This window comes from Megalops cyprinoides, chromosome 14, assembly GCF_013368585.1.
Source record: "Megalops cyprinoides isolate fMegCyp1 chromosome 14, fMegCyp1.pri, whole genome shotgun sequence".
NCBI lineage: Eukaryota > Metazoa > Chordata > Actinopteri > Elopiformes > Megalopidae > Megalops > Megalops cyprinoides.
Genome location: NC_050596.1, coordinates 13,919,166 through 14,059,622, shown reverse-complemented (window position 1 = coordinate 14,059,622; position 140,457 = coordinate 13,919,166). Strand labels below are relative to the sequence as shown.

The 140,457-nt window shown below is 45.0% G+C and overlaps 8 protein-coding genes and 1 non-coding gene across 10 annotated transcripts; 3 read left to right on the top strand and 6 right to left on the bottom strand.

Moving 5' to 3' along the window:
* Positions 1-20,395: 20,395 nt before the first annotated feature.
* Positions 20,396-27,575, top strand: pou1f1 (POU class 1 homeobox 1). Of its 2 annotated transcripts, none has more exons than XM_036545963.1 (6): positions 20,396-20,534; positions 22,500-22,568; positions 26,033-26,278; positions 26,567-26,731; positions 27,186-27,246; positions 27,362-27,575. In XM_036545963.1, the coding sequence occupies exons 1-6, from the start codon at positions 20,396-20,398 to the stop codon at positions 27,573-27,575; spliced, it is 894 nt and encodes a 297-aa protein (XP_036401856.1). The 2 variants fall into 2 exon arrangements, with proteins under 2 accessions (XP_036401856.1, XP_036401855.1); XM_036545962.1 differs by having other exon boundaries at positions 22,419-22,568.
* Positions 27,576-29,259: 1,684 nt separating this feature from the next.
* LOC118789037 (charged multivesicular body protein 2b-like) lies at positions 29,260-34,615 on the bottom strand. Its single transcript, XM_036545324.1, has 6 exons — positions 34,430-34,615; positions 32,443-32,534; positions 31,833-32,027; positions 31,544-31,646; positions 30,992-31,098; positions 29,260-30,361 (listed from the first exon to the last, which is right to left on the bottom strand). Exons 1-6 carry the CDS (start codon positions 34,461-34,463, stop codon positions 30,248-30,250), a joined length of 645 nt encoding a protein of 214 aa, XP_036401217.1. The 5' UTR covers positions 34,464-34,615; the 3' UTR covers positions 29,260-30,247.
* A 9,215-nt stretch (positions 34,616-43,830) lies between these two features.
* On the bottom strand, positions 43,831-48,671 carry zgc:112416 (uncharacterized protein LOC550509 homolog). Its single transcript, XM_036545611.1, has 7 exons — positions 48,615-48,671; positions 46,727-46,784; positions 45,932-46,005; positions 45,195-45,383; positions 44,848-44,965; positions 44,217-44,346; positions 43,831-44,020 (listed from the first exon to the last, which is right to left on the bottom strand). Exons 1-7 carry the CDS (start codon positions 48,669-48,671, stop codon positions 43,831-43,833), a joined length of 816 nt encoding a protein of 271 aa, XP_036401504.1.
* Positions 48,672-50,554: 1,883 nt separating this feature from the next.
* Positions 50,555-94,253, top strand: pcnt (pericentrin). The gene is given in 52 exon segments (XM_036545609.1): positions 50,555-50,684; positions 55,503-55,682; positions 56,147-56,293; positions 57,037-57,186; positions 57,524-57,667; positions 57,881-60,193; positions 60,441-60,515; positions 60,607-60,750; positions 62,088-62,322; positions 63,011-63,090; positions 63,655-63,856; positions 64,041-64,162; positions 64,333-64,444; positions 64,694-64,940; positions 65,054-65,129; positions 65,393-65,609; positions 65,825-66,012; positions 66,183-66,547; positions 66,731-67,649; positions 69,050-69,259; positions 69,605-69,736; positions 70,113-70,235; positions 71,618-71,778; positions 72,149-72,596; positions 72,714-72,876; positions 74,265-74,456; positions 75,661-75,893; positions 76,515-76,634; positions 76,889-76,909; positions 77,788-78,024; positions 79,861-80,028; positions 80,277-80,429; positions 80,762-80,920; positions 81,065-81,865; positions 82,642-82,812; positions 83,154-83,618; positions 83,711-83,813; positions 83,992-84,164; positions 84,478-84,657; positions 86,666-86,833; positions 87,155-87,350; positions 87,845-88,067; positions 88,550-88,700; positions 89,572-90,204; positions 90,598-90,812; positions 91,063-91,162; positions 91,475-91,645; positions 91,888-92,052; positions 92,525-92,763; positions 92,940-93,028; positions 93,114-93,261; positions 93,713-94,253. Coding segments are annotated over 52 exon segments (13,176 nt in total). The 5' UTR covers positions 50,555-50,636; the 3' UTR covers positions 94,014-94,253.
* A 3,234-nt stretch (positions 94,254-97,487) lies between these two features.
* Positions 97,488-100,061, bottom strand: LOC118789265 (high choriolytic enzyme 2-like). Its single transcript, XM_036545608.1, has 8 exons — positions 99,989-100,061; positions 99,810-99,861; positions 99,650-99,718; positions 98,895-99,047; positions 98,569-98,686; positions 97,920-98,098; positions 97,743-97,824; positions 97,488-97,629 (listed from the first exon to the last, which is right to left on the bottom strand). The coding sequence occupies exons 1-8, from the start codon at positions 100,052-100,054 to the stop codon at positions 97,488-97,490; spliced, it is 861 nt and encodes a 286-aa protein (XP_036401501.1). The 5' UTR covers positions 100,055-100,061.
* Positions 100,062-100,717: 656 nt separating this feature from the next.
* On the bottom strand, positions 100,718-100,790 carry trnak-uuu. The gene has a single exon. It is a non-coding gene; the product is annotated as a tRNA-Lys (tRNA).
* Positions 100,791-103,717: 2,927 nt separating this feature from the next.
* Positions 103,718-115,862, bottom strand: atg9a (ATG9 autophagy related 9 homolog A (S. cerevisiae)). Its single transcript, XM_036545598.1, has 16 exons — positions 115,748-115,862; positions 115,299-115,362; positions 114,021-114,169; positions 112,978-113,021; positions 112,539-112,603; positions 112,180-112,329; positions 111,928-112,069; positions 110,749-111,497; positions 109,974-110,127; positions 109,304-109,483; positions 108,821-109,051; positions 108,228-108,466; positions 107,669-107,786; positions 107,343-107,547; positions 106,755-106,900; positions 103,718-106,242 (listed from the first exon to the last, which is right to left on the bottom strand). Exons 3-16 carry the CDS (start codon positions 114,121-114,123, stop codon positions 106,234-106,236), a joined length of 2,535 nt encoding a protein of 844 aa, XP_036401491.1. The 5' UTR covers positions 114,124-114,169; positions 115,299-115,362; positions 115,748-115,862; the 3' UTR covers positions 103,718-106,233.
* Positions 115,863-117,955: 2,093 nt separating this feature from the next.
* On the top strand, positions 117,956-124,941 carry ankzf1 (ankyrin repeat and zinc finger peptidyl tRNA hydrolase 1). Its single transcript, XM_036545450.1, has 14 exons — positions 117,956-118,082; positions 119,004-119,106; positions 119,248-119,453; positions 119,635-119,741; positions 119,896-120,049; positions 120,495-120,717; positions 120,961-121,062; positions 121,533-121,709; positions 122,346-122,459; positions 122,544-122,811; positions 123,126-123,237; positions 123,371-123,538; positions 123,656-123,723; positions 124,203-124,941. Exons 1-14 carry the CDS (start codon positions 118,023-118,025, stop codon positions 124,327-124,329), a joined length of 1,989 nt encoding a protein of 662 aa, XP_036401343.1. The 5' UTR covers positions 117,956-118,022; the 3' UTR covers positions 124,330-124,941.
* A 1,873-nt stretch (positions 124,942-126,814) lies between these two features.
* On the bottom strand, positions 126,815-134,405 carry glb1l (galactosidase, beta 1-like). Its single transcript, XM_036545269.1, has 16 exons — positions 134,110-134,405; positions 133,402-133,571; positions 133,074-133,224; positions 132,523-132,583; positions 132,154-132,248; positions 131,450-131,630; positions 130,953-131,011; positions 130,480-130,601; positions 130,099-130,139; positions 129,544-129,662; positions 129,302-129,376; positions 129,043-129,132; positions 128,305-128,418; positions 127,716-127,847; positions 127,188-127,406; positions 126,815-127,039 (listed from the first exon to the last, which is right to left on the bottom strand). Exons 1-16 carry the CDS (start codon positions 134,173-134,175, stop codon positions 126,836-126,838), a joined length of 1,899 nt encoding a protein of 632 aa, XP_036401162.1. The 5' UTR covers positions 134,176-134,405; the 3' UTR covers positions 126,815-126,835.
* Between the last annotated feature and the right edge of the window lie 6,052 nt (positions 134,406-140,457).

The window sequence follows — 140,457 nt, the reverse complement described above, 5'->3', positions numbered from 1 at the left end:
AAAGGCTTCCCTCTAGCTGTAAAAGCCATTCTGATCTTTATCACTGCCTCCGGAGGTGTAGATCTCTAATCTTTCAGGCAGAAAGGGCCTTTCTTGTGGTGTGGGGAGGCACAGCTGGCTGTGGGTCCAGTCATTTACACATAAATGAAAACAGACACAAAGCCCTGGGGCACGGCATTTACTGGGAGTTAAATAGATAAGTACAAGTCCACTATTATGTCCCCCTCCCTCCACTCAAATACACACATATATGAAACCTGCACAACTCAGGGTATGTATACACATATCATCAGATCACGTACAATATATGTTGTATGTCATCATACTATTTATAATACATTGCTTTGTGATGGTTAACCAATGTTTACACCTAACAAATATGTGTTAGAAATGAATTTCACCATCAAAGTGTGAATATTACATTACAAGGAAGCCACTACAAAATGGCAGAGGACTTGAGTGTCCATTACCATTCAAAATGTGTAATGCATCGATAACAGTCTGGACAGATGTTAATCGGTAGGTACTGTATGTCAATGCCAATATGAACTTGCCAGCATTTTAATCAATAGTGCTAGTCTTTTAACTAGCAAAATGTGATAGCTAAAAAGTGAGCAGTCAGTGAGCTAGCTTATGTTAGCTGTTAGCTAATCTAACATTACTGATGATATCTAGGTCATATAAAAAAAACTGGAGTAACTTTGTTTAATCAGACTTTTTTAAAACTTCTGCTACTCTCGTTATGTTGCTTGCAAGCTACTGAAAAGAAGTTGGGCAATGTAGGCACTTCAGGTGGATCACCCTGAAAAGCCTGTCTATATTGTTAATGGTCACAATGCAATCTTCTTCTCCCATGGCTTGAAAGGTAAATATAGGTAAGATGCCACCTAAAATGCATTTTGGGTATAAAGCAATTAAATTCCATCTCGAAATATGTGTGTGTGTGTGTGTATGTGTGGGGGGGTGGGGGGGGGGGGGGGGAGTACAAATTAAATCTTTCTAAAGAAGGGGAGGCATGACCCTTTCACTTTCTACACCACTGACTGTCTCCTTGGCTGAGAATAACAATACACACCCCCAAACCTCATCCCCTCACCCCCCCCCCCCCCAATACCCTGGTGATGGAGATGTTCTCCAAAGTCAGGCTTGAACCGATTCATGAAACAAGCTCAAACTGTGGCTGAGTAAGTTTCCATAGCAACATATCTGTAATGACGGATGGTGCAGAACTGAAGAGATCAAGACTGGATAACAACGGAGACTTTACAGCATGTTCCTCAGGTGGCCATCATGTTTACAAGTCAACAACACAACCACCATGCAGAGCAAATACCCAAGACAATGGTACACAGCACAATGGTGTCCCATACAGAACACTGCCATCATGTGACATGAACTGATAACGTACTGTAAGAATAATGAAGCACAACAAAATGGATAATGGAATACAATTTCTCTTTCTCATTTAAGAAAGAATTAGTACAGTCTGAAATCCAGCCCCACCTACACCCACTTATTTTCATTTGCCCTAATTAACTTGGGTAGAAGAAAGAAAAACACTCCTGATGAGTTGAGACAGTTACTTGAACAATGGATTTCCAGGGTTTGGCTCCCTGACTACCTATTCAAAACAGAGGACCTTTTAATTGTGCACAGTATACCTAAACGGAACTCTAATTTTTATTGTATATATACCTTTTGACCAACCAGGTCTGCAGCATATACTCTACATACGGTATCGTACAGAATACAACTGAATTTCCCCATTTCCACCATATTTTCTCAAGCACATGTTGTTGGTCTCTATTACTTATTTTTTCATAGTGACTACTTGAGTACATATCTAATACATGTACCTGTATATCTGTCAATCCATATATCAATCTTTTATACGTATCTCCAGCTGTAATATGCATGTACCAGTTTCACATTATACTGTAGTACTCCTTTACAGGGACATTTCTGGACTATAAATGAAAGCAAAAAATATACTTATTTAAATATTCTGTTAATTCTAAACTTGAATTGTTGTCTTAAGTTAGTTTACAGGACAACTGAACTTCATCAGTCCGATCAGTCTGATTTGTATGAAGGTACATAGGTACATAGTCTGGGATGTAGTATTGTGATGTTAAAACTGCAGTTTAGTGAAGTTTTCAAACCTATTTTGGGTATGCTGTAAAGATATGCAGGGCCTGCTTTGCTCATATACTTTCCCCTTTTGGAGAAGTGGGGTGCACACTGCACGTTTAACATTCACGTCGTGTACAACACGTTCCAATTTGTTGGTAAATGGGAGCATCACTGAATGGCACAGAATCCAACAGAGGAAGCGCATACAGCTTCGCGCACATTTTCCACGCAAATATTTCGGACTTTCGGACAAAGTTGATTACGTGTCATTTGTTTTGAAGGTACAATGAACATAAACGTGCATGAGGTGACATTTCACTATACTGTGAATGTTGCGCTAAGCCTGTAATACAGATAAATCAAACATCAGTTGTTGGGAGTAAGAGGAGCTAGCGATTCTCACTTCAGGTGTTTGTGATAACGTTGACCCCATTTCTCTGTTAAGATTTGTTTGTTATATGTGCAGGATGGGACCTAAAAAGAATTGTTGTCTGCTTGTTGAGGGGCTTAGAAAGTGTTACATAATTTATTCCACAAATATCGGAAACTAGTCCAATATACTTTAGTTTAACGTAAACTTCATAATAGAAAAAGCAAATGTAAAGTCAATATAACCTTATGTAGATGATTCCTTACTCTTTTCACCAAGAAGGCAAAACATTTTACTCCTAACTTGAATTGACATGGATGTAATATCTCCCTCTGTGAATAATATTAGAAGCAGAAGTAGCTTTATTTGTCACATGCATGTTGTACAGAGTACCTCAGCAGTGAAATGTAATTGCAACACTCCAACTGTGCAAATAAGTGACACAATTTTATGTGATACTGGTACAACTTTCAGTGTTATCCCTGCTCATTTACGAATATGGATACAGCTACAGATATTACACCCCCAAATACAGATACAGATATGAATAGTGCCTCCTCTGCAAACTCATAGTGGGTATTATCTTTCTGTATTGTTCATGATCTAAGATAGCTTATTATTTCCAAGCAGCATCTGCAGTGCTTTCTCTCTGGCACTGACTGTAGTGCTCTGTGCTTATCTCTGGCAGTGACTGCAGCGTTCTGTGCTTATCTCTGGCAGTGACTGCAGTGTTCTGTGCTTACCTCTGTCAGTCACTGAAGTGCTCTGTGCTTTATCTCTGATATAAATTGAGTTACTAGGGTTAAAAGGGCAAACAATCCCAGTCAGTGAAACCAATTTTCCAAAACCCAGTCTGAAATACAGGTCAGCCAACACGCAAAATACTGTAACTCTGACACAGTGAATGGTTGCAAAAGCTTTTCAGAGACCTTTTTGTAACATGTGTGCAGCTTGGCAGTGCTGTGCTGCAGATAGTGAATAAAAGCAGACTATTGTTTAAAATCAATCTGTATGGTTTAATTACTAGGTCTAACAGGATGAAAGCAAAAATAACCATCCCATCTGGACAAGAATAATATAAATGTGCAGTAGGTGGGTTATGCCTCCTCTTTTTTCCTTTGATTTTAAACATCAAATTAAATCTTAGCCCACTGCCTTTAAGCTTTCAGTGTTCTCAAAATCAAAGATGTGCAAGAGTTTTGTGCTGCTCGGAAACCTCGCTTCCACCTCAGGAGCTGCCGGGTCAGGCCTGTTGCATTCTCAAGTGTCGCATGACTCATGACTAGATACTCTGGACGCCTTTTTATATTGTAATATTGTGATATTTTCTTTGGCACCGAAATACAGAGCTGATAACCTTTCACCGCTGCTCGCCGAGTTACCCCGGCTAAATTAGACGGTTAATGTTTTAATGACAGCTTGCTGTGTGAGTGGTGCGTAATCAGTATGATCTGTATAATTGAGCCCCTGGAGATGGTGTGTCCTGATCGCGGTGAGTGACTGCCGGGAGGACGGGGCTGCTTGCATGATGTGAAACTGTCCTCGTCTTTGTTCTCCTCCCGCAGACACTTCAACAGATTCTTAACCCAGCGACAGCCCCCTGTCTGCTGACAGCAAACCCATAGGTCAGCGCTGCCTCTTGTCCAACTCACTTAAATTATTCAATCAATTTGCTCCCTGTGTTGACAAAGAGGAAATGAATCACTTTGAACATATTGCCAGTCCACCTGACTGATTGCATGTACCTGGGAATTCATTATATTACTTGAAAAAAGGTGTAGATGTAAGGAAATAATGACACTTTACATAAGACTAATGCATGACTTCATACCATGTGGCATTTTCCTCACGATTATAATTAAAATGTATGTTCATTATTCTCAATATTTAAATGTTAAAAGCTGTGTTGTTTGATATGATTGATGTTAATTATACTTCCATCCAAAAAGTTTATCATCCTCTCATGTCAGAATTATGGCAGAGTGGCATTTCTAACCATCTATCCAATTCAGAATAAGTATTTTGATCACATCAACATTTAATCAGTAGATTACAATGTGAAATCAAGAGCATTTCTGTTCCTTCACCCAGGCTATTTATTACATGACACCAGTGTATAATTTTTAAATTTATTTTCTTGTGAACTTCAACACTATTTAATTTCAACAGCTCAAGCAAATGTCTTACCTAAGGCGTTCCTAGATTGGCTTTCACTGACAAAAAATCTCACATGAACCTTTGCATGAAGCAGCCTCCGGAAAGAGCTGATAAAGGCAGGGCTTTCTTTGTGTGCAATGATAACCAGTCCCACACACCTATCCGCACACTCAGATCCCCAGAGGATCAAAAGGTAGATATTTTCATAGGTGGCAATGCCTAATGTTTTGAGTAATAACATATACCTATCTTTCTGCCATACGCTGGCAATATTTGATAATGTTTTAGAATATTTCAGAGTGCCTTTCTTTGGACCGGAGGTTGCAGAAGATATTCAGTGAATCCTGTTTCCTCTAGTTTTTTCGGCGAGGACGTCGACAATGGCCTGACGTTCGTCTGACACTCCTGCCCACACACTGGCGTCATCAGCATAGCGGAGGTTAATCGCTGGGGACAGAGTGGCTCTGCTTCCGGAATGCAGGGGGGATCAAGATGAAATATTTCTCTTCCAATGAGACTGAAGCCTCCATTCTGGCACAGAGTTTGCAGTGGGTTACAATGAACGATGCAGTGAGAGTCAAGCCTTGATATTGACCTTGGAAATATTTATGAGTGTCTGGACAATTTTGACAAGTCATTATTTTTTTTTCCGTAAACCTACAATGCTATGAGAGACAGAGAGTCTTGGTATGTTCTGCGTGTCGCACAGCATTGTGTCATTCCTTTAAAAATCTTGATGTAAAAAATAGTCCCAGTTGCTTTATTCATTCAGTCTTAAATGTGCTGGTATGAAATTAGATTACTTTGCTGCCTATTGCTGCTGTTCAGAGTCCTAAAGTAATACATTCCTTTGGTCAGATATTTCAATATGACATTAACAGTGTAATGTGTTACATAAAATACAAGGTGCCCTTTACGTTTTAAGTAAATGTCTTGTACTGTTCGATGGCGTACGTAACTGTGGTTCTACAAAATGTGAAATCCCATAAATTTTTGGCCAATTTACACTGGACTAAGATTCAGTCAATGGGCTGTGTAATTGCCATTTTTAGTTTTTGCTGGAAGGGCTGGTCATACAAAGATATGCAAGCTTTTCTGTAATAAAGTAGGGTAGGATTACGTAAATGTCATCTATTTAAATATGTGCTCAAACCTTGTCATATTTTTGTGAACTATGTTTACATATTTTAAGACAGAGAAAAACATCTTTCATGTACAGTAACAAACCAACCATATAATAGTTGCCTGGGGAAGACCACAGCATGATATTGAAATGAAGAATATACAATAAAGACGTTATACATAATTCTGTGGCCATTTTCTAACATTGTACACCATGAGGGAACAGTTTGAGACGTCACTCCATGCAATTTCACAGTAGTTCTTTCCAACATAATTATGGACTGCAGATGGTGTGGCCAGTTATGGATTAAAGAAAGGCTGGGAGTAAACCAAAACTGAAGAATATTTTTTCCCCATTTCTTTTTAATTTATTTATTTAATGGCAGCAGTAAGAACTGCCAATAAAAGCCCCTGGGGGGTGAAAAGTCACAAGGCAGAAGTGTGACACATGGGCATCAACAGCTCAAATGGTACTTAAGCTCTACGGCATTTCTTTGCATTGGTCTTGTGTGGTAACCATGGGAACAGTTTTAAAGCATTTAGTGATCACCCCAAGTACCCCCTGCAACAGTCCTACATACCCCCAGGAGTACATATACCCCCAGTTGAGAAACATTGCTTTAAAGTAAGAGCCAGTGGGTATCTTTACATCTTTACAAACTCAAGCCAACAAAAATGCCTCCGCTTTCTGCTTTCCTCTATTAACCTTGAGCATGTGTCACTACAGCATATGGCATCGTTTCTGTTTGTAATTGAAAACGTTTTTAAAAAATCTCTAATGAAATGATTTTTCCAACAGTCACGACCAAACTGTTTGATAATGGGCAACATAAGGGCCGGGTGTATCATTTGGTTGGACTGTTGTGAGTGGAGGTGATTTGATCCCCGCAATTAAAATGACTCATATCTCAGGTCATGAAAGGTCATTGCTCTGTGTGCACTGTCTGGCGATGTTCCATATCGCTTCCCAGCGCAGCATGTTGGTAATTTGACAGCTACTGTGCCACAAAACAACCTCGTGTCTGAAAAGGGGATTTGCCTCTTGTCTCAAAAACACAACCAATAACTCAAAATCCACTTTCAAAAAGACATCTGCGTAGGATGCATTTTCACAGAGGTTATTAAAACTTTGTGAGTGTACTATCCTATAATTGGCTAAAAAAAATTTTTTTTTTTCATTTGATTTTTTCAAGTTTGGAAAGATAATCATGGAATGATGGCAAGTCTCTGAAAGTATGAGGAAAGTGAGTCACTTCACTAATCTATACAAAAACTGGTTGCATTATATTCGCACAGCACTCTTTTATTAATAATATGGCATAATCATTGCAGCTGGACTGAGAATTCTCACACTGTTATTATCTGCTCACGGATGATTCATTGTGTACTGTATAAGCCTGGGAAATCTACCATTTTTTAGCGTTACACATTTCCTTATATGTCAGGAGGTCAATTTAAAGCTCTAAAAATATGTTGTTAAAGACAAAGGATCCATCACCTTAGCCAGTCACTGCCACACAGAGAAAATATACCAGGTTAGTGCTAAGTACCGTAGCCATGCATGGCAGTAAGGATAGCAACTGCAATTTCAGCTTAGAGCAACCATTTCATAATGGAACAGCATGGCTATGGAAGCAACAAATTGGTTTGTGGTAGGAGCAGACACCTGAGTGGGATCACTCTTAAGTATTATCTAGTGAGTGTGCATTGTCTGACAATTATTGTAATATAAGACCATCCGCATAAAAATAATGTTTTATCCTGAATTTTTCAGTTTTTTTTCAGTGCAGCCATGAGTCACATCAATATTATCAGAGAGATAGCTGGCATCAAACCAGATATGCTAAGATAAAAGATGACTGACAGCAGTAATTAATACTCATCATGCAGCACCCTAACCACAGTTCAGATCTCCCCTTACAATTTGCATAACATGCTCTTTGTAACAGCTTCATCAGAATCTGAAATGTCAGAGCATTTGACAGGGTCATTTCAATTAACCATGCACATTGCAAGTGTCAAACTAATTCACTTCACTGCAGACTGATGCTGTCAAATACATTCATCACAACTGCCCCTGATTACAATTTCTAATCACTTTTTTGTATCATACAGTAAATGTACAGACATCTGCACACACGCGCACACACACACACACACACAGTCAGCAAATCTGAAAAGCAGTATAAACAGGTTATGACTCTTCAACAATTGGAAAATACTTCTGCAAATGTGTCATCCAGCTCACCCTGGCATCAGGAGAGATGTTTTTTTCCTTTGATGATGCTTAAAAAGCAGACATTTTACATTATATTCAGACCTGTGTGTCTCAGTGTAAGCGACACAATAGTGCTATGAAATCCTGTTGCAGGTTAATTATGACAAAATGCCTTATCATGGCCTGTGATTTGTTCTGTATGAACTAGACACACATGCGCTCCATATTCTGGATAACAACCCCAGAGTGGTGAAGTCGATTTATGTCATGGAGTCGGCTCAGGGATGATTTCAATAAACTTTGCAGACATCTGCTGGAAGCTGGTGTGTGGCGCTGCTATAAATATTTGTAGCTGAATCCATGGAGGCTGATGGTCTAACACAGATGGGAGATAGCAGATGGCGAGGAAGGAGAGCATATCTGAGATGTGTCGAAGTGTTTGGTCCAATGCGTCCCTTTGCCCAGTCTAACAATGGGTCCGTGTGCCCAATAGCCCACCGGCACTGACACACTGTTTTCATTTCAGAGCTACAAAATAATCCAAGTTCCTCTTTCATCCTCATACTGTCCATCGTACTAGCTCTGAACAGTTCTGTTTCTCTTCAGAGGTAAAGATTTGCCAGCTATGTCAGAATCTTGGTGCACAACGTAAAACTCATACTCCAAAACATTTATTGTGCAAACCAGATTAAAATATATATCTACCAGGCATATACCTGTATGTGGCATTACAAATATATACCTGGTAGATATAGCGTTCGGGGAAAAAGCCATGTCTCACAATATTAACGCCTCATAATACTGAAGCTTGAAAAGCTGCCTGCAGTTCCAGCAATGTGCCCTTTAGATGGGATATCTCTCATTAAAATAGGCATATTGCACGGAAGAAATAAAAACCAGTGACACGTTGTGCCTTCCCGTGATAGGATCACCCCGCCTGACCTGCTGCTACAGGTGCTAGCATCAAATGGATGGGATGTCATTGGTCTTCCCTTTCGCAATCATCCACAGGGAGATGGTGGATCGGTCTTCAGCATTAATGCAAATGATTTTACTTGGTTTGTGGTGATACGTTGGAGCCTCTGCAGATTCATCTGGATAACCCTCTGGTCCATGGTCGCAAAATAAATGAATGATGGACCGAATATCACTCAGACAGAAAAACTTCTTTATAAACGATCCGAAGATGGAAAACGAAATACAAGCTTTGGTTTACCTGTTACCTATTTCAGCTGCTGTACTTGCTCTTGTTAATGATAATAGACACAACAATTAGAGTAATATCAATGAAAGAGTGTTTTCAATGCTTCATTTTTTGTAGTTTGTTTTGCAGGTTAACCAGTTTGTGATCCAGACACCACTCCCAGTCTCTGTAATTTCTTATCCTCATTTCAGACCTTCCCTGTCACTGAGGTGTCACCGACGTGTTTGATGAAAAAGATAAGGAGATGCTGCTCCTCCTGAATTGTGTGTAAATCTATAGCTTTCCATCATGTCATACAGGTTTTCCAAAATACTCATAAATCTTGGGTCATACAAACATGATAAATATTCAAAGGACCCTCACAGAGATTACATGAGAAGGATGGGTTCAGATGCTATCACAATACTCAGAGTCGTACGTGTCTTGAAACATGAATCTGCGTTTGTGTCCTGTGAGGTAACATATTATGAAAAAGCCTGGTAGATGAGACCCCGGCGTTATTTCTTCCCTCCTACACTACTCAAGGAAACAAGGTGTACTTCCCCCAGCTGCCATTTTGACCCTGACTGAGGTGGACATTAGTGAGGGAAGCTCTGTTTCCTGGCAGGGCAAACCAAAAAGGATAATGAAGGCAAAGATTCCCTTGCCAGTTTTCACATAGTGTGAATGCCCAGTGAATACCAACACAGACACTTGATCAATAATAACCTCTCCAATGGCATTTCTGGGCAGCTACTGTAACGATATGGTATATTATACAGCTCAGTCTAGCAGTCAAATGTATTTAGCATTTCAGTCCTCATAAGGAGATCTTCAGTTCAATTGCATTTAATCACATCTCTGTGTTCTGTTTTGCGTAGTCTTCTGTGAAGAACCAATTATGTGGACTACAATGCTAAATAAATATGAGTAACTGTTGACATTAATTACACAATGTTACAAGAGTTAAGTGGAGTGATACAATTGCCTTAATGAGATGTTCAATTAGAGAACAAAGATATTCGTGAATGTATGAAAAAGACAGAGACGGGGGAGCTGTGTGTTTATATCATGACTGTGTGTACTAGGGGGCTGTTGTGTCTCAATGAGAAGTCATGAAGTGGGAAAGCTCTGATAGCTGCAGCTTATAGCTGCAAGCATGGAGAATTTGAAATATTCAGTAAGCCTAACAGGGACACTAAAATCTGTAATGAACTCTCAGCCGATTTTGAGGGCAAGGCAGTGAGAACTCCATTTCTCTTCCCAGGCAGGATAAAAAATTATTAGGGCACCCTACAGGCATCAAGGATATAACTTTTTATCAGACAAATGTAATTTATTTGTACACTCACAATTTATACACCTTGCTGTATACATTACTTCATAATGTACTGGGTTTCACCTTATCTTGCCAATAACCTCCCCATATTTGTTCATATTTATGTACATGTATATAATATGTAAATCAAAAGACACCATGTTGACACAGATTTGTACTTTTTGTACCTTTTCTCATATTCCCTCAAGAAAAAAGAATAACTTTATATTGAAATCAATACTGCAGAAAGATGAATATCAAATAGTCAGGTGTATAATATATTTAAAGAGTGATGCATCTGGCAAAATGTGCATTATTTGAAAGCCAGTTTCCTTTATGTGGAATAAATTTTGCACACTTCTCATTTGACCATGGTGGCATCGGAAGCCTTTGTAAAAATCAATCCTTATTCACTCAATTACAATGCACCTCACATCACAGTCCCTGGTTACATACAATTGTCTCCCTCACTGTCTGGCCTTGGTGTCCTTCCAGTAGTTTCACAGCAGTATTGCTCACATGAATTCTTCATCCAGGAACCGTTTTGTATAATAGTAATGGTGCCAGTTACTCTGGGTTTAGGATCCAGAAAAAAAACTTCTGGGTCTTGCATCTCTTCACTCATGGTCATTCAAGTGATACGAGGTCCTTGAGTATAGTTTCTACATGGACATAACCATCAAAACAGGATAAACATCACTACACTGCTCGAAATGTGATTTATTACGGAATGGAGCAGTGTGTTAAATTGTGAAACCGAAAGGTGGTATTCCTTCAATAACAGTGTTAAATAAATGTAAATCCATTTTATTACTAATCAAATTTATCTTGTTTAGGTTGTTTACTCAACAGCTACAGTTTAATTGTTTGTGTTGTGTTTAGATCCAGCAGTATTTTCTTAACTGCATTTTCTATGCAGATTGTAGCATTTGTTATGTGAGAAGTGAATCTGCTTGTGAAAGTCTCGCCGCTGGAGAGGATTAAACTTTGCGAGCACATTAACATACCAGACTAAATAAGATACATTCTGGGCATCCTCATTTCCAAAATACAGTTAACAAGATACAGGGGATCTTGGCAGATGTTTTTAAAAGGACACGTGGCAGTTACTCCACTCATTGTGTGTATGACATTATCCCACATTCTCTTTCTCTGTCTCTGGCATAAATCCCAGTAAAATGAGATTTGAAGACAACAACAATTCATGTCTGTTTTTTAGAATCTCAGATTTTGGTACTTCTTATTTTTCTACAGTTTCCTTAATGTCATTTTTTTATCAGGACAATAAGGTCCATGATAATTACTTCTTTACGTAAACTTTGGCATGGCTCAAGGCAGGACATAAAGTCTGCAGGATGACCAAATGTCCAAACCCTGGGGACCCAAAGGAGCTTCACGCAAGACACACTTGCTTATAAAGGTGTAATGGCTCAGGTAAGGACTCAGTCGCAGACCAAGAGAGCTTCAGGTTCCAGGCGGGTTTATTGATAACGTCAGGCAAGATGCAAATCAAAAGCAGGCAGGGTCGAAAACCGGAAGGCAGTCCATGGACAAAAACAGGGTCGGGAACAGGAGCAGGCAGGGTCAGGAACCGGGCAGGCAGGCGATCATGCAACGGGACAAGATGGCAGACAGAAAGCGAAGATGAAGAGCAGGCGGAGTCAAACACGGTAATAATGGAATAGAGAAAAACGGCGGGGACGAAACAGGTACAGAAACGCTGAGAGGAACTGGCAAACAAGACAGGAACAAGCAGGGTAGAAATAGGGCTGGGCTGATGAGGAGATGGGATGCAGGTGGGCAGGCAGGCAGGTGACAGTGATGGGGCAATCAGGGGGGCGGAGACCAGGCGGGGAGCGGGGCGGGGCTGGAACACAGGGAAAACAAAAGGCACGTGGACAGGGAAAAACAAAACACCACAGCTAAGGGGGCGGAGCCCTGACAAACGGTCTGCCATTAAAATTATTGATATCAAAATGAGTTACACTGAAGAAGTAACAAGTTACACTAAGCAATCTGGGTGACATTACCTCATGCAATCTGGACAAGCGCTATTCCACAGAAAACCTATCCGATGTTTCCTTCACTCTCTGTTTTTATCCAGAATTATCACACCAAGTTTAGAATTTCACTGAATAATTAAAAACTGAAAAATTACTTTCATCTGATACACCATGGTAACAGGACTTTATCTGTTCCATTTTGGACTGTACAGTCAATGCAAATTATAAGCGAAGCCAACTGGGAGACAGTTCAAGAGTGAAATGGCTGGGATTCACTCGAATGTCTTAATGAATTGGTCTGCAATATCTGTCAATATTAGAAAAACAAAACAAACAAACTGTAATCTCTATTTTTGTAAAGCAAGATGGTGATCACCTCCTACCGTGCAGAAGCTAGAATTCCTTGTGTTCGTAAATTAAAACTCTCCTGAGAAATGGTTTCATCTCTCAGAATTTTAACAGGCTCTTAATTTAATTAGCATTAATTGGGGGGCAAGACAAGTAAGAAGGAGAAGATCTCAGGATCTGTAGAAAACCCCAAAACCGGCCTAACTCCTGGTATTGTATACTATAAGTATGGGGTATGCCCCCATGGATGGCATACCTGCTACCCCAATATGTTTTAGTTGCAAGAAAGCAAATATGAGTTTTATATGTTATTATTTAGAAGTAAAACTGTTTATTTTCCTGATTTTTCTTCTATTTTTTATGTGTGTGTGTGTGTGTGTGTGTGTGTGTGTGTGTGTGTGTGTGTGTGTGTGTGTGTGTGTGTTTGTGTGGATTTGGGGGATATGCACCATCAGCCAGGTTACAGGTTGGGGATAGCCCACAACTGTACTACACTGAGAGAATTTCGCATTTCAGGGTTTGCAGAAATAACCAATATTGCCTAGAGTTGTCAGTCCATTCAATTTAATATTTCAGTGCCATCTAACCTCATATTCACACAAAAATGAAATTATTCATTCATACAAGATGGATGCATGCAAGGACAACTTATAAAAAAGATTTTAGGAAACATTGAATGACCTCAGCTTGATAAATACGGCTTGTTCAGTTTGTGTGAGGTACCATGCCTCAAATTATTCAGTGCAACTTGGTTTAATTTTAATATTAATCACCTTAACCGCAAAAATGTTTTTCCTTTTTGTAGACTGATAGAGAATCATTTTTATACAAAATGAGTAACTTGATAAAGATAACACTGAAATGTCAAATTATGTTTTGAAATTGTTCTGTTAAATAAATATCTATCTATAAATGCTCATATTTGAGATAGCTATTACTAATTAAAAGGGCATGGATGTAACTGACACAATGCTGAGTATATGAGTATATTTTCAGAACAACAAAATATATATCCTGTATAATAAAAAGAGTTTAACTCATTCTGTAGCCATATTGCTGCTTCTCACTGTACAAAGTGTATTTAGTAACATAAAATCCTTTGTACATGCACATCTGAAATGGCTATCCAGCGGGGGATCTCGGCAGTAAATAAATTCCTTATGTAACCTGTTGCTTAGCTACCAAATGTACTGGAAAATTCTTTAATGGAGAGGCCTGGTGATTGACAGGGGTAGAAGCAGGAGCAGTGAAGGATGTGAGAAATATAAATCTAGAAAACTGAAGAAGGGGACTTCTGAACCCTGTTCACTCCTAATTATTTTTATATATTTTTTTATTTTCATTTATAATTGATTTTATCAATGAAAAACTGTATTTCAACTATTTAGTTACATGGTTTACATTAAGTTAACTGCAAAGATAATGAATACAAAGATTAGCAAATATGGTCAAAATACATGTTCAATAGCATATGGGTCATAGTAATAAATAATGTGTTCAAAAAACATGAAATAAAAAGGCATCAACTAGAAAGTTCCAGCCCCCGAAACACTGTTAGAGTTCTGTGACAACTTTAAAAGAGCCACCATCATTCGACTGAGTTTGATTCTTAAATCTGTTTCTGTATTTCTGTCATTTAATTTCCAATTACATTTCAACTTGCTTATTTCTAACTGCCGAAAATCTTTGAATTATGGCCGTTCACAGTAGATCTGGTTCCTCACAGACATCATTCATAAAAACTAGAATGGAGAGAGCACTTTCTGTTAACAGAATAACTAAATATTTTGAATGATCCTTGGCCCCTTGATTACTATGGAAAGAGGTGAAATTCAGACGCCTTTGCAGGTGTATATTGATAGTTATAAAAATCTCTTTAAACATTCAGCAATGAGTTCAATAAATGTATTTAGTTGGTGAAATAATGTATGTTGTCTGGGGAAATGGTCAGTCTGCTCAGTCAGTGGAATATACCAGAATGTTTGCTTTCTGATGGGGTCAGTGTGTGCTGCGGGGAACACAGAATAGGGAAGGAGAAACCAGCAAAGATATGGGAGACAATTGGTATGTGAAAAGTTTTCACATTGTTTCTTTTATATCATATATTCAATACTTTTTTCTGCATCACACTGTACAAATGTATTGCTTGAATAGGGCTATTTTTGTGTGTCCTGTCATTGAAGAAGAGATTGCTGTAAATCTGTCCTATATGATAGATAATATTTTCATTAAAGTAAATTATTGATGGTTTGAAGTGTGACTGAAATGCTACCATATATGCATTTAACAAATTTAAGATTATAATTTTTTCACTACTACAAAACAGATCTGCTTTAGCTCTGAATTAAGAGAATATAATTGTAAAAAAAACTGGAGAATTTACTAACATCTTTTCACTATCTGCCACATGTTCATAAGTGTTTTAATTTTTCCGAGAGCTGTGTGTTCGACAAATGGCAAAACAAAATTGCTTGAGGTTTTTTAGTTGTGAGTTTATGTGAGTGCTTCTTTTGTGTCTCCATTATGAGGTTTAATTTTTTTGTTTGATTTTGTTAGTCAGTATAAGTGCAGACTTGTAAATACAGTAGTTATTATTTGGAGTGATACAAAGGACTACCACAGTGCCTAAGGTTGTAAACAGCCATTTTTTAGAACAGGACGTCATATGCAACTTTAATTACCACAGAAAAACAATTCTCTTCACTATCCTGTTACCTGTTTCCTGGTGTACTCACCGTTGTTTTTCCCCTCATTCGATTGCTGTACATTTTGTTCTTGTACTTGTTCTGGGAATGTTTAGATGCAGATTCTAAAGATGATAATACCTGCAATTTTAAGAAATATCTATACAGAGTAGGGTGAAGATAATTATTTCAGAAGATAATTTTATTTATTGAGTCTAACAAAAGTTTAAAGTATGGCAAATCAGAAGAGGGATAAAACCGGAGATCCGTTTAGACCAGGGAACTGTATTTCCCTCTGGATTTTAAGGCTAACCTTTGAGACCGGTGAAGAGTTGTTGCATATGCTGATGAAATTACCTTCATAGCCACTGTTTATACAATGAAATCTGAATCGCCAGCCCTTTTCAACAGATGTTTTTGAAATAAAATATTGGGTGTTTTCAATATGCATAAATACTTCGAGCTCTGGAATAGTTCATGTTTGCATAATGGAGAAAGAAACCCGGAGCCCTATGAAAATAACTTATTTCTAGTTTCAAATGATAGACAAGCCAAACCTTCATTTCATTCTAATATACTGTATCTGCATTGCAGAGGAAAGTCTACGAATTGTGCAAATACCCTGAATTGTATTTAGTAATTACTGTTATAAGGAATTATATGATACTGTATTTCTTGTGAAGAAGGAAAAAAGAAATATTTTGTTACTTAAAAATAAGAATAACCTTTATTTGTATGGACCTTATCATAGAGATAGCAGCCCAAAGTGCTTCACAAAAAACCAACAATAAAATACAGGAAGCAAAGTAAAGGACACAGTTAAAATAAATAAATAATAACTGGGATAATGCAATAATAATAAAGTGAGCCAACCAAATAAAAGAAGTGATCATAAGAACAAGATACATTAAAACAGAAATAAAAGCAAAGCATTGTAAAATCAAGAGATCATTTAAACACATAATTAAAAAACAATGGATACAGTAAAAACTGCAGAAAAACACTAAATTCATCCAAAGGCTAACCTAAAAAGTGAGTTTTTAAAATGTCTTATTGTTGGTTCCTCCCTAATATATAATGGCAGGGTGCTCCATAATTTAGCGGCATAGAAGCTAAAAGCTACCTGCCCATTCTTCTTGTGACTGGCATGTGGAACATTAAGCAAACCGGATATGGATGACCTAAGACTGTGCTGTGGATAGTAGCTATGCAGAATATCAGTCAATAGGATATTAGAAAAGTATGTCGGTGGTGGGCCCATCTGTGCTTTAAAAAACAATAAAAGAACCTTAAAATCATTTATAAAACTCACAGGTAGCCAGTGCAGAGACAGGAGTAAAGGAGTTACATGGGCTCTCTTTCTAGTCCTTGTTAGTAATCTGGCAGCTGTGTTTTGAACCAGTAGCAGTCGTGTAATTGATTTTTTTTTTTGGGGGGGGGGGGGGGGGGAGCGAGTACATGACAGTAGGCAAGCCTACTGCCTTAAAATGGCCTCAACCTTCTACGTAAAATTTTTGAAGTGTTTCAGGCAATATCCATGAAAAAATCATAACGGAAGCATGACTCTCAGTTGTGTTGCTATTTAGTTTAGGCCCTTAATAACTGTAGTAGAATTACAGTTTATACAGTACGTGAACGTGGTTGTAGTGGAGTGGCTAAGGTGTCAGTGATTATGTTGTTGCATTACCATTATTATGAGTACTCGTTTAATCTCTTTCAGGGAAACGCCTCATAGCCAGGGCAGCTATGTTTGCGCCACCGTATCTGTGCGCTCTCCCTTATTAGGGAGCACATTAGGATGTGATACCTGTGAGAAGGTCTGGGGCCTCTCTGTTCCCACTGGCTGTGCAGATAAAGGCCTGGTGCTGAGCCTGTGTGACTGGGCTGATGTAAAGGACAGTGCCAGGGCAGGTGCTGGGAGAAGGGCCGCGGCTCAGCTCATGCACCCTTAATGGGGGGCTCTGCCGCTGGTCGTAATTAGGTTGAGGGGCTTTGTCTGACCGCGCTCGCTTAGTCTAGCGGGCTATGGAGGCTCAGTGTGGATTTGCCTTACCGACACATTAAACATCTCCTTGCTTTTCAAAAGCGGCCTGCTTTGTCCCCGCGCCCATGGGAAAGGGTCTTAACAGCAAGACTAATCCCGTGTTCGCAAGCCCCTCTTTTCTGCCCTCTTCTCAGTATACCTGTCTGAGGAACAGTTCCCAGCATGTCTAGGTGACTTCAGTTTTTAACATCTCTTTGAAATGTATGTGCATGTAACTGGGTGAATGCATGTCTATAGATAATATCATTAATTATTGCTGTTCTCATGAACCTATGCATGGAGTTGTTGAAATTTCACTCCTAACATACTCTGGAACCAGCGAGGATTGCCTACACTGAGAAAGCACTATTCTTGGCTAAGATAACAGTTTACAATGACACAAGCCACATAGAAGTGCAAAACAGTAACAATATTATCTGTGTGATATAGGTATGGGTACTGATATATAACATATAATTTAAAATTTTTAAGTGTGGTAGACTAAATTACATAGTAACAAGAAAGTCGGTAGCTCATCACATAGAGTGAATAATGCATTTTTTTGTCAAATGAGCTGGAAAGTTCATGCTATCATCAATCCAGAGAACATTCTAATTTCTATAATTTTAGTTGTTGTCATGGGAAATATATTCATGGCATTGGTTTTATTGCTGCACATAAACCAGAAGCCTATACTGATATACAACCAGCTGATTACACCTCAAACCTTTTACAGATCCTTACCTACAGAAATTCAGGATTATCCTCAAATCTTCTGTGATAGATTTTTTTCTTTTTTTGATATAATAATCATTATTTAGTATGGTTCAAAGGACTATCATAGAGCCACAGGTAGAAAACAGGTCTTCCTTAAAACAAGACATTAGATGCAGCTTAAACTACCACAGAAAAAATATCTTCACTGAACTTTTACCTGATTCATGGTATATTTGCTGGTTTTCTTTTCATCCAGATGCTGTATAACTGGAGGATTACATTGGATGACTTGGTTCTATGAAAATAAGCGACCACCGTAAAGATTAGTACTAAAAATTACCTGATTGCTAACTGTTATGAAATGTCTCATTGAAGACAGAAAAAAACATGTGTGTTAGCTGGGCATTCGCTCTGACCAACATTGCCCTGGTTGCTGAATTTGAGCAACAAACCCAAGGAATTGTTACTATTTCCAAACTTACATTAGTACAAGTTCAGCAGACTCTCAGATTAATGGAACATATTCTGTATTTATTAAACAGATATGTAATACTTGTTCAGAATTTGCTCAAATCAAGGATTTGATAATATATAAGTATTATACATAAGTATTCTATTCTGAATAAGTACAGAATTTGTCTGGTGTCAAATTGAAAGTGTCCCAGCTGAATTTGTCCCTGACCAAGCATGCCACATTAGAATGCCCACAGTTTATCTCTTAGACACACACTGCCAACTTGCCATGGTTATTCATTCTAAATAAAAGGCATTGAGCTTTTTTTTTTTTTTTTTGCTATGATGGTTTATCAGGACAGAACAATTGCAACACCATGTGAGGATCCTACATTCAGACAGACATTTTTTTAGGTTCTCACCTGCTTTGCACTACTGGAAGTTCTTTTAGATAACACTAATTATGGATGGAAACAAGAACAATTCCTGCTAGTAAGAACCTTGAAATTAGTATGAATCATAGCTGAAGGCACTTCCTTTCAACAGTGTTACAACTACACTTGCGACAATACCAGTCACATCCCCAATAATCCTCTACAGCCAGATGGTTCTGTGTGAAGACCAGTGTGGTAAAGCCTCCACACACTGCATCTGAAAAGCAACGTGTGGTCCATTATCACTAAAGACCCCAATTACATGTTAACAATGGGATGTCTTAAGGATCCTTGGATATTAGCAGGATGAACAGGTAATGCTTAAGTCGTTGTGACCCTAACATTGGGCACATAGTCTGCCTCTAACATTAGACCAGTTCACCACCAATGTTTTAAACATTGGTGCAAACCCATTCAAACAGAGAGGAAAATAAGCTATGGATGTTTGATATGTAGTGCTGGAAATCTGAATTGCAAAGGGTTTCGTTAATTGGTATATAAACATATCATCCTCCTGATCTTGATTTTATAGTTTTCTAAGAACCAGAGCAATATCTAGAAGCAGGATTAAAGTTAATCAGTGTTGTGTTAATTAGTGTGTTTCCTTGAAGGAGTAATTATTATTCATGAAAAGCTATTCAAATTATATTCACCTAGCATATCCCATGTATTAAATACCCTTTGCACAAAATTACATTAACATATGGATAACCTGAAAAATAGATGGCTATGAATGAGGAAAAATCCATAAAAAATAGCAATACAATATAATGTATTTTAAATATAGTTATTAGTTCTCATTTATTGTAAGATGTTAAGGATTATTCCATTCACTTGAAATTCAGATGGAGCACAAATAAACAGCATTCTCTCTCTCTCTCTCTCTCTCTCTCTCTGTCTCTCATACAAGCACAAACACACACACACACACACACACGCACAAACACACACATACAGGGGAATATCCTGAGAGGAGTGTCAGATTTCACCTTTTCTCCTAATTATCCAGGCTTTGTGCAGGGAAGCCTGAGGGACCTGCTCTGACATGGCAATGGGCCTGGGAAAGAGGCATTAACATGAATGAGGTGGAGAGAGGGGGTCAGTATAAATACCTGCACACGACCACATGTGTCAGACAGGCAGTCTCATGAGGCGGCGTGGCTCGCTCAGAGAGGCAGGAAGTGGAGACCGGTCCAGGTGATCATCGCCCTTTGTCGGCCATCGCGGAGGGAATGACGTGCCAGGCGTTCACCAGCGCGGACTCCTTCACGACGCTGGCGGGCGACTCCTCCGCCCTGCCCTTGCTCATGCACCACGCCGGAGCGGGCGACTGCCTGCCCGTCTCCAGCCACACAAACATGGTTTCTGCAGGTAACCCCTAATCCCTCCACACTCCTGACCCTGGTTCAGCTCTTCTCATTAGTCATGTGAGTTTGTTGCTTGTGTTTTCCTCTGTCGTGAATAGTCTGCAGAATGGGGCTCTCTATCACTAGACATTCTCTATTGGCCTATTGGTATTGATTGCATCAGATCCAAATCCTTCAGATGTTCTAATTAAATCTCCTCCTATTCCAGTTAGTTGTAGGAATCTCTTTCCTCTTGGTATTTCAAGTGACAGAGAAGGGTTAAAATTGCATGCCTAGTGCTGTGGAGTATCTATGCTTTTTGTAATTTGTGGACACCCAGTTAGTAAATGTAAGTTTTATGGATGTAGGAATGTGACTGGGCTGGGTGCTGTCTACCAGTGCTAGCCCTCTCCTAACACTGCAAAAGACTATGTTGTAATAAATAACCATTATACCTATATCGGCTGCCTTAATCTGGTTATATTAGAGAGGAATAACACATCTGAACAGAGACTGAATCAGATTTTACTTTAGTATTGTTTTTATATTTAGAAAAGTCAGATTTAGAATTATAATATGAATTGACCCAATGAGAAATGGCAGTAATGCATCTTAAAGGTGCACTGTGGTTTGAAAATGTTTTTCAGTAAAAGGACAGCATTGTTTTTGTTTTTGTTTTTTTTCACATGGCCACATTTTTGAGAGACTTTGATCAGGCCTTGTTTGCATCAGTGACCACACTTCTACAATTTATTGTCTGTTAAGTACTTCATGCAATCTGTTATTCATTTACTTAGCAGACATCTTCCTCAAAGGCAATTTTTTTATTTCACATTGTGCAATTATGGAGCAGAATATTCTCTGAATCAGTACCATTTAAGTATATACCTCAAGGGTACAACAGCAGTGTCCTACCTGGGATTCAAATATGCAACTTTGTGGTTGCTAGTCCCAAACCACAATATCTGAGGCATGCTTATGTGCTGAAGTATGCTTTCAATTTCTAAGTGGTAATTAAAGTATAAGTGATCTGAATGTGACTAATGAGGTTAGAGATCAAAATCTGTGTCCAAGTTACATAACCTGAATAATAGTAGTGGACTTGTCATTAATCTGACATTTTGATGGATTGTTTCTTGTCCTATTTCTAAAAATACTTGCTCCACGGACACACTATTCTTTTAAAGGGGGACACCCCATCTGTGTGCTTTAACAAGTGATTGCATTAAGCATGTTGATTTAAAAACATAAGTCTTGAATAACAAGTTTAACTGAAAGACTTTGAACAGAAGATTAGAACAGAAGATATCAACCTCAGAACAAGAACAAATTCGTTTAGAGCCTATCAACCCTGCAGCACAATGTGTACTGTATGAAAAAAGAACAGGTGAAGCTCAGAGAAGTACATAGGGCTTTCACAAGGGTCAAGGCAGGAGGCTTAAAACTCTCAATGAATTTTCAATACAAACACCTGCCCTTCACATCGATGTACACCAGAACAGAATAACTGATGCAAAATTGCAATCTACTTGTTTGTTGCAAATGGTATAGTATGACCAGAGAAGGAAATGTACAATATGCAATATTTTTTTCCATCCAAAACCTGAGTCATTTTTTGGTTAATAGCCAGAACTGTTTCAATTATCACTGCAGCCAGAAATGTACTCAGGTACATCCAGAACTTGTTATTCTTTCATTATCAATAGTATTCCTTTGCCTAAATAATGTCCTTATCATTGGTGACTCACATAGTTCATTTGCAGGGGTGCATAATGTTATATAATGCTGTTTTGGAAGAGTTGCATTGTGTGACAAAACCAGTAGAGAGATAGGACTATCCAGGAGATTTTGGTGTATGGTGGCATGTGTACAATACATGATGAGACTGTGTTGTCTGCTCCCAAAAAAGTGCCTTCAGGCCTGTCCCTGGTACAGTCATCCAAGCGCTCCCACATGCACTTGTCAACCTCTGCACTCAGTAATGCCTCAGCCGGCCTGCACTACCCTGTGCCACCCTGTCACTATGGCAACCAGCAGACCACCTACGGCATGATGGCTGGTGAGTTTCTTACAGTAACAGAGAGTGAACCTTGGCTTTTTTGTGCTCTATGTGTGGAACTTGTCTCTCCTTTATCCCTCTCAGAAGCGTGGGAATGCACCTCATGTAGTCTGTGATAATAATGCAGGTTTTGTCCCAAGCTCAGGAAATGCTGTCTGCAAGCATCTCCCAGACCCGTATCCTGCAGACCTGCAGTGTCCCCCACCCTAACATGGTCAACGGAGCAAACTCACTACAAGGTAGGCCCTGACACTCAGCCTCTACAAATGAGCTCTAGAGACTGGAATATACAACATTCCATTTGACATGGAATCAGATGTCTCAATTTCTTCTACAAACCAAGAGTCCAGAATGACCTTTTTTGTATGATAACCCAATATTTGCTCTTTTTCCTGAGCATAATTAATACTCAAATGCTTAATTCTCACATTTACAAACTTTTGCAAGTTAAGAGTCATGTAGAATACTACAGAATTTCCAGTAGTAAGGCTACTAACACAGACCCCCTGTTATTTTTGAGAGTACCGTCATTTCAGACTATGGTCTCTTTTCAAAACATTCATTTCCCCAACTGACAACTGACAAATCTTTTAATGGAGGTTTGCTCCATACTTCAGATATATATGTTTTTTCCATAGAAGAATTTCTAGATATGATAGTACAAAATGTTTGGCAGTGCAATTCATCCCATCAGCTGAGCAATGCGTGGTCCTTCACAGGAAATGATAGCATGTGGTAGAATGTATTGGCCAATCACTCCAACAACAAAAGTAAAATGCGTGTGACCGCGATGATGTCAGGGAATAAGAACTGACTACCTCTCTCAGACAGTCCTGTATTGAATAGCAATCTGACCCATGCACTCTGTACTTCTTAAGATGAAAGAGATCAATGAGCAGTATTACAGGATAGCACTGATGTGTCAGCACCGCCTCCAGTTGCTTTTACATTCACACTCTAAACGGAGTGCAGTTAATGTCTGAAAAATCAAAGAAATAGGAAACTGGATTTTAAAGGTTATAGTTTTTCCCATAAAAACTTAAGGTAAAGTGACAGTCTTAATGGGATTTCCATCAGTTCTTCACCAACTGAACAGGCTGCTTCCTTTAAAAACTTTTTTCCATACAAATCGGTTGTGAGGTTCAGATTTATTGAAGCATGCAATGATTGACTGAAGCATGCAATGTTGATTGTGCATGCAATGTGCAATTAATCAGGCTGTTGGTGCTCATAAACATTTGCTTTGGAATCTGCTGACTGCTCATAATTGACAAGGCTTGCAGTTAAGGACTGGTTTCAGTTTGCATCACCATGTACCTTTGCACCATACATATTAGGGTTGCGCCTGAAGCTCGTTTTGTTATTCGGACAGTCAGAGATAGTGAGTTTCAAACAGATAATGTTTCTTGCGAAGTGTGGCGTCTGGTATTGAGATACGTTTCTGCCAGTGATATCAGTGTTTTCATTTTGTCCCCGTGGCAACAGACAGAGAATTTGGAGTGTGATTCTCTGAAGGAAATGTCTGTCTATTCACAGCCAAGTGAGGGAGAAGAGGTGGGTGTTTTACAAGGAGCCTTGCTTTCTCACACACACACACACACACACAAACACACACACACACAAATGTGCACAAACACACATACACCCCCACCTCTCTGTCTCCATGCCCCATTCCATCGCTAATGTCTCTGACTAATGTTATACATATTTGTCAACTTACTAATTACTTCTGCTCTGTCAAGTAAGTCTTAACAAGCTACATTACATGAAAACTGGGAGTTCTTGGGAGCTTTTCAACATGACGACCAGTAACATTTGATTGTGGAGTGGCTAATTGGTAGAACCCAGTTGAAATATTTAATAGGCAAATATTTAGTAGGCATGCCAAAAATTATTTGTTTGGCCAACATCACTTCATCAGAAGATTAGAGTATGCAGATTGTTGTTCAATCTGCATACAACAGATCTTGTTTTGTCTGTTGATTTATATTTAGGTCTCTTTATAAATTTTTCTTCCCATTAGGGAGTTTTTTCCCTCAGTGGAATGTGGAGGATGACTTATATTTTGTCTTTTATTCCAAAACTGTTTTATTTTCAATTTATATGTGTGTCCCCTAGTTGAATGTGTGGTGGTGTGGTTCTGAATATAGACTGCATATAGCCTAGCTGTATTTATAGCCTATGATCCTCAACAGCTTAATTAAATTAATTATTTATTTTTACAGTGATCTGAATACAGATACAGATGGCTTTTTGGGTCTGACAGATACAGATAGTGACTTCACTGTACACCTCAAATACACATATAATTATTTAAATGCATTTACATAACATATCAATCATTTAAAATGAATGAGATATTTTATTCATATCTGAGGTTTCAACTTGGAGCTTCTTCATATTTACTTTAGATAATCTATTACCATATAAAGGAAAAAAAAATAATGCATGATGTACTGATGCATGATGTCAAATGTCATGTTCCCAGATAAGCAATATACCTTCCATGACACCTGCTGCACTTTCTAAACATTTCTGAAGGCACATCCCTGTCTGTATCCTTTAATTTGTTCAACAATTTAAAAAAAAAACTTTTTCCCATTATCACATTTTCTAACCCTAACCCTAACCCTACCCCTAACCCTAACATTTTATAATTTATGCATAGCTGTATTGCATATTGTAATATCGCTTTCCTACACCCTCTGGAATCTAGTGTCCATATAACAGGCAATGCACTGACCACACAAGGTGTTCCTTAAATCTAATTCATTATTACCATCTTTGCATATCTGAGGTATATCACTTCACAATGAACATTCTCGCACTGAACAAGACTTATTATTGTTGTTGCTGTTTGCATTTGAACCTCGCAATTCTAGCCCAGAGTGATTTGCCTGCCCTGTCCTTCTGTTATACATGTGATACTGCTGCTCCCTAATGTCACGTTGAGGGAACAGCACAACACTTCAAAAAGCCTGTCTCTTCATGTAATTGCAGCAGTCTCTAATGACCTTACTACAAATCAGTGAAGCAAATTTAGATATGAATAGTCATGTTTAATAGTGGCCATGTCTTATTTTTAGTAATGGGTGTGATTTGTGTTTAAACCACAAATTACATTAGGTCCTTTATGACTAGTTCTGGGTAGAAGAAAGTGTTGTGGATTTTGGATTTGTCCTAATGATTATATATCATGGGCAATCCTTATTCCATGTATGTGTCCTGTTGTTGGTATTTGTCGTTGTCAGCTTGATGTTGTACGAAAGCACTACGAGAAACACTGGGATTGGAGTCAAATTCCTTGTATGTGTAAAAGCATGCTTTGCCAATAAAGTCTGGTTCTGATTCTGTTACCTCTCACTCACTGGTGTAAAGATACCGATGTGTTCATCTATCTACGCTGAGCCTGGGGGGTGGCAAAGTTGCCGTGGTGAGCAAAGGTGCCATGTCTCTCCTTGCAGGTGGCCTAGGACCCTGCCTGTACAAATTCCCGGAGCACAGCCTGGGCGGGAGCTCCTGCGCTTTGGGGCACAGCTTCCCGCCGCTGCCCCAGGCTGTGCTGGCCGAGGAGCCCGCCCTGGGGGACTTCAAGCAGGAGCTGCGCAGGAAGAGCCGGCCCCCGGAGGACCCGCCCGACATGGACTCGCCCCAGATCCGGGAGCTGGAGAAGTTCGCTAACGACTTCAAGCTGCGCAGGATCAAATTGGGTGGGTTTCCTCTCCCTGTGTATCACGCACAATCCCTCAGTTACTCACACCTCCAGACTGTGTCTGTGAAACACACGTACACACACAGTAAGCGTACATACGCAGGTCTTGTTTCAGGTCCACTTGAAATTGAGAAAATGTTTGCCTTTAACAAGTATACGAAATACAGATAACAGATGTAGCGAGATTCCCTCTGTATTGGAAACTGAATTTTCCTAGGAATGATTATCAGTAAGTCAGGTCACCGCTGTGATTGGCAGGCAGTAAACCGAGTGCTGTGATTGACAGGGTACACGCAGACTAATGTGGGCGAGGCCCTGGCGGCTGTGCACGGCTCCGAGTTCAGTCAAACCACCATCTGCCGCTTTGAGAATCTGCAGCTCAGCTTCAAGAACGCCTGCAAGCTGAAGTCCATCCTGGCCAAGTGGCTGGAGGAGGCAGAGCAGGCAGGGGGTGAGTGCTGAGACCCAAGCTGATCCATACAAGAAGTAAAGAAGTAACATACAGACCCAATCTGATATAGATGTAGGGAAGTAACAGCACAGACTGAGTCTGATGCAGATAGAGGGAGCTGACAGTGCAGACCCCATCTGAACTAAATAGAGGGAAGAAACATGCTGATAATATCCCACAGAGATAAAGAATGCGCTTAAGCTCATAACACAGAAATGGCTTACACACTAATCATAACCCAAGAGTGAGTTTACACATTGATCATATCTCAGAGACAGAGAAAGAACGTTCACACAACAGCTGCTAAATGAAGTTTAAGAGTAAATGTGTAGTTGGCGGCTACAATTTTTCCAAGCAACAGAATGAGAGACTATGACCAGCCATCTCAAAAATGATAATTTCTTCTTTTTAAACCCTTAAGAGGAGTAAAGGTTTGTGCCTATATTCCCCACAGCTTTGTTTAATGAGAGGATAGGCATAAATGAGAGGAAGAGGAAGCGTAGAACTACTATCAGGTAAGAAACCCCTCCCCGGAATACACCACTTCAATGTTGGGATATAGGAGGAGAATGTTTACATGGTACATGGGGAGAACATTTATAGAGCGATTTCCAAATCCCCATTTCTCAGCCTGGGAGCCAAAGAGGCCCTGGAGAGGAACTTTATGGAGAAGAGCAAGCCATCATCGCAGGAGATCGTGCGCATGGCGGAGGGCCTGCACCTGGAGAAGGAGGTGGTGCGTGTGTGGTTCTGCAACCGGAGGCAGAGGGAGAAGAGGGTCAAAACCAGCCTGCACCACAGCTCCTTCCACAGCCTGGCCAAGGAGAGTCCCACCTGCAGGTAGACCACCTGGGGGAGAAACCAGCCCATTTATGCAGTACCTACCACCAGAGTGTGGACAGAGCCATTCAGTGTCCTGGATGCATCAAAACCTACAGTAATATATCTTAAGGGAAATTTTTATTAATTATATTTGAATGTAACTTGTTTTTATGTAATAATTTGAATTTAGAGTGTAACTGCCTGTTGAATGCACTGAAAAAAAATTCAACCCATGTGCACTGAAATTTGGATGTCAGTCCATCAGCCTTTGTAATCGCAAATATTTTACGTGAAGACGAAATAATTTCTCAGGGTCGATGCCAAGAAATTATGCATTAAATATAATCTTTAGTTAATGATGAGAACATAGTTTTTACCTAACTGCCCAAACTACAGACAATCAGTTGACCTGTCGTTTTGTTTTACAGAAAAATGTATTTTATTCACACTTAAGGGCATGTTGATGCATAAGTGTATAAAGCTGTATAGACAGTAGCAATGGTGGTCACATTACAGTGTGTGCTGTATGTATACACAGACCACATGCCTTCTGGAAAGAAAGAAAATGTGAGCATACAATGCCTTTAAATCCTAATAACACCCGGCAAAATGGCACCTCAATTATTCCAAATTCACAACAAACCAAGCGTATGTTCAGACAAGCATGTCTAGCCATTACTTCAAATAATTTTTGTAATTTGTCAAACTTTACACCACCCTTGGCCCATCATAGAAAATGTTTACATTACTTTTAATTTATTATAAATTCGACAGAAATGTGAAACTAAAAAAGGCAATAATAAAGAATATGGACATCCTCTCTAGAGCCAGAAAAGTACTAGAAGAATCCGACACCACTAGGGCAAAGTAGAGTAGTGGACCTCAAGCTTCAGTCCTAGCTTCACAGCACGCTGACAGTCCACCTCTGCATGATACCTACCACCAGCAAAGGTCTTCAAGATGGTAACACAGGTGGGTAGAGTGGCATTGCTACACCCTTTACATGAGTCTCACTTATGTGAATGTCAGCAAAGTATGAAAAAAAGACCACTAGATGAACTTGAGACTCTTCTCACAAATGAGAAATTGTAAATGAGAACATAATAGATTATTGGAGATATTGGAGTTGCTAATGCTACATTCTGCTGTGGCCAAAAAAGATGAAAGTTCATGAAATTACTTTCATTACATTAGGTGGAACAAATGTGGAAAAGTAATTCTAATAGGAATAAGTGAAAATCTGGAGTTATACAAATACCTTGTTGATCTACCAGTCTCTCAGTTTTCAATTAAACTTATAATTTAAAAAAGAAAGATGTGTTGTGTTGCTTAGATAGCCAACATCTACAGCCATCTGACCATTCAACCAAGCATACATATTTCAATCACCATGACTTGGCCACAATTGTAATGGAGAATATTGTCCTTTCTCTGTAAATTTTTTAAACTCATTTAAACATAATGATAATGCAGAATGAAGAAAAAGAAAACAACCTTGACCAGATTTTCAAAGTTTTGTTTGTATCCACAACGAATGCTGCTCCCTGAATTCTGTATGTGCAATTAAAGAGTTTTACATTACTGTTTTGCATTTTGCATCACACGAGCAAGTTTTATTAACATACGATCAACAGGTTTAGATGCACTTGCAATGAGCTAACCATTCCAACGCGTTTTTATGACAACAAATGTGTAGGCACTCCAGGTTTCTGGGATAACACATAAATATTTATTTGTAAAAGATCCAGATTTTTTACAAACTATATCACCTTAACTGAAAACAGAATAGTCTGTACATAATGTACTTAATCAATAATATCACTATACATGAGCATCCTATGGTTATTTTACACTAAAAATCAGTGAGGTGCACAGCTTGCTTTTGTTTTATGTCCTGAGTATGAAACAGGATGGCTTTCAGTTCAGCTCGCCTTCGGTTTCAACCGATTTTCATGCTAGGATTTTTGACATGAAAAGACAAGCTCTTTCTGTACTAAAGTGTTAGCGTAGTGTGTTTAGATGAGTATTACTGGTGTACGATCAACAGTGTCTGCAGTAACAGACACAGTGAGAAAACCAGAGCAGATAAAAAAATCATGCCATTATTGCCAACTCAGCTGAAACTGACAGCACTGTGACCCAAACCTGCCAAATCTGACCCATGCAAAAGAATAAACTTCAGAAATAACTTTCTCTAACCCATAACATACCATATACAAAAGTCATCTGCACTGCTAAAGTTTATGCACAAGAATGTCCTTGCTTTGGTGCCCTTTTTTCAATAACTGCAAAGGTTATTTAGCATGCACAGCAGGACATCACTTTTTTCGAGACCCCGTGGGATGTGTGTGCATTCAGAAAAAAAAAAGACTAGAAAAAAAACCCTTCTCCAGTTACCCTTACACTGATCACTGAGTGCCACCCACCCTCTTCTATTGTTTCTGAGTAATAATAGCAATAATAATCACTTAACCCAACACCAGTGTCCCTGGCACAGAGGTGAAAGGGAGCTGGCTGTTAATCGGGTGAGGGTGAAATATATTTCTTTCGCTCTGTACAATAAACTTTCATAAGTTTCCCAAGCCCACTGCTGCCCAGAAAATTATAGCCAGTGAAGGAAAAAAAAGGTTGCATCTGCTTGTTGAAGGAGCACTTGATTCCAAAGTTGGCGCGCGTGTGTGTGTGCGCAGAGGGTCAGTCTACTCCCAGAGCCCTCAGCTGTCTTTCGATCTCCTCATCTGAAATGCCGGCTGCTTTGGAGGTGGAGGCACTGGGAAGGCTTCTGTCAGCTGAGGGGGCATTCACCATCTGCGGAACATCATTTGCTTGGTTTATCAGAGGCGTGCACACTTATCACAACATTCTGTCTTCTTGTTTTCATAGATTTTATATGTATATAAAAATTTGGAACCCATGCAAACAGTTGGTGTTTTTAACTAGAGACAATGAGGTTAAATGCCTTGCTAATGGAAAACAACATCCTATTGAAATTCATGGTATTCTTGTCCAGGATTACTCCTCCGTCAAGAAAACTTTACTCCAAGCTGTGATCATAGATAAGCCCTTTGCTAGGTTGCAAGTTGCAGGTTGGCTGGAAATACCCCATACTTATAAAGTACTGGCTATGGTACTGTCAAGTTTGAAGGTTTCTCACAAAGAGAACCACAAAAACCCTGGAGTCTCAATCATTACAAACATTTACTTCTGTAAAATTTTGCCACATCTGAACACCGGACTTAGACACGACTACCACCGCCCATACAGCCAATCAAAATAAATCCTCAGAATGCTAATGAAGTGCTCAGACTTGATACCAGATAAGCAGCATTGCTTGTATGAAGGTGAAGGTCTGAATACAATTAAAAGACAATCAGGTGAAGTGGTAACATGTCTCCAGTGATACGTCTGGCACAGGAACAGGGGCATGCTATATCTTACCTTTCCCGAGATCTCGATGCCAATCTCATCCAGCACCTGGTTCACAATGTCCTGAGATTCATCCTCATCGCCAGACTCCTCAAACATCTCATCCAGGGTATCATTGACTGAGGGAGGAAGGAGAAATTTGTATAAGACCATAAACCTTCAAATGGCTGGAGTCAAGTCAAGTTCCCAGTCCTAAATTCAGACACAAGCCTGTAGCTCAGAGAAAACTATGAAGTGCACTGTACAGTGAATGATCAAATTTTACCAAAGGAAAGCGTGCAAACAGTCTCATTTTACTGTAAATCACTTCACAACACCAGACACCTATAAGCCAAGGAGGAAACCTGTGGCACTTCATGAGTTACTTAAAATGAAAACAATTTAAACAATACAGCTGTGTTTTACTGAAATACATTATTTCACAGGAAATAACTACTAAAGTGTGGGAATGAGTAGCCCCAAATGGGGGTGGAGGCAGGGCGGGTGAATTACTGCTGCAATTATCCAACACTGTTGTCATTTCAAGTGGAGTACCAAGCTTTCTTTTTTTTTAATTGATCTTACTCATTTCTTCTGTCATCCCCATCTTCATGTTTTCCTTCTGGAAATTCTGCATAGTTTGCAGGGTCTTCTGTGGATCCATCTTCTTATTGACCGCCTGCATCGTCTAAAATAATGTTTAAACTTAGTTTCCTTCCACAGATCAGACAGATCAATCCATCAGGCTTCAGAAAATCAGAGGAAAGAAACACACCTTGTGTAGGTGTGTGAATAACAAAACCTCTCTACAAACACCGCTTAACAAAGAGAGAAAGAGGGAAGAGAGGAATGACAAAGCAATGAGATATCTTACTTTGGTGGTAGTGGCCATGGCCCCTGCCATCTTCATCTGGGAGCTCATGACCTTGGTCTGCGTAGACATGGAGGTGACCTTTGAACTAACAGCATAGGTGCGGTTCTTCTGTTTCCTCAGCTGGACCAGCTGCTTGGCCAGGATCTTGCAGGCCTCCTTGTTCCCAGTTTTGGCCATTTTCTTGATTTCCAGCTCCTATTTAGACAGGGTGTGATAGTTGGGAGAAGAAAGAGCACAAATGAGTAATCTTCACTTAATCTTCATTTAAACTGTTTACCAATTTACATCAGTAACAATGGCCAACTTTTGGCCAAGCCATAACTAAGAGAGACAACTGAGTCAATCTGCTTATGTGCTTACCTTTGATACAACTGGATATGTTTTTACATTAATTTACCACCTTATTTAATGGAGGAAGAGGATGGTTTTAACGGCTCAGACTTTGAGGGCAGACTCAGGAAGAAGGATATACAGCTTTATTAGGCAGGGTTGTTATTAGAGAGAAGACACATACACTCCCAGTCACCGATGGGTACTAACTGCAGCAGGCTGGTACAACGGATTAGACTGGGCATGAAAGTCCCACACCTGCATACTGTTTTCCACTTACAATCTGTTTCTCCTGTTTCTCCAGCGCTGCTCGATCTCTGGCGATCTGTCTCTGTGTCCCTCTCAGCTCCCTGTTCTGCTCCTTTATGACATCTGCAACAGAGGGAGGGATTGAATTACAGTATATGCTGATGAAACCCACTGCTGGGAAAAAAAAGTGTTGTCCAATTTCAGTCCAAAACATGAGCTCTTTTTTGTTATGTTGAGAATGTACAGGCTACTGTCCAAACTCTCCACAGCAAAAACGGCTAGCTCTATTTCTCACCCCAGTGGTTCAACTGTGAACAGCAACAACAAAGAAAAAAACTTTAAAGGAATCATCACCTGAACTTGCATTTTGTTATATTAACAGAAGATGGTTGCTACTCATCTAAAACTGTCCAGCTAAAGGTACAATACACAATGCACCAGTAGTAAACTTGTCATAAATGACCAATAAGTCATAGAAAAAATACAATCAACTATCTACCTAGCAAGTGAGCTACACAGGTTTGATAGAAAATTACAATTAATTATGTTACTGAGCTAACTTAGCTAGCTAGTTATTTCAGCAGAAGCATTTTTCAATCCTTTCTGCACTACAAGGGATGCCAAAGAAAAGATCAACTGATGGGATTTTTTATGAACTGACAGCCCTGAGGGATAAGAGGCCATGTACACGTTTATCAGCCTGAGTAAGCTTCCCTTTGTCCATATGTTATCTCCTGTAGCATTGACAGTTAGCTTGCCACTGCACAGACTGCCTTTGTCTCATAATCTGTGCAAAATCTCTGTGCGCTGGTTCGACTGTCATACCACGCAAAATTCAAACAAGACAACTTTATTGCTTAACACAAAAATGGCGGTAGTAACAACAATAACCAAGCGTTACTGGGGTTTACCCCAGTTAGCCTGCTGATGAAGCAGGACAGTAAGCAAGGTGTGGGGAAGAGTTGGAAGCACTGAGTTACCTGCTCGTAGCCCACTTCAGGCCCCAAAAGACAATGGAAAAACACTGAAAGAAACTGGTTACTCTGCTACACTACTCTACCATACCTACTCGCACTGAAAGACATAAGGAAGTGGAATCTTAGATTGATTTGCTTATTACTACAGTGTTCACTTAGCTTGTGATGTGCTCACAAATATTTTTCTTGTTAATGTAAATGTCCGTATTTTATAAAATACTACAGATCACTACTCACAATAGTAATTCGACTAAATTAAAAAGTAATAAACCCAACATTAAGTGAGCACAGCTCACAGTATAGCTAACTAGCCAACTGCGGTGTTGCGGAGATGTACACTATTCAGCAAGCTAGCTCGCTAGCTACATACCTGACACGCTGCACCAACATTCTGAAACAATCTTTTGTTCGGTTAGCAAACTTAGCAATAGTAGCTGACATTAGGTAGCTTCATTTCGTAAACAACATAAAAAAAATACCTTGGTAGTTAGCGGCAGACTCGCTAAAATGTTGTAAATGCTGTTCGTATGGTATGTGACTAAGGTTAGCTAGTTAGCCACAACTTCTGACTTCAGCAAAGTTTTAAAGATGGTCAGTCTGATAGCCTGAGGTAATCTGCTCTTGGCGTTAGAGTCCAGAAAGCACGTTTGTGATATGATTTGTACCTACAGATTAACGTTACGTGGCTATCTTCCAAGATGGCCCTGAAGTCATCATCAACTATTATTGTCACACGTTATGATTACAACATCATCTGTCTAACGACAACACGCTATAAATTACTGTCGGCCTCAACTGCATCTCACCTGTGGGCGGTTAGCTGACCTTCTTGTTAGTTTTAACTACGTTTGTCATGATGAACGACAAACTTAATCACGTATTTGGCTACCAAGCAATCACCTACATGATTTTAATGTCGACGATAGCTCCATAAACAAGTAAAACTAGTCTTCGAAGCGGAGCTGTCGAACGGTAACGTTAGCTAACCAGGTCCGTACAACCCAGCCAGCTACCTAGTAAGCAAATTGCTAATGAACTCACCATCAACCGTTTTCTTCTTGAATAAGGAGGCCATGTCTAACAAATATACCTACGTAGTTAGCTAGCTTTATATATAAAATTTGAAACGTCTACGTATCCATACAAATGTACACAACGACGAAGCCACTTAGCCAGGTACTTCAGTCAACAGCTCCACTGCTAAAGTACTGGCTTAATTTGACTTCCTGGTTTGTTACCAAGCAGAAACTGCTTTCACATGACGGCCACTTTCCATTTGACGTCATGGCTGCTAGTTACGCCATTCTCAAGACTCAAGATTGGTTGCTCTGCTTGAGGGCGGGGGTGGATTCGGTCATCGTGAGGTTGCGAATTTCATTTAAAGTTACCGGCGGGACTCGCAGGTGATCACCACACCTCCTATTGACAATAGTGGAAGCCAATAAAAGTCACGGTCAGTATCTTACCAAAATTATCTTAACAAAACACCTCCTTTAACGCTGTGAAAGTGATAATATGCACTCAGTGAAAAAAGGTCCGTGCAAAAGAATAAATAAACCCCATCGCACATATAACGCCCTGCAATGTCACAAATGCACAGTGTGTCCATCCTTGATGTAAAAACAACGCCCTATACAATGTCTATAATTTAGAAGTAAACAAATAAAAATAGGTGAAATAAAAATTTCATGTATGTAAAATGTCATATATGTTCAAATATGTTAAGTAAATAAATAAATCATTCCTACATTCAAAATATATGTTTGGTGGCCTTGAAAATATTAATTCCGAAAATTTTGAGTCATTCACTGTCAGCTAACACAGAAGAATGGGGCCAGATTTCCAGGTGCAAGGTACTGGAATGTTTCTAGTTTCTTGTTAGTATGTTTTCATTAATAAATATTAATGAAACGGCACAGAATATTTCTCGACATTGCTGTGAAAGCAATAGAAAACAGAACTGCATTGGAAGTATAATTTCATTCATTTAAAGGAGAAAATACAATGAGAAGGCCAGAAGCTGCCATTGGCACAAACAGAATTCCTCAGCAATATTCCTGTTTTTATTTATTGAAAATATCTCCACCTAGTCTGTCATGGCAGAATTAGTCCCAGCAAGCATGTGAATCCTTTGCTGTGGATGTGTTTTAAACAGAGATTCATGGTAAATGGCAACAATTAAATAGCATAATACATTTCCTTCATTAAAACACAATGAAAGTCAACCAAAACTTGTTCATTACTAACCTTGACACACCCAGGCAGTGAAAATATTAATGACTTATTCCTTCACTTTGCTACATTTACATCTTTTTCTTGGTTATAAACTTCATTTTCAATGTATGTGTGTTATAGGGGGTTTTGAAAAGTCTTTGATGATTTAACACAATTAAAGACAGAAACAATCTCCTTGTTTGCAGTGTGTTTAATAAGATATGATTTAGTCTCTTCTTAGGCAACAGGGTAAGAGAACTTCACAATCCATCCACAGAATTCCACTTAGTGCCAGTATCTGAGTAGTTCCATTAACAGTGTATAGCCTTGTGAATGCCCTGCTTTGACCACGCATTTGCACTGACAGCCTGTGCAGAGTCCTGCACTGTGTGCCCTATCATAGCTGAATTATTTACAGCCCTCTGCAGTACATTAACAAAGTGAGTGAAATGCATAAGCAAGAACACAGCTTTGACTGATATTTACCTAAGCGCTATATGAAAGACAGAAAAGGGCAGCTTTTGGGAAAATAACTGTAATGGGAAGGACAGGGGTTACCGCCAAAAAATATACAACAGAAATAAAATTAATGTGATATTTAAAGTGGCCATCAATGTCAACACTCAGCCTGTTCACAAGATTAAAAACATAAGAGTTTAGTTGTAGTTTGAGTTGGACTTTGTTTCCTATTCTCTGTCTTCTGTTCGGGAATAATTGAAAGAGGGTTTGTCTCATCTGTGTTACCGGCTTTGTTACCAGTTTGAAAGGAGCTAATGTACCATTGCAGAGTTTCTCTCACATTTGGCATTTTGTCTGTTTGACTGAGGCCTATCCCCTTCTTCTGTTTCTGTAACTTCCTCTCGGTGATCTAGAAATACAAAATCAAAAGATAATGAGAGATATAATTTAAAAACTACAACCCACACATTTTCACTAAGGTTTTTAAAAATGGGATATCTTATGGATGAACCACTAGTGATATATTTATTGCTGATCAGATTTAAACTCCTAGATTTATGTGAACCCCTCAGACCTGAAAGTGATCAGTTTTTTATAAATAACTGAGCAATTATTTAAAGTCAGTCACTGTTGGTGATGAAGTTGTTAAATGCACAAATACAGAAAGACCCACTGGTCTTAGGTTATTAAAATTGTTTCTGATTTCTTTTTAAAATATTATTATTATTATTATTATTATTAATATTGTTGTTGTTGTTGTTATCTCACAGGAGACTAAAGCTGCATTTGAGGGTTTTTAACTGCATGTGTCGTAGGTCTACCATATCATATTCACCACCAATCTTGCATTATCCACCTTACCTGCACAGTAACGAAAAGTTAAAGGCAATGGGGCGTTTACAGGCAGCGTACGAGACCTTGTAATACTTACTGCGTCCTTAATGTCAAAGGACATGGGCGTGCAACTATTGGATTCAAGCGCTACAAACGACATTAGCTGATGTGGACAAATTACCTTCCAAATCAGATCTGGTTTGGTGTGCCCCGAAACTTAAGGTTTTCGAGGACCCATAGGCACTCATTCAGTAAGGTAAGTCTGTTTCGGTTGGGAGCAGTCTATTTTTATGCTAATAACTCTTTTTAATGCGGCAGTGCCAAGGTACATGTTCATGGCTTATATATCGAAGTCATCCAGGTCGATCCCAGATTGGGATGCGGACCACTGTCTTTTCTTAGACGCGAGATTTTGGTGACTTGACATGAAGTCTTTGGATGTTATGAATCATCAGAATTATGAAGCCCATCGTTATTTTCCGGCGACATCAGTGGCGTCGGAAGCATATTGCCACCAGCAGCAACAAGAGCAAGTGGGTTCTTCTACCTTAATCTACTGTAAATTTGTATTATATCTTAATAGTTGTGTTGCACCAGTTTTAAAGGAGTCTTTGCATTTCACGCGGTCTCTGTGAAAAGTACAGGTAATTCCTTTTGCAAAATAGGTTAAGACTTTCAGCAACTGGCTGCATATTTTGTTCAGTACTTCAACTTGTCTATTAAGTTTAGAAGCTTCGCCGTTACGGTTTTACCGTTTCCCACCTACATGTTTCATGATAAACGCATGAATTTGTTGCCACCCACTCACATTTGAATACATTTATTATTACATAATTTATTAGTCTGGTAGTAAATTATATATTTTTAATAAGAAGCTGTTTTTTCAGGCATCTGTTATTAGGCAGTGAGGTATACGCTGAATAATCATTGTCTCAGGCAATAGTGCATATTGCATATTAAAATGTTTCTACCGTGTAGATTTTTTTTAAAGCCACATTCAGTATAGTAACCGTCTCACTCTACGCAATTACAGTCGTTATTGTTGAGTCTCAGACATGACACTCACTTCTCATTCTCACACCAACAGTCAGGTTTGTTGGGATGGCTTTTAAACATTAACATTTTTAATGCTTAATAGAGAATTGAACTAAATTCTGATACAGATAGGTAGTTATATTAATGAGAGGAGTGGCAGAAACTCTTTATGAAACCTACAAATAATTGTGTTATAAATGAAAGGACTTTTGAACGTTCTGTCCTATGTACTTTAAATGAAAGTACTCATTCTTGTGTTGTTTGCATTACTGTACTTGTAAGATTTGTGGGTGATGTCAGGTCAATTGGGAGGGTATTCAGGAGTAACACAAATGTAGGGAAATTCCCACCACTTCAGATGATCTGAATGATGACCATAACTCCATTCAGCTGTAATGGTGGCCAGGAATAAAAAAGGTCTGACATCTCTCACAGCTGAGTCTGCCATGTGAGACTAATGACATATTCCCTACCCGATACTACTCTGGCCCAATCCTCTCTCTGCAGAAGAGGTTGTGCTCCTACAGCAATATGGAGGACTCAGTGGGCCTGTCTGTGCAGGGGAAGCAACTGACATCACAGAGAGCACAGCAGCAGGAGCACCTAGAGGAGAAGAGAGAAGCTGGAGAAAGAGCCCCAATGAAGGAGGCGCAGCCCACTGTGGCTCAGCACCTGAGCTCCAGGTGTGTCCTCTTCTCCTATTTCCAGGGGGACATTGGAGATGTTGTGGATGAGCACTTCTCCCGTGCGCTTGGTCAGCTCAGTGCATTCACTGCTGACTCCAACAGCGGCAAGACACCTTCAGGAGGCCTATGGAGAGGTGAGAAATGACTTAACTCAAGGTTTTTAATAGGTACTTTCTGCCTGCCGAGAATGTATGGTGTTGGACTAAGGTTGCCTGAACAACATGAACACCAGTACTACTGCGATGGCTCTCAGTTTTCTGCTTGCAATGTTCTTCAACTCAACGTGTATTCAGACTGATTTAGTATACAAGTTGTGAAATTATGTAGGAACAGTCACTACAGTTTTCTGTATTTAAAGTAGTTATTTTTCCATCTCTAAAGCATGGTGTTTTAGTCTGCTTTTCAGAGGTTGATGCAGTAGTTTCTAGTTCAGTTATTATGGTGTTGTGCACTTTTGAATTGCTCTGCTCCTTCTGCTGCAGTGACTAGAAGCTGTGTTGGGGTCCTGTGAGGATTTGTTAGACAGTGACTGACCCTCTGTTTCTGTGTTTCAGCAGGAGGCATTCCATCAGCAGAACAGTGTGGCAGTTTCCCATCATACCTTTGGAGTAGCAGCTACCCCTCCCAGAGCAGCCCCTGCCTCTCCCCCATCCATCTAGACTTCTCTACCAGGACTGTCTTTCATCCTACAGAGAGTGGCACTTCGGTGGGAAATGGGCTTCACCAACCAGGCCAGCCCCTTCCTCCCACTCCTTCGGACTCTCGGCCTTACTCTCTGGGGGATCACGCCTGGGCCAGTGACGCCCATGTCCATGGGGTTTACTCCCACATCCACCCCCGTCATGCACATCATCACCACATGCACGGTCCTGCCCTGGACCCCATATCTGAGCTCTCTGCTGCCTACTGTGCACCCACCCTGTAGCCCCATCCCCCAATGCAAGGGCACTAAACCAGAGCCTGAGACCAGCAGTACCTTCATACACAGCTGAGCCACGTTGTTCGATAGGTCAGTTGACACTTTTGACTTGAGTGCGTGTGGGGTCAGAACTGACATCTCACCTCTCCTCCCTCCCCCATATACAAACTGCAGAAGAAAAAGGCATTCAAGCTCTCCATTTTATGCCCCAGGCATTGTATGGATACACAGCGAAAACCCGTGGTATTTCTTTTATTTCATATGTTTGAGAAACAGACAAAGAGGGTGAAATTGAAGCACAGTTCCGTGATAAAGTTATTTTTTTGTGCCCCTGTTTGAAACCCAACCAGTTTTGTTCACATTTCACCCTTTCTTTCTTTTGTCCTTTCCCTCTCTGTTTGAACACCTTTGCCTTATCTGTAAATGAGGTACATTTTTACAATTGGGTACAATTTCTTATGGAAGCTTCTTTCTGGAAACCTTATTACATAATTATCTGTTGAAGAGCCAAAAAGGGCACCTTTTGTCTTGCTAACCAAGGCCCTAAAGCTGGTGAATTACAAACCATATATAAACAATAAACACCATACAAAAAAAATGGGATTACGATTGCCTACATATTGAGCTGTAAATAAATTAACTTCCGTCACTGCACAAAAGCAGTCTATTTGAAGACATCACAATAAAACATACTATTGCTTAGCTGAGAACCTCCTCAGTCCTTGTTTGCTCTCTTCCCCTGTCCCCTGTTCCCTGCTTCCTTAAGCTGAGTGATGCGGCTCAGTGTAAAAACAGACTGATCTTGATTTCAATCAGCATGAATATTTATGTGATCCAGAGTGATGCAGTTCAAGTAATGTTCAGTGTAATGATATCAAATGTAGAAATATGTGATTACAGAAAGTGGAAGTCTTATGAAATTGTATGAATCTGTGTCTATAACACATTTCAAGGGTTTCTTTTTTCCATTCAGACCAAAAAAGGCTTTGAAAAGGTACTCAATGAGTAATAGATATACAGGGATTTTTAAAACATCCTCCAAAGTACTACTCACTTGCATCTAATTGCTATTTTATACATATGTAAGGTCCCCTCTGTTGTAAATCTGCAATTTTAGACTATTTCTATATGTATGTGTATCTATATCTATATCTATGTTGATATCTACATCAAAATCTATATATACTAACACACAGGGAATATGTTGACATCATGGAAAAGTATCAATTTACAGGAAGAGGTTTGGCTAGAGCAAAGTTTACATTTACATTTACATTTATTTATTTAGCAGACGCTTTTATCCAAAGCGACTTACAAAAGTGCATACAGTAAGTACAGCGACAGTACGGGGACAGGATGTGTATAGTTCCACAATGAGACAGTTCTCAGCTGAGAGCAAGGTCTGTTTGAGGACGCAGTACTATCAGATTTGTACAATTACAGCCTATAGGGCAACTTATGCTTTTAATAATGTGATGAATGCTTGTCTCTATCGTCTTTGTTTGGAAGCATTTACTGTGTTAAATGCCTTGAAATAGTAGCTTTTATGGTGTGGTGTGACAGCGTCTTACAGCCTGACATCCATCCCTGCTCACTCATTCTTGCAACATCATTCAGAAAAGTATATCCCTCTGTTTGAATGCATCTCCTGAAAAGACACTCTAAATTTTGAACCGTTTAAGATTTGGTCTTCTTGGAAACAGGTGCATCAATATGCATCAGAGAGCTCCTCTTGACATTTCCATCTGCTGCCTTCTCCTCACTTGGCTTGCTCTCCAGAGGCCCAAATTCTCACTTTCTCACAAAGGCAGCACAACACATTCTGAAACCTGTGCCTCTCAACACGCTTGACAGGTATTAAGGAGTGCTCATTACCTGTCCTAACCCAATAGGAGTTATTGATAGATATCTGCATTGAGGCAGCATGCACATGTTTTTTGGGAGAGGAGGAAAGCCATTTCATGTATATTTTACAACAGTGGTTAATATGATATAAATTAGATGAGGACGGTGTTTAATTTGTCACTGACCTTATCAGAGTTGTTGTTGCTCAGTCTTTGGGAAGAATGTCAGCATGTAGGTCTACTGCCAAAATACAAATTACTTTGTTGTTGCATTTTTTGGTGAAGGGACAAAACCTTTTATTTGAACACAATTTGTAATCAAACAGTGATGGTGCTATGGCAATATAGTGTGCATGCCTAAAAATCACACCCCGTATGGATGTGAGGCTATGGCTAGGTTCTTGTGAAATTATTCAGCTAGGCTTGCTGCAGTTTCTAACATTCCTGTATTGATGAGAGTATCAGATTGTTGGTTAATGATTTTTTTAAAAATGAAATGAGTCGTTGTCTGGGTTTGCCGTCTTTTGTAAAACTCCTGGTTTGGACGATCACAGGCATTTCAGGGTTTTTCAAAGGGATACATGCAGTGTAATCTCTCCACCAGTAGATGGCCTCATAACTTTACCTTTAAATATTTTCATACTGTTTTTTAAGGCGAGTAATTTATATTCAAATGAAGTGACCACTCTGTAGTTATAGAACAATCAACACAAAAGAGAAGATTTAATATCAAACATTTTTAATATAATTACAAAACACTGATGTGAGACACAGGTGAACATAGTTATTACAAGCAAAAAGGTTAATAGAGTATAGAATATCACACTTCCTCTCAGCAGTAAGTTCCTATGCATGTGTTTGTAGCTTCAAGATTCAAGAAGTGACACCCTGTTTATTCTTGTCTCTCTCCTCCTCCACACCTTTTCCTTTTTTTCTCTATCTCTTTCTGGCCAGTATTACAGAAAAACAAATGTGAACATACTTGCTTATGATATTCTTAACATGCGTTAACGTGCCTAAACTTTTGAAGCATTTATCTAAATACAAACATATAATACTGCCACCCTTAGGCAGACAGAGTAGCTAGCTAGTTCCCTACAAGGGAAGCCATGCTAGACATGCATTGGTTTTTATAACCAAAAAGAAGAATCGTGGTCAACTATGACTGATTTTTAGAAAGCAATTCAAATGGATATATCATCATCTAATACATGTTAATAACACGCAGCAAATGTTCACAAGCTTTATTATTCCATAACAAAACTGTTCAAGATTTTAAAAATTAAATATGTAATTATTATACCCTAATTACAATTACAATATGCAGGAATACAATGGTAGACCCAAATGCCATGTCAATTTCACATATCTGATCAGAAACTGGCTGCTACCAGGGGCTATCCTTGAATTGAATTTAAATTTCTGATCATCACTCTTATTTTTATGGCAAAAAAAAAACATTCTCAGCAGATGCAGCTAATTGTAATAACATAGCTGTCAAAGCTTAATATAAAGTGTTACCAATGATTCTTTAAATGCTTTTTTCCATTTACACAAGCGCTTTTTGTAAAAAGCAATTGCATGTTAGGCTTGTCTCACCGGGCCAGCCTCTGCAATGGTTATTTTTCACAATATAAGTCCTCGGCCGAATGAAGCCAGTTTGTCCCACCATTGTGAGATACCGGTAATTGTCAGCAAATGACACCTCTGGTTTCAAAGCCCTAGTCGTAGTACTCAACCTAACACTCAAGATGAGTACCTCACAGAATGAGCCTCTTGGGAGCCCTTTTCTGTCAAACATTTTACAGTTAAATATCCTCTTTGAAAATATTTTCATCCAAGTGAATTTAAAATACTTAACACAATTTGATAAGATTTTTACAAACATTAAAAATAACCTGCATACCAAATATGGCCAGCATAAATAATGATTAAGTGGTGTGTTATGTGATTATGACAGCAAACATGTTTCCCAATGTCATTTTGAAACAGTGATTTGGCATGGCTGTCTCAATTCCTGACAGAAGAATGCCCACTGTGTCTATATGGTCTGTTCATGCTCATCCTAAGATTAATATTGACTGTACCTTTTGACAGAGGCTAAAGCAGATTATAAACTAATAGAAGTGTCAAGAAAGAAAATCATACTCTGCACAGATTGACCATACATGTCAACATCTCATACACAGTAAACAGTCATATTGGCATACAGAAATGTGTAAAAGGTTGAGTAGCTTCAGTGGCTTATGTGTCTTCTCATATCTTCATGACATTTTTGCTTCAAAGACCCAGTGGGACTCTGGAGTTAAACCTGTCCATAGCTACCCTTAAAAAGAGAGCACAGGGAGAAGAGACAAGGTGAAACATTACCATGCAGTGTTTGGGTTCTAGGTTCTAGATCTTGCAAATGAGTTTCCAAAACCTTTATCACGTATCTTAAATACTAGTTTCTTACACATTAAGTGGCGGCAGTGACATGGGGCCTGTCACATGCTGCACGATGGGCTGGAAGGCTCCTCCCTGCCCAGGAGAGCTCGATGACATCACAGGGGGCCACATTGGATAACCAATGGGAGGGAGGTTTGCAGCAGGAGGACTGTAGTGGTGGTGGTGATGGATGGCGCTCCCCCTAGGTTTGTCACTACGCAGAGCGATGGGCACACCCAGGTAACTGTCCTGAATGTTGATGATAAGAATAATTCAAAGCATTATTGCTAACTGTGATATCAATATTTAAATCTATGACATAAATGAGGATTAAAAAGCTGGTTCTAGTAGCTGGTTCTACACTGGAGTTGTCTGCACTGACCCGGCCATGATGAGGAGTGCCAGGTTGCAGTGCAGAGGCGGGGTGATTGCTGCCCCCTAGTGGGGACAAGGCCGTGGGAGGGAGGGCCTTCAGCATCATGTTGTGCATGATGATCTGGTGCATCTGGGCATTCTGCATGAGCATCAGCTCCACCATGTCTGAGTGAGGAACACAACACACCCAGTCACTCAGAATCAGCTCCACAGAACACACAGGAAGCATTCACAAACTCCATGCACAGCCTTTTATCCCCCCCCAAAAGGAGACCATGTGCAGAATTTCAGATACAGTCCTCATTTCCCACTCTAACTCTCATAGCCAACCCTGTGCTGGATATAACTAAATGGAGATTTAATGTTCATGTTATGAAGAAAAAGTAAAAAAGAATAAACAATAAAAATACTTAGAACATAAATAAATAAAAGGAATTACAACAATTTAATTGCCATAATTGCCATTGGTATTGGAACTAAGAGGTAAAACATATCTGAATTAATACAGGTTTTTCATGGGATTTCACATGACCAGAATAAGTTAAATGTTGGCTGAAATTGGGATTGGTCTCTAAATTGTGCAGAGACAAAGCTATCAACCCCACAGAAAAATCACCAGCAAAAGGCCTGCTGCAACTGCCTGTTGATGTGAGAGCTTGAGTTTACCTTCTTTGATGCTCCCTGACCTGACAGGCTGCAAAGGCTGTGGAGGTGGGATCTGAGCTATGAGCGGCTGTTGTTGTGGCAGCTGCTGTATTATTGTTGTTGGCTGCTGCTGCGGCATCTACAACGAAGGGGACAGAGTGCTGCTAAGACTTACAGTATAGGCACAGTGCTAATATTCCTTTGTTGAGCTTTCTGAATGCACAGTTAACATGCAGACTCCTCTGACAAGAATCGCACTCCACACTCCATTCACATGCAGATGCACTGACAGCAGTCCATTCCCTGGACCGTGGTTTTTGGGGGATGAAAGTGACTGGAGCCATTGCAGGATGGGGGGTCAGTCTCACCGTTTGCTGAATGATGCGAGGTGGTGGAGGAGGTGGAGGCGGAGGCGGAGGCGGAGGGAGTGCGGGGAGCACCGGTGGGGGCTGGTAGGTTTGGATGGGAGGTGGAGCGGGGCGGGTATCCTGTCGATATTGTCTGCGTGTCCCACCCCAGGTGTGGGGCCGTCTGTAATCCTCCAATAACTGCTGTTCCTGTTGATCACACCCGCACGCACACATGTGAACGCACACACACACACACACACATACACACACAAACACACATACATGTTCCTCGGTCTCAACCCAATCATGTTTCAGCTGCTTATTTTTCCAGGCCACTGAAGCAGAATCAGTTGGACATGCCCGGTGGCACTAAAATCCCAATGTGCAAGCGATGGCTGGAGTCAGCTGACCAGCTGTAGTCAGTCAGATATTCCTGTATTGTTTACCAGCTTGCAAATCATGACCTGGTATATGAGTATATGACTAGCTATCAACATGACAAGCAGGCAACATGGAAAAAACTGATAATCATTTGAAATTTGCCGGTGATAAGTGGTTGAATTACAAGTAAAATTCCAATTATTGCCTTATAATCTAGAAACTAGCACCAGTTTAGTCACCCTGGCCATGAAAATCTCTTCTACTACTAGCTTATTGGTCTCGAAAGTAATGCATGTAAGATACAGTAAATGCTGATTTATCAGTGACATACAAACCATAGCAGATGATTGTGATAATGATAATTACGATAATACCCTTAATCTGTGAAGCAGATCCCTTTTTCTCCGTAGTGCACTGTGTAATGCATCTTCTACACCATCAGCACTCCCTGTGTAGAATCATTGAGGAGAGATATAACAAATCAGCCACTCTATGCATTTTACAACTTTTTAATAAAAGCTTTGTGTCTGTGTCTATGGACGATGAGAATATTTTCATGATTAATCTATAGAGTTTTATCACCGTTTATAATTAATAATCTCACATTGTTGTGCTTCTTCAGCTTTTTCTCCTTTATGTATCCCTGTTTTGGAATTGCCAACTGTACATTAGTCTTGTCTCACTGTGACAACCTCTGTAATCGCACAGGACCCCTTAAGATAGATGACAAGTGTGTCCAAACTTCCATACATTTGCAGGCAGCCAACAGCTATTTTTCTCATTGCTAGTCCCACAGTGCACCACAGTAAGGTTCGTGGCCTTTGGAAGACAGGAGCTATTTCATTGATGTCATCCAAAAAACTCACGGGCGTGTGATGAATTGCAGGGTGCCTGAGGGTGGTGAGATGAGGGATGAGGGTCCTAGCAGACCTATCCACCCCTATTCCTGGTGGAACAAAGCCAATTTGTTCCCTGACTTTGGGCATATTAATTAAACTTCTAAGGCCACTATAAGAATTAGATATATAAGCCTCTATGTATATCTTTTTTTTAATGACTGAGGAAGACTTACCTTTCAAAAGTCAAACTTCATCATGTAAAAGAATGTAAAGGAAAATTTCTTTTTGAAAGTGTGTTTCTGATTAGACCCTAAAATATAAGATCCTTACTTGTGGAGAGCGCTGTTTCTGCTCTGTCATCAAGATGGTCCCTTTCATTCTCCAGTCTCTGCGGAGAAGGACAAGAATCCACAGTTGAATATGTCAAAGCAGTCTTGGCCCTTGCAGTACAACTGGGAAATTTCACCATCCCCTTTACAGACTGCCAGCAACCTGGAATACTACATTAACAGCAATTACCCACACTATTTGCAGGGATATACAATACCAGTCAAAGGTTTAGACACACCTACTCATAGAAGGGTTTTTCTTTATTTTTTTTACTATTTTCCACATTTTAGAATAATAATAAAGACATTAAAGCCATCAAATAACACAAATGGAATTATGCAGTGACCAAGAGTGTTAAACAAATCAAAACTATCTTATATTTTGGATTGTTTAAAGTAGCCAAAAAATATTTTCCAACATTTCTAGAAAGAAATTCACATCAACGTCACTAATTATATTTGTCAAAAATCAAATTTCAAGCTTTTACACATAGGTCTTAAAATCTGGTCTTGAGATCATGTCTTTGAAAACATGTTTCTCATTATCTTAATCAAGTGTGTCCAAACTTTTGAATGGTTCTGTATTCTTTAGATAATTGTAAACACTGTACTGAACCGGTAGGAGACTTATTCCCAAATGGGGATCTGTTCCTGCCACAACAGCACATGTAAAGTAGCGTAATAATGTAATCAATCAGTAATTAATGTGTGTATTTGTCTCATAACATCATTGGATAAAGACCATTTTTATAGCCAAGATGTTTTTTACAGCATACAATTAAATAAACTAAATACAAAACTGGAAAACCAGACAGCAGGAGCAAATCTGACAGAGGAGAACTGTGATGCAGGAGTTGAGTCTATACCAGTCTCACCTAGGTTAAAAGGTTCTTTCATTTTTGCAGATTCTCAGGAACTGCAAAAAGGAATGGAGCAGATGACACCAAGGTTACACTGAGGTGGCAGTGTAACTTGGTGGTAAAGAGCAGAGCTTATGACCTAAAGGTTGCCAGTTTGATTTCCACATTCGGTTGTACCTTTGGGAAAGGTACTTATAATTGCCCCCGTAAATATCCAGGTATAGAAATTGCTCTTGATAAGTTGCTCTCGATAAGAATGTCTCCTAAGCAAATGTTATATAAACAAAGCAAGAAATTGCAGCTAGCCAATACAATTACAACAACAATTACAACACTGATGCATCCAGATCCATGCATGCTGCCTCTGTATTAGCTGTATTGAAAAAAGCAATAGAAGTTTTTGGAACATGGCAACTAGTTTGTCTGTAATAAAAATAGTCGTCCTTGGTGTCCTTGCTACTGATTGTCTTCCCACATGCAGTAAACAATTGTAATATGTAAAATACAAGCAAGAGTGTAGGTGTTGGCGTAACTCCCTGTCACCCAAGAATAGAGTGTGAAAAGCATACAGAGGGAGTGCTGACTGGTGCAAAAACCACAAATGGTGCACCTGTAAAGGCAGTGGGATACCTGCATGTTGAAGGTTTGAATTTTAGGAAAAAAAGCAGGGAGGATTGAGACATAGCTTCACAGAAGTTTAAAATACAGTGCTTCAGGCACTATCATTCTTGGGTGATATTTCTCACATATAAGACAATGTCTTTGACACATCACTGACCAATCCACCCATTCACTGCAAAACATCAAAACAACACAGATAAAGAAAAGAAATAAATGTCTGTAGGAGCTCTGGTAAGTCAACGATCTCTGTTCTGTGTGAAGATAATCACTGTGTCCACCCTGAACCAAGATGTCAGAACTACAAATTTACACAATGTCTTACAGAAATGCGACAACATGTGGTTCGGTACACACCGTTGCGATGCACCTATATGATGCTGTAGATCAAAGACAGAAAAGGATACTAACCTTCTCCAGCAGCTTTAGTTTCAGCCTGGTCATCTGATCCACCATAGGGTCCGCCATGGCGGTGGAAGAGAACACTGCTGCCCAACAGAAGCGACTTTTTCACTATGCACTGGAAAGCCAAGTGGCTGCGTAGACTAGGTGAGTTAAAATGACAATGTTCAACCACACAGTTATCCCACAATTATGAAAACTGCAAGCAAGAGTGTAGCATGTAGTCATTGCCTCAACAACCGAGATCCCACATTGCCTGCTTGTGTTAGTCTCCCTTGTGTTTCCCTTTTGGTCTCCATGCCAAACCCAGGTCATCTGTCTGGTTGCTACTCTAATCTGTTTCATTCAGTCCAGCCCCACCCTACCTGCTGGTTGCTACACCTGTTCAACTATCCAAACAGCCCATCTCCAGGTGGGCAGAACCTACAGTAAAAAGCCAGGCAACACAGAGACCAAACTGAGAGAAGCAGATCACATACGTTTAAATAAATCCTACATTTTCGTCGCTTTAATTGGAATCACCACATATACACTTTCATCCAAATTAAACATGTTCAGGGAAGACTAACCGCAGTAATAATTCCTCCAGGCTAACATATTTCCTCTTGTATATTTTATTTAAGTGATAGCTGTCATCTATAATCAATGACTTACAATGCATAGGAAAATTAATTACGGAACAAAAAAAAAATCAAACCTCAAGACGAAAAAAAAAAACACATGACTACATTTAAAACATTTCCAAACAAACAAAAAACAAAATAACATATTGAAAAAGAATATTAATGTAATAGTCTAAAGAATTTGGAATGGCCAAATATAAAATGGGTGTGCATGTAAAACTTGCTCTTGCCCAGAATGTTGAACAAGGGTGTGCCTATATCCAAGAACAGAAACGCAGAAATTACCTTGGTGACGTCTCAGTGATTTCTGATGACGTTTCTCTGCTGAGCTTCACCGTTCTGTTCACGTGCTAAGGGCTCTATTTTTCATTTATCTATTTTTATTACGTATTTTTGGAGGGTTAACACAGCTTTTTTTGTCAGGAACACTTGCGCCAATAATCTTGACATTAGCCAATATCGATCGAAAATATGTGCACATGTATGTTACGCAGTAAGTTAGGTTGTACCATAGTTGATAATAGGCAAGATATTAGGAGAGGTACTGTATTTCATACCAATTAAAAGGAAGGTATTTTCCAGTACAAGAGGTTAAAGGTTTAATGACTTGCGTGAGAAAAATTATCCATTACCCTACATATAAAATCATAATATTCCGTTGTCATGAGCATAAATTAAGCCATTTTAGAGGGATTCAGATTGCAATTGAAATTAATTAGATTGAAACATTATTTACTATATGTTGTACAGTTGTATTTCAACAATATTGATTTATTCATGAGCGGTATAAATTGGCTCAGTTTTACGGTTTATTAGCTTGCTACTATAGCCATACTCTTTAAGTTACTGTGAGATTTTACACACAGTTGATTGCAGAATGCCTTGAGGATATGCTTTTCGACTAGTTCGCTTAATTTACCCGGGCTACAGGTCTACCAAGACGATTGGCTGATACGTGAAGGTAAAGGCCTCAACTGACGGGAAACCAATCAGTTACAGAAACGCATTTTGAAAACAGGGAAAGGAGGTAAATGCTGGTTTTTCCTGTGTCATACCGATAGGTGTAAAGGCGTGTCAATTAAGAGGTCATCCATCACTATTGGTTATGGATGGTATTATACATGCCCATCACACAACTATTGGTAAAGAGAAAACAGAGTCTGGAGGCACTAAGAAAACGTTTTTGGTACATTAATTTCATTGGCCAGGAAATTTCCTCTGAGCGCTTTGATTGGCGTTGTTAAGGAGGGTATTCGATAAGGGCGGAGCTGTAAGTGCTTGGCGGCCATGTTGAAATTGCTACTGACAGTTACTTCGAAGACTTTGTTGTGAAAGTGAAGAAGCGTTCACAGAGAAGAGCATTCACGACAGCGTTTTCAGATATTTATGGTTTTATTTTAGTTAGCAAATGGACCAAGATGAGAGACAGAGGAAACTCGAGGCCGGGAGAGCCAAGGTCTGTATGCATGAATTAAGCAGCAAGCTAGATAACTTGGCTAACATTAAGGCTAGCTACCTAGCACAGTAACTTGCTAAATTGGTTTGCTAGCGAATGTTAGCTTAATCCTTTTTGTGTTAGCAAATTCTCTAGCTAGCTAGCTGAAACAAACTGTATTTTGAAAATGAATACCGCTGTTCAATTTCTAGGTGCTGACTTGCTACATTTCCGCACAGGAATGTTAGAAATAAGATATAGGGAAACTGATATTATCGGTTCACTAGGTAGCTAACATAGCTGTTTAAACTCCAGCAATTTCAGAATTTCTAGCTGGCTAATAGATTTCGAAGTGTTAAGTTAGTTACCTGGTAGTTATTTAGGTACCTGATTAATGTTACTGCGGTTCTAAACTCTAGTGATACTTAGGTAAATGAGCTATGAACGACCGTTGTTCATTAGCGGTTAATATTTAGCTAGCTTGCAAACTAGTTAGCTTGTTAGCTGACAAAAAACTGGAAACCCATGGAGCAAATTCTGCAGATAGTCATCACTCATTGTTTGCCAAGTTAGCTCACTTGCAAGGTGGTTTAAATAAATGGCATAATTGTTAGCGGCTAACAAGCACGCTGACATAACCGTGGTCGATGCACGGTACAGCCGGCTAATTGTTCAAGGTTGTTTGACTTAATTAACGCTGTTAACATTAGGCAGCTAACTATTCGCTTGATGTAACCGCCACAGCGTACCCAACCTGAGCGTTATCGGTGCAAACGTTAAGTAGTTATTTAGCTAACGTTGTGATAACCTACTGACCCAACAAGACCGGAACACTGGAAATAGCGATAGCGATTGTTACTGTTGGCTATGATAACTAGCTACCCACATAATTGATATAATAGTGTGAAGAAGCCCCGTTATGTAGCTACCTTATCATAGTGCCTGGAGTTTCTCATTTAAGAATATTGTTTAGTTAGCTGGCTAGTTAAACTATGCTGTGTATGTATATTAGGTAGCAAGTTAAAGATGTTTAACGTTCGTAAATACCAGCGTCTTTTGGTAAAAACGTTGCGTAAATTCAAATATTTCTATACTAGGTAATATTTAGCAAATGTTTTCAGAATTTTGCTTTAGCCAGGTTACTGTTCCAGCCATTTATGTTTTGTTAGCGATAATTTGCTAGCCAACAGGCTACTTCCACAAATGCGCCTGCTGCGGGCCACCTGTCGACGGGATGTATCTCCAGTTACCGTTAGCAAGCTAACGTTTGCGAAATTAGCGTGAATAAATGAGAATTAAAAATAACTCCGACAGACGATCTGCAACAAAGGTGACAGATTCCCCACCGCGTTTCTTAATTGTCTTATGCTAAACGTGAGCCATTTGCGAGCGTGTGAAGAGTGCAAGCAGCTTGGCAGTAAAAGGAAAGTCGCCCGGAGATGGCCATGCGAAGTTGTGATTAGGACTGGCATGAACACCTAACAGGTGTTGCGGTTTACATCGCGCCCTTCCAACACCGCAGATATGCGCAACCTAAAGTTACATCTTCTACGTGCGCTTATAGCGGGCGAAAGGTGGCTTGATTGTCAACCATGGGTTCAACAACCAACTGCATTTGCGATAATGGTAGTCTGCTGTGTGCAAAGACGAGTGTTCACGGAAAGCATTGGCGAGGTACCCTAGTCTTGCACTGGAATTTGACACACTGCCCTCTCGGGAGGGACTGATGCCTAGAGCTGGTGGGTTTAAATATAGACTTCTAGAAGAGCTGACGATGTTAGTTACGTCTCAGCTGCTGGGGAAATACCACTGATAGGCCACCATGTGTTTTGAGCTGGGCTCATTGTATGATTTTGCTCAAAGCACTGCCGCAGTAACATACCAGCAAAACGAAACCGTAAGGCTGACAGCTTTTGCATAGGTAACGTTAGCTCTTGCGGTAGGTTGACGGCACGTCTGAACAGGGTTAGCTATTTCTGCGGAAGCTTATGAAGAAACTTTTTGTCCGTTTTCTGTTTAATGTAAGGTACATCTAAGCAGTGCAGTAAACTATTAGTATATACATCATCCAAACAAGTTTAATGAATAGTGAGTTAGCTAAAAGATGGGCTGACATTTTGGTTGAGCACCATTCAGTAGTTAAACGTAAAACTATTTGATTGCACTTTTGCTGAAATTGGTGCCATAAACTCTGCAACAATTATTTTGATTGTATCAAACACAGCTTCCAAGGTAGGCAGAGTAGTAGCAAGGCTTGGATGGAGTGTATTTGTAATCGTGGCCTATAGATGGCGTCTGAGCTCTCTTGTTATAACTCCCCATCGAGATGAAACGGGTGTCAGACCTGTATTCGTTAGACGTATTATACAGTATATTCAGTTATGACCTGTTCAGCCCCTGCGTTCGTGCATTGTTTTCATCCTTGGTCTAGCAAGTTCTAGTTTGTCACAGGAGTTTCTTCTGCTGTATTTTAGACCACACCCCTTCATGATGGTCATAAAAGCCAGCAAATCAGAACACAGCTTCAACAATGACAGAAATGGAACCTTCATTATGAAGGTTCTACGCTGCAGTGAAACTAAAATGGATCTCAGGCTTCATAAATGATGAAATTAACATTATGGTGAAAGCATCATACAAGTATTCTATCAATCAGCTGAATGAAATGGGTGGGAATAAAAGTAACCATGTTTTACCTTGTTGGTCAGTCTCACATAAAATCTGCACAGGAACATTTTCCCTGTGTATTGCTTTGTAAATACTCCCTGGGGAATGTATATTTGGCATGCTCATGATTAATATTAATCTATACAATTTTTCTTGAACAGTGGCCTGTTCTCTTAGTGTAGAGGAAATGCTAGTCCATCTGTATGAAACAAAATACAGCTGTCCCATTGTGGCCTTTGGACTGCAAGGTTAAAAATCCATCTTTAGTTATGTTTTTGCAAAGAAATGTCCAAAGAAGACTTATCCTGTGTGTTTTTGGAATTTCTTTTGCAGTCCTGCTCCAAAGGAAATGTGTTGCAGAGTTATTTGCTGGCCTGCATGATCATGTTACCATTTTGGATAATAAATAAAATATTTTTCAGCATTACTATTGGAAACTTGCTAGTAGATTGTTAGGGTTTTTAAAGGCCTGTTTTATGCAGAAAGCATGTGAGATCAAAACACATTTTAATAAATACTACAAGGCTATGTTCTGCAGGTGTTCATGCTGTTATAACTGAGGATATCAGTTCACATCTTGAATCTTAATTTTTCAAAGATGTTTTGTTTAAATCCCTTTTTAAAACTTAAGCACTGTTACAATTTAGGGTGAAATAAGTCAGTGCAGTGCACAGACCTTATTTTCTGGATCAGAGTGAAGAACAGCTGGTTCTCCCTACAGTCACTAAGATAAGAATATTTTTGGTTGACACTGAGGCTTTCAGAGCACTACATTTCAGATATTCACCCTTGTCAGGTAGTCCAAATGGAGCTGTTAAAGGGGTTTTAGTAGATGGTGAAAGGATTTTAATGAGGTTTCTCAATATTTGATCTTTAAAATAAAATCACTCCCTTTTGATTTTTCTCTCCTTTTTGCCTGGTTTTGTATAGCGTTTCCTAAGACTTGCATTAAAACGCCCACAATTAAAGTCCTACATTATTTACTATCCAGTTCATTAATAAAAGGCCTGCTTTTATTTAGCTCCAGTGCTTCTGAGAGCCCACAGAGTGCACAAAATTGTTCCGTTTCGTACTGCGGGATTACATGTGCCTGTTTTAGCCATACTGAATGCACTTCAGTTAATGCTGCTCTGTTGCTTGCCAGAGGCTTCCTTTATTTTTTTTCCTCTTCATCTGATGTGACAGAGGAAAAAATAACTGGCTTGATGAATATTGCTTAAAACAAGAGTCTCCAACGAACGTCGTGGAACCACCTACGCGTTTAATTCCTGCAGTTCACACGTGGATGCAGAATTGGGTCACTATTGCGTCCCCTCAGTAGTCAGAGGGTTCTGGTCGTGATGAGGGGGGGAGTGATAATTCAGGCTTTGTGGTGGTTCTGGTCGTTCGGCTGTTTTGAGATGCATTTTCCTGTCCTCGCAACAGGAGATATCCATTGCAAATGGCTTTTTGAGTGATGCTTGTTGTGTTGCACTTTTCTGTGTACTTTGCGTGTTTCTCCTCTGGATCTTGAGTGGCTAATTGCCATCTTTGGTGCAGAGGTTTGGTGCTGGAGGTGTGTTGGTCTCTGTGTGTGAGAGGCGGGCAGGAGAGATGTGTGCTGTGTGTGAGGGCCTCCTGCACTCTAATCCAGCGTAAGCTGCTTAGGAGTGTGGGGTTAGAGATGGGCTGTGGAATTAAATGAATATCCAGGGTTGCAGCGTCTGGACCTCTCCGCCATACATGGAACCGTGCCCCACTGTTGGGCACTCTGATGCGGCTCGCAATGGGAGGAATTCTGGGAGAAAACTACCTGAGTGACTGAGGATGTGGATACAAACCTGATGGAAGATGTTCAGGAAACTAAATCTGAATTTCTCTCTTACCGAAGGGACGGCATGTCAGAGACTTGTAATTCAACGCTTCATATCAGACTGTGGGCTGTAGTGGACTTCCTGATAGTACATGTATAACTCTGCCTGCGCTAGTTATACCTGTCGATTAACACTTTGTTTTTCCTCTTCTTCTGTGGTGTCCTGTTAGCTTAACCTCAGTGTGATAATGAGTGTGAGAGAGAGTCGTCGTTTTTTCTCCCGAGTCCTCCCTCATATGTAACGGCATGCTGCTGCTTTGGTCCTGTTACCTGTTCCTTACCTACCTCTCCCTTTACCTGTCCTTCAACTTCCTCCGCAGTTTGCTCACTTTAGACAGCGAAAAGCAAAAGGTGACGGCGCGAATTCGCAGAAAAAGACGCCGAAGAGGAAGAGCACGGCTGTCCACTCGAATGACCTTCCACCGCAAGAGCGCCCACTAGTGGCTGAGGCTTGCCCAGCTGACAATGTGCCAAAACAGGACACTGGCTCAAACACAAAGGTCAGTGCCATTTCCTGCATTTTTTTTGTTCTATGGAAAGACTCTCCAAGATGTTGTGTAGTATGGAAAGCAGATGGGAGATGCACAGTGGCATAGACACATTCAGGGGAAAAATATATGTAATTTTTAATAAATTGACCTTAAAAAATGCATGTTTTTGTTCTCATATAACCAGGTGAAACTGGTCTCCTCTCTGTGTGCATTATTTAATATTTCATTTTCTGGTGTAGTGGTTCTGAAATAAATCCATAGTATGTTAACTTTAGTTAACCATGTTAATTAAAACAAATGCAGATTGCTTCTCACCAAAATAAACATTGCATGCTGATATTTTTAGCTACAACATTGCATTTACTGTTTCATCAGTAACACAAATTCTGGTTTGTTGCACAACACCAATGGATTAATTTTGAAGATCTGATCAAAATCATGCAAGTGTTTTTTCCCCCGTCTGACACCCTCAGGAGACGCTAAGCCCTGGTACAGACCACGCGCAGATGGAGAACCAGCAGGAGAGCATTCTTGGAGATCGCACATTTTCAGATCATCGTGAAGAAGAGGAACACCTGAGAGAGACGCTTGTCGCATTCACTGGAAAAGAGCAGCTACAGGTAGCGTGTGATATCACTGTCTGCTCTGTTAGATAAAGATCAGTCACACCACCTGGTCTCGGCAGTGGCTCTGGAGTGCTGCGTATCTGTGCCATTATCTCCATTCTCTCTCAGGATCACAGACTATGAAACCAGTCTGTAATGCCACTCACTACTCTGCATCTATGGATTGTGTCATTGCAGGGAGTAAAAATGGATATTTTTCTTAAAAAAAAAAAAAAAAAAAAGGATACAGCATTGTGATTGTTAGAAGGCTTTCAAAAATGAATCCTGATACAGAAAATATCCTCTTTAACTGACTGACACAGTTTGAAGGAGTTTTATGCATGGTGTGTTGTCAAGCCTAAAGCTTAAAGATTGAGTCCCAGGGGAAATTGTTAATTTGTGCTTCATTGGTCTGGCCTTTTTCCTTTTTGAAATGATCACCAGAAGATGTTTGTTTTTTAATTAACTGAATACTTCTGATGGAAAAATGTCAAGTTGCTGCTGTTGAGTTGCAGATTCTTTTGCACAAATTGTTTTGAAAACTGTTATGGAATGAGCCTAAGCTTTGTAGTGTTTCAGGATTGTAATCATTTTGGTCGGGGGGGGATTAATATTTTTGCCTCAGATCAGGCTTTGTCCAGCTCTGCGGAGATTAGAGAAAGGTTTGTGAGCTTGGAAAAGCCTACCAATATGCAGGAGAGAATTGTAGATGAATTTTCCAGAACACTCCTCTAAACAATGCCCCCCCCTTTTCCCAGGAGCTGCAGACGGCAGTGCAGAAGCGCAACGATATCATCTCCCAACTCAGCCTGAACCTGCAGGTGGCGCTAGAGAGCCGGGACCAGGTGCAGCTGGAGGCGTTGCAGCTCACCAGCCAGATTCAGGCTCTGCAGCAGCAGCTCCAGCAGGTGTGTGGCTTCAGTACCGCTGAGGGTGCTAATTCAGCCTACCTCTGCAGGTGCTAATTAGCCGGATCGCGTTTGGGTGGTAGCATTGCTTTGAATTCTGGATGGTGTTTTACATTTTTCCCTCTAAACACATTTCCTCTGACCCTTTTTGGGTGAGGGTCAGTGGAAGGCACACCTGTATATTTCCTGAAAGATGGGTAACATAATGGGGTACATGAGAATTCGTCAAATAGAGCTAAGAGGAATTAGTGGAAATTCAGCTATAGGACTGGTGATTTGCTGAAATAAGTGTCCAAAATGCAGCAAACATTATGTCACGGTAATGTGGGCGTTTCAGGCAAGCGAGTTCCTGCGGTCGAGGAGCCAAAGCTGCGTAGAGCTCACCCAGGCCCAGCAGCAGATCAAGCTGTTCCAGCACAGCCTCCAGGGCCAGAGCTCCCAGCTGGAGGGCCTGCACCAGCAGCTGGAGGAGAGCAAGCAGGTAGGGGATACTGCAACCGAAGGCGGTCTTCTGCTAAAGAAGCTTTGGAACACCACACACGCTTTCTCCCACTGCAGTACATTTTTTAATTAAGAATTTTTTGAAGTACTAAACTTCTGAAAGAAAGTAAACTTGATGTTTAGCTAAAAGAGCGACCACGCTGAAGGGAAATCATTCGCTTACTCACGAGGCTTGATGTTTGATATGTTACAGCACACCAGAGAGCAGCAGTGCCTTCTCACGGAGAGAGAGACGGAGATTACCAACCTGCAGCAGAGGCTGGGCATCACAGAGACGGCCCTGTCTCAGCTGCGGGACGCACTTTCCCTTAAGGAGCGGGAGCTGTCCACGCTTCGAAACCACCAGCACCGCCGCGCAGACACGCACACTCCGAGCAAAGACGGCAGCGCTGACGGTCTGCAAGCACTGACCCCAGAAAGCAGCACTGACACGGCGCAGGCACTAAGCCAGCAGGGCAGCACTGATGCACTAGAAGCACTGAGCCATGAGGGCAGCGCTGACGGTTCGCTGGAGAAGCTGAGGGCGGAGCTTCTGCAGGAGCGGGAGCGCGCCTCAAATTTGGAACGGCTGGTCCAGGACGCCGAGGAGGACCGGAGAGCGATGAGGGAGCAGCTGAGCAGGGTGGAAGAGGATCTGCGCCGAGCCGAATCGCAGGCCCGGGAAGCCCAGCGCTGTAAGGCGGAGAAGGAGGAGCTGAACAAGGAGGCGCTGCGGCTGGACGGCCTGGTCCAGGAGCTCCAGAAGCGGCTGCGGGAGGAGGCGGAGGCGGGCGTGCAGCTGAGGGCCAAGCACGAGGCGGACATATCCAACTACGAGCTGCGGCTGCAGTCCCTGGAGGAGGAGAAGGAGATGGACCTGGCGCAGGTGGCCGAGGCGCACGTGACCGCGCTGCAGCGTCTGCGCGAGCAGCATGCCGACGAGGTGCGGCTGCTCCGGCAGAGGCTGCAGGCCCAGCCGGAGCCCAGAGCCCACGCCCACCAGAGCAGCCTGGAGGACCAGGACCTCCACAGCACCAAAGCCCAGAAAGATCACGTCAACCAGGAGGCGGCCAGCGAAAGCAGAGACCACAGCGGCCTCGACCTGTCCTTGCCCAGCGATCAGGACCACCTGATGGAGAAATACCTGGCCACCGTCGCCCCAAGAGACAGCACGTGGGAGGAGGGAAGCCTTGAACACAGCCTGCTGGAAAACTCCGGTAATTACCGCTTTGAGCGGGACAGCGAGGTTGAACTAGACATATCAAAGTCCGCAAGCGTTGTCAGAGACCTCACCGAGCCCCTCGGTCATGTGATGGACATCTCGCCGACCCCCGACCTTAGAGACAGCCAGGTGGAGGAGTCTGCCGAGGCGTCTGTGAGCTCATTTCAGTGGCAGACCCACACATCTCCCTCGCAGGGTCTGGATGGCAGCTCAGAGTCTGTCGACTTAGGAAAGGCGTTGCTCATACAGCACTGCAAGGATCTGACTGAGCAGCTGGAGGGCAAAGACAAGCAGCTGCAGGAACTCCAGTGTGAGCTCCAGAGGTCGGCAGTGGAGGTGCAGGAAGTTTCGGAGAAGTGGAGCCAAGCCGCCAAAGCGCTGGAGTCGGTGCGGTGGGAGCTGGAGGTGGAGAGAGAGCACCGACTGCGCTGTGAGGAGATCATCAGCTGCAAAACCCACGAAGGGGACAACCTGAAGAACAAACTCTGCTCTCTGCAGGGCCAGCAGGAGGACGAGGAGACGCCCGGCCAGGCTGACAGCAGGCAGAAAGAGACTGTTTTCATAGCAACAGGCGACTTGATCAAACAGCTGAGAGAAGAGAAGGAGCTGCTCTTGGTGCAGCTGAGGGAGCAGGAGCAGCTGGTCAGAGACGTCCAGCAGCAGAAGCTGGCTGGGGACTCTGTGACCAGCGAGGTCCAGGCCCTCTTTGGGCGGCAGCTTTCTGTCCTGCAGGCCCAGAGGGACGGGGTGCAGGTCCAGCTGGACTCCCTGAAGGCCAAGCACCAGACGGCATCAGAGACCCTGATGCAGAAGACCGAGCAGCTGGAGTCTGCTCACAAGGACCTGCAGCTCCTCCAGACACAGCTGGAGGAGAAACAGGAGAGTGTGCAGAAGGTTAGCAAAGAGAAAACGGACCTGGAGTCACAGCTATTGTGCCTCAAGCAGAACCTGGCCAACGCAGAGGAAGCTCTCAGTCAGGGAGCAGAGGAAAAGGCTGCTCAGGAGCTTCGTCTGGGAGAGATGGAGACCAGAGTGAAGAACATGGAGAACACCCTGGCGTCTGAGCGAGAGGGGTTCCACAGCCAGCTGAAGGCCAAAGACCAGGAGCTGCAGGGCTTGGAGGCGGAGCTGGAGAGTGTCCGAGAGACCCTGAAGGACCAAGACAGGCAGCACGCAGAGGCTGTGGAGTCACTGCTGCAGCAGGAGGCGGAGAAGCTGCACAGTGCTGTGGAGGAGGCAACCGCTCTTCTCAGGACCGCCCACCAGGAAGAGACCTGCCGACTGGAACAGAAACGCCAGGAAGAGGTCAGGGCATTGGCTTTCAAAGCATTGACCTGCTGGCACTTGCAAGCTGTGTAATTACTAGATTAGATATGTTTGCCAAGTACTGAATGTGGAATATTTGGATACCTTTTCTTCTTGGTACGGAAGGTGATCGTGCGTAAATGTGTGTGTTCATATGCATGTGCAAAAATTCAGTCTTTAAACTTATTAGGGCTGATCGGAATTAAAGCATTGTGGACCTCTGATGTTGATTGTTGTGAATGTGCAGAACGAGAGGAACCTGTCCAAGCTGAAGGCTGAGCTAGAGAAGGAGCACAAGAAGCAGATGGAGATGATCAAGCAGGTAAACACTGACAGGGCCTGGACATTCAGGGGAGTCCTCTGCTGTGCTGTCAACGCTGCGTGTGTAACGTGTGTCTGAATGTCCTCTGCAGGTGCATGAGCGAGAGCACCAGCGTGAGGTGGCAGACTTGACCAGCAGGCACAAGGAGCAGCTGAGCCGACTTCGGGTGGAGCTAAGCGGCGAACTGAGGGGCGGCATGGAGGCAGCGCACCAGGAGCAGCTACTGCAAGTGCAGGTAGGACAGGGACCCACGCACATACCTGTGTTCACGCATGAGCAAACGCCCGAGATCACTCACGCGCACACCTGTAGCCACACACATGCTCCTGTACACACATACACTCAAACTCATATACACACACATACAGCTCTCCAGCCCACTACATGCACTGTCTTTAGTACACTGTGAGTTAGTGAGTGAGGGTAATCCGCTGATAGTGTCAGTTAATAACTGCATTGAGAATACTCTGCTAGCAGCGTGTGTTGGGGAGTGAGAGTAATTCACTGGCAGTGTGGGTGAGGGAGCGAGCATACCGCTGGCAGTGTGAGTGAGGGAGCGAGCATACCGCTGGCAGTGTGAGTGAGGGAGCGAGCATACCGCTGGCAGTGTGAGTGAGGGAGCGAGCATACCGCTGGCAGTGTGAGTGAGGGAGCGAGCATACCGCTGGCAGTGTGAGTGAGGGAGCGAGTCCTCCACTGGCAGTGTGGGTGAGGGAGCGAGTCCTCCACTGGCAGTGTGAGTGAGGGAGCGAGCATACCGCTGGCAGTGTGAGTGAGGGAGCGAGTCCTCCACTGGCCGTGTGAGTGAGGGAGCGAGCATACCGCTGGCAGTGTGAGTGAGGGAGCGAGCATACCGCTGGCAGTGTGAGTGAGGGAGCGAGCATACCGCTGGCAGTGTGAGTGAGGGAGCGAGCATACCGCTGGCAGTGTGAGTGAGGGAGCGAGTCCTCCACTGGCAGTGTGGGTGAGGGAGCGAGCATACCGCTGGCCGTGTGAGTGAGGGAGCGAGTCCTCCACTGGCCGTGTGAGTGAGGGAGCGAGCATACCGCTGGCCGTGTGAGTGAGGGAGCGAGCATACCGCTGGCAGTGTGGGTGAGGGAGTGAGCATACCGCTGGCTGTGTGAGTGAGGGAGCGAGTCCTCCACTGGCCGTGTGAGTGAGGGAGCGAGCATACCGCTGGCAGTGTGAGTGAGGGAGCGAGCACACCGCTGGCAGTGTGAGTGAGGGAGCGAGTCCTCCACTGGCAGTGTGAGTGAGGGAGCGAGCATACCGCTGGCCGTGTGAGTGAGGGAGCGAGCATACCGCTGGCCGTGTGAGTGAGGGAGCGAGCATACCGCTGGCCGTGTGAGTGAGGGAGCGAGCATACCGCTGGCAGTGTGGGTGAGGGAGTGAGCATACCGCTGGCTGTGTGAGTGAGGGAGCGAGTCCTCCACTGGCCGTGTGAGTGAGGGAGCGAGCACACCACTGGCAGTGTGAGTGAGGGAGCGAGCACACCACTGGCAGTGTGAGTGAGGGAGCGAGCACACCGCTGGCAGTGTGACCGGAGTAAGCACGATGCCTCCCTTTCTGCAGACCCAGCAGTCCCTGGAGCTGGAGGCGCTGCGTCTCAGCCTGAACAACATGCACACGGCGCAGCTGGAGCTGAGCCAGAGCAACCTGCAGCGTGACAAGGAGGCGGCGCTGAGCGAGCTGCAGGCCAGCCTGCGGGCCAAGTGGGCCCAGGAGAGCGCCATGCTGCAGGCGCGCCACCAGCTGGAGCTCAGCCGGCTGCAGGAGCAGGGCCGCCAGCAGCACCAGCGGGACCTGGGTGAGCGGAGCGCGGCGCATGAGCTGCAGCCAGTTCATACAGTGGCAAACTGTTGCGCCATGCCGGTTGCCTTGCTAAAGTTCTCACTTAGTGGGTCAAGTCATCTTGGCTGCAGTTGTGAATTGACGAGGAGTTACGCTAGCTAGTTATTTAAGAACTGGTTGAGAATCACCCTCTTCTTTGATCATCTTCTGTTGGTCCATTTTTCCAACATGGCAGCATTAGCTGAGCTCTTCGCTGTTCACTTTTCCACTATATAAACCGTGTTTAGCCACTACGTTCGTGAGTCATCTGTTACAGGACGTGGTAAAACGGATGTAGGTAGTTATTAATAGTTGTAATAAAAAGGTTAATGGTAGTACAGAATGACAACAGCGGCAAATATGACAGTTGTGTTTTATATGTGTATATATTTCATGATTAATGCGTATTATTTCTTTCCACATTTGTCATATGCCTAATTTAAATGACAAGAGAAGAGATGGTGTAAAAGGCACATGTTATGTTGTCTGCTTAAATCTTAAAAATGTTCTCTTTAAAACATTAAATTTAATAGTATTGTCATTAGCAATGAATTACATTTCAAAAGGAAGAAGTAGTTATATTTCCTCCTCTCGGATGTTGAGCTGGTTTAGTTTTCATGGCAGTGTAAAGCATCGTTGTGCTTGCTGGCGTGTTTTGTTTTCAGATGAGCTGAAAAGTGCCTGGGAAGAGAAAATGTCAGCGCAGAAGGCCGGGATGGAGGAGCAGGAGTCCACTAAAATAGAGGTAAATGGCACTGTGTGGAATTCTTTAACTGCCAATGTCCCAGTTGTCGAAATGTATATTTTGTGATTTGGTAGATGCTTCATTCCCTTTGTTTATATATCATTCTCGACAAAGTGCGTGTAAGAAGTTGTACAGAAGACAGAACACACAGGACACAACTGACCACATCTGAACATACATCTTACACAGTACTGTTGCAGAAACCCCACGCACACATTAATGAACACAAGTGTGGTATGGAAGTGCAGTATGGCAGTACAAACTACCCTACAGTAAGACCACACAAAAAGGGGAATGTGAGTTGTACTTTGGCCAAGGGGATGGAGTCTGAAGAGGAACATATGATGCAGTAAAATTTCCTTTGTTATAATGGTAATGCACTATTGATTATTAGTGGCAGTTATGATTTTCTGGCACATTTTATTTTCAACTGACAGCACTGTAGACACGTGGCATTGCCTTGTCAAACATACCCTTCCCATGCAGTTTGTGTGCGTAAGCGTGATGCCTCTTGAGGTAAGCTCTGGTTGACGCTGCCTGTATGTGTGTCCCGTTCTCCCTAAGGCTCTGAGGCTGGATTGGCTGCGGGAGTCGGAGACGGCCCAGTCCGAGCTGCAGGCTTCTCTGAGGCAGACCCAGGAGGCCCTGACCGCCGCGAGGGCTGAGCTGGAGGAGCTGCAGGAGCTGCAGGCCTCCAGGAGCCAGGAGCTCCAGTGGCTGGAAGAGGAGCTGAGCCAGGCCTGCTCCGATCGAGACACGGCAGCCAGTGAGTCACCATGCTGCTCTCTTCTCTTACCACAGTGGCTTAATGCTGCAGCAGCTGCAGCGGCCTGACCAACCCTCTCATTCTCCCATCACAGCATGTTCAAGGATGGAGCTGCGTGCTCACATCGGCTCCCCGCTGTAACATGAGCTAGTAATGTTTGATAGTGAGATGTGTTTCTCTGCAGGGGCTGTGGAGGAGCTGGTGGCCAGCCATAAGGTGGTCCTGCAGGAGCAGCAGGCCCACGCCCAGCACCTGGAGAAGCAGGGCGTGGCCAGCGCAGAGCGAGAGCACCAGCTGCAGCAGCAGGTGAGGATGGATTTGCGTACCTGTTCACTGCATACCAGACTTGTGCTCTGAAGCGGGAACATGAGTATTTCATCATCTGTAATCATCTATAATGATGATCTCTGCTTAGTCTAGCGGTTATGTTCACCATGTCTTCTTTCATTGTGTGTATGTGTGTGTGCATGCGTCAGTTGGAGAAGCTGCAGGCGGATCACGCAGCGCTGAAGTCGAGCTCAGAGCAGGAAGTGGCCCATCTGTGGTCCCAGCTGGAGAATATGAGAACCAGTCGACAGGAGCTGGGGGGTAAGAGCCATTTAAGGAGTCTTGCAGCCTGTCTGCTCATTTATGCAATCATTACAGCGTTCATTTAATGTACATTGGCAGAATGACAAAGTTAATCACCGAAGAGCCGCGCATATCCTGGTAAGAACAGCGCCATTGCGATGGTACAGGAGTTTGTCCTCCTGTTGTGTGGCTGAGTTCTGTGGTTGTGTTGCTGTCGGGGGAGCGGTGCTCAGCAGGGTGTGTGTATGTGTCTGTGTGTGTCCGCAGAGCTGAGGGAGGAGCTCCTGGCCCGCTCGTCCCGGGTGGAGGACATCGAGCGCCTCAAGCAGGAGTTCTCCCAGCAGCGGCGCGACATCCGGGAGCAGAACGAGGCCGAGCTGGAGAACCTGCGCACCTACTTCGAGCAGCGGCTGCGGGCCGCCGAGGAGAGCTACCGCGAGGAGATCGCCCTGATGCAGCTGCGGCTGGTGGAGGGAGCCCTGGAGGACTCCGTGCTCAAGACCGGCGATGCAAGGTCTGCTCGCCCGCGTCCGCACACAGCAAACGCCACAGCAGCTCATCATGCACGTCTAGCTAACAGTGGATACTGATGGTTGGGAAATAACCAGGATGTGCTTGTCTCTCCAGCTTCCTCTCAGAAGGAAAAGAGAGTGAGAAGAGTGACGTGCTTGCAGAGATCACCAGCAAACTGGAAGCACACAAGGTGCAGTACCACTGCAGCTGCATGTGCATTCATCACATTAAAGAGTTACCTAAAAGAGCTGTTTGCGAACTATAATGTCAGTGTGTGCTTCTGCTTCGGTGGCATCCATTACAATGCAGATGGAATGACTTAACTTTTTCCCTGCAGCTTGAATTGAAGCAGTTAGTTGTTCTGTTTTGGGTGGAATTTGCTTGGTGATTTTGTGAAAAAGCTTTGACCGCCCTGCTGTCCTCTGAAATGCGTGTGATGTCTCTGTGTGGTAGGAGGAGATGAATGCTCTTCGGCAGCTTCTGGAAGAGAGGCACAAGCAGGAGCTGGAGCAGCTGAGGGCCAGCATGGCTCTGACGTACAGGGAGGAGCTCCTGCAGGTGAAGACTGACCTGACCGACCGCTACTTCGCTCAGATCCAGGACCTGAAGACCAAACACTCCCTGGAGCTGGAGCAGCAGAGGGCCAGACTCTCTGACAGCCATGTCAAAGGTGCTAAACTCCACTTAACTGAGACAAAAAGCATCTTTTTATCTGCTCTTAATGCGGTTATGATTTGACTGTGAATTTGAATGTTTGTTCGGTATCGCATGCGCTTGTCCTTCGTTCGTGAATTTGGGTATGTTCTAGTTTGGTGTTCAGTCTGCTCCGTTTGTTCTCTCCAGGAACCTGTCTGTCCACACTGACCCCTCCCTCTCTCCCTACAGAGCTCACCAGGCTGCGGCAGCAGAGTGCGGAGGTGGAGAACCAGGCCCGGCTCTCCCAGGTTTGCTCTGAGACCCAGCACATCCAGGACCTGGAGGCCCAGATGGCGACACTGAAAAATGAGCATGCAGCGGCGCTGAAACAGGCCAGCGAGGAACACAGCGACCTCCTCGCCCAGGCCCAGGACGAGGTGAGCTCTGGACCTGTACTCAGTGAGCTGAGAACTGCAGCGTCTTTAGTCCTATCCCTGCTGTCATTAAAACGGGTCATTGTTTGATTTAAAGAGGTGCAGACTTAAATGCAGTTGCTTTCTGCTCTGAAGTGGTTGAAGTGCAATGTTGTGACATGTTTTAATGACAGCTGAAGCAGGACCATGCGGAGCAGCTGCGGGTGGAGGTGGAGCGGGCCCGGACAGAGGAGGGGGAGAGGAACGAGGCAGAGCTGTCCAAGCTGAGGGTGGAGCTCCAGGGCCAGGCAGAGGAGCGGCTGGTATCCCTGCGAGAGCAGCTGGAAGGGGAGAGGCTGGCACTGCAGCGGCAGCTGGAGGAGGAGCGGGCTCGACTGCGCGCCCTAGAGGACAGTCTGGAGAATGAGCAGAGCCCCCGGGTCGAAGCAGTGAGGCAGAAGCTTAAGGCAGAGTTTGAGAGTGAGCTCCAGGCAGCCAAGAGCACGATGGCTGTGGAAGTGGAAGAGCTCAATGCCCGGCTGCAGGAGGCCCAGAACAGGTAAGAAAGGGAGGGTTAAAGTCTGTCTTAAAGCAGGTTTGTGCATGTCGTATTCTGAATTTCTCTCTTAGTTCACGGAATGCCATTTATGGCGTTTATGGCACTGCTCGTATAGACATATCTGTGCCTTGGTGATGAATTTGACTGATCTGGACGTTCTGACGATGGGTTTACCTGTTGCAGGTTCCAGGAAGAGCAGAAGCAGCAGGAGGCTGCGCTTAGGGACCTGAAGAATAAGCACAGTGAGGAGGTGGAGGCCCAGCAGGCTCTGCTGAACCAGCACGTGCACAGACTGGAGCAACTACAACTGGAGCTGGAAGAGAAGCACAGGGCGGAGCTGGAATCTCTGGAGGCGGATCTTTGTGCCAAACACAAGGCAAAGCTGGAATCTGTGGAAGAGAATCTTCATTGCAAACACCGGGTGGAGCTACAAACCCTGGAAGCAGACCTTCGTGGCAAACAGAGGGCGGAGCTAGAGTCTTTGGAGGCGGACCTTCGTAAGAAACATAGAGCGGAGCTGGATTCTCTGGAGGCGGACCTTCGTGTAAAACACAGGGCGGAGCTAAATTCCCTGGAGGCGGGGCTTCGAGGCCAGCACAGGGCGGAGCTTGATTCCCTGCAGGCGGTTCTGCAGGAGACCAACGTGGCGCAGCTGGAGGCCCAGGAGGCGGAGCTTCAGGGCAGGTACAAAAAGGAGAGGGAGGAGCTGGAGGTCAGGATGCTCTCCAACATGGACACCCTGGAGACCACCTACCTGGCCGAGATCCAGGCAATCCGGGACGAAGGAGAGAGCAGGCTGCGGGAGCTGAGGGACTCGTGCGAGAAGGGCAGAGAGGAGAGGGAGAGGCAGCATGCCGCGGAGCTGGAGAGGCAGCGGGCGGAGCTGGAGAGGCAGCATGTCGCGGAGCTGGAGAGGCGGCGGGCGGAGCTGGAGAGGCAGCATGCCGCGGAGCTGGAGAGGCAGCGGGCGGAGCTGGAGAGGCAGCGGGCGGAGCACGGCGCACAGCTGCTGTCCGTCAGCGAGAAGCTGAGGAGGGAGCTGGCCCAGGCGCACGTGGACAAGTTTACCGCCATGGCGGCCGAGCTGAGCCACGCCCACAAGGTGAGGGCAGAGCGGAGCGTCTTCCTTTCTGAATGAGTGCAGGAACAACGGTAAACGTGAGTTTGTGTCTGTGTCTTCAGTGCACTGTGTGTGTGTGTGTGTGTGTGTGTGTGTGTGTGTGTGTGTGTGTGTTGCATCATCCATTGTGTTCGTCACCAGCCCACCCCCCCCCCCACCTCTGGGGTTTACCTGAACACAAAAATGGCTTACTCCCTAGACGGCCTCGTTTGTGCTGCTAGCACCTGCTGTTCAATCCTGCTTCTTTAAAAATGACTTGAACACTTTTTGTCTTTGGAGCGTGATGATATATCAAGACAAGATGATTGTTGTAAAGTGAAAACGGGACTAAAGGTCAGGAAACCCATGGCTTTGAGTTTATAATTACTAATTTTGTAGGAAGTGATGTGCTGCTCACCACACGTTGCCTTTGCAGCAGCTGGCTGGGACACCGCACTGACTAACTCTGTAGAGAGTTCTCCTTTTGTCATGTGCAATTGTCATTGTTTCTTTTGATAGCTCCTGAAAAGCACTACAGAAATCTGCTTTGTTTGTATGTAATGAGTAATTTTCACGCGATTAAGCATAAGTGGAGTGTAAGAACAAGCTCTAGCTTATAAAAGAATGGCAGTCCTTGATGTGTATTTAGCGTCTGCTGTATGACAAGTTTGTGTGGATCGTGACTGACTGCACTGTAGGTTAGTATACGTCATAGACATGCACTAAAGAACAGTGGCTTCTCTTGATTAGTTTTATATGTATAGAATGAGTATGTTTACATACGTATTATACCTCTATCTAAACCTTGACTTAGTGGCCAAACCTGAAGTGACAGATGCAGTAACACGTGATGCCAGATATGGAAAAGATTTCATGTCATTCATGTTGCTGTGCAGTGTAATCTATACTGCAGATTATAAGGACTATAAGTATATAATCCTGTGGGCACCCACACCCTTCCCAAAAAGATTGAAAAAAGTAAACGGTAGTGATAGGAAAGCAGGTTACTGAAATGGCTCAGCAATGACAAACTTGTGGGATATGCGAGTTTAATTTTAACCCTGCATGTGAGAATTTAAAAATTAAACCAAGAAATTACTGTGTCAACACAAAGTTCGCAGTGCCCTATTAACACTGTTATAAACCTTGTGAGTGGTGTGTTTATATTTGTGTGTATTTGTGTGTGTGTGTGTGTGTGTGTGTCTGTCTGTCTGTCTGTCTGTACATGTATGTATGTATGTCTGTATGTGTGTAAGCGGTGTGTGTGCACATGTATCTGTATAAAGTGTGTGTGTAAGATGTCTATGTGAATGTGTCTAAGGTACGTGTGTGTGTGAGATGGAGCTGTTTCTGCACCCCCCCTGCCTGTCCCCTGCGTCACTCTCCCCCCTGCTGTTTGGCAGGAGGAGCTGGAGGGGGCGCTCGCGTCCCAGCAGCAGGCTCTGGAGGCGGAGCGATGCCGGGCCCTGGAGGCCCTGCGGCAGGAGCTGCTGGCCCTGGACGAGCAGCACAGCGCCGCCCTGCAGGAGCTGAGAGAGCTGCACGGCGCCGAGGTGCAGCGGTGGGAGGAGCGGCAGGCCGCCCAGAGGGCCCAGCACGAGCAGCAGCTGCAGGTGCGCGGGTGGGGCAGAGGGGGGCGGCTGCGCCAGGCCGTTTAATGCAGCGTTAAAGCACCGCTGCCTGCTGTGCTGTGTCGCTAATCTCTCTGTGCTATATTCTGAGCTGCAGTCAGCTCTGTAGTGGGAGTGCAGTGTATTATCAAGCTGTTTCAGTGGTACTGCATGACTGTCAGTGGAGACTGGGTTGTGAGTGTATGTATGTGTTTAACAGCATATGGCTTGTTTGCCTTGATGTGGTATTGCCTGACAGTGGTTTTGTCATATGGGAAGGAAAGTGACAATGCTGAGTTTGCACGTTTTCGGTGCTAATGAGCGCGTGTGACACCCCCCCCTCTACAGGAGCTGCGCGACGCCCATGCTCGTGAGACCGGGGCGGAGGCGTCACGGCAGCAGCTGCGTCTCCAGGAGGAGGCGGAGCTGCTGAAACGGCAGGCGGAGGAGCGTCTCCAGCAGCGGGTCGCCCAGCTGAAGGTCAGATTACTGGCGGGGGGATTTAACCGCAGGGGCCACAGCTGGGACATACCAACACAGCAGGGGGGAGGTGGAGCAGCAGGTCAAGTGTAACATGTTCTGGGCAGCTCACCTTCATTTGTGTTTTAATTTGGCTTGCAATGACAGCCGGAGTGGCTTTGAAACACAAGTGTACTGTTTGTTGGAGGGGAATATGAATCCATTCCTAGGATTACCCCCCTTATCCCTGCTTAATCCCTTCTCCATTTGGGGAAAAACAAAAGTGGGCACCACGTGAGGAGTGACCAAATGTTGTGGATTTTAGCCTTTGTGTGGTCGGATGTGCAGTTAGCGAGCGCTGTGAGGGTGAGACTGACTCCGTGTGCCCGGGTCGCAGGAGGAGGCCGAGCTGCAGAGCGCTGCTGCCCGAGAGGAGAGTGAACACAAAGAGCAGGTTTACAAGGAGAGCATGGACCTGCTGAACGAGCAGCTGCGGGAGCAGCAGGCCGAGAACTCGCAGGTACTGCAGCGCGCAGACGCACGCGCCCGCACACACAGGCCCCCACAGGCACACGCCCACACACGCGTACACACACACGCGCGCACACGCGCACACACACGCACACATGGATAGACTCTGGCACACTTTTTTTACTCTTTTTCAACCATCGTCGTTGATCCTGTTTGTTGGCACTGTATCACTGGGCTGGTGAACCATGATTTGAAATATCTCTCAATCTGGGAGTCCTATCATAGTGCTGCTCTTCTGAATGGCACTAATTATTTCAAGTATTCACTGGATTGTAAAAAATGAATATGCTGTTATTGTGCCGCTCATTGACTTCTTACAATCCGGGGTTGTTTCTAATAAAGCTTGAATGTTGTTAGATGCATTTCCCAGGGTACTGTGGGTAACGTCCTGTCTGGGGCGTGCTCAGACTGGTCTGACTCTCCAGGCTGGTGCAGACACGTCTGACTAAAGGGATAAGATCCCTCCCCCTCCAGGGACGGAGGGCGGTGGGGCCACTGGGCTGGCAGCCTCCTCTCACCACCTGTCCTTATCAGTAATCGTTACCAGCACTTGGCTGTGGCAGACTGTACCCTCTGTCCCACTCTGGCGCCTGTAGCCAGTTGCCCTGCTTGGTGAGTGGGATTAATGTTTCTGAGGCAGTGTGAGAGCTGTCAGCAGTGATTGGATTGTCCTGTGTTGAAAGGGGGATGACAGGTTAAAACCCACAGTGCTCCTGCATTAGGTCCATCATATTCAGCAGTGAATGGTAGCTCGTGTGTACGGTGTGAGCCTGGTTCCTCTCACCTGCTAATTGAAATGGGAATTGAAGCCTCCCAAGCTTTCTCTGCCTGGAAGCGTGTGTATGTCGTTGCCACGGCGCCGGCTTTGCGTTGGGGGAGGGCTGTGGAAACGGGGGCAGAATGCTAAGGCTGAGGGATGCAGCGGAGGGTGGAAAGTTTGGCCGGCTCTCCCTGTAGCTGCGCTCTGTTGGGCGTCGCCATGGTGACAGCGTTGCGTCTCTGTTTGCGGGCAGGTGTTGGGGGAGTCGATGTGCTTCAGGGTTTGCACTCCCACGTTAATGTTTGCCCATGCGTTGCACTGCAGAGAGTTTCAGCTGGAGAATCTTTTCTTTTGTTGTTGGTGGGTTGGGAACAAGCAGGAAGCTGTTGGAACTGGAAGTGTGATCCTTTTTTCGCTTTCTGAAAAGCTGAATGAATCCGCTGGCGAGAGGTGCAGCCTGTTTGTGTCCTTGATTAGGATACTCAAAAACAAGCGTGGCTCTACCAGTCTGCTGGCTGCCCTTTCAACAGCATGGCGAAATGATTTCATAAAGCGGTGCCGCTGTGATGACCGGATTCCTGTCACTGGCCTCTATCTTGCCTCTGCCCCAGATGCGCGCGGAGGTGACCGACCTGCAGGGGGCGCTGGAAGGGAAACGCTCGGAAATGGAAACCTTGGAGACGCTGCTGCAGCGCAGAGAGAGGGAGAACCAGGAGGGGGAGAACCTGCTCAACATGCTGAGAGCTGACCTGAGTACAGCTGCACAGGAGAGGTGAGGTCCAGCTGGCTATCAGGACTGGCCTAGGTACAGCAGCACAGGAGAGGTTAACATCAGGAGACTGTCAGAGCTGATCTGAGTACAGTAACACGGGGAAAGAGCATCAGGTGGCTGTCAGAGTTGAGGTTAGTGTCGGTGGCCTTTGTGATTAAAATGGTTCTTGCTTCATCCCAGTCAAAAGCAGACATTACGACTGTGCAGGAATTCTAACTAAAGTGTAAGAAAGAAACTTATGGAAATGTCTCGGGTTCAGACCAGAAACTATACTCCGTCCACTTGAGGTCGGTTAGATTTTTGCTTGGAATGTTGAAATGTGCCACCCCAGCTCTGACATTGAAATCAGGCATGTGTGTGGTCACCCCAGGAGCGAGTTGCAACAGGCCCACCAGCGGCTGCAGAAGGTGCTATTGGAGGTGCTGCAGGTTAACATGGCAACCGAGGACCTGATCAGCAGGCGTGTCGGTTCGTTCATGGACAGCAGGGTAGCCCGTAAAGGAAGCGAGGGCCCACAAGACAAAGGTAAGCAGTGCTACCGCCCCCCTGTGGCTTAGACTCGGAGCAGTATTAGCTGTGAGCGATCGGCTCTTCTCCCCCCAGCAGAGGAGTGTGAGAGCGGAGTCGGCGGCCCCGACAGCAGCCTGTGGTCGGCGCTGACGGACGAGGGCCTGGAGCTGTCGCAGAGGCTGTCGGAAAGCCTGTTCTCCGGGGCCGAGCTGGAGCCCGAGGGCCAGGAGATGGCTCTCGGAGCCTGCGTCCGCCTGCGCTCCGCCGTGGACAAGCTGCTGGAGCTGGTCTCCGAGTCGACCTCGCAGGTGAGGCGCGTGGCCGCATGGGCTGGGCGGCGGCCGGGGAGGAGCGGGTCGGCCTGCTTCCAGCTCTACAGAGCGGTCAGTGTCTGAGCTCAGTGCTGGTTCTCTCTCTCTCTGCAGCTGGAGCAGACCCAGGGAGTGCAGGCCCAGCTGGAGCAGCAGTTCAGCCAGGGCAGAGAGGACGCCGCCCAGCTCGTCCTGCACCAGCGCCAGCTCCTCCAGCAGCTCGACCTGGAGGCTGGGCTGAAGAGCCAGCTGGAGCTGGAGCTGCACAAGGCTGAAGGTGAGGAGCTCCCCTGACTCGCTGCAGGAGCTGGTGCCGGCACTGACGCTGCCGCTGCCGCAGTTAACATTCATGCTCACACCTGATTTAAGAAAACGGGAAACATGCATTCAAAGACATTTTGATTTAAGAGCTTAAATACTTGACATTTGTTTTGTAGGCATCAACTTCACTATATGTTTCTCTGTGTATGAATTTCTGTCCAAAAAAAATTATTCTTAAATTTCTGGCTGCTTTGAAGAGTCAAGAGTTTTGATTTGACTTTTTTGTCAGTGTATAATTCCATTTGTGTTCATTTATAATTTTGATGTATTTACTATTATACTAAAATGTGGTCAAGGGTAAAATTAAATAATACTAATGACTGCTGCTGTACATGTTGATGAAAGTATGTCAGAAAGCAGAAAATTTGTTTTTTAGTTCATTTTGTTTAGATTTGGCCAGGTCACAGAAAGAAAGTCTGGGTATGAGATTTTAAAACAACACTCAACTCCCTGCATGGAATCAGGCATAAATAGCTGTCTCATTGAAGACTTTGTGATAGTTAGTGTCTTTCCGGTGAATGTAGTGGCCCTTTTTCTCAGGTTTAATGGGGGAGGGGTGCGTGTCTGTGTCAGGACTGATGGAGGGAGGGGTGTGTGTCTGTCTCAGGACTGATGGAGGGGGGGGTGTGTGTCTGTCTCAGGACTGATGGAGGGGGGGGTGTGTGTCTGTGTCTCAGGACTGATGGAGGGAGGGGTGCGTGTCTGTGTCAGGACTGATGGAGGGAGGGGTGCGTGTCTGTGTCAGGACTGATGGAGGGAGGGGTGCGTGTCTGTGTCTCAGGACTGATGGAGGGAGGGGTGCGTGTCTGTGTCAGGACTGATGGAGGGAGGGGTGTGTGTCTGTCTCAGGACTGATGGAGGGGGGGGTGTGTGTCTGTGTCTCAGGACTGATGGAGGGAGGGGTGTGTGTCTGTGTCTCAGGACTGATGGAGGGAGGGGTGCGTGTCTGTGTCAGGACTGATGGAGGGAGGGGTGCGTGTCTGTGTCAGGACTGATGGAGGGAGGGGTGTGTGTCTGTCAGGACTGATGGAGGGAGGGGTGCGTGTCTGTGTCTCAGGACTGATGGAGGGAGGGGTGCGTGTCTGTGTCTCAGGACTGATGGAGGGAGGGGTGCGTGTCTGTGTCTCAGGACTGATGGAGGGAGGGGTGCGTGTCTGTGTCTCAGGACTGATGGAGGGAGGGGTGCGTGTCTGTGTCTCAGGACTGATGGAGGGAGGGGTGCGTGTCTGTGTCAGGGCTGATGGAGGGAGGGGTGCGTGTCTGTGTCAGGGCTGATGGAGGGAGGGGTGTGTGTCTGTGGCTCAGGGCTCTGTCTGTGTCTCTGTCTGTGGCTCTGTGTCTCAGGACTGATGGAGGGCTACGTGATGGAGAAGGCAGCACTGGAGGAGGCTCTGCAGCAGAAGGAAACGCAGACCCAGCGGCTGGCGGCGGAGCTGGAGGGGCTGCGGGTTCAACTCCAGGAGCTCAGTGAGGAACATGCCCTGCTGCTTCGGCAGAGAGAGGCCATCTCCGGGGGGCTGGGAGACACCGAAAGGGGTGAGTCAAGGGGTAGGAGGGTATTGCTTTACTTATTATGTAACTTGTACTCGAATAAAAGGCCTTTTAATAGATGCAGCAGCATGGAAGTGGGGCAGCTGTAATAGTGGAGTGGCCCTGGGTAATGGAGTTGTTTTCCTGTTCTGTAGGCCATTGTGATGTTGCAGACGACCCAGGTTTGTAATTCTGGCTACGGGCTTGATGTGATGTGTGTGCCTGTTTTCTGAGACTTTCTTCACTCTCTTGATTAACTAATCTAGTGTAACTTCAGGGGCTGTATGAGACAGCCGTGTCATGCAGTTAGATACATTCAGTAATTGTTAAACTCCTGTTTGTGTTTTTAAATCCTCTATCCACTTGTGAAAAAAAGGCATGGCATGTTTGGGTAAATCAAAGTTCAGATTGATCAGTTGCTTGAAGTTATTCAGTCAAGCAGTTTTGCATCGTGAATGAATGCACAGTAATGGGTGAATTAATGGAGGGTGGCTGATATGGGTGGAGTGCAGTGTTTTGGGGGGAGGGGCTATGAGGGTGCTGGTGTGGGTAGAGTGCTAGCGTGGGGGGAGAGGGCTGATGCAGGGGGATTTCAGTTTGTGGGAGGGGCCTGATGAAGGTGGGTTGCTGTGTGTGGGAGGGGCCTGATGAAGGTGGGTTGCTGTGTGTGGGAGGGGCCTGATGAAGGCGGGTTGCTGTGTGTGGGAGGGGCCTGATGAAGGTGGGTTGCTGTGTGTGGGAGGGGCCTGATGAAGGTGGGTTGCTGTGTGTGGGAGGGGCCTGATGAAGATGGGTTGCTGTGTGTGGGAGGGGCCTGATGAAGGTGGGTTGCTGTGTGTGGGAGGGGCCTGATGAAGATGGGTTGTGTGTGGGAGGGGCCTGATGAAGATGGGTTGTGTGTGGGAGGGGCCTGATGAAGGCGGGTTGCTGTGTGTGGGAGGGGCCTGATGAAGATGGGTTGCAGTTTGTGGGAGGGGCCTGATGAAGATGGGTTGCAGTTTGTGGGAGAGGCCTGATGAAGGTGGGTTACTGTGTGTGGGAGGGGCCTGATGAAGGCGGGTTGCTGTGTGTCGGAGGGGCCTGATGAAGGCGGGTTGCTGTGTGTGGGAGGGGCCTGATGAAGGCGGGTTGCTGTGTGTGGGAGGGGCCTGATGAAGATGGGTTGCTGTGTGTGGGAGGGTTCCTGATGGAGCCACTTTCCCCTCCGCAGCCCTGATGGAGGAGGCGGAGCGCCTGGGGCAGGAGAAGCTGGACGTGCAGCGGCAGGCAGAGAAGGACCGCAGCGGGCTGACATCCCGGCTCAAGCTGCTGGAGAGCGAGCTGGAGGAGCAGGAGAGCTGCAGGCAGGAGCTGGAGGTGCAGCGCAGAACCCAGACAGAGGACCTCCAGCAGCAAATCCAGGCCCTGGAGAAACAGCTCAAACATCACCGGCAGTTCATCGATGTGAGTCGCCTCCTCTGGGCTCTGGCTGTGGTCATAATCTAGCTGTTTGGTAATGCCCCAGGTTAATCTCTGCAAATAATTCCCCAGGTCTTCATTGTGAAGTATGTTCACCTTACCTTGTAAAATAAAGCTTAGATAAAGTGGAACAAACCGCTTATTTTCTTCTTTTGTTTGGGAAATATCCTTAGCATTCAAAAGGTTTTCTAAGTACACTTCAATGCACTCAGCTGAGCTCCTATTAACAGCATCAGAACATGACTGATTCAACTCCAGCATTTTAAATTACTACATACTGTTCAATCTTATTGGTAATTTGCATGCACTGTATTTGAAGTCCAGAGTATTTTGTTGGATTTACCAAACACACAGCAAGTCACTCAGATTGACAATGCATTGTGTGTCAGATTACTCTGTCATAGAACTCCCCCTGCAGCTCTCCCACATGAACACTGCTTTGTGTTGGAATCGCATAGATTCCTAAAGTGCTTGGTTGTTGAAAACGTCCTCCCTGCTGTTGAAATGTCTGGATGAACCTGTTCCGAGAGGGAGAACAGCCAGAGGTTCGAAGGAAAACACTGAGTGTGTGTGTGTGTTTGTGTGTGTGTGCGCGCGCACCTGCAGGAGCAAGCAGTGGAACGAGAACACGAGAGGGACGAGTTTCAGCAGGAGATCAAGAAACTGGAGGCCCAGCTGAGACAGCCATCCAAACCCTACATTGGAGGCGGCAACGGAGGGCAGAAGGTAAAGTCCTCCCCACAGCTGTGTGTGTGTCTTTGTGTGTGGTGTGTTCTCAGACACTGACATAGTGTGACACATGAAAAGACAAAGTGTGACCTTTTTTAGCAGACATGAGTTTAGGTAATGGTTAAATGCAAATGATGCATTTAAATGGTCGTTAAATGCATCATGTAACAGTTGCAAGCACAGATGAATATTGGCGTTATTTCCAGCACTTTATTTCACCATGTTTGTTCTCTTCTTTGATCCCGTTATAGATTGAGGACTTGGTTCTCCAGGTATAGTATTACGCTCGGCTTGTCAGGAGCTGCTGTGCATGGTCTCCCTTTGTAGTGCATATGTGTGATTTATCTGATCACCGCTCAGATAAATCCAAACCGCTTCTTTAGCTGCGTTTTACACACCTTTCCATTAACTCCATCCCACTGGCTGTTAAAAATCACAGTGATAGGAGGAATTGTGACCATGTGATGCAAAATTGAGAAAATTGGGGTCTGAGCTACAGCAGCCTTCATTTGGCCTGATGAAGCCAGTGATGGGGAAAGTTGATGTAAAGAGACTTTAAGGTCGCCCTGTCGCCACGCTGATGCTTTGCCGGCTGAAAGCTTGGCGTCTCCCTCACTTGTTTTGTAACATTTGCCGTGCACCCCTGTGGAATGGCTCAGATGTAGTCCTAGTGGCTGTAGAGCTAGACTGATAGCGGTCTTAGTTTTTGATCTCTTCGTAACCATTTTCTTTTTAACCCCTCGTTGTAACATGCCGTCTGTCTGTCACAACCTCCTGAGATTAATATAGTGTGCAGGTGAGAAATGTAGGGTAGAAGGGTTAGATTACGAAACTCTCCCACTTAGGCTTTGACTAACAAATTCTAATGTGCTAGTTATTTAGCTGGAGTTATTTAGCTGAACTGTGAAAACGCAGTTTCTGTGCAAGTTGGATGTGTAGAAGCTATGGTAGCAATATGTTTTTTTGTTTATTTGCCCAGTATGCTGACAGTTTGCTTTGAGACTGATACTGGATTTGTCAGAGTAGATAGTTTCTTTAGGGCACCGCGACTCATTGGATATGAGATTCTGAGTTAAACGTTTCTTTTTGTAAAGCTCTTTAGCTCGTCGGTCTGTTGTGCACAGCCCTTACCAGCCTGTCGCCCTCCCAGGTGGAAAGCCTGCAGGCCGCCATCAAGGAGAAGATGGAGGACTACAACACGCTGCTGCTGACCAAAGAGCAGTACCAGAGGGACCTAGCTGAGCAGAATGAGGAGATAGACAAGATGGCGGGCCGGATCCGTGAGCTGGAGCAGGCTCTGCTGAGCAGCGCCGAGTCCAACCGCGCCATGGGCCAGCTGGAGCAAGAGCTGCAGAAGGCCAGGAAGAGCGAGAGAGAGCTACTGCAGGTACTGTGTCCCTTCCCAGAGTTACTGCAGGTACTGTGTCCCTTCCCAGAGTTACTGCAGGTACTGTGTCCCTTCCCAGAGTTACTGCAGGTACTGTGTCCCTTCCCAGAGCTGCTGCAGGTACTGTGTCCCTTCCCAGAGTTACTGCAGGTACTGTGTCCCTTCCCAGAGTTACTGCAGGTACTGTGTCCCTTCCCAGAGTTACTGCAGGTACTGTGTCCCTTCCCAGAGTTACTGCAGGTACTGTGTCCCTTCCCAGAGCTGCTGCAGGTACTGTGTCCCTTCCCAGAGTTACTGCAGGTACTGTGTCCCTTCCCAGAGTTACTGCAGGTACTGTGTCCCTTCCCAGAGTTACTGCAGGTACTGTGTCCCTTCCCAGAGCTACTGCAGGTACTGTGTCCCTTTCCAGAGTTACTGCAGGTACTGTGTCCCTTCCCAGAGCTACTGCAGGTACTGTGTCCCTTTCCAGAGTTACTGCAGGTACTGTGTCCCTTCCCAGAGTTACTGCAGGTACTGTGTCCCTTCCCAGAGTTACTGCAGGTACTGTGTCCCTTCCCAGAGTTACTGCAGGTACTGTGTCCCTTCCCAGAGCTACTGCAGGTACTGTGTCCCTTTCCAGAGTTACTGCAGGTACTGTGTCCCTTCCCAGAGTTACTGCAGGTACTGTGTCCCTTCCCAGAGCTGCTGCAGGTACTGTGTCCCTTCCCAGAGTTACTGCAGGTACTGTGTCCCTTCCCAGAGTTACTGCAGGTACTGTGTCCCTTCCCAGAGTTACTGCAGGTACTGTGTCCCTTCCCAGAGTTACTGCAGGTACTGTGTCCCTTCCCAGAGCTGCTGCAGGTACTGTGTCCCTTCCCAGAGTTACTGCAGGTACTGTGTCCCTTCCCAGAGCTGCTGCAGGTACTGTGTCCCTTCCCAGAGTTACTGCAGGTACTGTGTCCCTTCCCAGAGCTGCTGCAGGTACTGTGTCCCTTCCCAGAGTTACTGCAGGTACTGTGTCCCTTCCCAGAGTTACTGCAGGTACTGTGTCCCTTCCCAGAGTTACTGCAGGTACTGTGTCCCTTTCCAGAGTTACTGCAGGTACTGTGTCCCTTCCCAGAGTTACTGCAGGTACTGTGTCCCTTCCCAGAGTTACTGCAGGTACTGTGTCCCTTTCCAGAGTTACTGCAGGTACTGTGTCCCTTCCCAGAGTTACTGCAGGTACTGTGTCCCTTTCCAGAGCTACTGCAGGTACTGTGTCCCTTCCCAGAGTTACTGCAGGTACTGTGTCCCTTCCCAGAGCTACTGCAGGTACTGTGTCCCTTCCCAGAGTTGCTGCAGATACTGTGTCCCTTCCCAGAGTTACTGCAGATACTGTGCCTCTCTGTAGTGCTGTTGCAGGTACTACATCCTTTTCAGTTATGTTGATCAGTTGTGGTAGGTAGGGTTTCGATTGGGAATGAAATTTTTGGTGGAACTGACCCCTACTGCATGAAGCCATAACCAACCCAGACATACTACAAATTTAAAAACGTCTTTCTTTTTCTTAATCCCCAATGATGATCCCTAAGTCTCTAACGTCATGTTTTTGTGACACCTGGACAACTAAAAATAAAAAGCCTTCATCTTGGCCACTATAGGCAAGCAGGGAGGTAACCCCTTATAAACAGATCGTTTGGCACTATGGTGAAGACTGAGTTTTACTGAGTGCAGACTAAAAAATGGCCACATGCTGGCGTGATAATGTCCATTAGTAATCCCAGTAAACAGCACACTGCAGTTGTGTGTGTTGGAGCGCGTGCAGCGTGTCATCGTTCTTTTTTTACCCAGGTGTTTTGCGTAACCCTCTGCCCTCAGGACAAAGAGGCCCTCCAGCAGCAGCAGTACTCCAACCGCCTGCTGATCTCCGCGTTGCAGTCCAAGCTGGACGAGACCCGGCACCGCTGCCCCGAGGGCGCGGGCGACCAGGCCCTGAAGGAGCAGCTGGAGACGGTGCAGCAGACCCTGCACAGCAAGGAGCAGCAGGTGGGTGCACCCAGATCTGGGTGCAGATCTGTTTCGGAGCCACCAGCTGAGATAAGCTGTGCATACGGAGTATAAAGTCTTCTCCTACACTGCAGATGTATAAAGGGGTGTGTTTTTATTCTTTTCATACTTGACCGTACTGGAATATCCCTGTGGGTAGTACAGTGTTCTGCAGTCCACACCAGGCCCCAGTGTGTTTTGTTTTTAAATGTCCCTGTGATTTGTTGTGGTTGGCTGCTGTCTGGCAGGTGGAGGTGCTGACGGAGCAGCTGGAGCAGGTGCAGAGGGACCTGCAGGTGAAAGCGGAGGAGCTGGTGCAGCTCCACCTGCAGCTGGAGCACCTGAAGGAGCAGAACTCCATCTGCGTCTCCCAGCTTCAGAACGAGATCAGCTCTCTCAAGGTATAGCAGAGCCCAGCTCTGGACTCTGATAAGGAATTAGCAAGTTAAGCTAAATACACAGTGAGGATGTGCAGTCAACTGAAACCCGTATAATGCAGTGAAGGTGTGTTGGCTCATAGTATCAGTTCTCAGGGATTTGTGACTGTTCCTCCTTGCAGGATGCTTCGAGGTCCATCACATCTCTTGCTGTATGTTTGCGAACTACTTCCTTGAGTCCAAACAACAAATGTTTGATGGGATTGAGGTCCAGCGAGGGGGGTGGCCAGTTGAGAATGGATCTGTGCTCAGTTTAGATGAACGCTTGAGATGATTGTCACTCTGAACCTCCCCAGGAGACTGTGAGCGCGCTGCGCAGAGTGGAGGAGGCCGACGGAGAGGACGCCACGCAGTTCCCTTCGGCCCTGCTGGAGGAGAAGAACCAGGAGATCGACCACCTCAATGAGCAGATCCTCCGTCTGCAGCAGGAAGTGGACGCCTGCAGGGACAACCAGGTGAGCTTTATGACCAGTCGGAACAGGCGGTTTCTGGTTGACCGGCTCAGAGTTTGATTGTTAAAGAAAGTTGATAGTTATGGTTCCCATTGCACTACGTGTGTGGGTTTGTGAGTGGCTCTCCTGTTTCTCACGCTTCCCAAGGCTGCGGAGGAGAAGCAGGAGGAGGTGGAGGAGCTGCGGGCGCAGGTGGAGCACCTGCGCAGCGACCAGGCCCGCCTGCGGCAGGACAAGGAGGAGGAGGTGGAGCAGCTGCACGAGGTCATCCACAAGCTGCAGGAGGAGCTGGCGCAGCTGGGGCCCAACCGGCACGAGGTGAGCGACTCCCAGGAGCACAGCCCCGAGCCCCAGGACTTCTGGCCCCCCGGCGGGCAGGAGGAGAGCTTGTGCCACGAGCTGAGCCGCCACAGCCTGCAGTCCTCCCGCGCCCGCCTCCGGGAGCTGCAGGCGCAGCTGGACCTGGCCGCCGGCGAGAAGGAGGCCATCCAGCGCCTGCTCCACACCCAGGAGGACACCTACCGCGGCCAGCTGCAGACGCTGGGGCTCAGCCTGGCGGAGGAGCGGCGGAAGCTGGCCGAGCTGGAGGAGGAGCGCGGCGCGCTGACGGAGCGCGTGCGGGAGCTGGAGGAGGAGGCCTGCCAGCGCGAGGCGCGCCTGCTGGAGCTGCAGCTGCAGCTGAGGGCGGCGGACGAGCGCGGGGAGGAGGCGCTGGCCGACCTGGAGGAGCAGAAGGCCCGGGACCAGGCGGAAATCCGCAACCTGGAGACGGCGAAGAAGGAGCTGTTCACCGAGCGGCAGGCCCTGCGGCAGCAGGAGGGCCGGCTGCAGGAGGAAATCGAGAGGCTGAAACGGGAAGTGACATCAAACCGCGCTCAAATACAGGAACTAAGATCCCAGCTGGAAGAAGGAGTGGCCAAACAGGCAGAGGCCCAGAAAGAAGTACTGGTGAGTCTGTTTGCCCACTCATTGCCGTGGTACAAGCGTAATTCATTATGTATAAGTACACAAATATAAATTTATACCAGAACTGTACGGTCTAGTCTCATTTTAATTACCTAGTTTTGCTCTTCATAAATTCCGAGTTCTTTTGCAAAAATTCAGCTGTTACCCTCCACCTAGGAATGAGCCCTTTAAAGTAGTGACAGTCTGATACAGCAATCGTATTGGTAATACCTCTCGTAAGTATTTATTGTAACGCAGGATCACAATGGCTTAAATCTTTTGCTTTGGTCTGCTTCTCCTGTCTGGATGTAATTACATGGAAGCACAGGCAATGGTACACAGTGTTTAGTCCTGAAAGCATTTGGGCTGTGGTCTGGAAAACTGCAGTCACTGAGCAGGCGGGTGGGCAAGAGTCTGACTCACAGAGGAACAGGAAGTGGTTTCAGGGAAGGGGGAAGAAGGAGCTGCGCTCCTCTCTGTAGAATTTTAACTTCATCTGCTTTTTTAGAAAAAACACAACTCCCCTATGCTTGCTGGCAGTTAGGACTGGGTGCTGACGTATCGCCAGGATCAGGAAACCGGTGTGGAGCGCTTTAGAACTGCCAGCTGTGTTTGATTAAGAGTCGGTTCCAGCTCATTTTACAGCCCCAAGTCTCTTTCCAAAAGAAGAGCTGAAATTAGATGACCTGCGCTAAAAATACGTGGTTTTGGAGGTGACCCATCTGACGCTCTGGGATGAGTGATGCGGGGAGTGTTTGACTGTGATGTGTGTTCCTCAGACGTGCGCCGAGGAGACCCTGGCCAAGGCGGAGGCAGCCCTGAGGGAGAGGGAGGAGCAGCTGGCCCAGCTGAGGGTGGAGCATGAGGCCCTGAGGGCGGAGCTGGCCGCCGTGAAGGAGGGGCTGAGCTCCAGCACCGAGAGGGCGGAGAAGCTGCTGGAGGAAGGCCAGGTACGGCAAGGCTCTGTCTGCGCTCTCTCTGACACGCAGCACAGGGAAGGAGTCGTGGTTCAGAAAGGATAATAACCTACCATATCTAACCTCCATTGTGTGTAGACGTGAAGTTTCTTCTCACAGTGTTATGCAGTTTCTGTGATATGAGGTTTTATGAATTATTTCAGCTACACACTTGACATGTTTGTGAAATATTTTTTGTTTCTGTGAGAAATGAGTATATCGTCCTTCAATTTGAGCTGACCTAGATGTAATAGTTTTGTATAGATCTGATTTGAAGTGAATAGTTTTGAGGCTGCGTTATCAGCAGTTGCGTCTGCCCTTGTCGTGTCTTTCAGACGAAGGACAAAGCCCTCGCCGCTCTTGAGTTCCATAATCAGCGTCTGAAGTCGGAGCTGCGCCGGCTGCAGGAGGACCTGGCCGTGCAGGAGGAGGAGGTGTCCTACCAGCAGAGGGAGCTGGAGCAGCTCCGCGAGCGCCTCAGCCTGCCGGGCCTGGGCGGGGACCCCGACCCCGCCCCCGGCTTCCTGTCGCGCCTGTCCCGGGACGGCTCGCTGCCGTCGCCCGAGGTGCTGCGCAGGCTGGACTGCAGCGAGGAGCCGGCGCTGCCGCTGCACAGCTCGCGCCTCTCCGAGCTCAGCGCCCTGCACAACGCCAGCCTGGACCTGCACATCAAGGCCTCGCCGCTGTGCAGGGACAGCAGCCTGCCCCCCGAGGCGCTGCGCTCCCCGTCTGCCCCCTCCCCGGGCTCCATCCTGGCCTCCGAGTGCCTCTCGGGGCTGGACTCGCTGGATGCTGACAAGGTGCGTGAGCGGGGAACGCGGTCATGGTTTAGTGGTTCTGTAGGGCTTAGCCTGAAATGCATTGCTAAATCTGTCCTGTGAAAATCCTCCAGGTGAAGGAGCTTGATGCGCTGGACTTGCCGGCCTCTACTTCCCCTGTGGGCTCCACCTCCACGCTCTCTGTGCCGGAGTGGGCCAGCGATGGATACGGCAGCAGTGAGTACTGAAGGGGCAGGCACTGTGCTTATGATGAACACCCTATTTTGGCCTAGTCAACTATTTGTAGCACTTTGTGTAAATATACAAGCGGTGTTCATTGGATCAGTATTAGTGCTGTTGCAGGTAGGGACTGAGCCTTGTGCCACTACTTGACGTTGATGTTGTTGGCATGCAGACGTCAGCTCGGAGCTGGGCACCAGGCTGAATGTGGAGCTGGCGATGACCGAGCGCCTGGATTCCAACTTCGTGGAGTACCTGCAAAACCGTGGCATGGCCCCCGCCGACCACACGGACAGCGCGGCGGAGAGCGAGGACCAGAATGAAGAGCTGCTCTCACCTGAGCTGCAGGTACAGCCAGGAGCCCCCCACACCTCAACACCTCTATCGACTTAAGATGGGATACATCTGGGAATGGGTTTACAGAAATTCAGCTACTGTTTAGCATGGCGTTGTCCATTTTTTGTATGTACTTGCAGCCTTTGTGTTGCCTCAGGTTAGCTTGTTCATTTCTGTGCATGTCGAGTGACAACAGAAGTAGCCCTGTCACCTGAGGGAGGATGTGTCCGAGAGCTGTGCCTTGTGGGGCTTCCCTGAAGCACAGTGTCTGGAGTGTAAGCTGCGTGGAGCTACCCCTCAGCACAGGGTGTTTGCTTTCCCCCAGGGGCTGCTGAAACGGGTGTACCAGGAAGGGTGCAGGGTCCTAGCCCTCTCTCAGCGGCCAGCCCCCGATGCCCCGCCCCTGGCCCCGCCCCACACCTGGCAGAGCGAGAAACGGGCCCTGCAGGAAACCGTCCTCTCACTCAGAGAGCTGCTCTGCAAGATGGCCGACAAACAGCTGAAGGTCAGTACAGCCGCGGGGCCCCTGAATGTAAGGCTTTAGAGCTGATGCCGAGGAGCTCAGTTATGAAAGACCTTTCTATAGGTTTTACAGACCATTGTGTTTTCAAGTCTGCTTTTTCTGTAGATGTTTACATGAGCTAAGTGAAATGAACAAGGTACTTAACAAAGCTAGTGTCAGTGCGCAGACGGGCGGTGGGGACGGCGCAGTAATGTGCCTGTGTGTGCAGACGGACAGTGGGGACGGTGCAGTAATGATGTGCCTGTGTGCGCAGACGGGCAGTGGGGACGGTGCAGTAATGTTGTGCCTGTGTGTGCAGACGGACAGTGGGGACGGTGCAGTAATGATGTGCCTGTGTGCGCAGACGGGCGGTGCAGTGATGTTGTGCCTGTGTGCGCAGACGGACAGTGGGGACGGTGCAGTAATGATGTGCCTGCGTGTGCAGACGGACAGTGGGGACGGTGCAGTAATGTGCCTGTGTGCGCAGACGGACAGCGGAGATAATGCAGTGATGTTGTGCCTGTGTGCGCAGACGGACAGTGGGGAGGGTGCAGTAATGTTGTGCCTGTGTGTGCAGACGGACAGTGGGGACGGTGCAGTAATGTTGTGCCTGTGTGTGCAGACGGACAGTGGGGACGGTGCAGTAATGATGTGCCTGTGTGCGCAGACGGGCGGTGCAGTAATGATGTGCCTGTGTGTGCAGACGGACAGTGGGGACGGTGCAGTAATGTTGTGCCTGTGTGCGCAGACGGGCAGTGGGGACGGTGCAGTAATGTTGTGCCTGTGTGTGCAGACGGGCAGTGGGGACGGTGCAGTAATGATGTGCCTGTGTGCGCAGACGGGCGGTGCAGTAATGTTGTGCCTGTGTGTGCAGACGGACAGTGGGGACGGTGCAGTAATGATGTGCCTGTGTGCGCAGACGGGCAGTGGGGACGGTGCAGTAATGATGTGCCTGTGTGCGCAGACGGACAGTGGGGACGGTGCAGTAATGATGTGCCTGTGTGCGCAGACGGGCAGTGGGGACGGTGCAGTAATGTTGTGCCTGCGTGCGCAGACGGGCGGTGCAGTAATGTTGTGCCTGTGTGCGCAGACGGACAGTGGGGACGGTGCAGTAATGATGTGCCTGCGTGTGCAGACGGGCGGTGCAGTAATGATGTGCCTGTGTGTGCAGACGGGCGGTGCAGTAATGATGTGCCTGTGTGTGCAGACGGACAGTGGGGACGGTGCAGTAATGTGCCTGTGTGCGCAGACGGACAGTGGGGACGGTGCAGTAATGATGTGCCTGTGTGCGCAGACGGGCGGTGGGGACGGTGCAGTAATGATGTGCCTGTGTGCGCAGACGGGCGGTGCAGTAATGTTGTGCCTGTGTGTGCAGACGGGCGGTGCAGTAATGTTGTGCCTGTGTGCGCAGACGGACAGTGGGGACGGTGCAGTAATGATGTGCCTGTGTGTGCAGACGGACAGTGGGGACGGTGCAGTAATGATGTGCCTGTGTGTGCAGACGGGCAGTGGGGACGGTGCAGTAATGTTGTGCCTGCGTGTGCAGACGGGCGGTGGGGACGGTGCAGTAATGATGTGCCTGCGTGTGCAGACGGGCGGTGGGGACGGTGCAGTAATGATGTGCCTGCGTGTGCAGACGGGCGGTGGGGACGGTGCAGTAATGATGTGCCTGTGTGTGCAGACGGGCAGTGGGGACGGTGCAGTAATGTTGTGCCTGCGTGCGCAGACGGGCGGTGCAGTAATGATGTGCCTGTGTGCGCAGACGGGCAGTGGGGACGGTGCAGTAATGATGTGCCTGTGTGTGCAGACGGACAGTGGGGACGGTGCAGTAATGATGTGCCTGTGTGCGCAGACGGGCGGTGCAGTAATGATGTGCCTGTGTGCGCAGACGGACAGTGGGGACGGTGCAGTAATGATGTGCCTGTGTGCGCAGATGGGCGATGGGGACAGTGCAGTAATGTGCCTGTGTGCGCAGACGGGCGGTGCAGTAATGTTGTGCCTGTGTGCGCAGATGGGCGGCGGCGGGGACTGGCGAATGGAGCTGCTGCAGGCCGTGCGCAGTGTGTTTGACAGCGAGAGGCACTCTCTGCAGTCCGAGCTCCACTCCATGATGAGCGCACAGGGAGTCTTGGACCCAGCGTCACTCATGAGCCAGCTGGAGCAGCTCTTCAGACAGCAGGTAGGCGTGCCAAAGCAAGGAGCTCCAGTGAAGAAGAACAAAAAGGCACAAAGCTGACTGGGTATCAGAACAGGTCTCTTATTTAATGCGTTCCCCATGGTATTCAAATGAAGCTCTACTTGCTCCAGGTTTGCATTTGACAAGGTGAGGTAAGACTTATATTGTGGTCTCTGAGCCTAAACTAGATGCTGAACCATTCTCTTGCCCCTAAAGAAATGAATGGTGATCAATGGCTAATGCGGTAAAAGCGTGGGTGTTTGGAGCAGAGGCAGGCGTATGGTAGTCTTGGGGTTTTCGTTACCTGGGTGTTGCTTCCTCCAGGAGGAGCAGCAGCACCGGTCCCTGGAGCAGCTCCTGTCCGCAGACCGGCGCAGCCTGCTGGCGGAGGTGCACAACCTGCAGGCCCAGCTGCGCATCTCCAGCCTGCAGAACCAGGAGCAGCTGCAGCAGCTGCAGGGCTCCCTGTGCGCAGCGAAGGAGGAGGACAGCCAGCAGCAGCACCAGCTGCGCAGACAAGGTCAGAGTTCAGCGCTGCTCGCTCCTGACTTCACGCAGGCCACGCTGGAGTTCCCCTTGTCGCACTGCTTTTATTGTGCCACTTTCGTTATTCAGCGGTTCTGAGCCGAAAAGCTGATTGTTTTTTGGTAAAGAAGTGTCAGTACGGGGCAGTCCATCAATGAAGTTCAGTGAGATATGACAGTGTAGAAATTCCCCACTAGACAAGGACACAGTGCCTCTCCTAGGGAATAGTAAAGGGGAGTTCATGGATGTTGTGTGAGATCTAGTGACTGATATATGGTAGTATACTTGGCTTCCTTTGTCTAGTCAGGTTGCACAAGTTAACTTGTGGTAGGGCTTGAATAGTGTTATGCTCACACTAACTGGTCTGGGAGTGTTAGCCTGGTCGCTCTTTTAACTTGGATACACTTCTGTTCTATTGTGCTGGAAGTTGCTCTGGATAAGAGCGTCTGCTAAATGAATGTAATGTAACGTAATGTGCGCCCTCTGCAGTGGAGCTGCTCGAGTACCGGCTGCAGCAGGAGCAGACTCTGGCGGAGGATCTGCGCAGGTCTCTGACGGCGGAGCAGGCGCGGGGGGCGGAGCACCGCTCCCTCCTGAGGGCGGAGCAGGACGCGGTGCTGGAGCTGAAGGAGGAGCTGAAGCAGAGCGTTCTGCAGCTCAGTGCTGCCAGTAAGGCCCAGCAGGACCTGCACCAAGAGCTCCACAAGCTCAGGTACCGCTCACGTCCCACACCTGTGTCCTGCACCTTGACTTCGGCCAGGCGCGGTATTTAGTAGAGCTATCGTATTGTGCCCTTGAAGCATTGGCTGTGTGGTGTGGTGTTGTGGGAAGGGTCAGGGCTCATGACCGAAAGGTTGCCCGTTTGATTCCCCACTGGTATGCTATTGTGTTCTTGGGCAAGGTACTTAACCCACAATTATCTCAGTAAATATCCAGCTGTATAAATAGATAAAACTGTAATCTACTGCATATAAGTTTGTCTAGATGAGTGTCAGCTAAATTCCCTGTAATGTAATGTGGTTTACTGTAGAAGACTATAAACACTAAGAACTGTCCAGTCTCTTAGGTTAAGATGAGCGGTTAACGGCCAGGGTAAGGAGCATAGTTTGTAGTGAGGCTAATGAGGGGAGCCTTTAGGGATGATGTGAAGGGGAGCAGTCTGCGCTGTGGTTAACCGGCCGGAGGTCCTGGCAGGATGAGGCTGGAGGGTGAGCAGGCGGAGCGGCAGGTGTATGAGGAGGCCGTGGAGCGGGAGCAGGCCAGAGTGGCACAGCTGCAGGAGCAGCTGGACCAGGAGCGTCTGCACAGCCAGCGCACACAGGAGCAGGGGGGACAGACGCACGAGGTACCCGCCCGCTTCTGGCCTTAATATGATATGTCCAGCTCTTTATTGAGTCTGTCCACACGGTCATGCTGTAATCCACTGGAGTTTACGCATGTTTTATCACATTAACTGTTGAATGGCCTCCAGAGAGTGCTTACTACTGATGTGAGAGTCAAGCTTCATAAACCCAAAAGTGGGTGGAGCAGGCATATTAACAATGACTAATTTCAAGAAATCACGTGTTTCTGTGATTTTTGGTTTCTGAGGGTTTCACTTCATTCAAATCAGTGAATTCTGACATGTAGTAGCTCAGTTATGAAGCCTCCCTTGCTAACTACCAACTAACACAGCTCTAGTTCTAATAAAAACAGCCAACTGCATTTCATTCGGGTGTCTTTGGATATGCTGTGCTTTCTTTAGCATTAGCTAGCTGTTAGTTGGCAGTAGCTGTTTATTACACTAGATGCAAAATAACTTCAGCTGGAGCTGACATTCCAAAGTGCTTTGGAAATGCTTGGTTGTGCAGTCAAAGCAACATACAGTCGTAGCTGCTTTTGAAATATCTCAATTCAGATTCCTCTCAGATAAAACAACTATATAGTTGGTTCACATCTTTATATCAGCTGTAGCGGTGGTTCCCAGTAATTGCTTGATTTCATATTTTCTTGAACTCCATTGAATCATTCCATTTTAGTTGTGATTGAAATGTATTAAGCAAAGATCTTGTTGTACTGTCCCTGATTTGCACATGCATAAACTGTAACGCATTCATGTGATTTTGTGTGCTTACGGAGCCTGTGCTTAGGGTTATGGGCACTCTGTGCTCCTGTGTTGAAGCTCTTGGCCATACGTGTAGACGTGTCTGTAGCAGTATAGTATGTTCTCTCTGCAGGTGCTGCGGGCGTCCCTTGAGGAGCGCAGCGCTCAGATCACAGAGCTGAAAGGTGCTTTGGAGCAGGAGCGCGTGGCGAGCAGTAACCTGCGCATGGAGCTGCAGATCGAGCAGTCCCGCTGCGAGGCCCTCATCGCCCAGGAGCGGAGCCGGGCCGCCGACGCCCTGCAGCGGCTGGAGGAGCAGACCACACACTGCGGCCAGCTGACCGACGCCCTCGACCGGGCCAAGCAGGACTACAGCCGCCAGCTGGAGGAGAACCGGGCGCTGGTGCAGGACCTGCAGGCCCGGCTGCAGCGCGTCCAGGAGGAGGCCCTGCAGACCAGGCTGCAGCTGGAGGAGGAGGCGCAGCAGAGCCGGCAGGGCGCCCGCCGGGAGCAGGAGGCCGGGCTGCGCCTCCAGGCCGCCATGGACGGGCTGCAGGCCCAGAGGCAGGAGGTGAGCCGCAGCCTGGAGGCGGAGAGGCAGAGGGCCGTCCGGCTGCAGGCCGACCTGGACGCCCTGAGGGAGAAGGTGCGCTCCATGAAGGAGAAGGAGAGGCTGCGGGAGGAGCAGAGGGAGAGGCAGAGGAGGCAGGAGCGGCAGGAGCAGGCAGAGCGGGAGAGACAGCACGAGAGGACCGCCGGGAAACTGGTGAGTCATACCTGCAGAACTGAGAAAGTGGTGAGATATGGGAAACTGACGAGACATTCAGTGTAACATAGCATTGTTGCCCATACAGCAGATATAAATAGGCCGTTATTTCATTTGGTGTTTACCTTTTAAAAAGATTCAGTTAAGCCATCATGGGATTTTTCTTCTCCCAGCTGTCACTGGTTAAAAACATACTGTACAATGCAAGCCTTACCTGTACATGTGGAGCAGTGCCTGAGTTTTGAGTAATATATGATGGCCAGTCAAAGATGAGGCTTGACCCCTGGGTCCAAGGCTTCACATCTGACAGTATGAGTTTTAAAAAGCCTGCTTAATCAGTACACAGAGTGGTCAGTTTTTGTGAGGTGTGACGCCGCCCCCTTGTGGCTGCAGTGGGAGCAGGAGCAGCAGAGGCAGCGGGACCAGCAGCGCTTGCGGCAGCTGCAGCAGACGCTGGCTGACCTGGAGGAGCAGGAGCGCCAGCTGACCTTAAAAAGCCGCCATCCGGAGTCCGCCCTCCAGAACCAGCAGCGGCTGCAGCTGACCCAGCAGCAGCTCCAGCTGGCCACCTCCAGGCTGAGGGACGTGCTGCACGGAGCCTCAGCCAGGTAACACACACACGGCTTTGTGCCATTGTTGTCATTACAATGTGTTGTTACAATGTGTAATAAGGGAACGTAAATTAAAACCTTCTGGTAAACCTGAATCCACTAATTTATTGCCCTATGACCAACAATACTGTTCTTTTTGTGGGCCCATAAGCACAAGATCTTGTGTGTGTGTGTGGATGTTTGATTTATGCAGGGGTGTCAGCGTGTGTGTTGGTAAAGTTGTACCGTTGCTTATTGGTTTGTGCAGGAGTGACGGGAGGCTGGTCCAGCTGGAGCAGGAGCACCTGCAGGAGCTGCTGCGCATCCTGACCGATCTGGAGCAGGACCTGAAACAGCTGTGCTCTCAGGTGGGAGGCTGTGTGCACACAACACACACGGAGCTAAAGGATACTTCTCAGTGAATTAGGACAGGAACACTAGAATATATACATTCATTTTATCACTCTTTGGAGCTCCGCATGTAGGACTGAACCGCCTATAAGAATCAAGACATCCTGGATGGATAGGACCCTTATAACCCGATGGCAGAGAGTATAAGTGTAATGGTGTACAGCATATACATGAATATGATTGTGATGAGTTCAAAGTGCAGGGTAATTATTATAATTAAGCATTAGTCATATATTCATGTAAAATGCAACATTTGCACTGTGCTGCAGAGGTCCCTGGAGCCCTCCTCCAACCTGGTGGAGCGTCTGCTGAGGGAGAACTCTGACCTAACCAGCCGGCTCGCGGCTCTCAGCGAGGACAAGGTGACGCTGAAAAACACTGTGTCCTGTCTGGAGAGGGAGCTGCAGGCCCAAAAACAGGCCCGCGCCGCCAGGGAGCAGGTAATGAGATATATGAGTCAAACCTGGAGCCTGCTGTGATTTAGAACTCACTGAAGTAAATGTTATGGTAATCAGTCATTTATGTCAAAATTTTATCATATAAAGTTCAGTTTGAACATAAAGTCATCAGTCGCAGATGTGGTGTCAAAGGTCTAGTGGTGAAAGTTGCTGTCAGTGCTGCGGTGTGTAGCTTTGGTCTGTGAGTCGGTGTGTCTGTGCTGAGTGACTCTGGGCCGCTGCAGGTGAAGTCCCCGGAGCCGGTGGACGCAGCCGTGCTGTCGGAGAAGCTGGCCTGGCAGAAGGAGCGGGCCGCGCTGCAGACGGCTCTCCGCAGAGCGGAGTCCGAGCTGTCGCGGGTCACCGCTGAGATCGAGAACAGGCCGATCAGTGACAGCTCCAGCAGCAAGGTGAGCAGGCCCTGTCCTCCCCCTTCTGTACATGCTCCATATTACTGAAACACAGGCGCGGGGCCTCTACCATTCTTTCCAGAAAGACGCCTGTGAGGGAGTGTCGGGGGAGCAGTATTGGGTGATTAGGCAAGCCCTGATCAGGTGGGTCACGCCTTAGGCAGTCGGTGCGATTTGAATGGTGGCATCCTGTGGTCCAGTGTTAGTTTTCACCTGCTCACTTAGAGAGGTGGAGCTTCATTTATCAAGAGTGTGTTAGAGCCATGATGCACTGATTTCATTTGGCATTATTTTAAATATACCTTTTCAAAATCTCCCCATGACAAAACAGTCTTGTTGGGCATGCCTAGGTGTGTAGCTGCTCTTATATACTCTCCAGAACTCTTTCGAAAGGCTTCAGTTTGAAGCTGCATCCTCCATGATTGTGCTGTGGGTGGAGCTCAGCAGGTCAGCGATCTCTTCCTCTTCTCAGATGCAGCGCCTGTATGGGAAGTATCTGCGTGCGGAGAGCTTCCGCAAGGCCCTGGTGTACCAGAAGAAGTACCTGCTGCTGCTGCTGGGTGGCTTCCAGGACTGCGAGCAGGCCACCCTGTCTCTGATCGCCCGCATGGGCGCTTACCCCACCCCCGGTGACATCCAGGCCTCCGCCCCGCGCTCTCGCCCCATAAACCGCTTCAGGACCTCCGTGCGGGTGGTCATCGCCATCTCACGGTGAGACAGGTGGCAGTGTGAGGCCTCATGTCCGCCTATGAGACCCTGTTGGCCAGCTAGGCCTTATTATGCTGATTTTAGTTATTTGCTGATGTCAGTTAGCTGCTGTTTAGCTTGCATGTTATTGGATTCTGTGCTGAGTTGTGAACAGACTTGCTGTGTCTCTGGTGCCACAGATTGAGATTCCTGGTGCGGAAGTGGCAGAAGGCAACTAAAAAAGGCCCCACAGCTGCAGCAGTGGTGAATGGACATGGGCACCCTTCTGGTAAGGAGCCAGACCTGCGAGTGGAGTTGTGGCTGAGTTTTTAAAGCAGGTGCCGACCGTATGTGTGTGAACTCTCCTCCCACAGGGCCTGGCGTCAGAGCTGAAGTGCTGAGGCAGCAGCATCCCGGCGTCATCTTTAACTCCCCGCCCACCCGTGACGGCAACCTCGCCCAGCAGCGCGTGGTCTCGCCCCTGATGCCGCCTGTCAAGTCGCCCTTCAGACTGCACAACAGGTAACCTGGTTCACCCAGACACTCAGGGATATACCAGCACCCAGAACATAAACTTTGGCCTCATACTTACTCAGTGCGACTGACATGGGTTTGTCTCAGAGGGCATGGTGCTGATGGCAGCAGTGTAGCATACTGGTGAGCAGCAGGGCTCATAACCAAAAGGTTGCCAGTTGGATTCCCTGCTGGGGCACTGCTGTTGTACCCTTGGGCAAGGTACTCAACCCACAATTGCCTCAGTAAATACCCAGTGATGGATAAAATTGTAACCTATGCAAGCCACCCCAGATTGTCGTAATGAGTGTCTGCTAAATGCCGGACACGTATGCGTAATGTTTTTGAAACTTTTTTAAATTAATAAAAAAGAACTTATTTAAATAGATTAGCTTAGCGTCGTTTCCAGTGGATGTGAAGACTGCGTAGCGTCACTTTGCATGTAATATCCGCTCCCCAGGTTGTTCTCCAGTCCGCTGCTGAGGCCTGCAGAGTGTGCCGTCTCTCTGGCCCAGGATCCTGAGCGCTCTCTCACCGAGTACATCCAGCACCTGGAGACCATCCAGCAGCGGCTGGGAGGGGTGCAGCCAGGTGGGTCTGCCACAGCCCTGCCACACCCGCTCACTATGCCCCCATTACTGCACGCTTCACCCAGCATCTCCGGGTCTTTGGTGTTCTGTGGTGTCGTGGGTGGGGCGTTTCGGATTCATCAACACGCATTAGCTCCAGCCTTGAGCACTTCAAATAGGGAAAATCAGTAGTCTGTAGTAGTAAAATCAGAGGCCCCACCGGTAATTTAGGCATGAGACCAATGGAAGAATCATTTTCATTGGTGTTCTGGTATCTCTGCATATTGGTATCACCTGCTGGTGAGACATGGGACATGCACAGAAACAGAATGAGCTCCATATGAAGATTTCAAAAGCCTTCACTGCCATACTCAATTTCAAGTGAAGCTGGCAGCAAGAATTCCTTTGACAGGTGTGTAGCCTGTAGTTGGCCTAAATATAAGGCGGTGCACACTAGCACACACCTTGCCTCACCTTTCCCTGTGAGGGTTAATACAATTTCAGAGACGCGGTGAAAAAAGCAAGAAATTAAATTTCTTGTCCACTGAATGCACCTTATCCTCTGGTGCTGCTTTGGCCAGTAATGGTTCCTTTTCCAGCTTGGCATTAGCGCATTTGATTAGCACATGATTATAAGATTAGTTTTTCAAAAGTATATTTGACAAGGGAAATCCTGTCTTATGTGCAAATACAAGTGGATAAGTTGGCCTGTAAATGAATGCACCAAATTGCATTTTGGGTAGTACTTTACAGAATATTCCTTGCAATTTCATTATAAAGGTGTCTAGTACAGCACTGTCACTCATCACTAGTCACCACCTGCTGTAATTCTGTTACTCGCAGTCCTGTGCTGCAGTATAGCCTGTGATCGGGGAGCACTGCCACCGGGGTGTTGACACTGATTGTGTAATCATACACTGTACCTGGACTCCAAGGAATTCCATTTCCCATATTTGCGGAGAGACCTCAGGAAATTCAATTTTTTTTATTAAGTAAGCGCTGGTCTAATTTTACTAAGTTCCAGTTTGATATGATTTACCTGTGACTGATTACACAAGACTGTGTGAAACCAGATCCAGTCTACATAGCGCTGTCACTTTCGGATTTTTTTTCCTCTGTTAATGATTTATTTCCTAATCCAGTACACAGCAGTCATGTAAAGCCCCTTGAGGAGCCAAGGCATATGACACGTTCGGCTGATATGATGGGATATCGCCAGAAGTGGTTGCTTGAGAATAGAACCTGGCTCTATTTGAGTTGTCTTTCGCCTTTGTACATGTATGGCCCAGGTGAGTGCCATGCCCAATGCTCCCCTGCTTCACCGTCACTAGACTGTTCCTGCTAGTTCACAGACTTGTGTAATCAGTCATAGACTGCTAATCGGCATTCACTGGGCTTCACAAGTATTTCTTGGAACGTTTCCGTAACGCTCAGGTTGGAGCACAATACACTCATGTTCTTCTGTATTGCTGTTTTATGGATGGAGTCCACAGTGCTTTCCCAGACAGGCGGGTGTATGTTTGGTACCACACGGTGAAGGGATGTTTGTCTGTCTGCTGTGCGTTCCCCAGAACTACTTTTGTACATATGTGTAATTGCAATTTGTTTTTTTTCTTTCAGGATCACCGTCTGCGATTTCATACAGAAAATCAGACAGATAAAGGAATGTCTCTTTTTTACTTACTGCAGTTTTTGTATATCACTGTGTCGAAGAGCAGTGCTGATCTTTTTTTAATGATATAAATTATTTTTTTAAGCTGTAAAACGTTTGCTAAGCTGATTTTTGTATTGCCGTAGTAGTCACTTATGGTGTGTCACCTGAATGTGTTTGAAAGAAGTGCAACTTTTTATAGGTTTTTCCTAAGCGTTTCTCCATATGTTCTGTAAATACTCACAGTTGTTAATATTGTTACATGTTTTACAGGCATCTGTAAACATTGTAAAAATTTTGCACTGGAGGCGAAGATGAATAGTCACTGTTAGACACACGGTGGTGAACGTAGTACTGTTTATTTTATGTCTTTTTTAAATGTCAGCTTTTCTACAAAATTAATAAATATTTTAATGCCATCTGACCAGAAGACATGACTTTTGATTTGGAAAGCAAACTGTATTTTGCTGGTGAATAGCATGAAATTTCATTCTGAATAAGCAAACAGATGAGGTGTGACTACATGTGTGTCCATTTTTATCCCCTAAAGCCAGTGCCTTAGCGTACCTATACTGTTACTGTACTGCAGCTACTGCAGAGTGCTGTGCGTAAAGCACAGGACGAGTTTGGCCCCAGGGCAAGTGCTGCCGCTAGTTCTGCTGTCTGAAAAACAGGTCTAAGTCAGTGGGAGAGGCTGAGACTACAGTGCCTGCCTGTAAATAGTTCCCACATGTTTAGCATCCAGCTAACAACCAATATCTTTACAGTTGTGTTCATGTCCCGGACCTGTGAGCCCTCCTGCACCGACAGCTAGAAATGAGCACATTATTTTCACATGAGCACATTATCCTCACCTGTGACTAGAGTCACTCCAGTCCTTTGTGCTTAAGTTGTCTGTAGTGTTAAGCTGAGAATCGAGTTGACTGTTCAGTGGAGAGTGGCTGATTCGAAAGGACCATGTCATTCTCTATCAAGTGAGGAAGCGGCTTGACGCGGCACATGGTCTCGCATCATTCCCTGTACCGTCGCTAGCGCTAGCTAAATGACAGGGATGTAATGTAGCACATTCCTGACATCATGGAGACGTTAACACAAGCCTACCGTGGAGCCACGGTCGTGGCTGCCTCAGTCTCGGCCTACACCCTGTGATTGGGATAAACTACCAGTGCTCTGACGGTCAGATACAAGGGTGTGGTTACCTGACACAGCAGTATGCTTATTTTGCTGGTGTGTTGGACATGTTTTCATTGGTAAGCAGTTTGCCATGCGCAGAAACCATTTGCACAGTTTCAATGTACAAAGGGCCCAGCCACAGACATATGATGGTAAGTTTACACTCCTGTATTTCTGTAAAAAATTTGTGAAGGCTGTGGCAAGACTACTGTTACATTCCACTGAACAGTGTGACAAAATGAATAAATATGAAAGAACTTTTTGTTTTCAGTTTATGCAGCAGTGTGGTGTGGTAATGAAGCAAGTGAAGGTAGTGAAATTACTGCTGGAGTGGTCTTTCGTTCAAATATGTGTGGGAGTCAGCAGGGTCATGAGAAGCAACACCAGACAAAGTGAATTCAGCTCTAAGGTGGAATCTTTATTGACTGAAGTCATGATTTCACATTATTCTTGTGAGTGGTCTGGTTTCCTGCTGCCTTAGAGGGGCTGGCAAGTGTGACCCTGGCAGGGCTCTGGGCTGTCCAACTCACACGCCTGTGAGGAAACAGTGGAATGAGACTTTAACGAGTGTTTCAATGTAAGGTTCAGCAAACTTGGAGACTGCTGGGGTAAAACATAAACAACGCTGGTATTACATTACATTATAAGCATTGTGTTGTACTGCTCCAGCACCATCCTTGTACACTGAGAAACAAGTTCATAATTTTTTGCAATTAGGACTCTTTAAAATGGCAAAGCGGGACTATTTATACAGGTGCCTCACTCTAACGTGCCAACCTGATTCCCTGGCTATGAAGTAGAAGGTGAGATTAGTTTTGCTTTGATTAGCATTTTTAAGATTGTCACAAGCAGCACTTACGGCACTTGTAGCGTTTATTAATTTTGCGCTTGTCCATGTCGCTAGGGCCAAATATCTGTCCCATCTTGGCATTGGGGTTCCTCTTCGGGACAATAGTTGGCTCACCATCTTCAGAGTAGGCAAACCTGCATTTACATGCAAAAGGATGATACGTGTTCTGGTCAGTGTATAATTCAACAGTAATAAAATGCTGTTTTATATAACAATTTTGAAAACCCAGCCCCAAGTCTCTACGTACTTCCCAAAGTGCATGATGGAGCTGTAGTCATAAGGGCTGTCCATGTTGTTCGCTTTGTACTTTCCAAAGTTCCTCACGCGATCTGCGGGGAGTCAGAGAGCAGGACTTCAGTCAGTTCTGTCACCAGTGCTTCTGCATCTGAGACCGTGGAGCCCAGGAGCGTGAGGACTGTCTTACCTTTCCAGATGTTGGCCCACAGGATGGTGACATACTTGTCCCGGTCGGCACGGGACTGCTCGTGTAGGAAGCCGAGGGCATGCATGAGCTCGTGGGACACGACCCCCGACGTCATGCAGTTGGGCGGCTCTAAGGAGAGGAGCTGCCCGCCCCCGTGAGCCCCCAGGTACGACCAACATCTGTGCCGCAGCACACACAGACACACATGTACACGGCGTGCACAGGGTAAATTGTAGTCAGAAATATTGCTCGCACAGCAAACAACAGAGTCATCAGAGCATGTGCAAAGCTGAATTTGAAAACAGATTTTCGGAGCAGAAATGTAACATAATGACTTTGCTTTACACTTAAAATGCATAAAACGAGGGCAGCAGTGTAGCGAAGTGGTAAGGAGCAAGGCTCATAACAGAAATGTTGCTGGTTCATCTCCCTACTACACCACTACAGTTCTACCCTTGGTTGGTTGCCTCAATAAATATCCAGCTGTATAAATGTAAAAAACTAACTTATGTAAGTTGCTCTGGATAAGAGTGTCTGCTTAATGACAATGATGTAATGTAATAAAGGATGTTACACTGCATTTGGTTTGAACTTAGAACTGTCCTGTCCTTTATTACTGTGGTTTAAGGCAATGAGATAGGCAGCTCACCCAGACTTGGGCTGAATGTCGATGTAGTCCCTCTGGTGAGTCCAGGGGACGAAGCGTATACAGGTGCCATTCTCAATGGCCTCCATCCCGCTCTGGATGTTGATCCTGTCCATGTCATCTGCAGGTACAGGATATCACACCACTGAGGCGCTAAAGGTCCACCTACATCAATGTGTCGGCAGTCAGACTATCACTCAATTACCTGTGTGTTGATATAGGTAATGCCTTTCACCAAGGCTATCATGTACAACTGTTGTACAATGTACAACAATGTAAATGTAAATGTAAAGTACAATGTAAAGTGATGTAATATGATATAGGCTTACCGTATGACGGGGACAGGAGGTAGGGAACATACACATATCCGTCCACAGACATGGGCCACAGGCAGGTCCGTGCAAAGCAGCTCTTCAGACCCCTCCTGTTGGTGACGGCGATGTCGCCCTCCCTGAAACTGGTGCCCTCGATGACGGGGTCAGCTGCAGTGTGCAAATTCGCATACACGGAGTGAGTCAACATGTATGATTCATCCATTCTGCTGAGTTTCATCCGATATGCTGAGTCCCTCACTACCTTCAAGAAACATCTGAAGACACGGCTCTTCGTGCTCACCTGATCACCTGAAACACTACCACCCAAAGCTCTTTCTTATATCTTAAAACTTTGTTTCAACTTCGTTGAAAAAATTCAAATCCATGGTTTCATGCACTCATATCACTGCCAGCTATCTTGTACCTTATCTGGCAAACTATTGAAACTTGGCCTCGCAGCGCTTCTAATATTGTTGACTCTTTATATGGCTTTTTGCTTGTAAGTCTCCTCGCTTGTAAGTCGCTTTAGATAAAAGCTTCTGCAAAATGACTACCTTTGTCTTATAACCCTAAGGCTGCTCAAGATGTCTGACACCTGATGCATTTTAAAATAATAATAATAATAATAATAGAACAAATATTAGCGTGCGCTTTTTGGAACATAAAACATGATAAAACTGAACACGTGCCTGCCTGCATCAGCCCAAAATCTCTCTAAGGCACCTTTTTCATATAATAAACCATATCGTGTATTTCAGTTGCGTCCTTACTTTGGTATTCATTGGCCTCCATGATCTTGTCCATTGCTGTCATCTCGTTTTGCAACAGGATCTCATTAGCTAAAGAATAAATAAATATATGAGCATCCATCCCACCACTGGCATCGACAGTGTGGAAGTTTAACGTATAATGTGCACAGGTTTTACTGACCTGAAAGTCCTCTTCGAAACCGTTTGCTGCTCTCGTTGATACCAGAGGAATTCTACGGAGAAGCCACACATATTCAAAGTCAGCGATTTCAATCATGAACAAAATATTGTTTTAAAAAAATCTTGCAGCAAAGTAACAAAACTATGCATCGAGCCGTAGCGACGTCGCTCTGTGTTTACCTGGACTGGCAGGGCCCAGGTGACAGTGGCCATGCCCAGGAGAAGGGGGATCGCTACGTGGTCCATTGCACAGCTCCGGGTTTGCTTGTTCTGTTCTGACCCGGGCCAGGCAGCCGGCATTTATATCCCGTCTCCGCTCAGCAACAGCCCTGACTAAACGGTCATCAGCGGTCACAAGACCTGCTGAACATCAACTCAGCATTAGACAGGGATCTCTCCAACAGTCAGAGATTATCCCTGTCAGTAAGTGCAAAGTTGACTGACGCCATAAGTAACAGCCTCTCCTGCCGGCTGTACCTCCTAATGACATCAAGTGGCTGCGAGGTAAGCGAACAGATTGCAGCCTATGGTTGTTTGACGTGTTTATCATGCTGTTTATCAACTGTAATTATCTGATTTTCATGTGCTATAAATGGGCCTTATCTCTTTAACCTGTATTCTGTGAAATTAAGATTGCACCCTTTCTAATAATCAATGTGTAGTAACGCAGGCGTTGTGGTTGTCCATGTAAAAACACATTTGCTCGTAAAATGCTATAAATATGTGAGGACATGGTAATCATAGCCATATGAGAGGTAAGCAGACAGTGAAGCTACAATTTGCTCTTAATACTAATTTTTGTTCAACACACAATTATTACCTCTCCTCATTTATGATTTGTACGTGACGCCGTTACTAGCATGATTGTTTTCTACACGGTTTGATTGTTTGCCTGTGAACAAAACAAGCCGCCCGAACAGGGACTTGAACCCTGGACCCTCAGATTAAAAGTCTGATGCTCTACCGACTGAGCTATCCGGGCTCTTAAAGACAATCGGAAGTGTCGCTTCCTTCACTGGAACAGTAGTGAAGTATATTGCTCCCCTGCGGTTCCCTACAGACACGTAGCTTTTCTCTGCCCACATGCATTTGGCCATGTGGATGAGCTTTCAGTTTGAGAAAACACCACGCAGGAGTGAAGTGCACATCAGGCAGACGTAATTTATGTTCTCGCAACTACTGTCATTGCTACTAGTAATTTAAGACTGACGTGTAGAGCAAGGTACGTGCAAAGGGAAACACTCCCGTAGTCCGCAAAGTTGCGTAGGCTGACACTCGCGTAAAGTATCATTCGCTTGTGCTATGTATCCACTGGTGACGCAAAACTTCACTCAAAGACCCTCAGTAGATGAGTTATGGGAGGGTCATCACTTTGCATTTTCATTGTAAGCGCTGAGTTTCATCGCAGTTAATTCGATTTATTTCTTCTGGTAGAGTAGCCATGTAACTGTGAAACGCCCAATCTTGCCAGAGATTATTATGATGATATTGTGGTTAGCGGGGGCTTCCGAGAAAGGCAATAAGCTTGAACATCGGAGCTTTCCCCTTTTTACACATTTCACTGGTCTGGGAGTGTTGTTAGCCTGGTCTGACACTGTTGCTTACTTACATAAAATAAGTACATGTATGTTCTATTGTGATGTAAATTGCTTTGGATAAGCACGTCTGCTACATGCATTTCAGGTAATGCAATTTAAAATAAATGATCAAGTTTTGTTTCTTCTGTTTGGTTTTTTGTAAGAAGTGTTAGCTAGCTTTATCACAACAAAGGAACCTATGCTGAAATACACTGCATACATGTTATCTGTAGATTGTGGGGACACTGGAACTTTCCCATCTCTCTCCGCCTGTCATCAAGATCCCCCACCTGCCCCTCACCTCCAAAGTCCATGTTCTGAAATTAGGCCTGGAAATGCCACACCATTAGTGAAACCAAGTAAGCATCCACTACAAATTAAATTGCGTGGTCACAAAAGATGCATATGTTGGATAATTAAAACCAATAATTAAAACCTCCAGCAGTACATTTGCCCTGTTTGCCCTACCTAGTTTGCAAGTATAGCCATCAAAGTTGTGAAAAAATTGCAAACATAAGAATATAGCAGTTTATAGTTTTCTGTAAGTATGATGTGGGAGAGAAAGTTCAGAAATAACGAAAAGGGAGTGCTTATACAGGGATACAGAACAGGGTGTCACAACAAATCAGTCTCCTCAGATGCCTCCAAAGAGCAAACTGCTTTTTGTGAAATAATCAAAAGTAGCGTGGCTCATATGTTTTAGAATCTGATATAGCTAATGATTCCATAATGTTTTCCCCTGTTAAAATAAAATTCCTTTTATATTACTTCTATTAATGAAGAAATATGAGTGTACCATTAAAGTATGGAACGTCAGACTATGGACCGTTACGAGTCCATCTACTGGTGCAGGCAAGTCATTGCATGCACCTCCTTGAAATGCTTTTGCGACATATACTGTAGTTTAATCCTGACTTTCATCTGATAAACCTGGAATTCTAGAATTGCCAGCAAAGCCAGCTTTTTATTTATCCAAAGACTGAAAAACAAAATGCTTTAGAAAATCTCTTCTATTTGTACCATTAGATATCTAAGAATGAAAAGGTGCTTTGCACGAGGCTAGAAGTAGTTTTCCTGCTGCCAAGTTGTTAATTCAGCCAAAAGATCTAAACTCACTTTTCTACAGTTCAATACAACTACTTGTGCCCTGACACAAAGAGAGCAGTTATTTTACTGTGGGGAAAAAAGATGAATTGTATGTATATGTATATGTATTGTACAGAATTTATTCTACATGTTGGAAGGGATATGTGTCATTTTTTTCTAAGAGACAGGCATTTTTACAGACAGAGAAGAGCAAAATGTTTTTCATTTTGTGAAGGAATGAAATGTGATGAATAGGATTAAATGTTTTGTACACTGTTTAGAAGGCTACATTGTGGTATATGTTGTGAGGATGTTAACATCTTTTGAACAGTGTAGATAAGATGAAAGGCTTCATGTTGTAAAGGAGACAAAGTTATGGTGAGGCACATTGTGCCAACAAGGAAGGGGACACTGACATTGTAAACACGGAGGAGATGTGTATTGTAACTTTGCAAAGAAAATTACATGCGCAAATGTAGAAAGAAGGCATGTTTATATCGTTATGGACACAAATTATGTGTCGTGAAGCTGATAACTGTCTTGTGCATTTATGAAGGATTTTTTATTTAGAATATGAAGACAGAAGAGGACAATTACTGTGTACATTATGAGGGGGAAGCAGGCCATAAAATAAATAGTGAGGAAACATAATCATAATAAACCATATTGTATTTATAGATGTCAGTCTCTGGAAACCTTCCTCATTGTGAAAATGTGTTTGCCTGTCCCAAGGTCAAAGTCTCAAATCTGTAGATTCAGAGGGGGATAACGAAAGATGCTTGTTGAATGCACAAGTCTAGTACACCTGTCTGACAGGTAAGTGTGGATTAAAGCACTTTTGTGCTTTAGGAACATTGTAATATTTTCAGGACAAACTAAGAGATACAATTAAGACTCCTGCACTTTCTGTAAAATTTCAAGACTGTGGAGTAATGTATGAGTTCTATTTTAAAGCTCAGAACAGGAAGAAGCAATGTATTCCACTAAAGTATACTTGAAGATGAAATACCGTTGACTTATAAACTTGTCTTTTTTTTGGTCATATTTACGAAAATTAGGACACATCTTTGTTGACAAAGCTGCACAAGCATGTGTTAACATTTTAGAAAGAAAAAACAATAAAACATTAACTTATTAAATACATTTTATTAATGGATTTACAACTGTACAAAATATATAATATACAGAACTTCAGTCTATAAAACGAAAACGGAAACCTATATGCACAGTCCTACTGATAGTCACACTGAGTCGTCGTAGAGATTGTGCCTTAGTATCAGGCAAACGGTATGCAATCATGTACTACCATGACGGGCTAAATGACAAAGATCATGCATTTACTTGGGCAACATTCTACACTACACACTGAGAAGTTCATTTCAACACAGAACACGTCTGTGAGGCAAATTAGACTGTACAGAGAAAAAATATTTTACAGCTCTTTACATTCAGATTCCAAATTGCTTTTTTCATCAAGATTAGAAGGTAATCACACTCCCAAACCCCATCCTGTGAAAACACCCAGTTATGTTTGCGCTGTAAATTCTTCAAAGCTTCCCAAGTTCTCAAAATGGAGAATGTGTTTTTCTCTACAGAAAACCTGCACTCCTCCGTGACTGGTCCACAGGTATTGACTGTGGAATCCAACCAATCAGAGGAGAGGGTGCACTGCTGAGTGAACGTGACACCACAAACAGTTAAACCTATTAATTCTGAAGCAATCCAATACAGTCACATCTGTGCTTGTTTCCTAACAAAATTACATGGCAACTAGACTCCTAAACCGCCTCAAATCTGAAGTCTCTGATGGCGCACCCCTTGGTACAAAAAGTTATTAAAATGCAACACCAAAACCACTCAGAAGGTTAGAAATCAACAACCAAAAATAATTTCATTCATAATAGATATCCTTTGGATTTTTAAAGTGATGTAAAGTGCATTCTCTTTTAAATGTGTGCAAACAGTAAGATAGACAGGAACATGCAAATTAAGTGCACAGGGTTTTACTTAGAAACATTAGATTGGGAAGTTTCACCGTGCCTTGTTGGCTCACATTCTGACAGAAACAGCACTTCTCCGGGAAATGGGGCTTTTTCAAATGCCGCTTTCTTACAGTAGGTTTCATATGGCACTTTCCAAATCAGTGCAGGTCACCTATTAAGGTATGTACTCAACTCCAATGGGAGAGTATCTTAAACTGAAGCATTTTGATCTCAAACATTGTTTTTCCTGTTTGGACGGGATTACAATTACTTGTAATTGTTAAAATGATTAAGTGTAACTCCAAATAATCATATTTGGAGCATGAATTATGAATTTCACCTGTGTAATGCCATATTCCCAGATGGCTTTCCTATTAAAGAGTAAATAAAATCATTAGAGAGCTATTGTGATTGCTGTCATTATTAATCATATTAATTCCCTTTTTAAAAAGCATACTGCAAGTTAGACACAGCAGCAGTCTGCTGAAATAGCAATAATACAGGCTACTGAAATCTATACATGAACTGTGCCTGCTGACAAGCTGATGAGACAATCATCACAACTATTGTTCTGAATTCTTACAGTAATGTGATTATGAAATGTTGTTTTCCTGTTCCTCAACAAACATCTGTTCATTTCTTGATGTAATGTGATTGTTATTATTATCACCATTATTAGTTGTTATTAATTATTCCAATGAGAAAAAGCACAATTAAAATGAAGTCTGATTAAAATGTGGTTTACAAAGACTATAACCAGTTTTATGGTAAAGACACGTATTGCTCCCAGCTCCAGGTTGGCAAAATACACTCTGACTCTGCCTAACCACATCTTGCTTTCTCTGTGAATTTGAGTAGCAAATTTAAGCAAGTCCTTCGCTTTCACAAATTACAGAATATATTTCATTGGTTTCAGCAACTGCCTAACTCATGTGCAAGTATAAAGAAGTAATACTTGAAAAAAATTGTTACTCAAATGTGAGGACCAAGTTTGAATATGGGTGGAACTATGTAATTTCTTATTCCTACAATAACAGATCTTTGAACATATGATTCAAACAGGTGGCACTGAACCAAAATGGATGCATTATTGGTGGGCTTTAGTGGTCTGGTGGGGTGATGGATCTTAGCAGTCATCCAATGAAAGGAAAGGAGATACATGCACCTATTTCCTATGGCTGGTATCACAGTACTCTCAGGGCAGTCCAGCTCTTAGCTAAAGCTGACTTCATGTGGTCTGCTTGTGTTAGCTCCAAGCCTTTATTTCCGTGTTTCAGTGTTGATTTTTTTGCCGATTTTGTAGCCAGTTGTCGGTATTGGGGGATCCAGTGTTTTCGAGGCAATTCCTACCTTCTCTGTAGGTATGGAAGAGCCCACCAGTGTGAATGGAGCCACATCTCCTCTCTCTGCCATTGCATCTCTCCCATTGTCAGTGGTTGTGATTGTGGATAAATGTGAGCTTTCACAGGTGTCATGTATTATATTGACATTGACTTCCTGTTCCTGTTTGGCATGTTCATGCTGTCTTTTGATTATAGGCATATCCGTTAATCTGTACAGTGCCTATAATTTCATCTGCTTCTCCAATATAATGAAAAAAGAGGATTTTCAATGCCTCGTATGAGATGCAAGAAAGAATGCCAAGCGACACTTCTTGGGTTTCAGTACAAGCGGTTTAAAATGAGTTTGTGTTGTCAGTTGCAAACGATGGAATGTCAGTCTGTAACATACAGTAGCAGAAAATCCCTTCTTAAATAGTGATGCTTGCTGTCTTTGTCAGTTATGTCACCTGTAAGGACAGAGATAAAGACAAAATTTCAAGATATGAGGTAGATTAAATCATCTACAGGTAAGTCTGCTGTATGGTTACTTAAACAGTAGATCTCTTTTCTTCTGTATTCTCCTGTTATGTGCAGTCTGTACTGTGTTGATGCTGTATGCACAGTCTGTACTGTATGAATGGTATATGCACAGTCTGTACTGTGTGGATGCTGTATGCACAGTCTCTACTGTATGAATGGTGTATGTGCAGTCTGTACTGTGTAGATGCTGTATGCGCAGTCTGTACTGTGTGGATGCTCTATGTGCAGTCTGTACTGTGTGGATGCTGTATTCGCAGTCTGTACTGTGTGGATGCTGTATGCACAGTCTGTACTGTGTGAATGCTCTATGCGCAGTCTGTACTGTGTCAGTCTGTACTGTGTGGATGCTGTATGCACAGTCTGTACTGTGTGAATGCTCTATGCGCAGTCTGTACTGTGTCAGTCTGTACTGTGTGGATGCCGTATCCGCAGTCTGTACCTTGTGTATGTGTGGTGGCAGCTCGTCCTCAGAGCCTTCCTCTGGAACCGGGTCGTGGTGCCGGACTGCTTGGGCCTCCTCAGCCCAGCCACCCATGGGGAGCCGGGAAGACCTTGGGGCGGCTCGGGATGCCCCACCAACCAAGTCTGGGGGTGGCACAAACACCATGTCACAAAAACACGGTACCCGGACACACTGAGGCCCTGGAGATTTGGTCGGCAGTAAAACATTGTGGTAAAGAGCAGGCTTCATAACCGAAAAGTTGCCGGTTCAATTCCCCGCTAGGGCCCTACCATTGGGCACGGTACTTAACCCACAGTTCCTTTGGTAAAAATATCCAGCTGTGTAAATGGATACCATTTAAAAACTGTAATCTATGTAAGTTACAGTGAGTATATACAGCGCTGTTCAGGATGTGATACAGTGCTCAACAATGAGGCAGTGCCAGGGCTTGAGAGCTGCAGTGATGTGCTCTTACAGCTGTTTCTTCCACCAATGCTTTATTACTTTATAAAAGATTGGCATTAGATATATAGATATATTTCCCTGTATAACTCTCCTTTCTCTCTTTCACCGTACAGCGTGTACCTGCTGTTCCTCCATAGCGACGCTGTGAGCTCGTCTGCAGCGGCGCCCCCTCCTGGTGAGGCGCGGCTGCGCAGGGGAAGGTGTTGGAACGTGGCAGGTTGCGGGGGAGCTCGCCGTCATCCGGAACACTTTCACTGCTCTCGTCGCTGTCCTGCCTGTGCCACGTGTGACGGGACAGCTCCCCCCGGGACTGCTGCTTATGGAGCTGACAGACAGAAATGCAAGCGTTCAGAGAAAATGAATCCACAACACATTGTGCTGCGCCTCTCATCTCCCCTGTGGGATTCGCACAGTAGAGCAGAAGCATGTGGGCGTAAGGCCTTTACCTCGTGCAGGTACAGGGCATGGATGCTCATTTCTGTGGAGGCGTACTCTGACAGGACCATGCTGGTCAGCTGACCCTCCCATGCACTGCTGCCTGAGCTGGCTGTGCGGGCGTCAGCTCTGAGAAAGAGACAGAGAGACAAAGGAGAAGAAAGATGGAGGGGGGACAGAGAGAGAGAGAGAGAGAGGAAGAGAGGGAGGGAGGGAGAGAGAGAGGAAGAGAGTGAGGGAAGGGGGGGAGAGAGAGACGAAGAGAGTGAGGGAGGGAGAGACAGACAGTGACAAAGGAAAAGAGAGAGTGAGAGAGAGGAAGAGAGAGTGAGAGAGAGAGAGAGAGAGAGAGAGACAAAAGAAAAGAGCGGGAGACAGAGAGAGGAAGAGAGAGGGAGGGAGGGGGAGAGAGAGAAAGAGAGAGAAAAAAAAAGAAAGAGAGAGACAGAGACCAGAGAAAAAGACAGAGAAAACAAGTGTCAGATATTCCCGTAGAGGAGTGACGAAGCTGGTGGGTGTTGACATGCTGGGGTGTTCCTGGAGGTGGGGTGAACGTAAGGGTGCCCTTACCCTGAGCCTGCCATGGCCCTGGCCCCCGCGAGGGCCGCGCTGTCGTTGCGGGACAGGCGGGCAGAGACGTAGCTGCCGCGCAGGTGCTGGCTGGTGCTGAGAGGGGACAGAGACCGCAGGGCCGACGCACCGTCGCTCACACCCACTCCTGACACGTGATTGGTGGAGCTCTCCCGCGCCAAATGGAGGGATGCCAGGGAGGGAGGCCCCAGCAGGAGGTTAGCGATCAGACTGTGAGGCTGAAACACAGGCATAAGAGGTGTTCAAAAGACACTAACCATAGGACTGCTCAGGACTACAGGAAGGAACTCCTGTCTACTGACATTACATACATTACATTCCATACCTAGGCAACTCTGGGTTAAGGACCTTGCCCGAGGGTACAACAGCAGTGCCCCAGTGGGGAATCTTTTGGTTGCAGATCCTGCACCTTTCCACTACGCCACACTGCTACCACATTCTGACATCTGGGATCAGGACCAAATGATGCCTTGAATTGGCAGTGTTTGACTCTAAAAGTGTTTAACTCTTTAACTAAATGCAACATGAAAATATATATTTCAACAAAATTAAGAAGCAATTCAGATTCTCACCTCGGACTCTGACTGGATGGAGTTGAAAATGTGGTTTTCAGCCAGGACTCCCTGCTGCCCCCCGGTGGCCTCCCGGTGCACCTTCTCCTTCAGCTGGCTGATGAAGTGCGTGCTCTCGCGGGGCGGCTGCCACTGTGGGTTCGTGATGGCAAAGTGCATGAGGGACAGCTCCGTCTTCCCGTCCTCCGCCTGCTGGTAGATGGACGCCTCCGTCTTCCCTGCTGACATCCACTGCCAAAGCAAAAGCACAAAATAAAACAGTAAAAAACCTACCAGGCAATAAGGATTGAGCATGTCACTACATTACATTACATTACATGAATTTAGCAGATGCTCTTATCCAGAGAGACTTCCAGCACAGTGTGTAGTGTATCCATTCAAATTAGATGATGAAAATTGACTCAAGACCAGATTACAGAAACAAGGCGATACGGTAGAATTATCTGCAGTGCTTGCTCCGCCCCCCTCCCCCCTCCGTCTCACCGCGGGGTGGCCGTGCTGACGGACGTCCATCTGGGCGAAGGAGCAGGTGTCCCCCACCCCCACCACCTCCACGGTGAAGTTGCGGAAGAAGTCGATGATCTCCAGGGACTTACGGCGGAGGCAGAAGATGAGGATGAAGGGCGTGATCACAGGGCTCAGCAGCTCCTCCAGGATGAACACCTGCACAGGTGAGGCGGAGTGTGGCTAAGACAGCCCTGGCAGGGTGCTCTCATATAATATAATACATATCATACAATGCAATCTGATATACTAAACACTCAACAATGTAATACTGCTCAAAAGGCACATTTGACGTGCAGGACGGTTAGGAATACAGTATATCGGTGTACAATCACATGTAGGTAGCTGCTGACACCCTCAGAGTCTATGACCTGCACTGTTCCTGTGCAATTTAAGTAACCTAAATGAACACAGGAAAATTTAATTCATGCATAAAGAAATGGTGTGAGAGCTCAAGAGGTGGTGAGGACATTCCTGTAATTTATTTCTAACATCTTTATCATTTAGGAAAAATATTCTTGGTGCACAACTATAGTAGATATCTAAAACTTTCTAAAACTACTCAACAGTAGACTTTAATAGTTATAGTTTAGTTAGTTATCTAAGTCTAAAAATGTGAAGGCCATCCGGAAGCCGTCCTCTCACTCACAGCTTTGTACTGGAAGAGCTGGGAGAACTCGTCCCGGGTCTCATAGCGGTGGGCGTTCCCCTGCCAGTGGTCAGGCATGTAATGAATATGGGCCAGGATGACCTTCAGCAGCTGCTCCGGGCAGAACACCATGTGTTTGTCAGGGATGAAGGATCTGCAGCAGCAACCAGGTAAAACGTGAAACCGCAGAACTCTTACAGAACTCGCTTTATGCATCCACTAACTGTTTGAGGCATTCAAGCCAAACCTTTGGCCAATCCCTGGTCCAGATGTTAAGAGAAGTTCAAGAAAACCATTTTGTCCAGTTAAAAAGAATAATCAAGACAGGCAGGTAATGTGTGCTTTTTCTCAACTCCAGTGACGTTTTTCCAAAATGTGATACTAAGTGTTCTGACTCCATACATGTCTCCTTCATACCTTTATAAGCATGTCTCCTTTAAGCCTCTATTTGCATCTCTGCTCTGCTCATGACCCATGCCTCCCGGTGTTTAAGGGTTATGGTCAGTTCCTTTTAATTCACCTTTATTCTCAACCCTTCCCAACTCACATTATTTGCAGTTCATTCTTTTAAATTCAAATTCCTCATTATGAGCACAAAGAAAGTAAGTACGTATACTCCACATTCTACACCATCGGTGATTCCTGCCCAATCACGTGTGTCCCACACCCCATTCACCGCTCCAGTGCCGGGTCCTGCTTGCCCGGCCCTGCTTGCCCGGCCCTGCTTGCCCCGCCCTGCTTGCCCCGCCCTGCTTGCCCCGCCCTGCTCCCCCACCTGCACACGGTGATGCAGACTCCCAGCAGGGTGATGCTGGTGAGCACGTGCTCCACGGCCAGGACGTCCTCGTCGTAGATGGTGAGGGCGATGAGCACGGCCAGGATGGAGCCGGCGAAGAAGGCCACGTTCTTGGCCACCACCGTGAGCAGCGGCGACATGAAGCAGTTCATATACTTGGAGGAGGCCTTGTAGCCCTTGCTGAGGCGCGACATGAGCTCGTGGTCCAGCTCGTTGAAGTGGCGCAGGTAGCAGCGGCCGTAGAGCGACCAGCAGCGGGCGCCCAGGCTGCCCGGCTCCCGCTTGATGACCTCGGTGTAGCTGAAGAAGGCGTAGAGGACCTGCCAGATCAGGATGACGGGGCAGAGCAGCAGGTTGGCCACGCCGATCCACAGGATGCGCGAGCTCAGCTTGTCGGCCAGCTCCAGGCGGTTGCCGCCGCGCTTGTACTCCGGCTTCAGGCTCCACTCGTTCTCGAACAGCGAGCCGGGCCCCCAGAAGAAGATGAGCTCGAAATTGTACTTCAGCCCGCGGGTGTAGAAGACGACGTCGCCGAGCACGGGCACGCGGAACCGCACGGGGAGCAGCGACTTGTTCACCATGGCCACCATGTAGTTCTTGAAGCGCAGGATGCGGTGGTAGATGTCCAGCTCCGTCAGCTCCTTCTTGTGGATGCAGATCTGGTGCTCCTTCTGGATCTCCACGATGCGCGCCTGAACCTCCTGCCAGGTGAAGTATGGCAGGTCAGCCTTAGGGGAGAGACGAGAGAGAAAGGACAGTTGGCAGGAAACTCATATCAGTGTATACATTCTGATTATCCATTTCATGAATCAGTGTGTACATCTAATTTTATTTGTTGAAGATGCTGTTAACATGCTGATTGGTCCCACCTGCTAATGGCATCATTCATTTAATTGCAGGTGTGCTCACAGTGCTGGACAATCTCTAGTATGCAAGACAACAGGAGACTTCAAATTTTCTCTTTTGGCCTAATGGTCTGATCTTTTATATGCACCTTTTTTCTGAAATAAAACATGGTAAATTTTCTGTACCTTCATCTTGTGAGTCTAACATTTAACACTTTTCAATGTTAGCCTCAATATTAACTTGGCAGAGCCAGCTTTGTCACGCACACCCTTTAGAACAGAGCAGTGAGACATACAGAAGGGTGCTCCTCACCATGGACATCTTCAGCGCGCTGGTGTAGAAGGAGCGGATCTCCCAGTAGCAGCAGATGTTATAGATGAATTTGATGAGCCGGTGGAGCCAGAAGACTCCTGAGATCACCAGGATGAAAATAACCAGGACATTCCCCCGGATCCTGGGAGACAAAAAGACACATGAGGCCAAAGCCAGAGAGAGAGGAAGTGATGTAACAAACCTGACTCTGAGCAGAGCATATTCTACGGTGAGCACATGTAAAACCCATACCTGGCACTGCACACATCTACTGGCAGAAAAGCGTCTGGAAGTGTCACTTTGGAAGACTCTGTGTGGTTCACCATTTTGTTGGCAAACAGGATGTCATAGTCCACACAATTTGCCAGGAACACAGTAAAAGCGACAACAAACACCAATTGCCTACAGGGAAACAGAAAACAACTTGTTGGAAGTGTCAGATATCTTGTCACATTTAACACAGAGGGTATCCAGAACCAAAACATAGTTGCTCTGGGATGTATCCAAACATAGATCAATGAGACAGAATCACTCTAACAGTGGCTTAGTCTTCCCTGAGGGTGCACCTCACTTTGCTTAAGCTGTTTGTGTCTACATTCCAAAATACTCACACAAGTTCAAATATCTCCCCCAGCAGCATACACGTGAAGCCATTCTTCTGGTGGAGATTATAAACGTATGAAATGTTAAGGAAAGCATAAAAACACTGAACAGTACATCTGATAAAAACAGAAAATCAATGTTCAAGGCAGAGAAATACGTTTAGTATAGGCATTATTCTGCAAACACTTACTGGGTGGTTAAAGTGAATAGTTTATCAAACTTGTGCTGACTGACTTATATCTACCTCATGTATGACTCCAGCTCATTCTTGGGCTTTTAAAGAATAACATTCTCCAGCCTTTGCTGGTTTAAACATTAATCTAAAATGTTTATATTGTCAGTGTTTTGTGACTGTCACAACCAAAGTTCTACATCAATAACTATCAATAAAATAATAAGTCCAGAAGAAACAGAGCAGGATCAGTGACAACCAAACAATAAGGATATTCTCTGAAAGAAGAGGTCCAGGTTCTCTATATGGTGCCATTGGGCTGGATGGGTGGGGGAAAAGGTTATGGTTAGCAGGGATAACAGGATACATACTGTTGGTTAAAATGTTTTGAATTTCCAACGAGTCAAATTCATGAAGCAGAAATTGATTTCAGAAAGACAACAGGTCAGCATTGGGGGTAAGCATTCTACCAGTGTTGTGCTGGGGGGTCAGGCAGGGCCTGTCTGTTACATTTACTGACATTATTTGATTGGCAGACACCTTTATCCAGACAGGCTATGCAGCCGGATATTAACTGAAGCAATTCAGGTTAAGTACCCTGCTCAAGGGTACAACAGTGGTGATCCACCTGGGGATCAATCCAGCAGCCTTTGAGTTACAGGCCCTGCTCATTACCATTTCATTACTATATACCCCCTATCCAGGACAACCGACACAGTGTGCAATTTGCACATTACGCATTTGTGCAGTTGCAGGTTTATTGAAGCTAGTGAGCTTCTAAAAGTACTTAAATTCAAATTCTTTACCTAAAACAGCAGTATCACATTAGGGATCAGGGTACCTTAAGCTTCTGGTTACAAGTTAATTTGCCTATGCTATACTCCATACTGCTGATTAGAGCAGCCTGGTAGAGCCACGATGGTAATGTCCGTTCTCAGAGGAACAGACACCTCCTGCCTAGGACATTACATTACATTATTGGCATTTAGCAGACACTCTTATCCAGAGCGACTTACATCAGTTACAGTTTTTTTTTTTTACAATGTTATCCATTTATACAGCTGGTTATTTACTTAGGCAACTGTTGGTTAAGTACCTTGCCCAAGGGTACAGCGAATTGAATTGAACCGGCAACCTTTCGGTTACGAGTCCTGCTCCTTAACTATGCTACATTATGAATCCCAGTACCCTGCTGGTTGAGAGTGGGCAGCAGCACACCTCAGAGCCCTGTGTGAGCCCTCGGTAGGAGCTTACTCCTGTCTTATATAACTGAGGGGGCAGTGGGGGTGGGGGCCACAGACGAGCGTGTCTTAGTTACATTTGGATCCCTCTGGAACGTGGACCAGCAGGTTCTCCTCTCCCGGAGGGGAGTCACTGTAGGATGCCTCCAGGCGCTGGTACTCTGTGTCAAAGTGGGCCATGGCGTCGTCTACGTCCGCAGCCCCGTCACACAGCCCCGCCAACTCGCTGTGTGAGGAACATGGGTGGTGACAGTGTGCTGGGTCAACGGCAGAGAGTGAGGTGCTACGGTATGATGGCACCGTTGCACACATGGACAACAACCAGCAGAGCAAACATCCACAGTTCTGTTGTTGGTCTGTTCCTCTATGCATGCATACCATCAACTATTTATGTTTATAGTCTACACACACACACACACACACACACACACATTTTACGTTGACAAAAAAACACATCAAGAATTAAACACTGTCTTTCTGTGCCTTACTACCTCGGAAAGAACAAGCCTACACCCTTAGCGACCAAGACCTTATCATTTTGACAGTAAAAACATTCACAAATTTTGTAAGTAGAAACGGACCGTACCATAAAAACGCGATTAGTGGGTTCGGGAGCCGATACTGACATCTGTTTCTGAGAGAATTCCCAACCTTTCATTTTGGGTGGCATACAGTACTGCTGTCACTACGTTTTTTTTTTTTTTTTTTTTGAAAAACAAAAAACTCAGATACATCTTGTAGCTTAAATCTATGTATAATGTGTAAGTATTACGTCTTTAATGTGTGGTATGTCTGTTTCATGTCCTTAATGACTGAATTGCTTCCAGCAACGCTCTGTCAAAACAAAACCGCTTGCTTTCTGTGCGCATGTCTTTTCCAACCTGTACGAAGCATGGCTGCCGAGGCAAATGACGGAACGGTAGCTTGCACTGTAGTTACTTCATTGCGAAATCGACCTGGCATTCATGTGGACTTTACGCATGTAGCCGAAATAAGGACGAGACATATTTTTGTGTTGAGTTGCGATTGCTCTCTGCAGGTATAAACATAACAGCACCACGACCCAAGTATCTAAATATATTCGATCACAGACCATCACATATAATAACGAAAAACGCATAAGCACACACAGCTGCGCTCCATGGGCCAGCAATGTGAAGTAGCGGGCAGGTAATCTTGAGAGGCTGCACAGCAGAGCTACAATACGCTAACTGATAAATTATTATTATATAACAGGAAAGGGGGACAAGTGTCTTTCTCTCCCGAGCATGTTGGTAGCTACCATTCACTCTGCGAAATCAAAACAGAACGCCATGGATTTTCTAAACCTTCTATGTAATTGCTCAGCTCCTTACCTCCATTCCAAATTAAACCCTCCTCAGAACATATTTCCGTTGCTCTGATTCACATCTCCTGATTCTGTAGTAAAACAAAAATTCTATAATTATTGCCCCAAAATACATGACAGGAACACCACATCCGCGCCTTAGGTAGATCAGATAATGTGTTTCGCACTAGCCAGCTACAGCTATATGTACACAATAACATTGATATATTAATAAATGTATTATTAACATTCATGTGAATATCACAATGCTTTAAATTACTGCAGGATATACCATTTTGCGTCCCCGCTAGCTACCTAGCTAAAAAGCCAAAATAAAATCACTAATAGAGCTGATGACATTTCTTTTGTTTCACATAAACAAAACAATTACAGCTACGGTGACTGCAACTCTACCCAACAGAGGTTATACAATAATGTTGTTCATTTAGTATGTTACTGTGGCGCCTTTATTCTTACCTTGACGTTGACAAGAAAATCACATATAATATGTAATACTGGCAATTTATTTTTTCCCTTTCGTCTACCCCTTTCCAATCAGCACAATCTGGTTTCGTTTCTGAAAACACACTCAGATGGCGTCAGTCACGGTAGTGATGAACGTCGATTTCAGCCAATCACAAGCGGCAGCTTTGACGTTGGGGGGAATGAACAACCAATCAAAGCAGAGGGTCATTTTGCGGCTGTCACCTCAAAAAAACGTCCAACAAGACAGTCCAGGCAGAACTGGTCTCTTATTGCCGTGCCTTCATGATTAAATACCATGCATTACTAAGGTGTTATGAGTTCCTGGTTCAGCAACATAGCCTACTCAAGCCTGAAACCATTGTTGCCACTACCATGATAGTGTAGCATGTTCATGGCAAGTCACTAGAATGAGACAGTACCAAGCCTCAAAATTACACAAATACACAAATTCGTGTAGTCATCTGCCCAATTTTGCAAAAAAAAAAAACAGGCTTTTTGTGAAAGAAAAAAAAATAAGCCTAACGACAAACATACAGTCAACTGTATCTATTTGTAGATGAAGTGGACATCATGACATCCATCACAGATATTTAAATCCGTAACGACTGTGCATAAAGGCGAGCTTGGAGGGGTGCCAAATAATAGGGTAAGGTTAAGCAGCATTTAAGGTTACACTAGGCCAGTCAACAACTCAATAGAGCGACTGTACATTAATTCTAAAGTTGTGGTTGTGCATGAAGAGTTCACATACTTTTTATAAAGTTGGTAATGAGTTTACACAACATGGCATTACTGCTAGGTTGTACTACATCCTGTAATTCAAATAATTGTTTACTATGTCACAGAATTAATACTAAAACTGTAATAGCAAACTGTTGCACATAGCTATAGGTTACACAATCACTGTAATTAATCTTTCTCAACAAACTCTCTACGAAGTTTAATAAGAATAATTAAAGAGTAAATGCTTCATTAAGGTATTTGATCAATTTTTTACAATTACGTTTTGAATCCGTTCAGAACAGACAATTCAGCTGCTGCAAAAATCGATTTACGCGAAACGTTTTCGAAATGACTAGTCTCAGCTCCCGTAGTGGGGGCAGTGCAAACTGTAGCGAGGGACATGTGTAATGACAGTTGGTAATATTTGATTTAAAAAAGTCGTACCGATGTCTTTTGAAATTCAGAAACTAATCGTATTTAAAACATAGACTATAGTACTGTATTGGTATCTGCTCCAGATAACAACGAAAACGTCTGCCACAAGCTCAGGTAACTAGCTAAGTTAGCTAGATTTGTTCTCTGACGAAATCAGTGGCAAACTGACTAGCATGTCGCTAGCTAAAGCTAACTGACAGCACTAGACTTTCTTATGTTGGGGACAGACGCAGTTAGTGAATTAGCTACGCTAATTTTTGGATTTGACGGCCTTGTTTCTTAGGCTGTTAAAATCACGCTGTGTTTTGAGTCATTAGCTTACTACTTTAGCTTGTCATTGACTTAGTCATTTCGGGTCGTTTAAGGTGCATGTGTCTTGATACAGAGACGCAGTCTGCTTCTGACAAGGTTGTGGCAACATGTACATTACAGCTAGTTAGCTAACTGAGGGGACTGGGGTTAAAGGTGGCTTTTTGTCTACTCTGCTCGTTAACACGGAATTCAAAAATGGAGTTTGTCTCTTTATCCAACGCGCGCTAGTCGAGTAAAGTAAAGTACGGGGATAAGGGGTTATGCCTCGGTAACGGGTAATTTGGGCACGGCCTATACCAGTCATTCTAGTCAGGAATGAGTACTTTGATATCTGCCACGTTAGCGTTTTGGGTCGCTGCCTCTACCTGCTGGACACTGGTAGGCTTAATTGGTTAATGGGTCTTTCTCACTGTGTTGGATGATTCAGGAGTTCCCGTGTGAGTTCACAATGACGGCAGTAGCAGAACACCGCTCCGTATTCGATAGCCGTGAAGATGCGGCTCTGCTTGAAGGTTTGCGTGAGATTGCGACCATCCAGCAGCTGTCCCAGCCCTCGGAGACCGCTTCCCATCATGAAGGTGTGAATGAGTCCATGGCTACAAACCTGCCACTTAAATTAATTTGCACTGAAAGCAGACATGTTTTTAAAGTAAGAATATTCCTGCATACTTTTGGTATTTATTTGGCTCAAACAGCTTGTTCATGGTGTGTGTGACACACAGGTGAAGAAGTACAGCTGTTCCGTGAAGAAAGCCTTTTCAATGAGAAGACGACAGAGAGTGTTTCTGTCACAGAGATGTCGGACAGGATGTTCTGTTCTGCCTGCCAGTGCCCTTTCGACAGCCGTGAGGAGCAGGTGAGTGTCTACATCATCATCCACACTTAATTTAAACTGATGGGCTAATTGAGAACATGTACTCAAGCTCATTGATGAACTGACACATGCAAGAATGACAATAAAAACCACAGTGCAGACAAAGCAGGAGCTAGACAGAGCACTGAGATGGTGAGGATGGTCTAGAGGGAACTCGAGTGATGGGAATAGTCTAGAATAGAACACTGAACCCACGTAAGTCACTGATTTTAATAAAAATCTTGTCAATATATTGACATTTACTTGCAAAGCAGATGCTCTCATCCAGAGCAGCTAAAGGTTACAATTTTACCTGTGTTATCCATTTTTACAGCTGGATGTTTACTTAAGCAAGTGTAGGTTAAGTACCTCACCTTGCTGTGTTAGGGAATCTTTTGGTTATGAGCCCTGCTCAATACGCTACACTTCTATCCATATAAGACGTAAAGACAGGAGTGCCCACTAAGCAAAAATATAATGTAATAATGTGAACACAGACCACAGCCTGCTAAATGATACCTGTTGTTGCAGCTGTGATCTGGAACCTGACTCATTCAAAGTCACAGATAAAGTCCTGAGCAGTACTGTGGCTAAGTCTTGGATGGGAATGCAGTGTTGTAAAGCAAACTGTTTGGTGTTGGCTATATATTAATTAGACAGGCAGTCATAAGTTCAGCAACAGTCACCATGGTGATATGGTATCCTGGGCTCAGCAGTCTTGTGTATGGGCTCATACTGAGACAACTGCAAGCTTTTATTACCAAAGAGTGTAATTGTAATGTTCCAGATGCCCTGCTAAAGAGTGTGAGCACACTAGTCTCTGATTGGTGGTGTAGGCGCAGTGTGAACACTTATCTCTTTTCTAAAGCAGGGAGAATGCGCAATGGATTTTCAGTAACAGGTTTGTTGCCTTTTTTTTGGCAGACTGAGCACTACAAGCTGGACTGGCACCGCTTCAACCTGAGGCAGAGACTGGCAGGCCGGGCGCCAGCCACAGTGGAGGAGTTTGAGAGCAAGACAGGAGCAGGTGAGCTCCGACAGTGCCGAGGCAGGAGGAGGCCCAAAGAGACGGCAGCCAATGGGAGGCCGCGGGCAGGCCTGCTCTGGGGAGGTTGCATGTTGATACCCGTTTACTCTCGCTTACAGCCAACCCGCGTTCACTTTGCAGGAGACATGTCCAGCATCTCGGGCTCGGACTCTGAGGAGACGGACTCTGACAGCGATTGGAGTCTCCATGGTGATGATGACACTGTGGAGAGCGAGAGCTCCCTCAAAGGCAGGGAGCCCCTCAGCCGCCTGTCTGCCAGGGTGCTGTTCCAGAACGCTCAGGGACAATACCTCTCTGTTTATCGCTGTGTTCTGCACAGTAAGAAGGTGGGTCCAGTTGTAGGTAGAGAAGCACTGTTATCAGTATTATCTCATTTATTGGTAATGTACATAAAATGTTGTGACTGTGTAATTCTGTTTTGGGGGAGCTGGTGGTATGTGCAGCTCTTCATAGGAGTCTGTGATGTGGATCTCTCCATTGGCCTGATATCTTTGTCTGTCCTTTCAGATGGGCGAGGAAAAGCTGGCTGCCTCCTTGCTCAGTATTAGTAATAAGTCTGTGTGGGTCGTTCTGATGACTGGAGGGGGACACTTTGCAGGGGCAGTTTTTCAGGGGTGAGTGGGTATCTTATTCTTTCTTTTAAAAAAATAGTGCCATTTCACTTTCCCTTTTGGGGGCCTTGCACTATGTAGGTAGAGGTAATTACTTTTATTTTTTCCCTCTAGGCCATATACATTTCACTATGTTCGTTCTCTTGCACTATCACAGGAAGGAAGTCCTGCAGCATAAAACGTTTCACCGGTACACGGTGCGAGCCAAGCGGGGGACAGCCCAGGGAATACGAGACTCCCAGAACCGCAGCAGCGCTCCCAAATCTGCAGGTGCGGCCCTGCGGCGCTACAATGAGGCTGCGCTCGTCAAGGTAGGAGCCGCTTATGCTTCGGTGCACGGTGCCAAAGCAGCCTCAAAGGCCGCCTGGTGTGCAGTGTCTTGCCCTCATTTAATCCCATAAATGCCCCTGTAACCTGGCAGAGAAAGGGAATAAATGTCCATGTAACTTGATTACACAAAACACAGCTCTCAGCTGGGACTAACTGAATGTGCTGGAGTATGCAGGTCTGAATATGTGTGTGTGTGAGGCAATGCAGCGTAGTGGTAAGGCACAGGGCTCATAACAAAAAGGTTGCTGGCTCGATTCCCCGTTGGGGCACTGCCGTTGTACCCTAGGGCAAGGTACTTAACCCAGAATTGCCTCAGTAAATAGCTGTATAAATGGGTAATATTTAAAATTGTAACCAATGAAACTTGCTCTGGGTAAGAGCGTCTGCTAAGTGACAGTAATGTAATATGCCACCTGTGTGTCCTAGGATGTGCAGGACCTGCTGGAGAGTTGGTCAGAACACCTGAGGCAGGCGAGTGCTATCTTCCTTCGTGCCCCAAGCTACAATCGATCCATCTTCTTCGGGGGACGAGCAGCCCCTCTTGACAAGAATGATCCCCGTGTTCGTACACTACCCTTTGTCACCCGCCGGGCCACGTTTCGGGAGGTCCTCAGGGTGCATGAGACCCTCTCCACAGTCCACATCTACGGTATGTTAAGTCCACCTTATTGCCTACACCCCAAATTTTCTGTATTACCAGCACGTCTATGGTATGTCAGATCTACCAAATCACATGCATGTTTATGATACCCTGTCAATCATATCACCTGCACATCTATGGTCCCCTAAGTCGTCACCCTCTGTGGATCACTGAGCCCAGCCTCCCTCTGGTCTGGTACATGATTCTGTCACATTGTTTCCTAAGGTTGTGAAAAGAAATATTCTCCCACAGGGAGAAATGCTGATGTCTCCAATATCTTCAGTCCTTCAAAGAAAGTATGGAGAAGGAAGGCCCCACGACAAGAAGAGACAAAACCTGATCAGGAGATTACTGGTGAGCTGTTTCAGTTCACTTCAAACCCTGATCACATTGTTACCTATGTTTAAAGAAAGATTGTAGTGGATGTATGAGAGCGACACACCTTAATAGATGCTTTAGCACCATGGAAAAAAAAACAACAGTGCTATCTTTCTCAGTTGGGTGCTCTATCACATTGACACTTACAAATAGCTGGACAAATACTGAATTATTAATCCCATGTTTGAAATGGTGCCATTGTGGGCACCACTAGAACAGGACCATTAAAAGCAGTCAAAGGGTGCACAACCTTTTTACACAGACTCTTACTACCGGTTTCCAGTCTCCAGGTTTGTACTGCCACTTATCACTCCATCACAAGGTGCTGGGTATCTAGCCGTTAAACCCATGCCACAGTAATCTCTCTCTGCTGGGCTGTGTCTCCTCCCGGATTCTTTCTTGCAAGTTTGTTTTCTGAGGTGTGGTATGCTGCCTGTCCCCCACAGCACCCCAGACAGGGCAGCAGGAGGAGGAGGATGGGAGCTCGGAGGAAGAGGGCGTGGCGGAGCAGCTGGAAACGGTGGAGGTGACGCTGGGGACCCTGGACCTGCGCGAGTTCGAGGTGCACCCCAACAGGAAGAGGCGGAGGAGGAGGAAGGAGGGGCACAGAGCAAAGGGGGGAGGTGAGTGAACTCAGAAAGTAGTGCTGGGAAGTCTGTGTGTCTATCAGTATAGGGACTACTGGAGATATGCACAGTATGTCCTGAACACAACCTAATTAACAGAGCTTACGTGTTGGCCTGGGTTTTAAACCTGCAGTGCCAGCTCCGAACAATGGCCGGCAGCATTTTGCCAGGGATAGGTGTGGGTATGTCAGTCAGGCTTTCCTAGTCTCACTACTCTCGGGGGCCTCCCAAGTTGCTCGGATGGTTTCTGAAGTAGCGCGTGTCTTCCTGCGAATGCCCACTTCATTGTGGTGCACTGTGTGGCTTGTAGTGGAAAAGTGACCTTTTGCTGAATTAGAGGACTGCTTTTTTCTCACTTCATCGCTCCTGCGTCCTCAGTGCGCAGGTTGCCACGGTAAGATGAACCTAATTGGTTGCATAACGGGAGAGCTTAAAAGCATTAAAAAGTTAACAGGTATTCACACTGAGTATAAATAAGAATAACTGGTCTGTCACACTTCAAGTTAGCATCAGGACAAGAAGAAGCTCATTGTTGGACTGAATATTACATTTAAACTTTTTATTCCGTATATTCCATAAACAAAGTGAACAAGGTGTGATATTGCAGCAGCGATATGTGAATCTCTGATTTAGCGTGTAGGGAGAGAGAGGAGGGAACGGGTGGCGTGGAGACAGCCAGTCCCGGATGCGCTGGAGGAGAGGAGAGACCCGGGAGGAGTGAGAACACGCAGCCCGCAGAAGAGGAAGGTGAGACCATGGCCTCGCTCAGCACTCTGGGTAATTAACATTCCAGACGTGCGCGGTGACGCCGTGCTCTGCTTGTCCGCCCAGGTGTACCAGCGGGCGTGTGGGAGTACGGCATGAGGGACGCCCTCTACACCGCCTGCAAGGTTGGAGATGTGGACGGGCTGCGCGGCCTCCTGCAGACTCCTGGCGGAGAGGGGACCGACGACGAGCCCCACGGCGAGGCCCCCCCATGTGCCCTCCCTCACGCGCAGGTGGACTCGTCGGGGTTCACCTTCCTGCACGTGGCATCTGCCGCGGGACAGAGGGACGTGGTCAGGCTGCTGATGGACGCTGGCTGTGACCCAGCGTGCAGGTATAACTTGCACCCCCTCATTAAACCAACATGGTGGTGCTCAGCTTGGCGGAGGGAGGGGGGTTACATTACGTTACATTACATTACATTCATTTAGCAGACAGAGCAACTTCCAGCGCAAAAGAAGAGAAGTGTATCCATTCAGGCTGAATGAGCACCAGTGAGTGTCAGCATAACACTATTCAAGCCCTACCACAAGTTAACTTGCGCAGCCTGACTAGAGAAGGGACGCCAAGTATACTACCATCAGTCACTAGGTTATGTAAGTGTTTATTTCTTCCACCGTGGTCATGGACTGTTGTTACTCTCTGCAGAGATGTAAAGGGACAGACTCCCTACAGTGTGGCTCCTGACAAGGACACCAGGAACGTGTTCCGCAGATACATGGCTGAACATCCAGACAAGTATGACTACAGCAAAGCCCAGGTACGCTGTTCACCTTACACATTATGCATGAGTATACCAAATGCCCGGTAAAGTTAAGTGCATTCCATTCATGTAAGACTTGTTTGTTCTGAGGAGTGTGCATGCTTTATTGAGATGTGAGTCTGGGTTTTAGATCCCAGGGCCGCTGACAGCAGAAATTGAGTCGAAGAAGGCAGAAAAGAAACGTGCCCAAAAGGCAGCCAGGAAGCAGCGAGAGAAGGAACAGAAGGAGAAGAGGCGGAAACAGGAAGCAGAGCTGGAGGAGAAGAGGAAGTTCGCAGCCCTGAGTGACAGAGAGAAGGTAACATGCAGCACATCGGGATTGGTTGTGTGGAGGACTGGATATTATTTATCTTGTCTTTGGGCGGTATTCTCATGGCTCGTCCTCTGACTTGACTACTCTACCCTTGTGGCACAGAGAGCTCTGGCTGCAGAGAGGCGGTTGGCACAGCAGTTGGGCACAGCCAGTGAGCTCACCAACATCAGGTACGGGCCAGGAGAATTTTCCCGTGTTTTTCCAGCACAGTCCTTCCCATCTCTCCTAGTGGCCCATTCATGTTTCTGTTTTTGTTTGATCATTTTTAGTGATGTTGCTTTCTCTTCGACTTAACCTCCCACACCTCTCTCTGGGGGACTGCTTCCATCTCTTTCTCTTCCTCACTCTCCTCCTGTCCATCTCAAATTCACAGTCAGATATGCTTTATTGGAAAGGCTGTTAAAAAAACAATGTTTCCAAAGCAGTTAACATTCTCTCACACAGTTGCTGAACCATTTTTTCTTTGTTCTTTTTTGGTTGTTTGGATTGTGCCTTTAGCTTCTTGTTTTGTTTTTTCATTTTAATTTAATTTTTATTTTTCTCAAAGCTCCTTATTTTATAGAGCTCCTTATTTTACTGTCTAATTAAAAGTCAAAGACTTTCTCTCGCCCTCTGTTTCTCTCTCTTTCTTTTGTCTGGTGTGAGTTAGGCGTTGCTGGCAGTGTGGGGAATCTCTGCAGGGTAAGGTCCCCTTTGAGTACCTGGACTTCTCCTTCTGCACCCCTCGCTGTGTGCAGCAGCATCGCAAGGCCAGGGCAGCCGAGGGCAAGCAGTGACCTCTGACCTAGCATGTCCTGTTTCGACCTCCTACCTCCTACCTGAATTACTGGAACGGACAGCAACAGATTGTTTGCAGATGAGGACATTGATTTGCTTGTGTGCTCACTCCACATCTCTTACCTAAGACCCAGACAAATGAGTTCCAAATGAATGAGCATGCTCATTTCAGTCTGGAAAAGCTCAGGTAAATGTGTAGTTTGCCACCTTATCATCAAATTTATCAACTTTTTTAGTAACCAGTTAAATGGTGTCATAACACTTCTTTCTCACACCACACCACCATGACTGACAAGTGTTATGAAAGCATTGAATCAAAAGAATGGTAACAGCCGTAAAAATAATAGTAATATTTATTTTAATTGCATGATAAATGCCTCAAAATATGAGTGTTCAGTGCCACTTGATCACTTAATTTTTATGTATCTTAAGGATACATAAGAACTGCAATGAAAATCATTACGAAGTACCCAATAAAAATCAAAGTATGATGGTTTGATGTCTTATACCTTCTTGGGTATTTAATAAATTTAAGTGTAATTTTCTTGTTTCTCATACTGCTTTCCAAGTGTCTTAAATGACAGAATATGCAGATGTATGAGAACACGAAATAACCACTTTGGGGGTAAAATAAACTGCATGATGGGCTTGGACGGTAAATGTGCTGATGAAATCCGAGCGTACATCACCTGGAAATCAGAGGAGAGGAAAATGGTTTTCATAGTATTATTGTAGTATTTTAGAACATGTAATACCAATGTTAATTTAAAACTACCTACTTTGATCTAAAAAAGAAACCTACATACTGGCAACACTAACAGCATTTTTAAGATTTTCTGTACTGTACAGAAACTCCCTCCCCCGGTAAAATTGTTTTGATAAAACCTTTTTGGGTAAAAAGAATGTCCCCATGAGAGGACCCAAGGGTCCCCCCTGTCTGCGCTCCCAAGGGTAGGGCTACATCTTCATCGCTGTTCATCAGCTCACACTCACTCTGAGACCCGTATTCCTGTGGGCACACTATATGGGCACATTACAGCACAACACGGGCCCAATGTCATTATTAACTCTTATGTGTCTTATTGGTATGGTTTGATGTCTTACCTGTACAGAGTACTGGAGAGTGCCTCTATGTTTCAATTTGAATCAGAGCTGGATCAGAGCAAAGCACTGGCATTGTTGAAACTTTTGCATTTGGCAGCTTGTTTCTGAATAAGCCATTAGCTTTTGTAACTTGGCTAAATCATTTCATTGAAATAAATGTCACAGTCTTGCATTGTCATGACTTCATAGTAAGTGAATGTGTCAGAATGTGTGCCAGAGGTTGTTTTTGGTATTAGTAGCTAGTTTCATTTTCTTTTCTTTTTTCAAATTTCACTTGATGTGCTGTCTGTGAAAATGAAATCTTCTGAAATGTCAACCCACTATAGAGAATAAGGAATTCTGAATGAGGAACCTTGAGAGACTTATACTTAATTTGTAACTCTGTGCCAGTTACAGTACACTGTGAAAAATAAAATAAATGCTGTCTTCTCCTCATGGCTGCTGGGATTAATTTTACATTGTCAATGTAACCCTTGTTTCCTGAGCAGCACATTGGTGAGAGTACAGCGCTGAATGTGAAAACTATGGTATGCACACACTGCTGTGCATGCATTGATCCTCAGATATCACTCTGAAAACCTAACTTCACAGACGCCTTCCTTAATGCATCCTTCATGTCAGATTTGTGACTTTCTTTCATGCTTCCATTCCACTTGGGCAGTAACAGACAAACTCTGTAAAACTCTTAATTTGCATTCTGATTAATATTGATGATTGATGAAGTAAAATGTGTTAAAAAGTTGATACTTTTTAACATGGAATGCCGCAAACATGTAAACATGGAATTGCTGTAAAGGTGGTGGTATTTGGTAATAAGACCTGTTTTGTCATGAAAAACCCAGCAGCTGATCTGTTGCAGGAAGATGTTGTGGTAGTACCAGAGTGGGTATTTGGTAAAATTGCATTTTAATGTTAACAGCATGAAAACAATACAGTTACAATATGAACAAGTATTGCATTTGCTCTGGCAGCAAACTTTTGAAGTGCACTAACGGTCTCTTGGAAATCATGTCTCAATACAAATCTTGTTTTGAGTTTTGTTCTTTGTTTCCTGAGCTTTCAACTGAAAACCACATCCTCCTGTCATTACGGTCATGTTCAAATGCTTGTGCACAAGCTTTCATTCTCCAAGCGAAATTGAAACTGTAATGGTACACATGGCAAGGCTCACATTCTCATGAAAAGGAAGAGGGTTATTACAGTTGATACGATGCGCTGGGGGGGTGCGTTCTTTGATTGGCCGAGGATTTGTAGAGAATCCCAGGGTGTGCGTCTTTGATTGGCTGAGGATGCAGTGAGTTCCAAGGCATGCGTCTTTAATTGGTTGAGGATGAAAAGAATCCCAGGGCATGTATGTAACTGGCTGAAGATGCAGAAATACAGAGTGGCAGGGCTGTAGTGTCACGCTTTATCTGCAGTGCTGTTCAGCTGGGCCCGGTCCATGAACAGAACCCTGAGGTCGGACGCAGCTTGCTCCAGCTCCAGCACCGTGATGTTGTTGGGTTGCGAGGTGCTAAGCAGGGGCCCTGGAACGTAGAGAGTCTGCTGGGGGCCCCTCTGTGGCCAGTACCTGCCCAGGTTCACCCCGTTAATCCACACCTGTCCCTGGGAGAGGAAGACATGGTGAGGATTCACTCAGCTCCCAGAATTTGGGACTGCCTCACTTTGGGCAAACGTGATAGGTGCTTGCTGTTACAGACAGATGACTGCTGACTTGTTCAGACCACCAGTACCTTCCCACAGTACTGCTTACCTTGGTCCATCCACGGAGCTTCAGAAAGGTGTCCCAGGCAATGCCAGTGGGCTCCAGGGTTCCCGTGTAGAACGTGGGTCCATTCGAACTTTCGAATCCGGTGCCACCGGCCTGCTCCCACTGCGGCCACCCGTTGGCTATGACCCCATCAATGTCCAGAGGGTAGATCAGCCAATCAGTCAGGACGTCCTTGCCCAGAATGAGGTCACCCAACAGGCCCTAGGGACAGAATCAGTCTAACTTAACTAGACACAAGTAAATTATCCTATCAACAACATGCTTGGTCACACTATGGTATTCCTGGTTGATACTCCCTTTTCTATGTTCTTGATGATGATGTATATAAAACATTGTTTTAGATAACTGTCTGGTTTGAGAAGAGTTGCAGCTGCTGAGTACAGCTAGTGTTTGTGGGAGTGATGTGAGTTTGTATATGCCAGTGTTTGTTCCCAGCTCTTTTCCCTGCTTGATTCTAGTCAAAGGCTTGTACACTGCTGGGAATGGTACAGACGCTGAGGCCAGGCTTGCCTTGTGGTCGTGGATCTTGCTGCCAAAGTTGACCCTCCCCATGTTCTCGACCAGAATGTCCAGCTGGTCCCCCTGCTGTCCTGTTAGATTCATCACCAGAGTGGTGTCTCTCTGCAGCAGGCCCCTGTACACCTGGTCAAACAGAACACACTCCTGAGCAGACTCTTAGACTGACTGCAACCACAGTGTTACAGTACATTACATTATATTATTGTCATTTGTCAGATGCTCTTATCCAGAGGGACATAGCATATGTTACAATTAATTTTTTATCTGTTTGTACATGAATATTTACTGAGGCAATTGTGGGTTAAGTACCTTGCCCATGGGTACAACAACAGTGCCGTGGTGGGGAATTGAACCAGTAACCTTCTGTTTACAAGCCGTGCTCCTTACCACTGCACCACGCTGCTGCCCAATGTGAGCTATAAACTATAACTAACCATTCAGCTTCAAAATATCTAGAAGGAACTGCTCAACAATGCTTGAGTTAGAATAACTAACATTGGCTTGACATTCTGGAAATCTCTGAGTCTGGAATTTCTGGGCTTGTTGCGAGTTACAGTGGCAGGTCTTGGTGAACTCTCACCCCGTTGACAGAGATGTATGCGCGGTCGTGGATGCCGTTGAGAGGAGAGATGAGTGGTGTGGCCTCTGGGAGAGTCCTCGGCAGTTTGGTCCGATAGAGCATGTACCCGTAATACTGAAACACAGGCAACACTGCAGATTGGATTATCAAGACGAGTCTCAGAAATCACTGTATCTACTGGGGTTCATGAGCTCTACAGTTGTGCAAGATCGGACAGGTCCCAGTCTCTAATCTCTAATCATTACTGTACCGCTTCCACATGCAAAATCCTGCATTTGGTTTGGATAAAACAGTAAGCACAGTATAGGGAGAAGGCACTGCCATAAAAGGCACCGAGAGTGAATTTATAAGAAAAATAAATGCAAGTGAAGCTGGTTGGATGTACAGTGCCAAGAGTTTCTGGTTCAGGCTTGAGAGACCTGGTGATTTGATGAGTTACGGAAATACCCAGTTAAAACTCCCAGGGGTTCATATTCATGGATTTTTCTCTCCATAACTCTGAAATTAGTAATTCCAATATTTCTCACAGAACAGCCCTATGGCCCTTTAAGTATCTTTTACATCTTTAAGTGTCTTTAAGTCTTTGCTGTACATATGAGTCTCATAACTAAGCATGTAACGGTATAGAGTATGTGTGTTGTTTGTGGGATGGGACAATGGTCTGTGTGTGTGCATTTTGGTTGCTGGTGGGCTGGGATAGTGCTCTTGACGCTATGTCCCTTGTGGGTGTGGTCCTACCTGCTTCATGTCCTCAAAGGTCAGGGGGAGCTGTGATTGGACAGGGCCTGTGGGGCACAGGGTGTCTAGCAGGCTGCTGATGTTTCCCACCTGCGGACACATAGCCGTAAAGAACGCTTATCAGCCAGTCACTTCTCTACAGTGTGAAAGACATTTGTACGCCTTCTAAACACCTTCTGATTGGCTGCCAGACGTTTCTGTGTAATAGCTGTTGATTAATCTCCTGTCCGGAGATGAAAGCATGGGGACATAGACGCACCTTCTTCAGAGTGACAAAACCATAGGCGAACTTGGGGGTGCTGGGGGGCATGGGGCCTTCAGGAACCGGGAAGAACTGGACAAAAACATGAAAGACAAATCCGGATATCACTGTACAATTACAACGTTTTACATATAGAATATTTCATTTGTTAACTCCAGAAATTTACTTTTTGCTCACTAGTGAGATGTTTGAGAATGGTTTTACTGTAGGCGACATGGGCGAGCTAGTTCCAGACTCACCCTCCTTATCACTTCTCTGATGGCCAGCAACTTATCTGTGGGGTCTCCAGCCTCTGACAGAGGGGCGTCGTAGTCGTAACTGGTCACCACAGATCGAAACCTTGTGTCATGATCAGCTCCTGGAGGATTGGCACGCCTCACACAATCAGAATCACACATTTGTGTCTATCCTTCCAGTAACTGTATTTGTATAATACCTCTATTTTGTAACTACCAGTTGCATGCAGTATTGTAGTAGTAGTGTGGCACTGAGGTGGTGAGGCGATACGCTTGCATACAGCCAACGGCTATTCTTTGTACTGCAAGTCACACAGCACAGGACTCCACAGGACTCCCAGGCACCTGATGAATCATAGGGTGTCTGAGAGCAGCGAAACAAGCAATCCCTGCTGACATACCCACCCCCATCCCTGACCAAAGGAAGCCAATTTGTCTTGCTGCTATGGGGTCTTGGCGAGTGCCTTAAACACTGAGCCACTTGGGAGCCCATCAGATGACAAGATGTCACACTGAGACAAAAGTATTTAGGAGATAGTTCAAGAAAGGTTTACAAACCATTCCAGTAACCAAAGTTTGTTCCTCCTTCAAACATGTACCTACAGTGAGAGAACAGCAGTTGGTAAATGTACCCCAGATCACAATTCTCATGGAAATGCTGTCCTTTACTGGTCAGCTTGTTCACACCTGTATATTCAAATCATAAAGAAATTGCGTGTGTGAATTGTAAAGGCCATCTCTTATGCTACAGCTTACAGATTGTTGTCAGTCTACACATGTTCATTATCTTGGTGGTTAGAGTGTGTCAGGATTAGAAGTTTAATGATGAAAATGGGGGCAGTTGGCCAAGGTAGGCTGATCCTTCTGCCTACAGTCTCAAGGGTGACTAGTAGTAGATGAGTACAGCAAACAGCAGCAGCTGAGTAGGGCAAGACTCACATGTTGACGCTGGCTCCCATGGCCAGCATATCCCCTAGCATGCTGCTGATCTTCTGACCATCCACCTCAGCGTGCCGATCACCCCAGTGGTCCAGCCAGCCCGTGTAGAACTCCGAGTTTACCTGCAACACACCCAAGTGAAGTACACTGTACCTGCCTATTGAGTTTACTACCCAAGGGAAAACGGACATCCTATCCACATGCAGTAATTTGTACTGTTGCAAGAAAACTAACATAATGCTAGCAGCGAACACTGAAGAGGACCTACAGGGTGTTAATATCAATACCAAGAGAAACATTTGGGTGCAGGATGAAAATTTGCAGGTTGGAATGTCCTGAGGATTTTTTTTTTGTAATAAATCACTTCAGAGCTTTTCAAATTTAAATAGATGTGCTTCTTAATATTCTCATCTTCATTTTTAAGACATATAAAGAAACTAATACATAAGCTAATACATGAAGAAATTGCTCACCAGGGGACCTTTTGGTTCAAACCTCCGTTGGCGCTGGAAGGCTGCACTGATGTTCGTGTCTGTGCACAAGACAAAAAGAGAGCTGACACAGTAGAATACACACCTTACCAATGACCACATCTGCACCAAAGCCTGTTCACTACACATGGTTTGAGACCACAGACTGTCAAATTCACTACAGTCTGATCTTAAATGTAACACTTTTGACATGCCAGAAATTCCAGAAATGAAACCTTGAGTGCAGAAATCATCCTGCAAGCTTGTGATGATTGAGCTCCTACAGGCTTTGGTTGCAGTGTGATATTCCAAATGTATGTTGTTTGAGACACAGTCCTCTCGGGGTTAGTTAACAGATCACAATCAGCCAATCACCTTGTCCAAATGTGATTTAGTTCTAGATCGAGGCAATCAGGGTACATAAGAACACGACTAAGGGTGGAGTTAAAATAGTTGTTTGCAACAGCAGCATCATGTCCCAGTGTCCCCTCCTTGTTTACCTGTCCCAAAGTCAATGGTGGCGTAAAGACCCTCCAGTGTTCCACAGATCATTTCCCGGTCCGTGTTCCCGTCGGTAGTAAAGAGAATCACGTCCTCGCCCAGGAAGTAACGGAAGAGCTCCCGTAAGTGCCGCAGGTAGTTGTAGTCGCAGGCAAAGTAGCTCCCATACTCATTCTCCACCTGAAGGAGTCCCAGAGAACCAATCACAGCCTGCCACGCTGACAGGTGACTGTCACTCCCTACGTTATACCTGGTCTGTACCTGTGTTACACTAATGTGGCTCTAAAGGCACTTACTCTGTAGGTGTGTATCTCTATCTACTCTACCTGTAGTATTTTACATTACACTGTTGTCATTTAGCAGACAAACCTATCCAGAGCGACTTACACAGGTTACAATTTTATCCATTTATACAGTTGGATATTTACTGAGACGATAGTGCATTAAGTACCTTGCCCAAGAACAGAGCAGCAGTGCCCCTGCGGGGAATCAAACCAGCAACCTTTCGGTTACGAGCTCTGCTCCTTACCACTACCCCACTGCTGCCCATTTTCTACCAAGCCTGCCAATACTGCTGTCCACCTCTCACCCTACCTCCACCAAAGCCTTTGTTGAAGCCTGTCTTCCTGTACTAAAACCTCTATTTTAGCTTGCAACACTTCGCTCCTCTATCTACAACATGGTTCTCCCCTCTTCCTCTCACCTGAACACTGATGATGTTTCCTCCATTTACGTACAGCCAGGGCTTGATCTTGGGCAGGAGTGTGGCCATCCAGTTACTCACCGCCTGCAGGTATTCTGGGGAAATCAGACAGTTGTGAGTCCGTCATCTGCTTGAGTGCAACTCCGGCTGAAATCAGCACGAGTATAACTGGATGAGAATGTCTCAAACACAGGACACCCCTCATTCACGGCTGGTTTACCATAACCAGCGGACAGCCTATAACCAATGGATAGCAAGAGTGTGCATGTTGTACTGTGAGTTTCAATGGGGCAAGATAAGAGTGCAAGTGTCTCCTGTTCCAGCCCCCTGGGCTGTGATGGGAGCTGCCTGGGCAGGTTACAACACTACCTGTATGTGCGGATCGCAGGACAATATTGGGTTTCTGAAGCAGCCAAGCAGGTAAACCACCCTGAAGAAGGAAAGACACACACAGAGCAGGCAGACAGGAATGTGTGAGCACATGGCTGTAATCACAGAGGTGGAGGCTGGGTCTTTATCTACTACAAGTCTGAATTTGATGTTAATATCAGCTGCTGGACTATTTATAGCCTTTCTGTCATAAAGGGGGAAGCACAAGACCGGTTACTCACTGATGTGTAATCAAAAAAAACCCATATATGTATTTATTTTTTCTAGTTCCTCTTCTACTACAGTCTACTCATTCTGGTCCCATGTGAGTGAACAGTGGCTATACTGAGTTTCTGATGTCAAAAGTCTGCATCATGAAGTGCAATCTGTCCATAGGATGAAAGCACCACAACAAAAACATGACCGCCTGCTGACATAGCTGTACTGTTGGATTACCATGACAATTAAACTATGCCTTGCTCTGGCGACGGGCAGAATGCAGTGTAACCTCTAGAGGAATGTGGGGCGAAGGCCGGCTACACTGAACTCACCATCTCCCATTCTGCGCAGATATAGGGTCCCGGCCGCAGTATGACCAGCAGTCCTGTCTGATTGGCCAAGTCGAGGAAGTGCTCCAGGTCTCGATCACCTGAGAAGTTGTACACACCCTCCAGTGTTTCATGAAAGTTCCAGGGTACATAGCTTCAGGAAGACAGAGCCAACAGTGTCAGGACCAAGAATGACCAAGGACAGAAAATGGCTGACCTCTGTGGGGATATTGGGGAGAGGGCTCTCAGAATGTGCGCATAGTACCCCTCTAAGATTGTTTCCCCGTTATTTAAGTCTGAAATTTGCATTTGGCGCTGGATCTGACCGTACATCTGAATGGCGTTGAGTCCAGTCATGTACATCTTAAGCAGGCGGTCTTTCCAGTAGAACCGTGGGATGCGAGAGTAGTGGATACTGCCGGAGACATACTGGAATGACGCCCCATCCTTCAGGAAGCGGTTATTCTTGTAGTCTATGGAGAAAGACTGGGAGCCCTGTGCCTGGAGAGAAAGAGAACACCGCCTGGTAAAGGATATCGTTTGGTGTGTTGTGTGTCCACTTTAGTCGTTGTAGGTGGGAATTACACTGGCAAAGGTTCAGGATCTAACCGCAAATTTTACGGACACATGGGTTGTTTAAAAAAAAGGCGACAGGAATCTGGACATGCTTCAAGAAATGCTGCAAATCAGATGACTCGCTAAAGGTCCTATCTATAATAGCTAACGGTCAACTCATAAAGCTCCACTACCTAGTTAGCTAGCTAGCTACCGTACCTTAGCTTGCTTCGTACGACTGACCAGGTTCATTACTGAACGAATGCACATTTCGTTCGCCTTTCGTCAATAAATCGGAATGAAATGAATGAAAGCATATGGGATATCGTCTCATTGATGTTTCGCTATAAATTAAACTAGAGGTAGAAGTTACAGTAACCTTCAATTAAGCTGGGAAGCCAACAACATCACGCATTGCTAATCGGGGTTGGTAAGCAAAAACAGCAAGGTATAGCAGATTAATTATCAATTTTAAAGTACTTACCGCATTCTTATTTATTACAAAACAACTGAAACTTACAACAGAAGCGAAAACAAGCCTGGCATTCATAACTAGCTACTTTCTAGCTAATTGTCTATCTCATATTCCCTGATCATCTCATGAATGCATGATCCGTTATGTTTGTGATATATATCTAACTCTATGTAACCTGTATGTATAAACTAATTAATAATGGGTATGACTAGTCGTTGAAATTGTTAGTTGAAATGCAATCCAATGACATAACTTCGTTTTCCGTTGTACAGGGACCAGGTAAAAACTGTCATCTAAGAGCGAGCAAGCTGATAGTTCCTCCCCTTAGGAAGCACCATCATGTGATTCACGTGTCTCTTCCACTGGGTCCTAAGTGCTGACGGGCTCAGAGATCAATGTTATTAGAGAGAGTGTACACCTGTATATGTTTCCTGTCCAATTAAGAAGTTCCGCTAATGCTTTCATGAGTTGAGATAAGAAGTTCCTATTTTTGTGTTTTTTTTCCCTTAGCGATGACGTTAGAGAATCTGTGATATATTTGGCCATCTCATTTGCCTAAATATCAGCACCAGCGCAGCCTGACTTTGTCCGTGATTTGTTTGCTTTAGTCTTTTGAACTGTGTGGCGGATGCGTGGGATGTATTGATTTGTCATCTTTATTTGTTTATTGAACATATTCATGAAAGTTACAACAATCTTTATCAAAGTTTTATCCAGGACACAGTGAGTATATGATCTGCGCCGGGAATACCTCCGCTATCATTGCTGTGACACTCAGGTGCGTCTCGTGGTGTCACAGATCGGCGCAGCCCCACTCTACAAAGAGCTCTCTTTTTAGGCCCAGGCAACAATCGCCATTGTGAGTGGCATGATGTTTGAACAATGTGGCCAGTTCAGGAATGGATTGCCCCATTATACTTGTTGACTCTTTGTTCAATATATATAATAAATGTATATCCACATTGCATTGTGTTGGGAAATAGCACCCTTTATCAGAGGAATGCTTCCATTTCACATCCTTATATTGTTGAGCTGTTGCTGTCTCTGTTGTACATCCCCTCATTCATACAAGAGGTAGATTCTCAGTGGAATTCTGTCACATTCTGGAACCCTTCACACTGCTTCCCTGTTATTCACTGTGAAGTATGTTTCTCTCTTCTTCGCTATAACTGTGATGCAGCTTTTTATTGATAGGCTCAACGATTCTGGGGCTTTTGAGGTATTCTATGCTATACATGATGTCTGTCTTATGAAGAAAGCAATTCATTGATTTGGGTTAAATGAGCACTGTAAGGTAATGGACCATGAGTGAGGTTAGATGAACCCCATAGCTGTCACCTCCTGTCAGTCACTAACTTGTATAAACCAATCACAGCACTTTGCTCACCTATAGGCAAAACTTCATGACTGGTTCAGGTCAGTGTGTCACCGATTACACATAATGGTCAATGATGCCACATTCCTCCATCATTACTGTAATGTGTTTCTTGTTTTCCGATTCATTACAACAAAAGGCCTCTTTGAGCAGCCGTGGACTTCTGTTGACACCCTGTGGTTAATTGTAGTATTACAAGAGTAATGATCCCGTTGCTGCTGTAACTCTTGAAAAACTGTATTCCTCTTGGTTGCCTCTTGGGTTTAGTTGTGAAGGATGGCAGGCCTACTGAGCTTTAGGGACATACTGGCCAGTCCTACCTGCAATCCGTCTGGCCAGTGAATACAATTATGTAAAATATATTTTGGTTGCTTCAAAAATGTACAGCTCTGTGTATGCTGCATATTACTTAAGCACGGCAGAACAGGATGTTTTAAGTTGCCGTCCTGTGGAAATCGATGGTATTGCAAACGCAAAAATACCATTTTCTGCAATACTGTTTCATATACAGCAGGGGGAGCACTTTACACTGCTTTAGGGAGGATCCAGGCTTTCATGTTGCAGCTCACTGCTCCATGAGCCAAAAGGGTTGGGTATGGGTGTGGTGACAGATTCAGAAGCTGTACAATTAAGAGTGAGATGAATGAAGAACTCTGTTACTTAAAGAGTCAGTTGGTGAGATCAGTAATTGCATCCATCATAGATTACTAACTGTAAAAGGTGCAAAAGGGGTGATACGGTGGCCAAGGTGACCAGTTTTAAAAAACTCTGAGACTAAAAATGACACAAATGATGCAAAATGTCAATCTCAGGAACTGGACAGCATTCAAAAGTACTTGATTGCCTAGCCTCTGAACTTCTCGAACATGACCCTCTAAAGTGTGCATCCTAATATGCACCCTAAAGCACACAACTATGCTGTGCTGTGTCCTGAGGTGAGACAGAACATCACACACATGCACCTGCGTATGTGTTCACACACACACACACACACACACACAGTTCCTCTGGGCTTACAGGCTGCCACTGCTGCCTTGAACAAGTGTCTGAACAAATAAAATTTGACTTCCATCAGCCCTTGAGCTGTGATGAGAGAGGTTTAGGCTCTGATACAGCTCAAGGTTACAACTCCATTCGGCTCCATGCAGTAATTGTATGACATCACCTTGCTTTTCTCTTCCTCTCTCCCTCCCTCCCCCTCTGTTTTGCTCTCCATTCACTACGCGTCTGCTACACCCCCTTTGATGACACCCTGTCTGTTTCAATTCTACATGATATTGATAATTCAACAAACAGATAGAATGATGTACTGACACAAGATATGAGCCAGATTAAATTGTTGAGTTATATTCATGGGGACTCTAGCAGCCTCTTAGTCATTAAAGGTAAAGGCAGTATGTTAAACTGCACATTGTGAGCTGATATTCCTGGAATCCAATTGTCTTTGTGGGCTGAGCAAAACAGAAATACTGTGATGTACTAGATGTGTGAAATACTAGATGTGTTACCTGTTGATATGTGACAGAGGTGTAAATCTCACTTTAACTAGTGCTGGCTGGATTCAGCTATATTCAGCTGTATCTCATCTCTCTCAAAAGCCATGTTTTGTATCCACATGTTATACCCCAGCATGCATTGCTGATTACATCAGATCCCAGCCATTGGACTACCCTTTTGTTGCCACGGTAGCTAACGTGGTCAGACTTCCTGTTATATATGTGAGGGGAAGTGGGAAGAAATGAGACCCTTATCACTGAGAGGCACGGGCAGGATGAGGTCATCCTCCAGAGCACCCCGCCCGTTCCTCCTCTAACGTCTCCCCCCCTCCGTGTCATAACCCCAGATCCATGCTCAATCATCTCCGTCTCTTTGCCTCAAGACCCAAGCAAACACGGCAGAGAGCAGAGCAGGGTGATTAAAAACCAGAGGCGTTATCGTCAGACAAAAGGTGCGATTGCGGAATCAGCTTGAACCTTCATCACCTCCATAAACACTGGCCTTCGGTATGGCTGCACTTCACCACAGCAAGCACTGCCCAAGGGAGAATAAATTAATTTCCTGCCTTCAACACTGAAGCTGTAGAATAAATCAGATCCTGAACTCTGGCAAGGCGGTGAGCCAAGCAGACAGGCTGCTGATTAATTTTTATTAACATTTTCATATTCATTACTGTGAGGGATTATGATATGTATGTATAGGTCGTGTGTTTCAGCTCAGTGACACTTACCTTATATGAATCATTCCACAGCAAACAAAGAAATCACAGCTTTGCTAGCATGTTTTTGGAGTACGTTGGTCTAAAAGAGTGCAGTCCTGTCTGAATGTGATACAAGCCTCAGGGTCCCTGACAGGTGTGGAGTCTGTGCAGTGTTTCTCTGAGCTCTAGGTTAATGGGCTCTCTGCACCAACCATTTCCCTTGTTCTGCCTGTTTCTTCTGTGTGTTCCTAAATGTATATATGTACGTGTGTGTGTTCGTATGTGTCAGGCTTTCAGGTGGAAGGACCCAGGCGCAGACCAGAATGCCAAGCCAGGTATTTATTTGACGGCAAGCAAAAAAAAACAGTAGTCAAAAAACAGTCAAAACCAGAATATCCACAGGCAGAAATCCAAAATCTCAAGGCAAGGTCAAAATCCAAAAAACAGGCAGAAAGTGGAAAAACTAGACCATGCAGATACAAACAGGCAGGGATGAAATACACTGAGACGAACTGACAGAGAGAGACAGAGACAAGAAAATAGAGGGGTATATACACACAGGCTGATGATGAGTTAACAGGGAACAGGTGAGCAGGACAGGCTCCATGTGGTGGGTGTGGCAGAAGGGCAGATAGGCAGGACAGGAGGTAGGACGATGGAGCACATGGGCTGAAAACAAAAACAAAAGCACATGCACGCAAAAACATACAAAAGATGCAGCCACACTGACAGACAGGAAGACAGAGACACAATGCAAGCAAGACATCAAGCAGATGTACTAACAGTATACGCATATGTTTGCTCTGCACATCTGTGTGTGTGCATGCTCATGTAATACTACAGTAAGGTATCAGAGCAGACACTCTGGGGCTGAATAGCTATGGCTGTAGAAAGATTCCAGGACAGTGTTATCTCACATCAAGTGAGCACCAGAGAGATAATATCCTGGTACCTTGAGAGTGACACAAACTGTCTTCAGTGCTGGAGGGTAAAATAACCACACCACAGGTCACACGTGTGTGTTTATTTCTGTGTATGTGTGTGTGTGTGTGTGTGTGTGTGTGTGTGCGAGTGTGTGGTGTGTGCCTTTGCTTGTCTGTGTGTGTGTGTGTGTGTGTGTGTAGATTATAGATAATCTACACACACACACATTAGATAATCTGTAATTAATTTTTAATTTTAATTAAATTAAATTTCATCTATGGATACGTTGGCTTTCTGCATTTCACACCATGCTGATGACCACCGCCAGAATGTTTACCAGTTTTCAGAATGCAATGCCTTTTATGCTAAAGAGAGAATCTCACTGTCACTCAGTGGTCCTCGCTTTGCAAGGACAAGCATCAGCTGAGGCCTGTTGAATGCCAGTTAAGTTTTCTCAGTTGTCTGGAAGTGAGTATACTCCCAGTGAGGTGTGTGGGATCTGTAGGTGTGACACCCCATGGTGGACTCATATTGTAACCCCTTTGCATGTTGTTCAGATACAGGATATCACTGGTCTGGATTCTCATTACAATCTCCAGGTGACGTTAATATTTTGTGCCAGGTTATACAGTCTCTCTCTCTCTCCCTCTCTTTCCCTCTCTCACCACGCTTTCTGGTCCTCATTAGTTCTGCAATCAGCTATTTGAAGGGTCACGTTCCCTGACATGGGACAAATGTCACTCTTCACTGTTAGTGTATCCTCTGTCAAAATCCATAAACCATTACATCTGTTGTTCCAAATACAACAGTTTACTTAATTAGAAAATCCCCCCCCCCGGCAGCTGCTATTACCTTACAACTGAAGTCTTACTGTTCACAATTAGTAAAAGTAAATCATTATTAAGGCGGAATGGGAAATATAGAGGCTTTTGTTAAAAGTGTTGCATTTAGTATCTTACTGGTGTAAAGATGATTTTTATATATAGGTTTAAATATATAGTATCTTATTGGTGTATTTTATTGTGCGAAAATACTAAACTGATTTTGGATCTCTCAAGGAACAAAGGATCAATAAGCTATCAGGATTTTGTGCGGACATGTGATGTATCATGTGATTGTGTGTGTGTGTGTGTGTGTGTGTGTGGGTAGCATGTTTCTGCCTCACCCTCTTAACTCCAGGCCTGGCAACAAAGAAACCCATCAGTGTGTATGATGTCATATCATACTGCTTTGGTGGCTATGAGTGGTCCCTGACTGAAGGAGGGGTGTGGGCTTTCTGGTGCCTCATTTTTGCCTGATAATTGAATAGTAAGTAAGTAAGTAAGTAAGATCTGGATCAATTATCAGATACATTTGTGTGCTGTTAAATTGCAGCCTGGCAAGCAATCAGTGTCATTAACAGGATGTGTGTCCCTTGTGAGGGTGCTCTGGTTTTTCTTGCACTGTTTCAAGCTGGCGTATTGCAACTAATCATTACCCATAATGCCCTCTGTGCTCGTCTTGTGCACCCCAGTTTTCATTTATTTGCAAACCACCAAATCTGTGTCATGGGAAGAAAAGAGTGTATTACTGAGAGCAGATGACAGGTTGATCAGTGATTGGAGCCTAGAATTTAGGAATGATAAATGCTTGAGTGAGCGAATGATGTATTTTGTCAGCTGTGTCAGTTAAATACCTCAGTACAGGATGAGGACTGTGATGTGATTTAGCCTTCAGCTTGGTCCCTTCACCTAGTATCCTTCACCTAATTGCTTTTACCTAGTTGTTAGCCCCATTTGCGTAATTAGCTTAACATCTGACCTTAACCTTAACCTTAGCCAACAGTGATCAAATTGAATACAATTTTAGGTGGAAAGTAACT

What these genes read in the sequence shown, in the direction of transcription:
- ankzf1 (XM_036545450.1), top strand. Translation starts at nt 118,023, where the DNA reads ATGTCGGACAGGATGTTCTGTTCTGCCTGCCAGTGCCCTTTCGACAGC. An exon ending in GCACAGAGCAAAGGGGGGAG is followed by an intron (nt 121,710 to 122,345) that starts GTGAGTGAACTC and finishes TCTCTGATTTAG; the next exon opens with CGTGTAGGGAGAGAGAGGAG. An exon ending in GCAGCCCGCAGAAGAGGAAG is followed by an intron (nt 122,460 to 122,543) that starts GTGAGACCATGG and finishes TTGTCCGCCCAG; the next exon opens with GTGTACCAGCGGGCGTGTGG.
- glb1l (XM_036545269.1), bottom strand. Translation starts at nt 134,175, where the DNA reads ATGAATGCCAGGCTTGTTTTCGCTTCTGTTGTAAGTTTCAGTTGTTTT. An exon ending in TTGTAATAAATAAGAATGCG is followed by an intron (nt 133,572 to 134,109) that starts GTAAGTACTTTA and finishes CTTTCTCTCCAG; the next exon opens with GCACAGGGCTCCCAGTCTTT. An exon ending in CATACATCTCTGTCAACGGG is followed by an intron (nt 127,848 to 128,304) that starts GTGAGAGTTCAC and finishes CTGTTTGACCAG; the next exon opens with GTGTACAGGGGCCTGCTGCA.
- atg9a (XM_036545598.1), bottom strand. Translation starts at nt 114,123, where the DNA reads ATGGCCCACTTTGACACAGAGTACCAGCGCCTGGAGGCATCCTACAGT. An exon ending in GCGCGCTGAAGATGTCCATG is followed by an intron (nt 111,498 to 111,927) that starts GTGAGGAGCACC and finishes CTCTCCCCTAAG; the next exon opens with GCTGACCTGCCATACTTCAC. An exon ending in GTCAGCACGGCCACCCCGCG is followed by an intron (nt 109,052 to 109,303) that starts GTGAGACGGAGG and finishes TTGCTTTGGCAG; the next exon opens with TGGATGTCAGCAGGGAAGAC.
- LOC118789265 (XM_036545608.1), bottom strand. Translation starts at nt 100,054, where the DNA reads ATGGACCACGTAGCGATCCCCCTTCTCCTGGGCATGGCCACTGTCACC. An exon ending in CCTGGGCCCTGCCAGTCCAG is followed by an intron (nt 99,862 to 99,988) that starts GTAAACACAGAG and finishes GCTTCTCCGTAG; the next exon opens with AATTCCTCTGGTATCAACGA. An exon ending in CCTCCTGTCCCCGTCATACG is followed by an intron (nt 98,687 to 98,894) that starts GTAAGCCTATAT and finishes CTGTACCTGCAG; the next exon opens with ATGACATGGACAGGATCAAC.
- pou1f1 (XM_036545962.1), top strand. Translation starts at nt 20,396, where the DNA reads ATGACGTGCCAGGCGTTCACCAGCGCGGACTCCTTCACGACGCTGGCG. An exon ending in CACCTACGGCATGATGGCTG is followed by an intron (nt 22,569 to 26,032) that starts GTGAGTTTCTTA and finishes CTCTCCTTGCAG; the next exon opens with GTGGCCTAGGACCCTGCCTG. An exon ending in AAGCGTAGAACTACTATCAG is followed by an intron (nt 27,247 to 27,361) that starts GTAAGAAACCCC and finishes CCCATTTCTCAG; the next exon opens with CCTGGGAGCCAAAGAGGCCC.
- zgc:112416 (XM_036545611.1), bottom strand. Translation starts at nt 48,671, where the DNA reads ATGGCGGACCCTATGGTGGATCAGATGACCAGGCTGAAACTAAAGCTG. An exon ending in AGAAACAGCGCTCTCCACAA is followed by an intron (nt 46,006 to 46,726) that starts GTAAGGATCTTA and finishes GATTCTACACAG; the next exon opens with GGAGTGCTGATGGTGTAGAA. An exon ending in AATCACCCCGCCTCTGCACT is followed by an intron (nt 44,021 to 44,216) that starts GCAACCTGGCAC and finishes CGCTCTGCGTAG; the next exon opens with TGACAAACCTAGGGGGAGCG.
- LOC118789037 (XM_036545324.1), bottom strand. Translation starts at nt 34,463, where the DNA reads ATGGCCTCCTTATTCAAGAAGAAAACGGTTGATG. An exon ending in CAAGAAGAAAACGGTTGATG is followed by an intron (nt 32,535 to 34,429) that starts GTGAGTTCATTA and finishes CCTCTGTTGCAG; the next exon opens with ATGTCATAAAGGAGCAGAAC. An exon ending in GCATCGAGATCTCGGGAAAG is followed by an intron (nt 30,362 to 30,991) that starts GTAAGATATAGC and finishes GATGTTCCGCAG; the next exon opens with ATGGTGAATGCCCCCTCAGC.